Source organism: Spodoptera frugiperda, chromosome 6, assembly GCF_023101765.2.
Source record: "Spodoptera frugiperda isolate SF20-4 chromosome 6, AGI-APGP_CSIRO_Sfru_2.0, whole genome shotgun sequence".
Taxonomy (NCBI): domain Eukaryota; kingdom Metazoa; phylum Arthropoda; class Insecta; order Lepidoptera; family Noctuidae; genus Spodoptera; species Spodoptera frugiperda.
The window spans coordinates 6,209,230-6,353,408 of record NC_064217.1 but is presented as its reverse complement, the minus strand read 5'-3'; the positions used below and the strand labels follow the sequence as shown (position 1 = coordinate 6,353,408).

Below are 144,179 nucleotides of genomic sequence, written 5' to 3'. Positions count from 1 at the left end.
CACATGCAGCAAGAATAATCTGAAACCTTAACAAATACGAGAAGACAACGTCAGTTTCATAATCTTATAAATCCTAAGACAGAAAAGCGTTCACTTTTACTTTCGGTGCAACCGCACCGTCCTCACTTCCCTCTTAAAAAAGAGGAGGGATGAGGTATGCGTCTGTCTCTTTTGTTCGCGGCTTCTTTGGAAGGTTTTCTCTTTCTACCTTCCCTTCGGCATCATCCTCAGTCATACCAGTTTTGTTCGCGCTTAGTCATCGCGGGTCAGAGATAGTGGTTTCAAATGTCATTCACGTTACTATCGCACTCAATACAGCTCAATACGACATTTGATTTTATTCATACGTAACTTATACATGTAACAAGACTACGAAATAAACTGATAGAATATTCTGATGCAATATGAGTTTTGCCTTGACTGAAATGGTTACATAATTCCATCTACGGTACGTGTTTCCGAAGACCCTACAAAATTGAGGCAATATATTTTTTTTTATTACGATAGCCCCTTTTTTATTTCAAAATGTATGAATAAAGATCACGTTTAGTGAACAAAAAATGACCTACAATATAACGCCCATAGCTAGGTTGGTGGGGAGCAAAAAATCTACTGGTGGTGTTGCTAATTACAATCTTTCAAATTGATGTGGGCCAGTTTGGTGAGGGATTATTAGAACGTTTTATTTTTTCAAATGACTATAAAAATTGATATTTACGACTTTATTTAAATGTTAATTGTATCAGCGGACATTATACGTAGTTGGTTAATAGATGAGATGAGGGCTATCGTTTTCTTACTCACTAGATGGCGCCAATGTAGCGTAATCCTGTCTGTCAAATCACTGCAGCTGTTAAAAAAAATTAAAACTAGCTTTGAGTTTTCTTAGGATACAAACATATTTATTTTTATTGAAATCATATTAGTTTTGAAGAATAAAATCGATGACTATAATTATGCTCCTTTATAAATAGAGTAGACATAAAAATAAAACTCGGGAATATTATAATTTAATAGAATCGTGATACGTTCAATTATTTCTATTTATATGCAGATGAATGGCATTTGTTTGTAAACAATATTAATGTGCAGTCATGTCAAGTTGTGCAGTACAATTATTAATATCTGGCACGATATGACGATAATCACTTGTGTACCGTCGAACACTTATTTCTTGCAAGAACTGTTATTAAAGTTTAATTAATGTGTTAAAGAACTTATTCTTTATTTATGGAGTGTGAATGACTTTAATAAAGGTGATTTACAATGGAATCTTGTTCTAGCAGTTGATGGTAGATGTTGACATGAGGGAACTTGATTTAAGTGAACAAAGTACAGATAAAATTTCCTTTCATCCAGTTCTTATTCTTATTATCTGAAGGACATCTTTTCCTTTGTCAAAAACCAATATTTAAAGAAATGAAAGCTTTATACACTCATATGTTACCTACTACTAGTTGAAACCAAAATCTTCTTATCCTGTGACAAGAAACGTAAGCGTTTTGATACGTTAAAACATTTTCAATTTACTCATACATATTCTACTAACACGTGGAAAATCTCGCTTCCTTGTTTATCACATTTTCATTTGTTTACAGAAAAATATGTCGTCAGTGACAGAGTTATAATAAATCTTTGTAAGAATCCTTCGTCGAAGGCGAAACTCCAGAAATAGCCATATTACGTCTTTAGTGTCCATGGTAGAAAAAAAGAAACATCCTGAAATGTGAACAAAACACGATCTGAATATGAAAATTAAATTGGACGTGAATAAATGACAGTTGAAAAATATTCAACGAATACGACGCAATAGTATTTCTGTTCTAAATTTTAAATTACTAACGGCCGTGTTACATTAATTTCATTGTAATGGCTACGTTGCAAAACTTGGATTTTTGTTATTACGTACCTACCTACTGTGTTTTTAAGATTTTATCTGATCACTATTGTTGTCTTGATATGCGTACTGGCTTAATTATGTTTTGTCATTATCATTAATGACGGTGCCGATATGTCTACGCAGTAACTTTTCCGTATCTTGGAAACAAGACTTAGACTGTAGACTTGTAGAGTCACACACTAACACGTTATTCACTTGTACTTTTATTTGTAAGTCGTCTATCGATATTTACTGTCAAAGAAACCATCCCACTAAAGTTCCATGTTCACAAATTTTCGTAATATGAATATGTTATACAAATACTAAATAGTATTTAAAACCTAACTTGTTTAATATCATAGATAGAGGTAATAACAAAAACATAATAAAGACCAGAGTTAATAAAATCGATAAACAAGTTTTCGAAATCATGTGATTCAAGAAATTAGCTATTTTTGTCTAAATATCTCGTGAGAAATGAAGACAAAACAAGACTTGTAAATGTTTCTAGATACTATTATTATTACGAAACTTCTAAATACTTATTATTCATCAAGTAATAACTTACAAAAATGTATCTAAGTTCAGTAAAATCAGATTCACGATTGGTCGATATTTATTTTTAGTTCGCAAGCCCGATAAGTTATTTGACGGTTTTTAGCTAGAATTGTCGAGCTGGCAACGTCGCTTCGAACGTTCCGTGAATGTAAGCTCGTCCAGAAATTATGGAGACGTGACATTTATCAGACCCTTAATATTTTAAAGAAAAAAAACTTCTTTTTATCATTTTTGAACTAACCAAATCTTTCACCTGATACGATCCTTTGAATATCTTTTACGATGCCCCAGAGAAAAGGTTCGATGACTAATTGTCACTTGGGAACCGAGCATTATAATTTTTTAGTTTATTTTTAATGGTCTCGAGGTGACTAGCGTATCTGAATTCGATTGGACGGTCTTGCACACTCACTTGAACATAGAATAAAGGACCAGTAACTTCTTCTTCTAAATTTTTATCTTCAGACAGACGTAGTGGCATTTAACTTTGATCGCTATTTTTGCACATCACTGGGTTTTTATACATAAGTTACCTATTTCCATTTCAACGAATCCTCTTTGAAGTTAAAAGAGTTTTTTGCAATTACTGGTAAATCCTTATCGATCCCATCTATATTCAGTACGTAATACGATCCACAGCATTAGTCAGGACCCAAGTTATATTCAAGCGACATCGAACTGGTAGCCAAACATTAGTAAGCAAGCAGCGATCACACGACCAAGGTCAATTGCTCCACGCAACGCACCATCACTTCCTCGTTGGCAAGCAACTCGGCGCTTGGGCAACCGCCTCTCACTAGAATTAGGCTCCCGGTTACAACACGACACATTCACACACATCAAGTAACTGCTTAGACTTGAATCACTATGCGCACCTACCAGCCATTTTTTCCATACCACGCAGATTGAGCATCGTCTCGTGCCCAGAATTGCGAACTTCTTGTCAATTCGACAAGCTCTTATTCTCTCTCAATTTGTCGACAATGTTTTCGATTATTTGTTAACTCCTCGGTATTGTTCTTTACAAAATAATTTGATTGCTCGAATGACTTTGTATTATTTTCACCGAGTGAACGGCTCTACTTAGTTTCCTAATCTTTGAATGAGCCAGATTTTTTGCTTGCAACTTACTTCTAATTGTAATCGCTTTTTACTGTGTAACTTACGTATTTGTAAAGCTGTTTGGTCACGGCAGGTGTTAACTTTAACACAAGTTAGCTGTGATAAATATGTATAAAACGATTTAATTTTATGCCAATGGTTTTGTTGTTGATCATCTGTCAAACACAGCCTCGAACATATTAGAAAACCTACTGTCATATATTATTAATGGTATCTTAATCTAATACATATTCGAATAGCATTAATATTTCCCATTCATATAATATAATGTAATCAAAACGCAAAATCAAATCAATAAATCATTAGTTCACAGTACATTGCTCGTTAATAAACTGCATTCATAATGGCATGTTACATAGATATTTAAGATAATGGCAGGCATGTGTGGTTACGTTCTGTGAGTGCAATACACATGGACCTTGTCGAACTATGATTGCGCTGCGCCTCATTAACAACTCCACGTACCTACCTTATGATGAAAAACCATGCCTTTTTTGTCGTAGGAGTCCATTTATTTGCTAAAAGGTATGGCTTCGCAAACTCATACCTACCTTAAGTGTGTGTTAATTAATTAACTTTTAATCAGTTTTTTGTTCAAAAAAACTGGCGTACGACCGGCTTATATGTTGGTAATTTCCGCTTCGTAACCCTAATCAAACTAATTTTGAATAAGTTTGGCATCCAATTTACAGCGACTATTTCTAAGCCAAATGTCGGTTCCAGGGATTGTCGATAAAGTAGGTCAAGGGCTCAGAGGTTCTGACATTTTTCTTAGGACTGAGGTTAGCCTCGTGCTTTGTTTGTTATTCGTGGAACAGGAGTTCTAAACTTTCAAGGGTTCCAATATTAATTACAAATTAGAGAAACCCTAGAAGAAAATTTTGTTGAATACAATCAAGACGAAATTACAGTGAAAACGAAACGACTATGAAGTGTATGAACTATAATACGAGTAATTAAGGTAGGGATTCATACGGAACAATGCATCATGCAGATTGACACAACAGAGAACATAATACTCGTACATATTTACGATAGTTTTAGCACCTCGACTAAAACGAACAAATATTGTGTACAGTACGTTATTCAGTTCTTACATTGACTAAACAAAATAAACTAGCGAATATGTTAATCTTGTAATAAAATAAATTAACATAAACATTGCTGTGTGTACTGTGTAGTGGCCGTTTATCAGCTCCGCAATGAAATTCAAGGCTGACACCGGGTGTCATGTTGTCCAATACTTGATAAACTAGGAACAAAGCACGCTGTGCGAGCGCATGGCGCAGGTTCCTATTTAACATTCGTAAGCAGTTGTCGACGGTTTAAAAACAATATTATGAACATTACGTTAAATTGTAACACGACAAAACAAATTAAATTTTCGTACAATGCTGCTAATGTAAAACAATTTATTGTTCTACGAAACACTAAATGATAAATTGATTTTATCTGCACAAGTCGTAACAAAATACGATGAATGCAATTATAGACAAATCGCTGGAGCTAATAACTGGTCGGTCCATTAGTCTAATAATAACAAAACTAAGGACTGTTTGACAGGACTTGCGTTTAATTCTGTCGAGTTTGAACTAAAGTTTAATTGGTTAGCTCTCAGAATAGATAACTGCGAGAGACTGAGTCGCAGTGGCCGCGCCCGACTGAATACTAATACCGTACATCTTGGCCGACCCATTTGTGGATCTCCTGCGCGAATTACAGGTTTGATGAGTACACCAGCTTGCTACTATGATGCACTATTGCAAAACACGAAAGCAGTACGTTAGTTTTATTTGGGGAGTGCTAATATTTCACGTTCCACTTGGAATTCTATTTGTATGCTGCTGCAACGGTTGAACCCATTAGGTTATTGCAATACGAGGGTTCGTATCATGCTAATATATGGGTCTCATGTTGGCTATACTAGATGTTCTCTGCTTGCAACTTAAACATCTCTGTATTCGTCAATGAAAATATTTGATACGAAAATGCAAATTTATTTTTTTTGTATTTATTCAACTGCTTTGCAATTGCAGAAACTGTTTATTACTCATCAGATATTGCACAATTTGTATCCGGAGTTTGAGATATTACTAAATTCTTAGCAATTACGCATTGATGAAGAATTGAATGTTTCTGTGGTTACCTTTCAGTTCTGCGTCGTTGTTCAACTTTACAACCACAACACAATATTTAATGAGGCCAATCTTCTTAATGTGGAATCAGCGAAATTTGGAATTCTTTGGTCTTATTAACTGCTTATTCATGCCGCAACAGTATATTAGCGAGGAGACAGTAAAGCATTTTAAACATGCTGGCATGCTCGTAACCCCTAATTAAGAACCGCGCTCTCGTGCGAGTGTTTTAAACAAAAGGTTTCAACACATTAATACATTGTGCACTTAATAAAACAAGGTGTAGGGTGCCGGATGTTTGCCCAAAACAAACGCTCGCCAAAATAGCTTTGGATATGGTCCCAATATGTGGTCTTTGTTCAGAAAGCGAGCGTTATACTGCAATTAAATTATAAATAAACACTTTTTTATTTCACGTAGTCGCATGCACAATGTTATTGCAAATACTTTTATTTGTATGTGTAATGTGCAAATATTTTGAACGAGTTGATAAGTTGGAATACATCGCATGTTTTTAACCGCGGCGTGGCCTGCGAGCTGCGAGAGGTACTTACATAAATGCGGTACAAACAGAGGTCTGAGATACTTGCTTCATTATTGTCTCTTGGACCGCATATAATTGCATTCCAAGCATGAATGTGTAGGGCCGCGCTCCGTGAAATTGCCGGCTACAGGCAAACTCAAACATTGCTGTACTGGTTCTCACACATTATAAATTGATGAATTTCGACTGCGCATGTTTGTAGAAAGTAAAATTAAATTGAAATTGCTATTGAAACAGCCCTTTGTTGGCTACTACATCTAGTTGCGTGTTGCTCGACGCAGAAGCATTCCATTCAACTCGTTATCTTTATAATATGTGACAGGTGACATACAACCGGTAAGCGGTTTATGCCTTCAATGGTAAACGATTGATATATAGGAAAAAAATGTTATTTCGCATTCAGAATGTGTTAGTAAACAAAGTAGCTACGCAATACGCGTGTTGGGTAGATGATCAAATTTTAACATTTAAATTGGTGATTGAGAACAAAGGGGCTTGTTTATAACCCAGCTCAAGGTTAGATTTTGATTGTTACAGGCGCCTCAGGTACCTTCAGATTCCTCCACGTGGCAAATTGGCGGTACAATGAGATTTATATCTGCAATCATTTTTTCTTTGGTCATTATGTGCTGATGATAATGCGTGAGATACAATAAGTTCAACACTTTTGTTTAATCTTTGCTTAACCTTCAATGTTCTACGCTAATCTGGAGATTAAAGAAGACCCAAGTTTAAAGTGTGTGAGCATTGTAATCGATTTTAACGCTTCAGAGTACTCATGAGTGCTCGTAAAAGCTTTAAACAGATTTAAATTCTTATGACTAATCCGAAATTACGATATTACGACGATCAACTGTGCTTGAACTTGGTCTTTGTGACATTTAAACAATGGCGATTGTTTCATATAACCTTATCCTAATGATGGTATAAGTATATAAAGTAATTCATTTTGCTTTTAAATCATCTCATTTGTGAGTTCTGAGTATTTTGAACGCTGTTTACGTCTTGTAAGCCCACGCAAACCGCAAGACGAAACTACAATAAACATAGATATGTAATTGTTCAACTTCATTGCCTATTTATCTACTTACGTTCACGTACACACTTCTATAAAAGAACAAGGCAATTATCAATTAAAAAAGACAATGGTACAATTATAATTTCTTGACAACATGATCACCTCCTAATGATATATGGCCTGATATTACTTAACGTGTAACAAAGAGCTCTTATCTCTTAATCTGATACTAACACTGCTGAGTATTTGTCGATAACTCAATTATAAACTCGTAAAATCGACTTCCTTGAAGAATCTTAACTTAAGTCGTTAAGTAGTTCTCATGGATTGATAGCCATTAGATAATAATAAATTCCTGCTACTTGTATGTTATGCAATTTTCATCCCTTCCTATTACAATAAGGCTTTTAAGAAAATGGGTATTTTTGGACTAAGCCATACTCGGTAATCTGCTCATGCCGTAACGTGCATCTCTGCTTATCCCTTCGGAGATAAAAAACGTGACGATTGTCATACTCGGTTTCCTCATATATAACAGGCTAAATGTGTGACTATATTTCGCCAATTATATCTTAAGTAAATACATCATACTACTTATTAGTAGATATATCCTATCACCTCTGTTATCTGAAGTTAAGCAAAATCTTCCCTCTCTTCTACTATATCTGTACAATTGGACCATACTTCTTCTTTTTCTCCAGTTTCCGTAACGGCCTCATGTAATTGACTGCTGTTTGAGACAGGCCATTAACAAATATTAGTCAGAATTTTGTTCCATTTTTGATTATTTAAAACTAAATTAATTCACCAATTCATTGTCTAGAAGAAACCATTATTATATTATTTTTTATTGTTTAAGATTTAAAAGGTCTTAGTAAGGATAAAAAAAAATATTCTTTGTTACTTATACGTGCTAATGTTATATTTTTTATGGCTTGTTACATCCTTGTAGGTTTCAAGCACGCTAGTACAAGTACTACAAGGTTGGCAGTAGGTAAAAAAACTCCTAGAACCGGAAAGCAAATGTCAAATGGCATTTTTTTTTTTCAGAATAATTTCGGCTATGTGACAGCTTAACACGATTTATTATAAACCTGTTTCTATGTTCATATCAAAAGTGAAAAGGTAGAAGTCCTTGAGTAAAAGCTTGTTTTTATTTTTCCTTAATAGGTACATACTACTTTTAAATTATAACATTTTTATTGTTAGACTCCTAAATACTTAATAGGATATTACGTATATAGGTACTCAGTCAGAGTCTAAAACTTAGAGCTATCTGTTAAAAATATCTGTCTTTTATATAAGTACACTCTTTGTTACTAAATAATTAAGGTTGTTATGTATTGCCTTAGTTGATCTGTTATGTAAAGAAAGTATGTCACCTTCTTATTTTGGGTGGGGAAAATCATCCAATGACTTCTACCGCCCAAGGCGAGGTGTCAGACTCTTACGCACTATAAACCACCCCGTTCCTACTCCTGCTTTTTGTACCGGTGCCCCGGTTAACCCACTAGGTGGTCCGCAGATGCTAGGTCGTCCACAGTCCTTACAATCAACAAAATAAAAATCGTCATCGTCCGTTTGATAAAATCTGATATTGTCACCTCTACGATACTTTTCATCATTATTTCGTATCATACGATAATACGATAGCGAAACGATGACGAAAAATTTAATCACGCGTCGCACATAAATGACTATTACGAATAAATATTTCACCACAGATAATAAATCTGTTGTAATCGGCAAACAGATTATATTATGTATTCGTTTGACAGTTAAATAACAATGTCTGCTAAAAAATAATACGTAATCATTGCAGACAGTTGATACGATTATTACAGTTTTAATTTATAAGCTAACTGGCTTGTAACAAAAAGATTGTAATCATTACAATCAGCAATCATTAGTTTAAACATATACTTGGGATTAGCCACACAGTCACGTGTGTTTTCATGCCAAAAGTTAATTAAATGTGGCCATTGTTACGACAGGTAATAAGGAAATAGTAAGGAAATCCGAATATCTTAGATTTTCCGTGGCCACTGGAAGTGATTTAACGGAGAATTCCGAGAATAAAACATAAACTAACTGTCAGAACCAGTTAACGTTGTATAAATCGGACTAATTTGGCAAGTTTAATTAATAGACCAGTAGACAAGCCTCTATAATAACTTGTATTATAATATTACGAGTTTATAACAAAAAAAACTAGAAGTGACGTGCTGTGAATCCTTGAATCTCTATAAAAAACTTTTTGCTGCTTCCTTGTTGTTTTTTTAGCATAACTAGATGCTTTTATGAAGTGAGTAGTCTGATCGAATATCCGGGTCATGTTGAATAATGTATCGTAATTATCATAGCAATCTATTACCTCCTAAAAGGGTACGAAGAAGTATCTACTTCTTTAATATTTATTGTATTACTAGTTGATGTCCGCGGCTTCGCTCATGTGGATTAAAGATTTCGTGACAGTAAAAGTAGCTTAAGTTACTCCTATATATCACTTGCCTATAAAACACCCGTTAAAATCAGTCTTAGCTGTTTTAGAGATTAATCAGAATCAACAAAACAGACAAACACACAAAAATTGTAAAATATTCTATTATGGTGTATGTATCGCATGTATAATAAAAAGCAGTCATTTCGAATATTACAAAAAAGAAACTCCACTTTTATTTATTAGTCTAGAAGTCTAAATTGTATGGACAGAATAATAAGAAGAAGAACCATTGGTAGATTTAGCGAAAGTGCTACTCGGAACAAGGTTTTATTTCCGTGATGGGCAAATAGTTATTGACGTTTTTGAGTCCGTGGCATGACAATAGACTCACTACAATACATCAAAATCGATACCAATTTTACATAACTGCTGAAAAAGTGAATGCTACATTATAAATGGAAGGCTTTAATCTATGTATCCTTTTGAGATTAAAAAGATGTGACATTATGTGTGTAATTACGTTCTAGGAAGAAGGCTACACCTTAAAATTCCAGGTTCAGATCAAGACACTATATAAAATAAATAATTAAAAACCGACTCAGAGTACTCAGAGTCGTCTAATGGTTACTTAACCCAGTCCTTAGAAATCGTTTTCGGAACAAAATCGTTACTAAGGAATAGTTTAGGTAATCATTAAATGTCTCTGAGTACGGCAGTAAGTCTCATAAGCCGATAAAGGAATTAATACCTAAACAGTTAGTGATTGGAAAAGTTTATTCACTCAAGTATTTATGTTTTCCTGTCAGAACAATGTAAGGCAAATACAAAGTATTCTGTACTTAAGCCACAAGGTTAAAAAAGGTTAAGTAAATTGTACCTATAACCGGATTTTAAAATAACACCTTATTTAATGAACATTTAGAATATAAAGTTGTCTAATTGTCTGTGCTAAACGAAACGTAATATGACGTCACATCTTAAAATCCCCGAAAGGAGGTAAATGATAAATGATTAATGTTAAATGAATTTAAAATCACAGAACGGAGGTAGAGGTGCACTATTGCACAATAACAATGCAACACTGAATTTTTACCAGCATGTTATGAATCTCATGTAGGTAATAAAATAATTCGACGCGTCGTGTGCCGCGGAATGCTGCTCATGAGTATGAACCTCAAGCATGACTTGAAACTAGTCGAGTTCTTCGTCAATCAGTTAACTACGTGAGCAAGCTGATAACATAATAATTAATTAGTATGTCTCACATACTAATTAATTATTATAGGTAATAGGTAATAAGGGGTGAAGCACAATACCAAACTCCGTGCTACGAAAAAAAAATCGAATTACCAATGCTACTATGCTCAACCCGAGAATCGAACCAAAGATCTCTTGCTCTGCAGTTGCGCTTGCAACTACAATCAACAATGCAGTGGTAAACTCCTTAATTACTTTCGTAATCGATTGTAAGACGTTAGTTCACACGACGCCGACAGACGTACGGATTAATTTTCTTTGTATCATGTATTGTTTTCTCGGAATTAAATAGTGTGTGAACGCTTAGCGTTGTGTTGTGTCATACAATTCTAAATATCTTCGCAAAAACCATTATTTAACGATGTCATTCGATTTGATGGTGTTATTTGAGCAGCATAAGTAGTCTGACTCATCATTATTTGGATAATTTGTGAAGAGAATGAAGCGTTTTTGAATAAGTGCTAATTGTTTAAATAAATGAGGTACGTGTTCACAGTTCACTTACCTCTGAAAAGTAAAGATTTTCCTCCTTTGTTAGCGACGCTTTTCTCGTGACTGTTTGCGTTTTGATTTATTGCTTAACACTATATTTGTACATTCAAGTTCCGCGTATTACCAAAATCTAAATCAGTACTTACTAAATATGAGCAAATATTATAAATTTCATTTATACTTAATATAATATCCTGGAAAAAAACCATTCCCACAGTCGATGCGAACGATAATTAAATGAAACTATGTTTTATGTGCGAATCGTGAGTCTGACAATTTACTAAAAGGGAACTGGTTTTTCTACTACTCAGTTAATATATATAACTTTATATATAACTTCATTAAATAGATCTACAACAATGAAGTTAATTACGATAAACAGTGATGTGACGTCATCAAAATAACGGAGACAGTTGTTTTCACAAATATTTTATAAACAAACGACGGACCGATATAAGGACAACACTATCTCCTTATTTAATCGATAGGAGTAGGATAGAGTGTGAAATTACCTAACATTGTATGGCGGATCAATCACCTATGAACCGAGCTATCGCTATAAAACGGTCATGGCATGCGATCGCAACAGTTCATAAAGCGTAGGATTTAACGACTATCCGCACAGACGAATTGCATAATGCACTCTGCATATACAATACATGCATAGCTCATTCCTGTTCCGTGCCAGCAGATCTGCAGACTCCACGATAAATCATGAACAAATATCCCTATCATTGAATTGGAAATGATAATTCAGTTTCACTTTTCAATGGGCGCAGCGTACCAATCCTCCCGGTCATGTAATTATCAAGATATACATACGTACGGCGCAATAAATCCACTCGATAGTCGAACCAGAATTTAGGATTGCATTTCACGGGTCGTTGAACTTTATCAACAAAATGGAAAGCGATTAGGAAAAGGTTGGAAAATGTAAAAGTGAATTCGGAGTTCGGTATCCGAAACTTTTTACCCTTGTAATGGAAATTGTTTTCAGACTTATTTGGCGGTGAAATGGAAATGAAGTAGCGACATGTACTAGGGGGTGGAAAAGGGACATTTTGTGTCGAGCGATTTTGTTTTATACACCATTTTCCTTAAAATTGATCGCTATTGGATCCTGGAGACGTTGTATTTTATGCTTGTGTTTTACCCTCTGTATCGTTTACTACAAGTAATTATTGACCATATCGTATCAGGCTATCTCTTTGAAGTAGATATAGATGCTAGGGAACGTGTTACTTAATGGCGCGAGTATGCAATGAGCTGCAAGCCGTCACTTGTGCACTATTGCGTGACGTGATTGCTATTCATGTCTCAAGCGGTATTAACCCACCTTGCGAGACCCCAGACAGTAGTACACACCTCTGCTTTCTCCATTTACTAAAAACCATGATTGCGATTGGGACTAACAATACAGCCCACGCATTGCGTTAATGAAATTTAAAATTAACACTTCTTGTCCGAAACATAATTCATCATTAAGTAAATGTTTCGACACAGTCCCGTTGTGTTCCTAAACGTATTTTATGTTCATGTTATCCAGCAATTTATATTAAAACATTTACACAGTACACAAGTGTATTTATGTGACAAGTACACCGTGTTAACAAGTCGTAGCTAATGTCAAGTTAAATATTGTTTATATGTATTTATGTCCATGTGACCCAGGGACACACACTTCAATAACTTCACTGTCGTATATAATACTACATGTAACTGTAGTTGTATTGAAAATATCGTGCGTTAAAAAGCAGCAAACTTAGAGATCTTTCAAGAGGTTTGATGCGAACTATAGGTACAGGTTTTGCCGTCGGATTCCCAACGAAACTGGTTCCTCGTCCGTAACGCCCGCCAGTCTGCCTCGCCCAAACAATGATGTCGTGCAAAAAATACAAAACTCACGTATAATAAACATATCAATGGTTGAACTTAACGAGAACCAAATGTTAAAAGTGAAGTAAAGAAATAACATTTTGGAACTAGAAACACATGTTGTAAAATAAAGGCTAACGATAAAAAAAAAACACGCGCAATTACTGACAAGATTTCAAGGTTTCGAAGTAGCACATGTATTATTAATTAGTTGAATTTAACGAAGCATGATCTAATTAAAATGCTCGTCTAATGTCAGTTTATAACTTGTACTAAATACAAAACTGTCTGTGTCGTAGCAAAAGTAGTAAAAGCAAGAGCACTTTACTCTTTCAAGTAGTTTCAGCGTACAGTGTACAGCTATATACTGTAGTACTAGGGTAGCAGATGCCGAAGTGATATTAATATTTGAAGCTCTAAGTCTGCTTAGTGCCTGTACCGAGTGCAACTAAGTATTAAGGAGAGCACTCCATTTTCCCTGCCAAGGTAATATTCGTTGCTCCATTGATTTACTTTGAAGTCTCCTCTTTAGTTTTGAATATAACTTGGCTGTCCTTTGCAAGATGTTCGCAGTATTACAAGTAAATCTTGTAGTTCAACGTAGTCTGTAGTGAAGGAATTATTTATGCCTTTAGATACATATTGTTGAAAAGCTTTTAGATATTTTTGTAGCTGAAGTAGATACTTCGTTAGGTTTCCCTTTATGTCTTAAAAATGTCTTGAATTTTCAATTTGATCAATATACCTGAGTTAAATTAAACAGTTCATAGTTTTTGCTTGTAGTACGAGTAGATAACCAAAGTTTCAGGAATTCATTGAAATGAGTCAGTGGGTTTTACTTTTCTAGGTACACTGGTTCGTGTAATTGGTCCTATTATGTTGGTTCAATATGATCAAAATGATTTATTAAACGATAATAATACATGGAAGTAAATAACAGTTATTAATATTGATTATATCGTTGTTCCTAGTAAGTAATCAGTTATTACAGAAAATGTAATTACATTCTTGCCAAGACATACAATGCATTCAATGTAGGTCACTTTATAACATTTTTATTCTTCCTTACTTGAAAAGTTACCAGTATCTCTGTTGTGTACCTACCTACACTTACACAGGTTCTCATTATCACCAATTTGCTTATTTTTTTAAGTATCGTAACCCTTTTTCTATCACTTACGAAATCGTTTTTCGGGATTTTTTTAGACTACCAATATTTTCTAACCCACAATCTTCAAGTGCGTAGCCAGCAAAGGTCTTCAAAAATCCTGTGGTGTTGCGGATCGCTAACTTTATAATAGTTCCTATCCTATATTATTGTGAGCTGCGGACTACCTAGCGGGTTTACCGGGGCTCCGGCTCGAAAAGCAGGAGAAGGAACGGGGTGGTTTTTAGTCAGTAAGAGTCTGACACTCCCTCTCGCTTTGCCCTGGCGAGAGAAGTCATTGGATGATTTTCCCCCCTGAAAAAAAAAAAAAAAAATCCTATATTATTGTATGCCTATTAGGCAGAACATATTAACACTTGAATATATTGTTAAGATCTGTAACTTACATATAAATTTACTTAAACCACAATAAAGATACTTCGACTTTGACTATAAAACATTACTCATTTAATTTTTCTATTTATCATTACTTCCAAAATAACCAATTCCCATTTGAATAACTATCAGTTTGTTTGTATAACAATGATTTCATTGCCCAATGTGGTCTAGAGTCCATTACGTGTAGACTTATTGGATAGCTCTTAACGCTTGATTGAAGAACGTAATCGAATTATTTCTATAGCTATATTGAGCCTTATATACTAGGGAGTAAGTTATATAGTATTGTTATTGTTTGTTATTTAGAAGTATTAATAAGACTGTTATTATTTTTTCGAACATTTGTCAGTAGTAGCACGGAGTCTAGAATTGTGCCCAGTATATTGCAATAGGCTCACCCCCTATTACATGGGACTTATAACATAAATGGTGAAAAGTGGATGTACATTGTATAGCGGCAACACGTGTCGTAATGTGCACCTCTGCTTATCCCTTCGGGGATAAAAGTTGGGGCGGTTGGACAGTGTTGTTATTAGTTTAAAATTATATTCACTTTTATTAGATTGTAGATCTGTCGTTGTCATATGCAATTTCACTAACGAATTGCTATAGTGATAAGTCGTGATGACTAGAAAGGACGATTAAAATGAATTTACTTTTCTTTGTACATAACCTTGAATTTTTCCATTCAAGTAAAACTGCTCGGTAATTTCATACACGTTTAAAAATAGCAGACCTATAAATTAGTAGGTAAATGTGACTCGATGTTTTAACGCATACTAATTTTCGTTTTTTCGGCCGAACTTTGATACTAGGTACTCTTCAGTTAGGTAACTATTTGCATGGTATTATTATCAGTTTCGTTGACAAGTGAAATTTATGGGACCTTGACATTGTCCCTATTGCCGGTAGGAGATTACATCACCGTACAACATGTCGTATCGCCTTACAAAACTATGGCTATAGTTCTTGCTGATATATCGTTGCTCCGAACGTGCTCAGAAACCTTAAACTACCGAACATGGCTGGCTGACATTCTCGCCATAACCAGGTACATTGATGAGTTATTTCAAATGCACTCCGGTAAACGTATAACAAACTACGCAATGTATACCTTGCATATTGAAAGCGACTGTGAGAATGATAAGCATTTGGGTTGACGCCGTGCATACTAAAAACATTCGTTTTCTAGAACAAGATGTATTAACATCTAATCACACGTAATAAACTACCTGTATCATAAAACGAATACTTGATTAATCGTATTCACAATTCGGGTGCCTTATAATATGTAATAGGTTACATTTTTATTTTATCTTATAACCTGTTAGCACGCCCACGCGATGAATATTCAGACCACAAGCATTCAATATATAAAAAATCTTTAGTAATAGCTTGTAACGTGTTAAACATATACCTACAGACCAAACTGTTTAATTATGAGACTGCCACACCAGTCGCTTAGCGTCGTCAAAGGAATTTGCCACTTTTATTCCGATTCACAAATCGGAAAAAAGTGGCAAATTCCTTTAAGAATTGTGGCCAATCTAATGTTTTATTTTACCACCAATGGAACATGTATTATATTTAGGTAGTTTCATATTATGTACAATCTGATAGCCTTTTTTTAAGGGTGGAATCTGATAGCCTTTGTTTTCTCCCGCCTTGGTCGAGGCGAGAGGGTGTATCCGACTTTTACTGACCACCCTGTCCCTACACCTGCTTTTCGAGCCGGAGCCCCGGTAAACCCGCTAAGCAGTCCGCAGCTCCGGGATCTGAATGCCCTAAAAATATAATAAAAATGTGTGCTGCTAAACACGATGCCACGTCATAAACATGACTTTTAATTTTTAAGAAGTTACGTTAAAGTTACGGAACAACTTAACATACAAATAAAGTAGGATAATGTGAAATGTAGATTACCTAATATTTTATCAGAAACGGAACAGATTAGACCTCTACTGTGCGGTGGCTGAGATAACACATACCAGTTAGATAACATATTAGGGACAGCACAACACACCCAGAAACAGCCGATCACTTGTATGATAAAATGTTGAGGAATTAATGTATAGAGAAATTAAGAATGACTGCCTCGTTGGCCGAGTCGGGCGAAGTATTACTGGGCTATTTTCGGTTTTTCGAAAATTTCTCAGTGGTAGCACGGAGTCTGGAAATGTGCCCGGTATATTATGGCAATAGGCTCAGGTGGTGTACACAGTGGCATTACGTGCCATAATGTGCACCTCTGCCTGCCCCTTCGGGGATTAAAGGCGTGGCGATATGTAATATATGTACGATATGTATGTAGAAATTAAGAATCTAAAACAAGAAACTAAAAGTCTGAAACAGAGTATTTGAAATAAGTATACAAAAGGGAAGAAAGGGGTTGGTAGCAGAAAGCTTTACGTCGAGACGTGTGAATGGGGGAGGGTACGGTGGTATTTACCCCAAAGTGACATAGTCATGGCTGAAAATAAAATACATACAAAGGGATTTTAATACTGGACTTTAATTTTGTTGTAGGTGGCATAAAACATTCACCATTCCTGCAGTAATTCTTATGAGGAAAAAGGTGCGACTTCGTGGAAAGACAATTAATGTGCAACATAAGATAAATATTTGAATAATGTCTGTTGTTTCCTCGAAATGGCATTCATACTAAATTAGTTTCATGCTCTTGAATTGCAGACATCTTCTAGACGAGTTATCTATTAGGTATACATATTTGTCGGTACAAATACATACGTCGTTTATTGCTTACGTACCAAAATACTGTCATGCCGATCTCCTAGGATGTATAAGCCTGCCTTCTGCCTAATCTCTATCAAGAGTGGGGACTACACTGAAGACGTATTCTACGGTTGTGACATATGTTCTCTGCTGTCACCACACGGTTAATGGAGATTATGTAGATACTTACATAGAGACAATGAAACGCCAAAACCCAGACCTTTACTTCATCTACCTACCCTCTCCACATTCTAGTGTTCATTTTACGATGTAAGTTAGAATTACAATAAAAATAAACATAGACCGCAACAAAACCAAATTGTGAACAATTTATATTAATTACATTTTCCACAACACCACAACAAACAATTAAGGTGAACATTGTAGCCTTCAGCCCACGTTTGTGGCAAATTAAACATCAAAATACTCCGTCTCTAGTTGACAATGTAATTGTACACCAACTTATACAGTCTGCCCACTATCTGTTGACTCACGATGAATAATTAGAAGGTATCTGCCAATGCCTCGAGTTTACTAAGCGAATATATACTTTTATGTACTCACGAAGACAATATGAAATACTTGAAGGTTAGTTTGGCATTTTGTGACTGTTTTGTTTTGAATTAATTTGTTTATTTAAAGCTTCAATCACATCTTTACTAGCATTATTAGGATACAAATGTATCCCTTTATTATTCAAGAGATCATGGTCTATTCGCATACCGAATTTAATTTTTAGCAGTCGATTTTGTATTTCCAAAAATGGATGTTGAAGAAATCTGGTCGTAAATACGACTATAAATAAGTATATATTTTATTATCGGTTAGTGAGAAAGTTGAAAACTGGACTCAAGATTAATCCTGGCGACAGTTCAGATCCAGTAATGAACTTACATGTAATGAGCAGCTAACATTTTAGTACCAATAAGAGAGACTAACTTGTCCTGTGTAATAAAATTATCGACGACAGATTGTGAAATCTTTCCTTCACTTCTTAATAGAACTGGGTCCAGGGTCGCTATTACCGTCAATGGACAGAATTCATAAAACTAAATTTGTCAAATACAAATTACATAGTCATTTGTGCAAATCTTGAGTTTGTGGTCATAGAATGCAAAGCCACATACTGACACACGATGACGACAGCGTACATAAAGCAAACACGTTGCAGTCAGGGTCGTGGGTTCAATTCCCTCGCTAGGACGAAAATGTTTATCGTGTACAGATGTTTATTTGTGTACAATAATTATTCACGTCAAGGCACCTACGTCAAGAGCCAGTACACTAATATGTTTAACAGCTTTTTCGTAAGTAGTACACGTGGATCCTATTTTCTGATCGAAGAGGAAAATCTTTGAAAATGTACTGACGTAATTGGTTCGAAGAAAAAACATACGGGATAAAATTAAGAGGAAAAATTCTTAATGAGTTTTAGAGACAATCTAGAAGTGACAATGACGTATACGCTGTAAATCAGTAAGAAAACACAATGTTGGTCAATCTTGCATCATCCAAAAATCCAAAGCCCGTTTGATTGCCGAAGATGACTGCATTGACTACTTAGAAGTAAAAAGGACGCTTTCATATCCTCAGGGTTGCGGTTTGGATTCCTAGTACCATATGTAACGGAGATCACGCTTTTTGCATGTGGGCGTAGACGGAGATGAACTGCACAATGTAGACATACACGTAGGTTCCTCCAGGTTGCTTCGTTGGTCACATGTGCGAGTATACAAAGTTGCATATTTTGTGCAGTATTCGATACATAAAAATATATAAAGATTCTTGATTTAAAAATTGTTACTTGTCTCATGGAGTCCACAATAGTGACAGAATTCTTATTTTCTAGCATTCACACGTAGAGTTTCTTTTGTTTTGCAATGAATTGTGTATAAAGGCAGAAGACTCAATTAACTTGTATAATTTATACTAATTTATTTAGTTATCTTTCTCTTTTTCAATTAGATTCGGATCAACATTGATTCTTATCTTAATGCGGTTTAATGTTCCTTCGAGTATTCTGCAAACATTTTTGGATGCTACAAAATTCTTAAATTCTTAATTAGCGTGTTTTACCTTTATTACTTTGGTTTCTCTCCAATACCAAATGTCACTTTTAATTTTGTTTATACGTACTTCATGTGACTAATGATTATAACAATACCGATAACCTCGTATCGATGGTATTTTTCACACTGCTATTACCTCATCCACAACCCATTACGGTTTCTACCAAAGTTCTATAAAGCTCAAGTACAGAAAAAGAAATAGAGAACGAGGAGACAAGAAATACACCCACAAAGAAACGAAGGCGTGAACCACATTTGTTTTTTTTATACTTAGGTAGGTACTGAAGACATATTTGCTACAATGTATGTAAATTGCAGCGACAAACATCTCTATTACTTGTCATACAATGTCAGGGTTGTATGAAGATGTAAATGTAGCAGTCCAGGTACCAAGGCACTACTAAGTACCAAGTTACCCAGCTGATGCAGTGAATGTTTACACAAACAACCGTATTGACTTCTCAACTTAGCGAGTCCCTTAGATTGTTAGCTGGACAGGGGAGGACTTGGAGTCGTGGCTATCTAACTACGTTATTACTTTTATTATGTTTAACGGCTTACGTTGCTTCGTTGGCCGAGTGGTTGCAAGTGCGACTGCAAGGGTACTTCGGTTTTTCGAAAATTTCTCAGTAATAGCACGGAGTCTGGAAATGTGCCCGGTATATGGCAATAGGCTCACTACCTATTACATGGGACTTACAATATAAATTGTGAAAAGTGGGTGTACATTGTACAGTGGCATTACGTGCCATAATGTGCACCTCTATAATACCTTACCCTTCGGGGATAAAGGGCAAGACGATATAAAAATAAAGTTACTCATGTTTGATGAGATAGCCCAGTCAGTTTTAGGACACACTAGCAACCAACCTAATACTTTTTGTTGTAAAATAATGAAAGCTATTAAATTCCGTTATGTTTTATACTACTTCGATATAAGTAAGTATGGAAGAACTGATATTGCTCCAACTCCAAGTAACTTGGGATAAGGGTAAGAAGATGGTGATGTTGTATATTTCTACACAAATAGGTGTTATGGTAATTTCGTGTCTAGGATTACGGAAGCTAATTTTGTGGTCGAGGTGTTTGCGGTTTTCATTTCAATTTGTTTTCTTCCTGTTCCATTTTACACTGTTTTTTTTTTGCAACTGAAATGAAGTGCGTTTTTGATGCACTTTTTATTTTGAATGAATTATTTTTGTTTTTGTCTGATTATTCTGAGTCGAATATATTGATTTTTAATCATTTTAGTGCTTTAGACTTAATGTCATTCATACTCTGATCAAGCTGTTAGTATATACCACCTTTATCACTGACTAAGTTTTTTTATCTAAAACTCGACAAGCATTTGACTGCGATCTCTCAGGTTATAAAAATATTATACGAAATATAGTTTACATTGTATAGAGTTATTCTTTCCATTGACACTTAGCAAACCTTACAATCATGCTACGATTTCCGTTCTACAACCATACTAGTGATACTAGCAACTACTACAAAACACGTGGAATTGTAAAAACTTTGTTAACATACACGTATTTAATGAAATGGTCGTCTGACTTAAATATGGCGAAGGGTATGGCAAGTACTTGTTTAAATCAGCCATTATAACCAAGTACGGCCCTGTGGCGCAGAGCTGACACCTGGGGACCGGTCGCACTCGTTCTGCAAGCCCACGCAACGCCCGCCACCTTCACCACGTCACTTAACAACAACGACAAACAAACAGACAAGAAACATTAACTAAACATACATTGAATACTTACAACCGGACTAAAAACTCAGTCTCAAACAAAACAAGCAATGGATTGTGAATTATAGAAGCGTTCGTTATGATAACGAATCAATGCAGATTATAAAAGCGCAGGTTCTCGAGTGGACCTAATAACAGCGAGTTAGTTACCAAACTATTTGCATCGGACGGTATTTTTCCTTGAAACGCCTAGCTTGCCTTATATTTCACTTGGTCCGATCGAGAAAAGTTAACGGTTTGACTCGGCTATAAAGTGTTGCAATCGCGAAATTATTTCCCGATGTTAAATTGTAAATTTTCGAATATTGAGAAGGATATAACTTCGAGTAATTAAAATAGTAATGTCTTGATTATGTGTATCAGTACGTACGGACATAGGTGATTGAGTTCTAGATACATATTTTAGTCCGAAATAAGGCGCAAGTAAATGCCCTAATCTTGACTTGCTAAAGAAATGTATTATAGACACAGACAATAAACCAGAACTCCAGAACTTCCATCATTACTGACAATACAGTTCATATAAAATGGTTTTCAATACAGAATTTTCTGCTTTGCTCTAGGATTACCACTAAAGTCTATTGTACAAAGACACGCCTTTTATCCCCGAAAAGGTAGGCAGAGGTGCATTTGCACATTACGGCACGTAATGCCACTGTAAAATATACACCCACTTTTTACCATTTGTGTTATAAGTCCCATATAATAGTGAGCCTATTGCTAAAATTCCAAACTCCTATTGCTAAAAATTCGTCACTAGCAACTACATTTTAAAAACCGAAAAATGACTGTTTTGCCTATGATATAAATGCATACGGAAAATTCTAAGAGCACCAGCTACTCACATTCAGAGATCCCAATGGTCCTACACATAAGGCGGCATGCTGAGGTCGATCGGAAGTGACGCGAGTCTTCCGTCTGCACCGACTTCCGGTCGGAAGTGTAAGCTTCCTGAGACACTCCCAACGAGGCCGGGCGATGTTCCGCCTTATATATTATATCTGTAAACGTTTACTAGCTCATTATCTTACAATGCTTCAGAAAAAAATGGCTATCAGAGATTCATTTTTGGTTTTGGAATTGGTATTTGATGAAAATGATGAATGGCATAGAGTTATTGATAATTATCTTTTTAAATTTAACGAGAGGCTTTAGAACAGGAAACTGCTTTCGATTATTGAAACCAGATTCAGACTCTAAGGCATCTATGATTCTATCACATTGGAATTCCAAAAGGAAAATTTAGGTAGGTAATGTAGGTACCTTCCTTCAAATGAAGATTAAAGCAAGAAACATAAATGTATCGAGAAAAAAATCTAGAGGAAGACATTGTAGATATCTTAAGGACAAAATCGGTATCAGTTTTCAATAGATGATGTCATCATCGACGTATTTACAATCTTAATTTAAGTACCTCCAAGAAACACGGTACAAAACTAATAAACTTTAAAAAACTTCCTGAACACTATCGTCATAGAATACAAATTATCATAAACAATCAATAATATAATTTATTAATAGCGTCATAGAAATAGATTTAGAACAACAGGTTAAACAACGTCATTAAATAGTACTACAACATTAATTCATGTCTGATGACGCGATTTTCATCGGATTCAGTGAACGTGACGTAGGTACGTACGCGCGGGTCTTAAAATCTCAACACATCGTCGAAAACAAGTTAAAACTTTATCCCTTCAACAAGCCAAACAGGTTCGTTGCATATTTATTTACAAACGTTGTGTGGAAATACGAAAATATTAAAATTAGTATCAATTTACAACGCCATAAAGCGTAAAATACATCGAATTTCCATACCTTTTATGGATGAATTGAGAAAGATGTTGTGTTTGATACGTTTTGAAATTCAGTTGTTGTGAAATAGGGCCCTGATCGGGATTGGCAAGGTCTGTTCAGACTTGATTATATAAGTCGTATGATCAGACTTAGATCATATACAATGTGATTACATTGACAGTGGCACCTATGTTGTAAGTCCCATATTTGATGAGCTAGGTATCTATTTTAGGTAATTTATAACACTAGTGAATCTCAAATGTTACATTATTCCGAATCATTTGCTAATTAATCAAACTCATCTTTAATCAATTATAATCGTTATAGATACATAGGTAGGTACATCTGGTTTGAGGTAAATACGTGTTCTGATCGTCCTCGTCAGCATCCTAGAGCCAAGATTAATTACTCGTAAACCTTTAAACACAGGATAAATTGAAAATTGTTTGATTTACAATCAACTTGTGAATCTACTTATACTTGTTCCTCCATTAAGTGCTTTTAGCATCGGCCTCTTGTTTTCTGTGATGATGGAAATCGGCATAGTACCTGTTCTTCAAGGAAGGTAAAGCACACTGAGGTTTTATTACAATCCTTCTATTGTAGATGTCAATTAACTGTGTTGTTGCCAATAACAAAAGAAATACTCAAAATGTTTCCAGCTTTCTTTCTAATAAACGAAATATTAAGGTATAAGATATTTAGGTTCCGTATATACTTACAATACTTCATTACATATATATATTTCATTATTACATATATTATTTATTTTTTGTTAAGGCCTAGAGGTCCAAACGTAATAAAAGTTTCATAAAACAACAGTTCAACTTTTTATTCCAATTTGTATTTATTAAGTACAGTTTAATTCGTTAAACATTAACAAAACGCAAACTAAACGTTATGGACAGGATGGCGCTGGCGGGAGGCGCAGGCGCAGTCTTGTTAATTTATTTGTACAAATGTCAACAGTAGAATGCATTAGCGCCCAGGCTACGTAAAAACTAGCAACACTCGCGCGCACCTTATTAGTAATGTTGCCAGAACACGTCATACTTTTGTTCTCAGAAGACGTTATCGATGGCCACAAATATTTTTCTGTTATTTCTGGTAAATTGCCCGCCAATACGTATTATCGCGCGAAACTTGATCAGGCCAATGAACTTTCAACGTCATTCTTTTCGTTTTGCAATATCGATTCGTGCATATTTTTATTAATCCTCCAAATGAGAGGAGTGGACATTTTATGTCGTTTTCAATTGAACTTTTAGCTCTTCTTAAGTTAGGTAAGTACTTGATATTTCTCGTTTTAGTGTTGTAACACTCGTCTTATGTTTTATAAGAGTACGATCATAAACTGCAATCAACGCTTAGTTTCTTACACGACTGAAATAAACTCGGTTAATTAACCGCGGGGAATGTTTGCGATGAAATAATAGTCTCCACTCTACACTCTACACAATGTGTCGCGAACTTGTGAATTGTTTCGCTCAGCCAGCAAACAAAAGCTCAATTAAACTTGTAAACATTACAGCCTTAGTTATAAAGTCGCAATGACTGGTTATTTATAAAATAACTAAATTGTCTTAACTTTGATCAATTTTATCCTGACATTATACTATAGGTGCTAATCGAATCGAACTAATTGAATCGAACTAGATTACCAGTTATATTCTTTAGCTGGAACAACGTAAATAAATACGCAATAATGTCCTGAAATCCTTAAAATAGATAAATTACACCACGACTAATAGTTATAACAGTATGAGGCTTTCATATACATACATTCAATTTTGCAAACCTCGCGTCTCCACTACACGAGGTAAACATCTAAAATACAAAGGTACACAGTCTTATTTATCAACACAGGATGCATTCCACAATCCCACTTGGGGTAACCTAAGTCGTTGTTTAATAAGTAGCTAATATTACCCACCGTCAGCCATCACAACCGAGTTTAACTGCCAACACTTCATAGTAAATTGCCGATCGTATTGCGGGAGTATTTAGCAGGAAACCGTAATAATAATGATTTGCATTCAAACGTGTTTATCTACTGCGAATTCCTAATCAATGGTACACGCTTCACGCGTGCTGCAAACTTACAAATTTGCGTGCTCTACTAGCCAAATGGGCTATAAATTCATACAGCTGTGTAGGATATCCATGATTTAAGGTTTCAAAAGTTCTCGGTAACCAGTAAGGGACGCATAGAAATGAGCGTATAAACAGCTCTAAGGCTCAATCATCTCACGTCCTCCATCTAATCAATAATCACGAACTGAATAATCTAACATGTGCTTTTATAACAATGAACAGGAACAGCGCCGGAGACGCTGACTACATGCAAAATAAGATGCTATTACAGCAGTAACTGAAGCCGCCGCAAATTGTATTTATATTTAAAGCCTACTGACGGTCCAAACGGTCAAATAAGACACCCATTTGCCACATCCTTATTCCAAGGACAGTCGACTCGCCGCGCGTCGTCCACGCCGGCGAATCGCGAACGAAATGCTAATTCGTTCGCTACGGTGAATACCTTATGCGATCTTAAAAAAACAGCCATACCTACATGCTAAGAGACTGCCATAGGAAAATGCCGAAGATAAACACAGCATAGGATACTTTATATGTACACACAACGACGAGCAATTACTCACGTTAATTATTTGGACACGAATGGGTCTTCAATGAAAACTGGTTTCGATGCTAGACGACTCTGTCAAATACGGGCGAATGAGAAGACATCATTATTGATCTATGCTACAGTCGCTATGACCTAAATAATCCAGATTCTGGCGTAGAACAGCTCAGACAGAGTAGAGATATTTACAGAGTGTCATTGATGGCGATGCCGCACTTTTAGATCCGATGTTTACTATGTAGCGCGCATAATATAAATCCATGAATACCACACCGACATCGCTCGGAGAAAGATAAACAACTGAAAGCTTACCGCAGGTCGTTGGCAACAGCAGCATGCCGCATCCGCCAAAAATAAAGTCCTTGACCTTCGTGCTCCGAGTTTATCTCATTTAAAAATAAAAGTAGCCATGAACTTCTCAAAATGTAAGTGCGAGTACATTGCTAGTGCATGTAGGAAACTCGTTGTCGCAGAGCTGGGCGGCCTTCGGTGGTTCACGAACAAGGCCCCTTTGTGTCGCATGCATGAGTTCAAGCCGCCTCGCCTCGCCCGCGTCTTGCCCGCCGCGCCGCCTCGGCTGCCGTGCCAGCTTATAAGGCACTCACTATGTTGTAGAACGAGGAAGGAAGAATGTAATGCTAATACATTCGTATTACAATCACTAAAATACTATATCAGTTACTTGTCTCGTTGTCTCTGTCGCGGAAAGAAACTATTGATATGGATTGATTTCTTAGAAATATATTGTATTGTATAAGTACTCGTGACTATTTCCATTTCCTCGTCAGGTCCCTACGGACAATTATTCTTCGTTAAACAACTTGGTTTAAATTGTTCTAGCACCGCTTCATACAACACTCATTAACAAATCATAATAAAGTCCCTCTGCTCAAACTTTAGACGAGTTCGCGCTTAATGTAGACGCGGTGTATAGGAGCTTTGTTTGTGTAAATGTACGAAGTTCTTGGTATTTCTCGGCCGCGGCACCAATTAACTTCAGCGCAGGGAACAGAAACAGCCAACTCTTTGTTTCTTACGAAAATTTGGCACGTCTTAGCTATTTCGGTCGATCTGATAATGTCAGACGCGGACGAAATACTTGTGTAGAATATAATGTTGAAATACTAGCACCTTGTATAGAGCTATGAAATGCGATTTATTTTCTTTGAGATATCAATAAAGACTAGTCGAGACGGTTGATCTAGATAGTTGTCACGTTAGTCATTTATCGCTATTTAAGGCTCGTTACTTTATACGTACGAACATATGTAAAGTGTTAACTCGTTAAAAACTGCAAAACTGATTAAGTAAATGGAGCTGGTGGTTTTCGTGCGAGCGCACATTCTCTGGAGGTATCAAAGAGAGCCGCAAGCTGCACGACCAGTTTTTAGGCCCTCCTTGGTTTGAATACCGCCCAAGGCTTCTGTGTGTAAAAAATAGATATGCTTATATGCTTAACTAGAATCTCTTAAACGAGTTTTGTGCATTTGAACATTAGCTAGAAATAATTATACTAATCTATGGAGAGGAGAGCTTAAGCGGTCGTTTATTTACATGATATAATGGGCTAGTGCTATTCGTATTCTTGTTTAGTAGTGTAAACAAAGGTCATGTGATTTAGGAATAGAAACTGTTATACCTCACACATCAACCTAATTAGTAAAGCATATTCTGTGGACTTGATATATTTATACTAAATGTGGACAACAAGAGTGACCGGATTGTGGATGTCCAATCAATGACTTGACACGACTAAAATAGAATTTCCCATTTATATTGAAATAAATACAGAAGCTCTGTCATTAAAAAATGGACTTTAAATGTTCCTAATAAAGAATCGGTTATTAAAACATATTTTTTTATGTTTGTCGTCATCCTAATTAGTTTTTAAGTCAGCACATGACAAAGAACAATAAAATATAGGAACTAGACGGTTAGCTTCCTATACGGATACACACGAGGTCGTCTAGCCTTCCTGGCGAGTATCATCGCGCTACTATTTCCTATAATAAATGTCGTCTAAACCTGCATATAATTTTGCAAACCATATTTAAGGACAAATGGAATAAAATTGCTTAAACTACCCTTCCAGAGCGAGTTTACCGACTTACAGTTGTGTCATTTAACCAAGGCTCGGATACCGGTTAAATTTTCAAACCGTTATTATGTACTTGTACGCAAAACCTTTACATTGGGTTTCTTAACTTCAAAGTCAAAGCATTTATTTCGATTAATCCTAAATTAGGCACTTTTGAAACGGCCAAAATTTAATTGTCCGACAGTAGCTATGTCTGTCAGTGAAGCTAGGTACTCGTCCCAAATTATGGCTTCGAATGGAGAAGAATGAGAAAGAAACTCCATCGTTACTCTTTAAAAAATTGTTTGTATTTTTCTCTTAGGTATGTCTTTTGTTTCATTGACAGTTTTATAGTAACAAGGAGCGAAATATTGGATATGTTTACAAACTCCAAGAAATTAAGAAGTCAAGATTTGTAGGATATACTTTCCTGGATCCAGTTATCAAGTCCTTCAATCAGCAATTGCCTTTACAACCACTCAAGTAATACCAAACGAAAATAACAAATCTAATTCAGTTCAGAACTTTGGATTAATTGACTAACAAACATCCATTCAACCTGAACTATAGCATCATATTATTTGATAATATAATAACAATAATAGAATATGAATTCGTGCGTTTAGCTTTGACAAAAAATGTGCTTATTTATGAAATAATTAAACTTAAATAAGGCCTTGAGATGTCAATTTGTTATGAATTGAAAAATAAACCATTAGATACTATCGGTTTTTTAGAACTTTACTATTTGATGAGCTGCCACTGAACAGACATTCATTAGTCACGTCAGTACTCTGTAATCATCATAATGATTAATATTTCGTTTTGTTGTTCTTTTATACCACAAACCAAATAAGTAAGTACAAACAAAAAATACAGTTAAGCATGTATTCTAACGGAATGACTGACTGAATGTTAATTTTTCGTTGCGTTTTCCCGGATCATGCAAATATTTTAAATTGGTAGGTATTTCGACATTCTTAGTAATAGCACGTCCTGTCCGTAATTGAGTAGATTCAGTGTAGAGTTATTTTCCTTTAGCATAATAGGTAAATACTAATAATATGAACATGTCTCTTTCCTTCAGGCGTATGAAGGCATTATCATGATGGTATGGTGTTTCTATTTTTTTTTCAAATAGACACACAATTGAAAACTAAAACTCCTTTACACGTTACATCCTTAAAATTAATGTTTCTAATTAAAACTCATGTTTGAACACGTTTTAGTATCTACTGCATTTAATATAAGTGCCCAGTTACAACAAAAAGGGGTGGGTTTTTTTATGTATCCAAGGTTTAAAACATGTCTTGTTCTAAATTAAATGTTAATGAACAGTTTTTTGCTGTGTTTAATATGTTCATTCAGTATAACACGATTTTAATAAGCTATGATATCATATTCTACAAAAACTGCACGATGAAGCTTTGTAGTTTGTAGTAGACACAAAACGAGAAGTATTTTAGTCATACATTCCTGTTAAGAAACACGAGGAAAGGAGTGTATACTGTTGAATTTATTTCATTCTTTTTATTATTATTTTTTTTTAAATCGTTGCCCCACACTCGGATTTTCTCCTGTGTCGTGGGTGCGTTTACAAACATACAAGTTCACATACACAAGACACCCAAAAATTGTTGTTTAGGTCTGGGTTGCTCCGTGCGGGAATCAAACCCGCTACACGTTGCGCGGCAGCCGGTTACCCAGCCACCATGCCAACCGTGCAGTCAATTCTTTATACGACTATGGAAGATAAATTATCAATGTAATGATGATCACATTTATTTATTTATTACTGACAAACGAATAGAAATAAAACAAGGACAGGTACTAGGTACCGTTGAACCTAAGTAGTAAATAAGACATAGTGAAATAGGAGAAATAAAACAACCTAATGCCTTTTTAGATATAAATAAATAAAGTTATATTGCACATTTATTTATCCCACCCAAGTAGCAGACGTCCCGGATATAAGTACTTAAAGCTTTTAGCGAACTAGCAAAGCAACCTGCTACCCAGTGCTCATGTTCGTATTTGTACAATCTTTATGCACAATATCTTAATGAACATGAATCAGCATGCATAAAGTAATACATACTCTACTTAGGTATATACAAGATATATGTTACCATGTTAAGACACATTTGACTGAGATATCTCTTAAGGTTACTATAAAACAGTAAGAACAGGCAAAGTAACAAGAGGCAAATAGGTAGTTGTGCCTATTGCCAAAATATTTGGGAACCCAGGTAATTGCAATGCCAATCTTTCGCACGTCTTCCAAGGATGTGCCGTAACAGGCATCGCATAGCATCGCAGGCATCGCACCATGGGGATGCCTGAACCGGAGCAGCGAACTATTAGAGGGTTTACCCGGTGGCTCTGGCTCGACAGGAGTAGCCACCGGGATGGTTTTAGTCAGGTAAAAGTCTGACACTACCTCATCTTTTATCCCCAAAATACTAAGCGCCTTTTAAAGATTTCCCCGGTCATAAGAAAAAGGTATGTAATTGCAATCCCCAAATTGCTAGCTAAGTGTGGGGATTATGGCAACGCATCCTTTAGAGGAGCAATGTAACTATGGAGTAAATCACCAGTGGACTGAATAAAGATACTAACATATGCATAACAATTTAAACTAACCTCAGACAGGGAACAAAACGTCAACCAAAATGCATTTCAACTTTCGACATTAAAATGCACAAATAACAAAAAACAGCCGTTCCCTATTCAAAAACATAAGTGTAGGTAACAGGTACGCCCTTGGTTATGTGTTTTTGAATAGCTTTTTTAAAAACACGAGTTATGTAGCTATAGTATATGTAGATATGTTGAAACGTCTGCAGGACAATACGCCGGGACGCGTTTAGGGAAGTGCGTGACCAGCCTTATAACTTGCGGTTAAGAATAGGGATGTGAGTAAGTCTGTAACAGGGATGGTTATCGATGTTTTTTGTTTGGAGTAAAAATGTGACAATAGTGATAAAAGAAATGTGTGGTCCACTATTCGAATTAAACTTAATTAAGTAAAACTAAAGCGTATGAAATGAAGAACAAAAATGAGAAGCTTTATTACAATTAAGTTTCATTGTCCAATAAAGGCATATTATGTCATTTCTAAAAAAAAACATTCTCTTTTTTCCTTGTAATGCTTTTCTTGTTCTATCAAATAGCACTCAATCACTACTTAGTTATTTACCAACTAAGATTATGCTACATACGTATTATTCGTTTAAATATCACACGGACCATAAGTATCGACACTTTGCAGACAGTATGTCATGTATGTTATGTTACATGAACATGCAAATATGATCGTATCGATATTATTATGTATCGAGCAGAGGTCATCACTATTGTGGTGGCTTCACGCGGCTGGCATACTATAAAAGTGCATTGTACACCTCTTGGAAATCATAGTACGTCATCTGAACATACATATTTACATACAGGCGGTAACTGCAGCGTTATTTATAAAGAACTTACTATCATTTTATGTGTTGTTATACATTATCAGATTATGTAATTTAGTCCATAGCAAATTGTTAATAGTAACTGTGTTGGTATTTGAGAACGCAACCTTTATTTCGTTTTTGTTCAGTTGATTCAATTGTAAATGTTAAGTTGGCAACACCTTTTTCTCTCTGTTCCTTTTGGGGGTAATACTGTTGTATGTGTAAAAGTCTTGCTCAATATTATATTCAATTTTTCCGTATTCTACGGACTACTAGAATACGGAATCCGCCATCATCACCTCTTAAAATCATCAAACTGTTTATTAAAAAAACAAGCAAAGCTGAAATTATGTGCAGACAATAGAGCCATTGACTGCACAGTTGGCGCGGTGGCTAGGCAACTGACTGCCGCGCAACGCGGGTTTGATTTCCGCACGGAGCAACTCTTTGTGTGATCCACAAATTGTTGTTTTAGATCTGGGTGTCATGTGAACTTGTATGTTTGTAAACGCACCCACGACACAGGAGAAAATTCTAGTGTGGGGCAACGTTTTTTAAAAAAAGATAAGATTGACGTCAAAAGCTTTCGTAAAACCTGATAGTAATTACAAACCGTGGTCAATGTAAACTATATTTACCAGAAATAATAAAATAAAATTGTAATTCCAATATACTTACTGTTCCAAAAACACTAGCGGTTCTCAAGTAGTTAAGTAAAAAAAACTACGAATTTATTACATAAGGATGTTCGCAAAAATGCTATACAAACTCTTCATCTTCATAGAAAAACGATATTGTAAGCCATCTTGAAACATGAAAAAAAGCTTTACTAAAACTTGACACTACCTCCTTGAAATCGTGCTCATCTAGCAAAAAATTAGGAAGCGAGAAAATCGAGACGGCCACTTAAAATGATGACTGTACTAAAGGACCAAAAAAATTCGACACACAACTTAATAAATTTAGTATTTTTTCCAAAAGAAAAAAGGACTTCTAAGTGTATTTATGTTCTATACATGTATGCATAGAACTCATATGTAACGTTTTTGTGGAGCCTCGTTTCGGATGCAAGGCTCAACCGTTCAACTTTACTTCTCCGAAAAATTACAAAGGTGAGACATAAAGTGGACAAGAAACAACAGAATACTACAGAATTACTTGACGATGACCCATAGTCCTTGTTTGGTAGAACATTACAACTATTACAACATAAATTAGATAAAATCAAACTGCGAAGTGGACAATGCGCTGTAATGGCGACACAAGCTCACAACTTGGAACTTTTAACTCTTTTAAGTAACCTTCGCGTTACTTCAACATTGCAGCATAGTTATATTTACATACACTTTTATACATTTAGTAAAACATTTAAATGTTACACTAAACATAACTATGTTGAGCAAATAAAACGAAATTGTAACTTGCGTCACTAACAAAAAGATTTCGAAAGCGCTAAAGTACGAATAATGGAAAAGTATAACACATTCATTTAACTGAACATAAACTAGTGGACAGATGTAATAAACAGACACCTGTTAAGAAAAAATATAAATAAGTATATCTATTATACAGGTTTAATACAGAAAATGATTGAAAACAGAGAGTTTTCAACGTTAACAAAGTTACTAAACTAGCTACGTTGAAAACTAGGAATCAATATCCGCAAATAGCTCGCTTAATTTAGATTACCGTGGTATGTAATTAGAAGCACTTTAGATTGCTAATCGAAACTCATAAGTTTAATAAACACGTATTTGCCGCAAAGCCAACTGGTAATTTGCTGACTTTGACATTTGCACCGTTTGAAGCTATCATAATCTGGGGATCACCATCGGAATTCATAATTATTTGGCCTATCTCACTAAATTGTGGCTGCGGAGCTGTATCAGCTGTATGTTGCTTACTAATCCAAATGAAAACTTTGACTTTGAACATGACTTTGTAAAGGTATTTACCCTAAGTATCAGTTTGCTCAACGTTTATAGTAATCGAAATGAGAGCGCGTTCAGCGCTCTGATTGGCTGGTTTACTCGAGCCGGCCAATAAGAGCGCCGAACACGCTCTCGTTTCGATTACTTCAAACGTAAGCAAACTCATACTAAGGGTACTGGCATGTTCTTTTTAAATCGACTAAAACACGGAGCTGGAACGTCTGGTCAGAATATAATGTATGATGATGATCAGATATATGTATGATGCTATCATTTCTCATTTACAGTCAAAAACGGAGTTAATTACTCCCATCTCGTTTAACGACATGACTTTATCTTTATCTAAAGTCTCAATGGAGAAACCCAGTAGCAGTTTTTGCCATTTTTTGTGCACCCAACTTATTCCCTAATCCCCATTGTGCCTTCGCAAAGGATCACTAAAAAAAAATTAATAGATAGACCCAAATAGTAATCGTTACCCATAAGATTTGTGGAAATTATCAACAAATTACACGATTAATTGTCTACTAAATTCGTGGGATTAATATTTTGTCAGCTCGTCATACTAATATTGATATATGATATTAATATTGATGAATATACGTAATCCTTTGTCAATATGAAACATAATTGTATTGTAATATAGCTAAGGTACATAATCACTTAATCTCTATGTAAAGATAAGTCGCTAAATAAGGTGTGGTACAGATTATTATGTTAGCTTTAATATCTTAATTATTTATGTATTACTTATGGATGTAATAGAAGACAGCAGTACCTGCTTATTGTTTAACAGGCGTTTATAATCACTATTTCAATTAGTATCAGTTTATTCATATCTATATGTCTAAGGAAATGTGTAAGGAGAATCGTCTTTAGTATGTACATTAAAATCATAAAAGAGTCATCGTGTGTAATGGAACAGGATATGTATGCAATGTATATATAATTATTGTAATTAACGATTAAAAACATTTTATAGAAAAAAACCTTTAGATTTACTTAGGAAACAAGCAAACGGATCGTCTGATGGTAAGTGTAAGAGAGTAAAGAATAGAAGCATGGACACAGAGAACAAAAGATTCCGAATCTCCAGTGTTTCAAACGGACACATTGTCTGTTAATTTTCGATGAATATAGCTAAATATACAAGGGATTAAATACGGGTCAAAAGTTTGTAGATATAAAACTTGCATTATTTTTGGGGTAAAATATCTAGAAACACAAAGTGGTGAAAATGGGGTTTGATATTTCATTAGTTTGTCACAAAGTTCGTAATCCAGACGAACGAAGCCGCAGGCATCAACTAGTAACTCAATATATTTTGTAAAACATTTAAATCTAACCTTTTCCATTAATAATTGATGATGCGTCTAGCGAAAATCTGGCAAGCGCCACGACGCGCGACGCGACAAGTAACGTTTTTCCCGACATCCTTCTCAACATTTTCTTATCTGTGCAATAAGTTAACTTAGTTGACAGTTACATCGCTATGATATTGCGAAAACCAGGCTTTTACACACGTATGTAGTATATATGTAGTATGTAGGTATAAGGCAGTTAATCCTCGTTTAAGCTCAAACCAGTCCTTGTTACGTGTATGTGAAATTGTCGAGCGTCCACCACAATTTCCTCGTGTTGAAATATTCTTGCCAAATACTTTTCCGTTGGTTTACACGGCTCATTTCGTTTCGACAGAGAACCAAGCCACGTACAAATGTAATCAATGAGATCCGCTTGTGTTTACGTGAGCAAATTCCATAAGGGAACTGCAGTGTGCACTCGATCGTCATCGAAATTATTTGATCGGTTGCATTATCTGTTTTTAAAAGATGAACTTTATATTTTCTTTGATATTGCATCTTAGATTCTTAGAAGTTACTTATTTAAGGAAAGGTATTACTATATAAAACATTAGTTTCTAACAAGACAGCTTTATGTATTCAAAGCTTTAGCGCATAATTTGTCTTCGACATCCAGGAAAATCAAGAATTTATGTGTACATATCTAATGAAAATATTCGACATTTAATTCTGGGCATGCAACACAAAAGCCTGGCAATCAAGACGGGACAACGCGACCAATAACAAAACACTGCCAATAGAATAAAAAGCCAAGTAAGTTATTACGTAGTCTCCGCACGCATAACTTTTATATAATACTACTTACTTTCTTATTCAATATTTTTACATCGTTACCGACGAAAACGTTACTCGAAGATAAAAAGTATCTGTTAACAGGCAGACAGTTTTGACGTGTACCCAGCATGTCGGGTGTTCAAATATGTACAAGACACCTGACGCCTCACTCGCTGCTCTCAAGAAACAATTACTACGCGGATTATCTAATTGCTCATCTAATTCTTTTCCGGTCAACTAAAAAAAAAGTTTAAGATACACTTTATAATAATAAAAATGTGCATGATATTATTACCGAATCAGAACTACCTGAATTGACGGGACAGGATGTTGAAACGTTATCCAGAACATCACAAAAACATGATGGCGAAAGCAATTTACGTTGTCAAGTAAATTTATTATAAAGCACGCAGCTATATTTACGACCTATTAGTAAACTCCTCCAACCGGGGTGCTTAAGGGTGAGAAATTCAATAACAAAATTCTTCAAAACTCGTCCTTATGAAGGGTCGTAGAAATTTTCCGTTGTCACCATAGCGAAGCTTGTGTTTTTTGTAGCACCCGTCAACCCCACTCACACTGAACACAAAACATATTAGTGATGGGCTCGACCTCGGCCTCGCATCATAATATCGACAGTTCTGTAATAACTGTTCGCATGTGTCATGCAAGTATTACATTACCTTACAAACAAATAAATTATCGTTATAACTTACAACACATGCGAGTGTGTTGAATTACGAAATCTGATCGAATCAAAAATTTACAATCCCAATATTTTTGTATGATGCTTAAAGATTATGTCATGAATGTTCACTTAATATTTTCTTCCTTTAGTGTTACTAATAGAACATTTTCTCTGAAAGAATAAATACGTGTTTGTATCTTAAAAGGAATCTACGAATGGTAACTAAAATTATGCATAAATAAAACGAAGAGATAGGAAACATCGATTCGATAAATGTGTCATAAGTAACGGATGGCTTCCCTAGCATGTCGGCGGGAGTCAAACTTACAAGTGCAGGGTTGGGTTAGGTCAGGTGACACACTCCACCATACAGACAGACGACGGAGACGCACACCACACACTAATACAAATCATGCTTTGTTTGCTTTTGATTTTTTGCTCGTTACGAAACGCTTTCAAGTGGAGTGGCCCTGTACTCATACCACGATGGTTTAATCAAACACCCACTTCAATATTACACGTGGTTACAGTATGTGTCCAATTAAACGAAAGTAATCACTTTTAATCAACTTTTAATGGAACTTGAATTGAAAATAATCTAAAGTTAATTAATTTAATAGAACAGCGTTATTAGTGGCCGTTTAGACAACATGGCAGAACAGTCGCCGACCTTCTTGGAAAAGTTGTTCCGGCAAAATTTATTGCACAGCTTGGAGGTTATTTGAGCTAAAGTTAAAGTTACTTTACTATCGTACTATAAAGCTGTCAAAGTTTCCAAGTTTTATGAACTACTTGTATGTTATAAAGGATAAAACATCGAAGAGCATCTCGGAAATCAACATGCTAGAATCGTAGTGTACAGGATTTGGTATCAAGTATATTTACTGCAAGCCACGACTTAATCACATTTCTATTCGACCCGTGTGGTCTCGCGTCTTGGCAACAAAAATACACGAAACGCTAGCCACAGCTAAGGAACATTTTAAAAAGAAATTGTTTATGTACGCGGTGTTTGTAAACTCACAACAGAATTTCTGAGGGACTATAAGCCAATGTTCATGAAAGCTGCGATTGTTTTGTATTCCAAATACGAAAGCATATTGCATACTTTCTGCTTATAGTATTTTATTGTAATAAAGTGCTTAACTGACTAGATGGGGTCTTCAGATTCGCCTTATGGAGAGTCCCGCTAGGTACTCGTACCAAGATATATTTTTACTCAACATGACAGGTACACAGAATTAACTGATCCGTTGACAATTTTCTAGTAAGTGCGCGAGTTGTGATAATATCTGCCATGTATCATATTGCAGCAGGTGTGGCGATACGAATCTGTATGAAGCCGTATAAATAAGTTGAGATTTTCAAGACCCCTGCCTGTACCATCTGCGAAATTGTAAGTCTAGATTCTATGTTAAAGGATGCATGCTTCATTTGTTTTGAAAAACATATATTTTTATGTTAAGCAAAATAGTGATACCATCTGATGTTCTGTGGTGTAGTAATCACTAGGTTGTGTTCTGAGTCCTTATTTAGCAGCTTTTATACACCCTTCTGAGGAATCATTAACAAACCTCTTTCAACTAAATGTTTATAACCATCCCATTTGTCCTCAAAGACAATTAATTACATCGAAATAACTAACAGACAGCGAATGTAACGCCAACATGTCTCCACATACACAATAACATGACAACGATTCGCCAAACACATAGCAAACAAAATAAATTATGTTAATTACTACATTCTATGTGGCTTCACGAGTCGGGAACGTTATTTCTGCGAAGCTCTCGACACACAAAGGCTGATAATCTTTGCTAGTGAGAATGTTTAGAACTGAGACCCATCTGGCAGTACTAACTTCACTCCTTTATGATACAAGTCTCGTTAAACGCTCGTATGTTAACATGCTCGAGTCCTCAGCGTAATCCATTACCGTCTTATTATTCGACTCTACGTATAACTAATCTGTCAGTCGCCCGTCATTTGTTTCGTTTTTTATTTTCTTCTTTTTTCAAAACACGAATTCTGGGTTATATTATTATACGTAGCTGCCAGTTACGGAGTTTATGGGTGCACATTTGGTTGTAATTTTTTTGTGGCGACGATTGTTATTGCCTGTAAAATATTATTTTTATTTAGCAGAATACTGGGCCATGATCGTTACACAAGTACCTGCATATACATAGGCACTACATTTACATCATTCAAGTGCATTTAGGTGTAAATATATTAAGCCTTCCGCTCTTTTTGCAATCGCAGCCTTAAATCAGCGGCATTTGCCTTACTAAACAGGATGCATTACGCAGTCACTTTCATATTTCATTAATCAATTGCCCGTCGATCAATTAGCAAGTACTGCCAGTACTGAAACCCTAGGCGTGAACATACAACGCGAACCCGGGAGGTAAGCAATCACCAGTGTAAGTCGACCTCTATCATCCCAAACAATAGCACGTTACTCAAATTTGAGTTATAAGGGGATGGTTCACATTACAATGGTCGACAACACATGGTGTGGAGGGCAGGGGGCGCGGGTGTAGCGAGCCGTGGGAACGTCGCAAGCGCACATATGGACCGCAGCTTTATCTTCACCATGCATATTACGTGACGTTTATAATAATAAAAACGTTTAGTTAACACGATCTATGCCGACCTCGTAATCATCGGACACTTGCACATTTAGATAATACATATTAGAATGAAGTACTCTCATATTTATCTTTAAACATAACGCTACGCTTGTCATGCCTTAACCGTCCTAACGTATAAGAATTTGTAATTAAAATGTAGTTTGATTGCATAAACAAGATTGTTATGATTTATAGTATTTTAGCAAGTTAGCATACATTAGGAACATTCCAGAATAACATTAGTTGGCGGGCATTAATCAAACATGAACCTTCAACGTGAGTAACAATTTATTTTAGTTTTGTCAAAATGTGGAACGTTTGCGCAATATTTATCAAAAGGGACAAGATGGCGGAGTTTATACTTCTTGCCATTTCTTACTGTCAATTATCTCACGTCTGTTGATCAAACAGACAGAATGAGCATTCCCGGTTGGCACCTGACAGGTCGCTAGTGACGTCATAATACCGTCCCAAGTTCAAGGCAGAGTATTTCGGATGAACACTACCTACTGGCTAATATCCAAAAAATATGTGGAAATTTTCAGCTGCACTGGGAACGGACTTTTTCTTACGGCATACGGCAAAGCTTTTTAGTAAACCAATCTCTTTCTGACGTTTGATTAGGTATAGACAAGTGTATAAACAAGGGATTTGTTTTGGTTCAGATCAAACTTTACTTTTTATTTATGTTCTTACTTGTTGATTTGATCGAAACAAATGAAGGTTGTAAACAAATGTGTTTTAAAATGCAAAGCAGGAATGTTCGTAATGATAAACATTAATTGTATCCATTAAATCTTTATTTTTACCAATTGGTCATACTTTGTACTACTGCCAGTTTTTCTAAAAAAAAAAAAAAAACATTTAAAAGAAAGCCTAACTGACAAAAGAACCAAATCAAAACCATCATTCTTCTTCCGTATGGGGCCTATTGAAGGACAATAATCGCGGATCCACTGCACCTGTCGCCCGCAGCCATAATTTAACCAAAGCATTGAAAATTTCGGATCCACAACAATTAACTTTGCACAATAAAGAATAGGTGCGCAGAAGAGAAAAAAATATATAAATAAAATACAGGTTACAACGATTCCCAGGCTTACCTAAATGTAGGTGCCGAATTTACAAATGACAGGTACAAATTACTTAGATTCTAATGATATGTATCTACCTACTACTATCTATTAGAGGCTAGACATAGCCAAGATCGGACAATGCACTTGCACTTTCAGTCTCACGTGCCGCTACGCCCATACATCACGTGTACCGGGTTCAACGTCCTGAACCTATGCCAATGCCAACACTCCTGCCTGCCAATACCACTTGATCGACAGTTAGAATATCTATGAACCCAGCTTCCCCACTTGATAACAGATTTATAGCGAACTTTCAAGAAATTATTCAGACCAAATTCGAGAATATTTAACGATCGCGATGTCTAGAATTAGTACAGCCAGATCCCCACACCACGCCGACCTAAATTTTGAATATTATTTATTGTTAGCACGTTGCAATCGTCTTTAAAAATAGATTTCATATTATTGACGTTTTGATTTCGAAATAGTATAAAAAGTAGATTTGTCTAAATAACATTTAAAAGTAGACGTCACCATCATGAGTAAGCCTGCAAGCTCACCCCAGTCGAAATAAAGGTGGACAAAGGTGTATGAATAAGCATTTTCTGGAATCACTAAACTGTTCCTGAAAATAGCCGTCTCAACAGTTTGCGCAGAATGATGATTTGCTAACGATGCGGAAGGGTCTGGTAGTTGGCGAGCTGCCACCAGGCCGGTGTTCAGCGAATATATCGTGGCATTGGGCCAGCCAGGGTCAGGAGCGGCCGATGCACCCAACGTCGTCATGCTGACAAACATCACTGACGCGTATTGACTTGAACCTATACAAAACATCAACACGCTCCCCAAACATTGCTAAAAGCTCTGAACACAAACACACTTAATCACAGAAACCCTTTCGTAATTAAAACTTGAAGGTACTGTCGAGATAATTATCAATTCAACCGCTTTATCTGAAATGAAAAGCGTTTTTATGCAAGATTGAGCCTAAAATATTATCTCAGGCAGCCTCTCGGGGATAAGATAAGAGAAGGAGAACTCATCTCAAGGCTCGGGACGAGGGCCCAAGTAATGTTTAGAAAGCCCAGGCGAAAAAAAAGGCTGTAATAAAAACGTTTGGTGCCATTTACAACGCAGCAGGTAGTAAAGTAACGTTAACGTGAAGTTTCTCCCTTCGAAATTGCTTTGTAAGTGGATGAAAGAACAATATTGGTGTGGCAATAAATAGAGTTTTTACAACAAAGGAGGTCGGTTCTCCAGCGGTCGGCGCAGTCCGGTCGCCCGCGCCCGCCAGCATTAGCGACCAAACACGTGTTCGTGAAAATGTTTATTTAGGCAAACCTCGTAAAACTCGCTGACAGGATGTGCTTTGAACCCTCAAGGTTGTGGAGGTTATTTTAAATGTCTACATAATTACTTCTAAATGTAGTATTATGTTTAAAGTTATATTATAATTAATGGAAAGATTTATGTACACTTAGACATTTGCAAATGGAACCAATTACTACTGTTGAATAACATTTTTATTACACTTAAGCGAATATTTTTTAAATTCTTTAAATTTAAAAAATATTCGAATTAATGTTGTGCGTAGTAGATACGTATCCAGTAATGCAAATTATTAATAAACGCGGTAGTTTACAATTTACTCTCCCTACCCTGACTGCGAGTGTTCGCTGGGTTATCGTGAGTGTGTGTGTTGCTCGGTGTCGGGCCATATTTTGTGTCGATAGCTTCCTACAGGGCATTACTAAATTTGTCGAAATCGTCCCGAAGAGAGCGCAGCATGCGTTTGTCATGTACGTTTATTTACGCGATGCCCCGCAGCGCTGGCCGGCTTCCAGCGGCTTACGAAAATAGCTGCTTTGTCGATGTCATTGTACTAGAGCAAACGACGCCCTAATGCAGGCCGCGGTAGAGTCCAGCGTTCTGCTGCACTCCTAGTACATTTCATTGATACATCTACAGTATCACGCGAAACAACAGTTTAGTATCGATATAAATGAACTCCAAATATCATTGGACAGTTGTGCACACCGTTTTCTGTGTAGAGAATAAAAATGTCGATGTATTTGTTAGCAGATATCGATTTGAATCGAGTACTCATATTGAGAGGCTTACTCATATTAATAAATAGAGTATGTCAGTAGCTGGTAACCATAATTGAAATGGGGCTACACACGTGTTAAATGGGACAACATCATCACACATGGTTGGACTGCCAAAAAAATTGTTACACAACTTTCAGCAGCAGTTACAAAGATTATGAACCTCCATTGAATGTAATAGTATTCATAGAATCACTGGAATATTGAATTTATTATTATCATACTTATATAAACAGATACGGCCTACCACTTCTGTGTCCTCAAGGCTAGGAATACCAGAGCCTTACAGAAAATAGGTTTGCAACTGATAACAAAATATTGGGCAATTTCTATGGTAACGAAATATTAAATGTAATGTCGAATACCAATCTTCAGTAAACACACGCTAGCGAGAACAGATAGGATATGTAAATGACCAGAGTCAATATTGGTACTGATATGAAAAGCTTCACGATAGATAAGGCTGATGTAAGTCTGTCGATATCAATATCAAAGAGTCTGCACGTTCAAAAGTTGTCACTGGGGAACAAATATTATGACAATCTACATTTTCGTTTGAAACTGTTGTAGAGAAACTAATTTAACAGTACAAAATGTTTATGCATCCAGAAATAAACAGATTTTTTTATCTCGTGTTGTGCTTCGATGCCCGTTCATAAAGCACTGCACGGGGTTAAATCGACAGACAATACCAGTACTTACGACAATACAAGAGAATAGAGGAGATCTGATAATGAATTTTGATAATGAAAATTTTGCCTATATTAAAATTTTCTGATTTTGGAGAAACAGCTTTTATAATCCTGTAGTTAGAAAAGGATAAAGTTGTATGTTATAATTAGGTAATCAGAATCTAACCGAGCCGATGGCTAATTTACACGACCGAATGCTTTATTTTGATGACCAAAATTAGAAGTTCAGATATATCCACCATGGTTATAAACACTCGGAACGGGCGGCTACCTTTATTTAACTCGACGCTTACGAAATTCTAAGTAGGAAAGATGGTGGGCCAACAAAAAAGTCGAAGCGTTCCGTCCAACCAACCCTTTTATTCTGTTTGGCCGTTCTCTTTTTACTTTTATTCTAAAAATATAGCATTCACGAACCAATTTCGAAAGGAAACGTGATTCTGTTGAAGGTCAAGTGAATTAGTATTCGTATGGTGTGTTCGTTGTTTGACCGGCCGCAAAAACATGTTAATACACTCGTTGTACACTTTTTTCTAAGCTTTAATTAGAGGCGAGTGGTAGCCGGTTTGCTAAAGACGTGATAGTTTGCTCGGCTCTTTCTTGTGTAACCGCAAAATGAATCTTCTAGTCTAGACTTAACTTCAAATAGTTGCTTGGTTTCACAGATTGTTTTAGTATGTGTTAATAAAAACAAATTCAAATAAACACCACACCCAGACGAGGAACGACAATTTAAAGATCACACAAAGCGAAACAGCGAGAATTTGCATGGCAACCGATTGTCCTACCGCTGCGCTAACCAATCAAACCAAGTCAACAATTGATGGCTGCACGGTGTGATGAATGTGCTAGACGATGGTATGAGAAACAATTGCATACTTCTTCAAAGTAAAAGTCACGGATATGAAACAAAACAATTTCCATAGTAAAGTGTTCTATAACGTTCCACCTCCTTATCGCGTCCTGTTCCTCTTTACTGAGAATTGTGGTTCCCTTGGATGCGATATGGATATTTTAGTTCAGTATGTTCTCATTCTAGTAAGTTTAAATTGCACTGGTGACATTAAATACGTCGTCGTCATCATCAACAGCCCGTGAAAGTTCACTTCCACTACTGGACTGTAAACTATGGGTCTCCTCCTCATTAAGTGAGTTTTTGCCATAATATATATGCTTGTTTCAAAGGACACACCATTTATTGTCTCCATGTCAGCTCTTACGACAGAAGAGTAGGTGACAATACATGAGTGCCCTATACAATTCATCAAAATCTGACAATATTTATTCAGTTTAGTAACGTCAAACCAGAATCCAACGCTCAAACCCGCTGTATATTACATGATAAATGATCTGCCATTGGGAAGGTTCAATGCAGGCAAAAAACTAAATCGATGGAAGTTGCCCGAAACCTGAATCAGATACACACACTTATTATTACTGGGAAAACGACTCGTCTGTGAGTCATAATTTTTCACTGGAAGCCTGCACTGAGGAGTCGTCATTACTGTTACGCTCAAAATCAACCCTCGCAGTAAAATGGGAATAGCAACATAAATGTTCGGTACCTACAATCAAGTTTAACTTAGCTACGCTAAATTTACTCGGCAGGCGTAGGTATTGGCTTTCGATTACATTAGCGAAGTGGACCCGAAATAAATTTTCCGTTCCATTCAACATCAACCAATCTCTGCACACCATAATAGATGCTGCCTCATTCAGCCGCAAGTATTATAAAGTGTCTGGAGCTCATCCTCGCTAATGAGGTGGTGTAGATACCTAGTTAAAGAGTTTGTAATGTTATTGTTATTGTCGTGCGGCGTGATGTAAAATAGAAGCCGGCTTCTAAGTCATATAACCTCAAAAGCTCGGGGCCGACGAGCCGCCGCGGATAGGGGAGCGCGCAGCCGCTCAATGTTGTGGCGCGTGCGCGGTGCGGCCTGAGCCTGCCGGCCGCACCGACTCCGCTGCACAAAGCGCGAGTGGCCGCGATGTCTCGCACCGACTCCTCACGTTGATGACTCGCGAAACTGAGACACGCGAGCACCGCGGATCCTCTCGGCTCTCTGAAAACCCGAGCATGTGATAAGATTTAGTGTGAATACAAAACGTTACAGTAGTGTTTCCTTTTGTGATAACTAAGTAGGAGCAACAGCAAAATGTACAAGACAGTGCGGCACGGCGAGAATAGTCTCCAGTACACTATCCTTCCGCAGGCGGAGGAAGTCCTGAACAACAGCGGCTTCAAGGGCAAAGGACGAGACTACAGCCCCTCAATTCATGTGCGACGAGCTCGAAGGAAATCAGATTTGAAATATGCCTTATGGATACTGTCTAGTATGGCTGCAACGCTCGTTCTAACTCTTGTTCCACTTTATATTATTGACGCAAGGAATCAACAGGGCCAGCATGAAATCAACACTCCTGCACCAATGGCATCTGCTGCTCGCGAGATGGTAAAGTCTAGAAAAAAAGAACTCAAGATGACGCCAGAGATCGTATTAACGTTAGGTCAGAAATTCGAGACGAGCACTATTTCAACGTCGCCTCCCACAACCACTTCCACTGTACCATCAACAGTGACTGTCGAGAGAGCGACTACACCTCCCTGGACAATGCCAGCTTTGCGATCATGGAAGAGCTCTACGTCATCCACAGTCATTCCGCCTATTCCCACAGAGGATAACGTTATTCCACTCATCGGAACAGTCTCCAGTGATAATCGTGAACCTAATCATGACACATCAGTAAAATGGGAAAAAGACATTATAATCCGAGCGACAGTCACTCCAGAACCGATCACATTGCGTAGTGTAATAAAATATTATTCTAAAACACAAATACCGTCAGAGAAATCAGTTTTTGCTACAAAAGGATTCGACGACGTTCTGATTACAACAAAAGCGACTACAGCGAGGACACCTGTAACGACTGAGTTTGCAACTACTAGTGAAAATTCTAAATTAAGAGATTTGAAAGACACCATGCTGTCGGTAGATGATGACGATGAATTTAAAGAATCGCTGGAAGTAGATGAAGTATTTTCTCTGCCTCCACTGAAGCCTGATTACGCGGCTGCTGGCATTGATTCTGATGAAGTGACGGTGGCAAAGGCCGGCGACGCTGGTTGGTATGGAGCACGTTGGCCGTTCGTGGACACGTCATCTTACTTCCAATGGACGGTACGTACTGCATAGTACTAGCCTTATTCTAGACTTATGTAATGTTTACCTACCTATTTACTTAATCATAACGCCAGTGCGTGCTCAACATGTCTAATCGTAACAGTTCTTTGATAACATCGAGTGATTTAATGAAAGCGGACGTGGAAAACCTACAAAGTTGATTTATGAAATCCATTGCTGATCGTATTTCTTATGTAATGAACAGTTCTTATTGAACCACAATGAAGGAAAGAGTTTGCACTTTTGCAAAGAGGAAATTATTAATTCAAGAGAATTTAACATATTATCGTATCACAGACTTCCTATTATTGTTAGTGTTTATTTCCGTATGAGATGGTCGAAATGTCGGATGGTATTCAACAACCTTCGGCAAACGAGTTTTGTTTCATCAATTTTAATCTTGTAAACAATAATAGGAGAGTGATTGGAAATGCATTAACAGAAGAAACATTTCTGGCTTGAAAACTTTTTAAATTTGTATATAAATGACGGTACAATTTTACTTTTCGATCATTTAACTTTAATACTATTCAGTATGGCGCAATTTATAAGCAACAGTCACAACTTATTGATCCTGGTTCAGTGCACTCTAAATGGGAGGTAAAACCCATTTGAAACATCAAAATTCTACTCCACGTTTGCAAAGACCTTCACTACTGGTGCGATTTAATTAGCACAATACATAGTATCCTCATCATAGTTAGGTACGCGTAGCTTCAAAATTATTTTAAAATAATCATTGTAATACTGTAGTGAGATAAATATTTAAATAGAATTTCTAAAATTATACCTGCGTAAGATTTGAAATCCCCTAAATAAGAAACTAAAACTTGAAGTGAAAATAGTAAAAAACAATAATTAAAAACTTAAATGGAAGAACATACATATTACCTAAATAAGTTAGCAAAAAGAAAGCATCGTAAAAATGGCAAAATGTACAAGTGCGTTAATGTGCAGCTTTTTGAAACAGAATGGTGCTTGGATAATTGCCCAAAAATGGTTGGAGCCTCGCCTCTGAAAGCCATGAATATGGAACAGGGAAGCTCTCCACTGTTAGTGGTTAACTGCGAGCGAGGTGTTCGGGAAAAATATTAATGTTTTCTCGGAGCAGGGAAATATTGCTTTACATTTTCTATTTTAACTTTTAACACATAGGTAGCTAAGTAGGTACTTCGACACGACACTCAGAAAAAGTATCTTCACTTTTGAATTCTCCGTTTATCCGAAGTGAACTGTTAAGTGTAGAGTTGTATGACAAAGGGAATTAATTAACTAAAAAACAAGTAGGCTCTCGAATCGAGGGCTCCAACACATGTGGTGTAGGTACTTACTGTATATAATAATCCGCATGACCCAATAAGTGAGACGTTAATGACAAATAAATTATTGTGAACATTGTAAGAAACATATGGATGTCATTACATTTATAGGGGAATGGGAAAATTGGCAAAAAGCATAACGGCTCGGCCATGGCGACCTCCGGGGCTCCCAGGCGGCTGGCTGTCGAGCCAAAGCTTAATCCAAGATTTATTGATATTTTATTATTTATTCACGATTAATGAACGGAGATTATTCGTAGCTAATTTATACTTTATTTAGTAATTTTAATTTTAATAAGAAATCTTAACGAACAATATCTACTATGCAAAATAAACTTGTTTTAGTTACAACAACGATTAAGAATTCACCTATGTTGCTGAGAATTAACTTGGCTAGACGCTGTTGATTCGTGAAATTTGAATGGAAAATCGTTATTAATTTTCTAAAATCAAGACTACAGGGGTTTCATATGCACGTATGCACCTGAAGTATAAGACATATCTATCTGCAAAATGAAAACTGGCACTTTAGGTTTCCATATCTGAATCGCTTGATCGATTTTACAAGAACGTTTCACAGAAGAATTTGAAGTATCTTTCAGCGTTTCAATTTGAACCTAACATTCAGTAGAGTAGGTATAATTCAGCTAAGTACATATAATCATGCATTGTTTATTTTTATATTATGTACTTTTCATGGTCACTTATATCTACTTTACTAGGTAGGAAGTTCCCTATGTTACAAACTGAGTTATAGGTACCTACTCGTAATACGTATCGTATGTTTTCGTAAAGTAAACACACACCTCGTATCATAGGTAGGTAGGTACTTACCAATTTATTAGGTAATTTACTTGGTCGTTCTTCACGGTAATTTACTTTGGGAATTACCTTAAATTTACTAGGTACGAAAAAATAGTTTGTTTATCTTGAATTAGAACGTGTGGTCTTCACTATAGGTACATAGGTATGATGAGTAGGTACATGTAGTAGCTACATCTATTTTATGTAGAGTGAAAGATAATAAAGTAGAGTATGATAGACTTTCATCAAAGGACTCGATTTCAGACTCCTTGTGTGTATTGAGAACCGAAACCGAGACCTATCAGTCGCACTTTCGATCTTCGTTCGAGGTAGATAGCTAGTGAAGTGACTGTCCACTGGTGGACTATGATGGGTCTCTTCTAAACGACAGAAATTGCAATCTTCAACCTTGACAGTCGGGTTGGAGTTCACCGTTCAAAGGTGTATGGCCAAAAATAACTATGTACCGTTGTTCCAGGGTTACTCTCCCGGAGACAACTTGCTGCTCCCGTTATTAGTGGCAGCACTCTCGTCTATCGCACTGGTGCTGTTACTGGCCCTCGCTGTACGCCGACGTAAGCGCTCACAAATCGCCTCCTCGAAACTCGGTGTAAGTAACTTAACCTATTGCCATATCATGTTTTATTGAGACACTGCAATCACAACAACGTACGATTGGTTATTACGACCAGTACATAATAGTAGCACTTGCTCCAACAGTTGACTGCGGATCTTCAAGCTGACGACAACACCAACCTGTTGACGGCTGAAAACGCTGAGGACGGTGACGGTGAGGGCGAGGAGTGAGCGCCTCCCTCACTCACGCTTCACGCTTGTTCAGCAGCCGGCAGCCGCAGGATGCCTCGTGTACAACTCTGGTACATATCGTACATAGTATTACAACACACATACTTCTATGCCAATAAATATTTACTTTCTGTTTATAGTAAACTATATTTCTATGTATAATTATTAGTAAACGCTATTTACGCTTCATACGTACGACGAGAGCATCTCTGCTAACTCCACTACAAACACAAGGCAGTCAGGTCAAGTTGTGGCACCTGTCTATTCTCGAATCTGTTATAAGCAGCGAAACTGCCCGACAGCCATGACTAATGACCTATTGTGTTTATATTTAACTATTTTTAACTAAATTATAATGAATATAAATTGTATAACTTAAATGTTTCACCTAAGAATACTCAATTTGCTTGTGTGTATGACTAATAAACACTGAATGAATACGAAGTGATTATATCGGCAACGCTGTACTAACGAGCACGCGTCCTTGTCACCTCAATTGTACATCAGGCATTCCACGCACTTTGTAATAATTTAGCTGCAGTACTGTAGTTTCTCGAAGTCGCATTGGAAGACCTGTCAGTGTCCGTCTTCTTACACACCGATCATATTTCAAACTTTCAGTGCCTATTGTTTGTATATAATGTACGATTCGGTTGGTCTCGTGCCAGCGAAGGCCGGATGGTGGTTCCATGTTCAGAGATACGATATAATATGTAAGTATTTTTTGTAATCGCACTAGATAATCGATTGTAAATTAGGGTCGTAGGTACGTGTCAAATGCCAAAATTGCTATAAATATTTTTGTTACAAATAAATTACTATGTAGAACTTCGGTCGTAGGGGAATGGCATGGCCCAGTTATTTTTATAATAATGGATTTGGCCAAACATTATTGATAGTAATGATAGTAAATATAACGTAACACGTTTTCATTCCATGTCAGTACGTATCGAAGTGGCGAAGGTCTGCGCAAATGGTCATGAAATTAATAGCTAGTGGAGAGAACGTGATCCAATAACTGATTTAGCCATTTCCCTGCCACCCATAATAATGTCACTCGGCATCGTAATAAAAATGACAATTAGATATTGATAGTATACTTATGAGCTTGCTAGAACCTAACTATGAAGTGGTGGCATTCGGAGCTTCTGTTCATTCATATTAATAAATGTAGATAGGGTGTAACGGTCGAGTAAGGCCGGCACTCCATGTAATTCACGCTATCAGAATGTTTATCAAGCGGTGCCGTGTCTGTGCAGCGCGCAGTACTCGCACCACATGCAGTTCTATATAGTTGGGCTCGCTCAACACGCGATACAGCGGCCTCGCCCGCGCCATGTATATCATATCTCTGAAAGTTTCGATTGTACGACTCGTCAGTATTAACTAAACCTGTGGTATTATAAATCTACATAATAAGCATACTCGTTTATTTTTTGTGTAGCCCGTTAGGATAAGATGAAATAATATCAATCTCGGTGTAATGTTATTATATGTGTTTTAACGTCGCTCTTTTATTACTATACATTTCAATTATCTAACTTTCATCTCAATTAAGTATTTATATAATTTTAAATACATAGTTATAAGACTGATATATGATTGAGTTTTTAGATACTAGTAAGTTTTATTTAAATGGCGTGTAACCTGTTAAAACGTTGTTTTGTAACGGCACTATATGTTTTCAATTTATGTGTAACTGTGTGTGCTAAGGATATAATGCATTTACACGTATTATGTAATTCAATGTTAGGTATGTAATATGACTGTACAATCGTATGTGGGAGGGAGGGGAGAAGTGTAGTTAGAAATTAAAATGTGATACCTCTGTAGTATCTTTGAATATTGTCGTTTCCCCTGTAGAAGGAATTGTTAGTCTCTTGCACACGAGGCGATTTGTATTTATGAAATCGTATCGGGCGCAAGAAGCCGTGTTTAGGAAAGTTTTGGATATAATAAAGCCCTCTATATTGACACGTGGAACATTATAGCTCATGCTAACATTTTGTATCATGCAATATAACATCGCACACTGGTGTACCAATAGTATTTATGTTACAATTAGCTTTTGTGTTAGACTTAGTTCTGTGAATGCCTCGTGCAGTGTGATTATTTTGTATTTGCTGTGAACACACCATGTACATACGTAATGAAATAAATTATGTTTTCCCACCCGAATACTGTGTTTATGTTCATTGCAGGAACCTATTCGAGTTAGCGCTTTGGTTTGCCTTATAGTATTACGTCAATTTGGTACAAATTTTGCCATTATGGTATACTTGGAATAGTTTATGTACAAACATTTTTCAAATCATGGTGACTATACTGTCGATATATCTCAATGGCATTCTCTTCAACAGAGAACATACACTCAATTGAAATCTATAATTGAAAAGCCAAAAACTATATACAATAAGTTTATTTCGTTCTACCAGTGAAAAACTGTGCAATACGAACCTATATTAAATATTTAAAACTACAACATACATTAAATTGCTTTTTAAAGTATTATAAACAAGTTTTACTCATTGGAGCAATTGACTTATGTCACGTTAGTAAAGGATCAAAGTCTCAGACCCAATATTTACAAGAGAAAAGGAACATAAATAAACAATTTAGTTATTACATTATATCAAAATATATTGCAATCAAGATTTATCGACAATAAGGTAAATATTGTCAATAGTCTTGTAAAAAAACCTACTAGAATCATAAGGGAGACGGATAGCAGAAGTATAGGTGTCGCAGCCAACTAGCTTAATCAGCCATTCAATTAACAGCCTAAACCGTTTAATTAATTAAATTCTGGTAGCTGTTTATTCCTGATGGTAATTTTATTTCGGTGCGGGTCTCAGTTCTAACCTAACCTACCAGTCTGGTAGTAACTCGGTGTTAACAGCAATACCTTTACCCGTTGACTGACGGCCTGAATGAGAAAATCAGTCAATCAATCAAACAGCTAGACATTCAGGCCGTTAGTTGAATGGCTAATTAAGCGAGTTGGCTGCGACATAAATTAGTTAAATAGACAATAAGATTTTGTCGTATCATCAATATCCTGACGCATACTTTGTCCTCTATATACAAACAATAAATTAACATAATCAAATAATAAATGTTCCCCATTAAAACCTTATCATTAGCTATTTACAACATTTTAAAACTTACATCCCTTACTTCAGTTTAAAAACTGATTGATAGGACTCTGAATACTTTCGTTAGTTGAAAATAAATAACGAATTGTATATAATCAATTAATTTCTTTATAAAAATATTCTCAACTTAGAACTTTACAATCAAACACACTAAGATAGTATATTTTGTACAATAATACCCTTTATAAGGAAATTAAAATAAACTAAATTTCGTTTCCATATTTATAAAATCAAATTGTATTATAATAGGCGTAATCAAGCGTTATATTATGTACAAATATAAAGTTAAGAATCAAGGAAAACGGAATCTGTCTCATAGTTCATTCATTACAATTTTTTTTCCAAATTAAACTCAATTTTGAGTCTGTAATATAGAAACTAGAACTATTTACAACACATACATCACTCATCAATCAGCTATCAGATCAAACGAATGTGTCAAATTGATTTTGTTACCAAGACCAACATTTAACCATGGAATTTTGACGTAATTTTGATCACCTTTACTTTGCTTCAGCCTTTCAATACTTATGGTCCGTTTCACATACTCTGGTAGCGACTATCTTGAATATACAATGTAATTAGAATGAACATTTTGCTAGTTAAAATAAGAGTGGTGAAACGGGTCTTTAGGTAAGTAATTCTTCAAAAATGTTACCATATAGTAATTAATTAGTGTAAAGTTATTGAGGCGGATGAGCAGGTCTCAGTATCCTTGCGAGAACGTGACGGCCTCCCACCAGTTTCAGTTGCTGCCCGTCCATTAGTACGCTGCGAACTCCGCTAGATGTCGTCGCCGCTGCACTTGTCACAGCCTGGAATTTATTAAGAAATCTTTTGTTATTGTCATTTTAATGGTAGATAGTTTTTTTTATTATTATTATTTAGATGTTTTATATTTAGTTATAAAAAGATATAAACAAAGTTGAATAAAGTAAAGATATATAATAATCATAATTAAAGTTACTTTAAAAATTTAAGAGAATATTCGTTATTTCTATTTTCTAGTGGCAAATGTACGCGAGAACATGACACAATTAAAAATCTATATTTTTAGACTTGATAAAATAAAAAATACTAATAAGTATATGTATATCATTTTGCAACCGGCATGCTATCATTTTTGTACAAATTCCGAATCCAAAGTTATTTTATTTAAGAAGCACTCAAATTCTAGTTGCGCCATTTTAATCTACATTAAATTAATTTGGGAAGTGCTTGTTAAGATAAGCATTAATTTGACGTGAGTTTTACTAATAAATAAAATGTTAATATATTAAATGTAATGTGTTATGTGACCTTCTCCATTGCATCCAATCACTCATGCAACCAGCCTTCCTGGCAAAATATATTCAGATAAGTTTTTGTCAACCAACTGTAGAATGGATTTATAGATACAGACAGATATAAGTAACAAGAAATACTTGCGTTAAATTTAAAGTTATTAACATACTATACCTTATGCGCCATAACAAGGTGCGGCTGACAGATGCCAGTATGACGTTGACGTCTCTCTTTAGGGATGGACATTAGAAAAATCTTTTTTTATCGCTATCGATACTCGCAGCATACATTTAATTCTCTTTAATTTTTTTATTAAATGTGTGTGTTATTTAGTTGTGCAGTCTAACTACGTGTATATACTTGTCAAAATAAATATTTTATGACCGAGCCCTGAGGTGTTTCAGGGTTTCAGTTTTACAGAACCGTGAAGAATATAAGTATATATTAGTTTGTATATGTTACTAAAGCAACCACGATCTTTCAGATTAAGTACCACCACGCATTATCAAAAATGCGCCGGAAATGTCTACTACATATTTGTGCTCAGATAAAGTCACTGTGGTTCGGGCAGAGGAGCCGCGTCTACAGTAGATTTACCCACATAATTAAAGGTTTTTTAAGAGTGATAATTGAACGACGTTTTTTATTCTAAAAAAACATCGACTGCCTATCCATCGTAGCAGTACATCCCATCACTAAACACGACTATGGCTTTACGTTATACGCATAACTCTTTACTTTATTTTTCATTTCATTAGATTTTATTTAAAGACTAGAACATTCCGGTTGGTTTTAATTTAATTAACTACACTTCTGAATGATTTAACATAATAGGAATGTGATACAGTTAAAATAGTAAGGCATAATTTTTAAATCGCAGCAACTTTCAAGAGTATAATACCTGTCAGCCGCACCTTCTGCACAAGTTTGTGTGCATTGATGGTTAATATTTTAGTAGTATTGAGTAGATTCCACATGGTTAGGTTATTTGTGTTTGTCGCTTTTATTGTTAAGTTAGTCAATAAATCGTAGTCAGAGACAATAATCTACACATAAATGTGATTTGAAGTGTTTCAAATATAATACCGCTCCACAATTTTGTGTGCATTTATTAACTTTACCTACTGTATCCATTCTACATTTTGTCGTTGGCAAACAATATCATTCTTATCCACCGTGAGATTCATGCAAAACTTCTCGAACTACATCATTCAGTCTGTAATCTGAAGCATCAAACATGCATATTGTCAAAATTCACCTGTTGTATTTTTATCCCTTGCGCGAGTTTAACCTGTTGTATTGGATTCACCTAAAATAATGATAAATATTTTATGACACTAACTTATTTTTAATGAAATGCATAAAACATAAATATGTGAGATGATGATTTGTATTAGATTTACAAGGAAATAATATTCACCTGTTGTAGTTTTAAAACGGGTGCAGAGGTCGACGACGTTGTCACTGTTTGTGCACCTAAAAAGAAAGATCAATTAAATAATTTATAAGTACTAACTAAGCTTTAGGGAAATATTTATAACTTAGTAAACTGTTTACTTACCAATATTACTTAATACTAAAGTTTGTGACGATGAGACAGCACCACTTGATGTTACTCTAATAGTGTTGCCATCACTTTGCTGAAAAAAGTCAGAAGTTGGTGATTAATTTTACAAAGTTACTTACTTTGAGTTCTAGATTAAATTCAAGTAGAGAATAGCAAATGTAAGAACATACCTGCAATATAATATTATGCAGCGGTTTGGCGGAGGTGAGCAGCAATGGCCGGGCGAGTCTAGTGGCGGGGGACAGTACTCGCACGGCGCCCCGCGCACGTACTCCGCCCGACACCTGTACCGTACGCGCTCCGCCACCCACGCCTACACCCTCCAGGGATAACATCTGACCCTGTATACCATACACACCAGAAATTGAATGAAAAATCCACAACTATGTTTCCAAAATAGAAACTTTTCTCTATTTGACATAGATTTTCTATTTAAAAGCCAACTTACCTGTGCATTAGTCAATAGTTTAGCCACTATTGGCTGCCCACCCGATGTCTTGTCGCCAGTAGATTGACTTCGCACAACCTGAGCTATTGACTTAGGTGTTTGATTAGCCAGTTGCACGGTTTGGCCACTCGCCAACTGTAATGTTTGCCCACTGGACAACTGAACAGTCTGTCCACTAGATAGTTGTAATGTCTGTCCACTCGGTAATTGAACTGATTGACCCGCTAGCTGCACTGTTTGCCCACTTAATTGCACTGTTTGTGATCCTAATTGGACAGTTTGTCCACTCGGCATTTGAACACTTTGACCAGATAATTGAACATTAGATCCGCTTAATTGAACAGTTTGCACGTTCCCACTAGCTATTTGGACGGTCTGGCCACTAGGAAGTTGAACACTCTGTGATGGCAACACACTCTGACTAGCTACTTGAACACTTTGTCCGCTGGGTAATTTGACAGTGTGGCCGGTTAACTGTACACTTTGGCCAGCTAACTGAACAGTCTGGCCGGCGATTTGAACAGTCTGTCCCGCTAACTGCACCGTGGACACGGGGATCTGGACGGGCTGCGTGGTGGGGATGGTCTTGAGCGCTGCGGCGGCCTGGTGCGGGCGCGGCGTGGGGCTCTTGGTGCTGGCGCCCGACACCCGCAGCGGCGCCGCCAGCTGCACCGTCTGGCCGCTGGGCAGCTGCACCGTGGGCCCGCCCGCCACGCCCGCCCCGCCCGGCAGGCGCACGGCCTGGCCGCCCGCCACCACGCCCCCGCCGCCCGGCAGCCGCACGGCGTGCTGCAGCTGCAGCGCCGACAGCTGCAGCGTGTGTCCCGCGGCCAGCTGCACGGCCTGCACGCCGTGCCCGGCCGCCAGCTGCACGGCCTGTCCGCCGGCGAGCTGCACGGACTGTCCGCCCGCGAGCTGCACGGACTGTCCCCCGGCGAGCTGCACGGTCCGGCCGCCGGCCAGCTGTACCGTGCGAGTGACGGACGACGTCACCGCCGTGGGCACACTGCTCACTACTGCCGTCACCCCTCCTGTGCTCTGTAATACATCATTTTCAATATAATTATGATTATGATAAAAAACCTAGATTTATTAACAATTAATTTTATCTATAATTTACCTGTGCAATAGTAGTAACAGAGACAGTATTAGGTACTGTAGGTCTTTTCTTAGCGGCAGTAGCACCTTGCTGCATTAATGCCCTCGGCGATATGAGCGACTTTCCTGACGCCGGAGTAGCTGGACTCAACACTCTGACTACGCCGCGTCTAGTAGTAGGTGTTACCTAAAATTTAACCACATTATTACTAACAGCACCTTTTTTACATTACAATGTGACCATATATTTGTCGTAGCATACCTGAGTAGCAGGTGTAGTTGCTACTGCGGTAACAGTAGTTTGAACTGCCGTCGGTCTTATTAATAGTGAACGCGTGCCTGGATTGACCTGCAAACATATTTCCATATTAATTAATGTATCATCTTTAACAATAATAAACAAGAAAAATAATGTAGACAATGTGAATGTGACATACCTTATTCTGAAGAACCTGTACAGTAGCTGTACTCGATGGTTGCACCACAGTCGTAGTTTGTAAATTCGATTGACTTGCCGTAGTGTTTATAACCTGCGAAATAAATAAACGTTACATAAACATGACCAGAAAAAAATTGGTTAAATAAAAACAGTGTTTGTGTAAAAGTGACATACCTGAGATTGCGACCCTTCCACTTTCTGTAGCGGCCTTTGTTTGATAAGAGGCGACTTACTAGGCGGTGCCACTACCGAAGGCAACGATTTCGACAGCTGTCCAGAGAGAGTTGATGTTTGACTGACAATAATCTGCTTAGTCTGTTGTGGTTGAACCTGTTTGGGAGATTGAGTCGCCGGGGCAGTCTGGGTAAGTGGCTTGGCCTGAGGAGTGGCTTGCTTCACAATGGTTGGTTTGATTACTTGAGATATAACCGCTTGTTTAGCAGCCTGAGTAACGTTGGATTGTTTCGACGTTTGCGGCGGCACATTAGTTTGTTTCGGCGACTGCGGAACAGGTGGTTTGGGTGGTTGAATGATGGTAGTTTGTTTTGCTTGATTGACATTGCTCTGCCGTACAGCTTGCGCGAGTAAGTTCGCTTGTTTCGCTGATTGAGCCATAAGAGCAGATTGTTGCTTGGCAGGTTGTTTCACTGAAGCAGCTTTCGGTATAACATTTGCCTTCGCTTTTGGTGGAGGAGTGGCGACAAGTTTGCCTTTCGGTTTGGGTGGCAATGTAACTTGTTTGCCTTGCGAAGCTTGGGTAGCTTGCATCAGTAGCTGAGCGGAGGACATGTGCGGGACTGAAGACGACTGCCCACTATCATCCACGTCCACATCACTGTCGGATGCGTTCTCAACTACTTCTTCCATACTACCCACTTCTAATTCCATCTGCTGAAATAAAAGAAAAACAATATTTTACCAATGTTTTATAGATAATTATCATATGTGTTGTGGTAATATTGTAATTAATGTGACTTACTGCATGTGGCGGTGTATGTTGAAGTTCCTTAGAAGATGCGATAGGAGTGGTCCTCACCGGCGTCGGAGGGTTCGACGTGGAAGGTAGCGGCGACAGTAACATGGAGTTCAATTTACTGTTGCGCGACCTACCACTTGAAATCTTCAGCCAATCTTCCTCACTCCTGCAAGACAATGAAAAGATTTGTACATTTCAAAATATTTCATAGCCAGTTGGGCTAGATTGCTTGTTGGTTGAATGGTTGCAAATGCGTTTTTCGTATAGTATAGGAAAACATACCTATGCCTATGCAGGTAAGTCCACACAGCAGTTCGTTGGTCGTATTTGACGACAGGATCACGTTTGGCTGAGACAAGTCTATCTAATACTGACGACACTGCGCTTAGCAGTGTTTGATCACTGCAAGGCGCTACCCATTGTGACATTCTGTGGAATGAAAGAGAATGTTAGTCATTAGTGATTTAGGTGTTTTATTGATGAGATGTGCCGTCAAACCGTCTAGTCGGCTTAACCGATCGTAGTTAAAAGTGGTGTACAAGTGTAGCTTAAAGATCGATTAACTACAAGTAATTGAAATCAAATCGTACATAAAGTTATGGGATTCCGACAAAGTTTAGTTGAACAATAATGAACATTAATGACGGCGATATTGTGATGTTGGGTTACGCTAACTGACCTTAACAAAGTGAGTACATGATGGCGGGTGCCCTCCCCGTTGGGCAGGCGCGCCAGTGCGTCCCGGACGAGCGCGGGCAGCGCGGCGTGGCGCGGCCGGGAGCTCACCAGCACGGCGCCGCCCCCGCCAGACCCGCGCACCACCGGACCCACCACCGACCGGTACCTACACAACACATCCACACTCCTTTACACACTGATCAAATTTATACAACACATATGACAATAAAAAAAAAGAGCATGGACTGATAACTAATATATGACAGTGTCTTCAAAAAAAACACACTGTGTTCACATTAGACTTTTTTGGTTTATTTGAAATTATTAGACTTTGAATATATTAAACTCAGTATCATCCTAAATAAACATGAATAAACTATCTCCACACAAATAAAAAGAACATAAATGAAAGTTGAAAGAATATTATTACAATTTTCTTTTAATTTAAATACAATCAAACAGTTTCAATATCAATGAATTAGACTAGTACTTACCCATACTGTATGTAAGTGAAAGGTTTGGCAGCCATCGAAAACCTTTTTCGTTCTTGTGCGCGGAAATCAATCAATTCGGACTCAGTTGCTGGACGGACTGACCAAGTTGTAGGATGCCTGGTAAATCATATATTTAGTTACTTTCATTTAACACAATTAAAGAAACAAAAAACTGTGTTTGCCACAAGTCCTCCACAAACGCGGTTATGAAATTCTTCAAGGCCAATAGCGTCCAAGATGGGATAGAAACACCGCCAATATCCAATTAGTAATATTTTGTCTTAATTGGAAAACTGTGTAGGAGAAATTACACTCTTATAGACTCCTAGAGTCACGATTTGATAGAAGGGGAGGAGTTGGGGGAAGGGGTTTTATATTACCTAGGCGGTGGCGGTTCTCTGGCAGGCGGAGGTGGCGAGGCAGCTCGAAGCCATCGCTCACACAGACGCCCGAGTATCGCGTCGCAGTCACGACCCGCACCGATCCATTGATACATCTTCATAAATCACATTACAATAAGTAAACATTATTTTACTCTACTACACTAAATAATAAAATCATTTTTGCCTGACATTGAGTTATTAGTGTACAAAAAGCTGTTTAAATGTAATTAATGAGGCATATAGAACAATTAGTAGTACAAACCTGTGATTCAGGTAAAAACTGTAGATAAGGTACATAGTCATCTGGATGCTGTCCTCTTTCTCCTGCTAGGAAATCTAGGGCGGAATCTAACTCTCCACACCAATCATCAGATACTGAAAGAATTTTCAAGTATTTTAGTATCAACAACATTGTCAACTGGGACTGGTCAGCTCCGGACTGCATTAATTTTTATTGTCCTCTAGGTTATTTTCTTTTTCTGTTGCTTGGACTGTATATTAGTTTTACATTGTTCTCACATAGATGAAGTAATCGAAACATTGTAACCAAGAATTAAATTGTAAAGCTGATTGAAAAGAGTAGCATATGGAGTTTCTTGCTCATTCTTCTCCATAGGAATCTACACTTTGGAACGAGCAAATAGCTTCACTAGAGGACTGACCGACAGACAGACGTTATTAATATTATTATATTTGCTTTGACGTTCAAAAGTGCCTTCCTGGTCTATTTGAAATAAATGATTTTGACTTTGACTTTGAAACACAAAATATAAATAAACTACTACAGAAAGGTATTAAGTATAAAAGTTCTAAAATGCTCTATATTGGCTGTATGACTGATGGATGTACTTACAATTATACCAAGTATTGAGTGGCGCTATAGGCGACCTCATGACAGCAGCGCACCTAGCATGCAACTGTTGCTTAGAAGCTCTATGTGCCGCTCTAGCAGGGAACAATGCTCGCACTAGAGACAAGAAGTTTGCATGCGTAGTTTCTGTCAAAGACTCATCAGGGTCCACTAGGGTCTCCTCTACTGTCTCTGTTGATGTCTCCACTTGGATCACTTCTCCAGAGTCATCTGCTAGTTCTACTGGAAGAGCCATCATATCTGGAATGATACAATCACATTGTTAGGTTTAGGTTCTATCTTGAAGCCTTTGACTAGCAACTAATAACTGTTGAAGGCAAATGCTCTGCTAACATAGGTCACACATGTTACTGAGAGTTTCATAATTCGACGGTTGAGAGGCTAATTAATCTAAGAATTTTTTTGCGAAATTGAGTTTTGTACATCATTAGATGGAGAAAAATTCGGTGATTCCGAATATGTATATAAATTAATATCGCAAAAAAAATGTTGCTTAGATGAATTAACCTCCCAATCGCCGAATTTAGTTTTTTATTTAAAGTGATGAAGCAAATATCTATGTTTTAATTATACACAAAAGTATGAATATATTAATTAGATTTTTTATAGTGTACAACTCACCAATTCCATCCAGATCCTCTAATTTGATGGGCACAGCTTGATGATGTATGGGTCCTCTAGCAGAGTTCTGCATTGACATTATTGTATCGGGAGGCTCTTGTTTCACTATGCTTTCTAACTTCGTATCACTATAGTTTATACTGTAAATTAACACAAATCATTACTTATTAGCACAGGAATTATAACAAGAAATAATCGGTAATTTTAATAGTTGTCTAATCAGACATTTTATTAGCACAGGATCTTAACCAAATTCAATTATGTATTTATTTCACATAAAGCTACTTCCATGTCCCTACTCTACTTTTGGTGGATTTTTGTAAACCAGATAACAATGATTTAACAAATATGTAGTACCAGAGAAAAGAATACTCACTTAGACATACTGCTAGGATATTTATCAATAACTTCCTGTTTAATTTCTACATGGTCAACCTTTTTGGAAGATTTAGGACTAGTAATGGGATCCACAAATGATGAACTCTCTGAGTCAGACTCTTCCCTTTCACTCTTAATCTTTATATTTGGCAACAGAGGTTTGTTTTCAACAGTTTCATAGGGTTCCTCCTTAACTTTCTTAGCTGCAGCTTTTTCTTGTGCCTTAGTTTTACCACCACTTTCTTTCTTTGGAGCTCTCCGTAATTTCTGTAATGGTGATCCGCTTTTCGGTCCACCAAACATTAGTTTCTTAGCACCATTCACAAGGGCCACTCTCTGCTTTATGTCATCAATTGTGATTCCTGCTGTATTTAGTTCAGGGTGGTTCTAAAACACAGATCCACATATTAATAATTAAATTAAGACATTTTTAATACTAGCAATGCACAATTGGCAAGTATATCGGATTATATTTAATAGGTATAACAAGTGTCATGCATGCAGTTTAACATACTTCAATTCAAGCACACATAGACAAGATGTACTTAAGATGTATGTTGAAATAACAGTAATGTACTACGTAAACATTCTAAAGTAATCAGTTACCTCTCTATATTGTCTTCTTGTTCTATGAGCTGCTAAAACATTCTTTAAACATTCCAGAGATGTCAAGTTTGACTGATCGGAACCACCTAGCGTGCCAGATACATTACCATCAGTAGGCTGAAAGTATAAATGGTATTTTAAAACTTGATCTTTTAACACAGGGATGCACTTATTAAGACTAGGGGCCACTACAAATTATGAACGGATTGCGGGCCGCCAGAATAGGTAATTAAAGACAATAAAGAATAGATATCTTCTTCGTTGAAATTGTTGCGTAAGTCTTGGTCGTTTTGAATGTTTTTTTTTCTGGAATAGAAATGGTTTTATTCTGGAATAGATCGATTCAATTTTTTTCGAATGTACTAATATTTTTACTGTCAGCAGGAGCGACCGGCGGGCCGCAAGCGGGCCGCGGTCTGTGCATCCGTGCTTTAACATAAGACCCAAATTAATATGAACTTAGTATTTACTTGTCCAGGAGCTTGTTTTCTCTTTCTTGTTGATTGTTCTGGAGGACCTTCAGGGTAATTTTCATCTTCAGATTCATCCCCTCCAACCTCACTTCTAATAGCATTTAGTTCCTCAAAATACCTCTGTTTGGCTCTCAAATACAATGGTTTGAAGTTGTTCTTTGATGATGGCTTTGGTGGTAATAATGGAAGACGTGGAATGGGACCTGGTGGCGCTGCTCTGGCAGCCGCTAGTATGCGTTCACGACTTATCAACACTTCTGGTAATAACTTAGCATAGTAAGACTTTATCTGAAAAACAAAGTTTGTTTGTCAACATACTGTTTGTCACTTGACAATGCTCAAATATTTTGAATGAACAGAGCCTTATTAGGATAACAACAATAATAATCACCTTGTGTTTCTGCTGTTTAGCCCTTGCTTTCATCAAAAACTTTCTCATTTTAGCTATATCTGGCCTATAGTTACCCTGCCTTAAATTGTTATAAAAATCACCAAGAGGTGATGTGAAGTGAAAGGGTTCATGGTTAAAAAGCATTTTTATGGTTTTCTCCTTCTCCTCTTCCTCATTTTCTGTAAACTGGGGCAAGTATTTACTTAGTTCTTCTTTATGTTTATCTTCCAAAGCCTCCCATGTTTTCATAGAAAAGAACTCCTTGAAAACAGAGTAGTCTTCACACAACTCTTGGGGAAGCTCTAGAGACTGTCCCATGATGCGGACCGGCTCCAAAACCTCATCATCCCCGTCTGAACTTCCGCTAGATGAATCGGAAGAGCTGCTGCTGTCCCCACTGTAACTGTGTTCACTCTCCATCTTTTCCTCCATTGGTTACAAAGATATAGTTCAACGTTCAGGCAGTCTTGATGAAATGCCTAGGTTTTTCACTGGATACAATAACGATTTTCCGCCCACTTCATTGAATTTTCACGTTGTTTTGTTAGAGTTGTTTACGAAAAACCTAAGCAATGGTATAACAAAATCGAACAATGAGCCATGAAGTTTTTTTAAACAGCCGTCAAGTCTTGTCTAAAATAAAATAGAACGCACACGCCAAACCACGGCGTTTCATACATACTATGCGCCAGAACGGAACATTACGATGAGAAAATAGCTTGACAATCAAGAACAGCGACATTTTGCCCGCAAAATAGAATTTAAAAATAAAAATGGATTGTCTATTACTCTAAGCTGATATTGTCTATAGACGTAGTATGTGACTTTTGTGGGAAAGAGTACCTTCGTTCATAGAGTAGCAGTTTCTGTACAAATCAAAAGAATATTATAAGATTATTTATTATAAAGTAATTTCATAACTTTAACAATTCTTCTTGAACTAAGCTTAAGTTATCAAAATAAGAGCAACACCTTAACTGTTAAATGTTCTGTCTCAGCTAGCTCATCTTGCTATGGAGCTAACGGACATTCTAAGTTTTCTTGGGCAATATTACTCAGTTACCTATTAAAGTAAATTAAATATTAAAAGCACGAATAAAGCACTTTCAGTATACATACTCAATTACTCACTTAAAAATATATAAATAAATAATTTTCCCATACATCATCCAGCAAGAAACACAATGTTCATTTATCGTTGAATATTTTAAAAAGTAAATATGTAGTTGGCTGTTATCGTCAAACTACAAAATAATAAGGGCACGTATCAATATTTTGTATCTAACCGAGAAGAAGGTAATAAATATGGCAAATGGTGTTATAGTTAATATTCTCGACAAATTCTGCTATTAATTTCCAAAATACTCTTATAATATAATTTGTGTCACCCTGAACAAAATGATTAAACATTTACTTATTTTCTATTAACATGAAAATAATTTTAATAAACTACACATTTTCACAAATAGTCTGCAATTATTTTATTTTGCTCATCAATTGCGTAAATCGAAACGCAGCGCTTAAAAACCAAAAACAAGCAGTTGGCGGTGGTGGTGTCCAAAGATTTGACTTTTTGACGTAAATTATTCGTGTAGTAAATATGGCTGACGAACTCAATGTTGACAGTCTAATTCACAGACTTTTAGAAGGTAAAGATACTTTTATTTTATTTTCTTTTGTGTTCTTCGATTCTCTGACTCTAAAACTTATGTTCTAACATAATGGATCCTCACTCAGTGTGCTCTTGTTGCGTAATTATCATCGAGTATGTAGGTATAGAAACGTCAAACTCATAAATAAATCGATTATCCCCAATTCTTATCTGATTCTGCATTTGATGTTAGATCTTTAGATGACTCGCAGACGACTATTTCCGTCTTAGAAATAGAGCAGACACTGTAAATAGTTAAATTATAGAGCTACGTTATAGTTAATCACACTACTAACAATGATGTCAGATTCATAGCATGGAACACTTCCATGGGCCTATTGTTGAGCTTTATTCGCTTTCTGTATCACTTTATATGATTTAAACATGTTTATTTCACTTTATTATGCTGCTTTTTGGTGGGTTACCGCAGTGTACAGACTGCAGCAGGAAACAGCAAGGCGAAAAGGGAAATTGAAAGACATCTTTTCAGGAGAATGTATGGTTATATCCAGAATTCTTGCCAAAGTATTAAGCTAGATTCTTTATTTTGTTCCTTTAGTGACCGATCCCATTACAGTTTCCCATTCTAATTTATTTTTATATTCTTTCTTCTTTTATTTATTTTAATACTCCTCTTATGTCCTAAAAATAGCCCACTTTTGACAAAGGGAAGCTATTGGTATTGGAAGGCCTACTGCATACTTTACCCAAAACTTACACAGTAATTTGACCACCTACAAAACCACATGAACATTTACTGTATACATGACACAATAATTTGATAATTTGTGGCATCATTGAAGATTTTTTTCTGTTCTATGTATAGATGTTAAGTTTATTAATAAATTCTCTATAATTTCTTCTAATGAGTTTTTAAGCTAATGAAAGAAACAGGCATGATGTAAGTTTTTAATGATTATTATTCTGTTTAATTATTGTATTCTGTTTAAAATTTTTACTTCTAAATGTGTTTATTTTTATTAATTTATTAGCTGATCCAATCCCCAAAAATGTTGTCCAAATGTTAATGTTATTTTTGCGGCTATTCGGTTTATGTTATACTGCATGTTTTAGACTTCATTTGGTTGACTTTTTGTATAATTAATGTAAATATGTATAGTCCGTGTATTGTACAGTGATCATTGCAACAATGTTCAGAAAATTGACTGAACTTAACATTACACCATCCATGCATTTGTGAGTGCTTGAAGATGTAATTGTGATTTGTAATGTCTATATTTAACATCATGTAATTTTCTTAGATTCATCATTGTAGGGTTGCCATCTGTTGGAACTTCTCTGGGATTTATTTTTGTTGTTACTGGGCATCGAAACTAAAATAATTCTTTGGCAACATTAACTAGGTGTTTAGGTCTGATATACCGAAATATGTTTTTGAATCAATTGTTTTACAGATGGTAGCCTCTTCAATTATTGTCATGCTCGAGCTTCGTATTGTTTGTGTCACCAATACACTGTTTTGTTTATCATTAAATATTATTATTGGCAAATTAAAATGATTGAATGTTGTCCCAGTTCGAGGATGCAGGCCTGGCAAGACTGTGCAGATGTCGGAGTCAGAGGTGCGGGGCCTATGCACCAAGTCCAGAGAGATATTCCTGCAACAGCCCATACTACTGGAATTGGAAGCACCACTCAAAATTTGTGGTAAGTTCATTACCATTTAACAAATAGACATTCTTTAAAAATCATTTTTCTGAGATAATAATCTATTTTGTTATATATTTCACAATATTTCCTACATAGTGCATGTTTTAGATGTGAGTGTAAAATACATTGTTTGGATATAAAATGCAAAAATATTTTTCTTTTGTTATGCTATCAGAGAGATAAGTTTTGACGCTGGTGAATGATGGACAGCGTTATGCCAAAACTTTATAAATAAACTGTCAATTTAAATCTTAATATGATAAAACATATCAGTCATTGAGCCAAATGCAATTGCATAAACCAAGCCTAAGTAATAAATACTTATGAAACTAAAAAACATTTTTAACCCTTTAACCAATCATTCATACATACATAACCTCATGCCTGTTTCCCATGGAGGTAGGCAGAGACAATGGAACGCCAATTGCTATGATTCTTACATACCTTTTTTGCTTCATCAACAGTCATCACAGTCTTTTCTTGCATGCTCGTTGGTTAAACCAACCAATCTTTTTTTAAAGGTTTGACAGACAATCTATCTGAAACATAATGATTGAAAACCCAAGTTGGGCAATTAAAAAGACATTTTGGCTAATAAACAAAAGGTTTCCTTGATATCTACAATTTAATACTTATTTACAGGTGATATACATGGTCAGTACACGGATTTACTACGTCTGTTCGAATATGGCGGCTTCCCTCCCGAAGCTAACTATCTATTCCTGGGTGATTACGTGGATCGCGGCAAGCAATCCCTGGAGACCATTTGCCTTCTGCTCGCTTACAAAATCAAGTATCCTGAGAACTTCTTCCTTCTCAGAGGCAATCATGAGTGTGCTAGCATAAATCGCATTTATGGTGAGTCTTATTAATTAGCATCTGTATCTTAACTACACAATACATTATTTGCTTATTTGTGTACACATTTTATATGAGTAAGATATACAAATATGTTTTTTACTGCTACCTGTTGTGAAATCACGAGCATTTCCGATTTACTATTCATCTTCATTGTAAATATTCTAGGTAATATTAATTTCCTCTTTTAATTCAACGTATGCTCGGCGTCTGTCGTCAAGGCTAGTTTATATAGATTAAAATCTTACTAGATGTTTTAATATGAGTATTTGACACGCGATGTTCATCCACCAGGTTTCTACGACGAATGCAAACGCCGATACAATATCAAGCTGTGGAAGACATTCACAGATTGCTTCAATTGCTTGCCAATAGCAGCTATCATTGATGAAAAGATTTTCTGCTGCCATGGTGGCCTCTCTCCGGATCTACAAGGCATGGAGCAAATCAGGCGAATAATGCGACCCACTGATGTCCCCGACACAGGTGAGTAGTATAAATAGATATTAGACAACATAGTTATTATTACACCTGTTTTTACACAACTTGGTCTAAGCCCTTGTGTGTATGCATAATTAATTTTCAACTTACATAAAAATTACATAATTGAGAAACTGGATACACATCAGAGTCCTGAACTTGAACCGAACTGACGTCGATTAGGTGCACGAGAACGAGATAGTCAGATCGAAATCATTTCGACGAATAAAATAAAATGGATATAAGACATGAGTAATTTGATGAATCATATTCGTTCAATTGTGACTAAGCCGACATTGCTTCCGTCATTGACATGTTCCATATCATTGTGACCAACAGGATCAGTTACTAAATGTGTGAAGGCCATATCTACAGTTCTGTGAAGCCATATATTGACAGTTGTTTTAATTACACTCATTTCTATTTTCTACACAAAAATACTTGTATAGGCATAATTCAATTATGATCGTAACTAATTCGTGTGATCGGAAATGCGATTGCCGAGTAGCAACGGTTTCTTATTCAATTTTCTAGATTATCTGAACAGAATACGAATTGTTTCCTATAACAATCAACCTAATAAAATAACTGTTCCAAATCAAATAAACTGTATGAGAAAAGTCAATACGGTTTATGAGTTTATTATGTTATTGTTATGCGTTGGCTCACTATTGTATGTATTATGTAAGAAAATCACACCTTTGTTCCATAAGGGTAGGCGGAATGAGTAAAAGAATGTTCAAATATTAGGTATAGTTATATCAACACATTATGTACCATTCCAGGGCTGCTTTGCGACCTATTATGGTCAGATCCAGACAAAGACGTACAGGGTTGGGGTGAGAATGACCGCGGCGTGTCCTTCACGTTTGGGCCTGATGTCGTCAGTAAATTCCTCAACAGACATGATCTGGATCTGATTTGTCGGGCTCACCAGGTTTGATATTTTTTTATACATTATTTATAGGTTTTTGTATACATTGTAAATCTTTAAATAATCGCTATGACCTGATCATGACATAATATCTGTGATCTTTCAAGGGTCTTTGGTTGTTTTGTGTATTAAGTTTTAATTCAACTAGGTAACTGAAAAATGTAATGAATGTTAGTACTGTTCAATTACTCAGTCTCAAGGTTCCGATACAAGTGTACACGTGTTACAGAGTAATAAAACGACGAAGAATACGTGAACTAATTTTAATAATGAGTTTAAACAGTTTACGAGAGAAGTTTGGAAATATTTTTAGCCCATACTTATTCAAGTAGCAACTTGGCGATTACACGCTAATCTCTAGTCATCTATTACGTTCTATGTAGTACACAATAAGATGAACAATTGTACCAATACCAATTTATTTATAAGCCTTTTCATATGATTTCTAGGTAGTGGAAGATGGATACGAGTTCTTTGCAAAGCGACAACTGGTGACACTGTTTTCTGCGCCCAACTACTGTGGAGAGTTTGACAATGCTGGTGGCATGATGTCTGTTGACGAAACACTCATGTGTTCTTTCCAGGTATTTACTATTTTACTTTCTTTATTTCCCACCCCCAGTCCTGTAATCCTAACAAATCTGTTCTCAAATGCCATTGTTATCACGTTGATTTGATTAGCTAGCTATCAATCAAGCTTATTTGATTATGAGAACAGATTGAATCAATTAGATATGAATCGATTTTCAGAAATTGGTCTAACTCCCTTTACAGTATGCTTACCAGCAGCATTAGTTTATTTATATAGTCTGTCTACAATCTCTACCATATTGTAAAGAGTGGTTAACCACAAAATCGATGTTTTGTTAGAATAGTTATGAAAGTATAGATTTTAATAAACCGACGTCACAGCGCGCTCGTGCAGTAAAGTATCGGTAATGTATGACGTAAGAACTTACAGGGAGATTTATGGGCAAGCTTAGTATTACAAGCTTACACGAGACGGCACAAGGCCAAAAGCGTCGTTTATAAATGGGTTATAATAAAACCGTCGGCATTTTCGTAACAGTATACACATTGCCAAAATGTCTGCCCCCAAGTTATAAAGCTTACAAGCAACAGCTCTAAACAATCTGTATGTTCTTACTGTTGTAAACACGGGTTTTCATGCTCATTTCATAGCTTTATATCATTTCCATAGTACTTACAACAACATACAAGTCAAGTCTTGGGTCACAACGCAACAACAAAAGGTTCCATAGACTAATACACCATTTATTCCTTCAGATACTAAAGCCATCTGAGAAGAAGGCAAAATACCAGTACAATGCTGCCCTGTCATGACAATACAATGTATGTCGGAAACAACTTTTTTTGGGAAAACGCAAATATAACTTTTTGAGGTTTTTCGTCAGTATGTCCATTATTTTGAACTTTATGTATTAACTAATTTTGTAGGAATATCGGTAATTACATATTCAAAATGACCGTATTATATTTTTTTTACTTTACTTTGTAAAAGAGGTTTTAAAGCGGGTATGCTATATTTTGTGACAGAGTACAAAGTAATTAATTAGTACTAGAATGTTTTACTTAATTAATATTGTAATAATTTATGTGATTTGTTGAAGTAATCACGTGTTTGAATAGAACGAAACAAACACTAATTTTATTTTTATTGTTTTGTAGAATATTGACTGGAATTTTAGTAAAACGACTAGGTATACCGTAAGCGTTAGGATGGCGGCTGCACCTTATCAATGGAAGTTATAATTATGTTCGATTGATATACTTCAAATGTATTTTTCAGTACTTATCTCTTATTATTTAACGTACTTAGTTACAAATCGAGAGATCACGAAACTAAAGCGAGTCGCCATCCTGACGTTAGGATGGCGGGTGCATCCTTAAGACATAAGTATATTTTATTACATTATCCAACAATGTCCCTCAACTGTACCTCAATGTGTCACAAAATGAACCAAGTTCGTTAAATGGTTAATAAAATTGACGTGATTTGCTATTTTCATTTTTCATATTAATATAACACTAACATTCTCACTCTGCATGGAATTAGATTGTTCTCATACACTTTTTAACTGGTTTTCTCATGAATTATTGGAGGACCTTTCAGAGTTCATAAACTATATTAACTTTAACATGATTCGTTTTCATTATTTGGTGTAACAAGTAACAAATATTATTTGCAATGATTATGTTTTCGACTTTTGACACCAGCAATCAGTCGAATGGCGCTAGTCGAGTTAAATCTCAACATGGGTGGCTGAGAGTAACAGTTAACAAACATTAGCTTAATCAAACTACAATTTTATCATGTTATAGGGTAGGGTAGGCATATAGGTATCGAAATACTATACACTACTTGGTTAAGCTTATGGCTATCTCATCTGATGCTTGTGTATTAGGATCAGTAAGCTCTTCAGAAGATAAGATAGGTCGTTGGTGGTATATTAGATTCATAATGTTTGAAATTACTAACGAAGAGATTAATATGTATTTGATATTGAACACCCATGCTATTCTGGCGGCATGAATGAAAGAACCAATCAGGGTGTCGAACGCGCTCTCGTTTCGGTTTCGTTCAACCTAAAACAAACTCATACTAAGGTTACTGGACAATTATGCAACGGCTGGTTACTATTTGGAAATCTGCATCTTCAAACCTATCCATTGAACAGGCCTGAATATCTAAATAGAAAGCTAACCCTGATGGATAGAGTTGGCTCTAAATTTGCACATTTCAAGAGTAAATTATAACATAGTAGTCCCTATTTAGGTCCCACGGCATTATGAATGAGAAGATGGATAACATTATGCTAAATTGAAATGTTTGGTGTTATTTTGAATTGGTATTATAACGTCCAGAAGTATATATTTTAACTAGCTGACCCGCGCAACTTCGTTTGCGTGTATCCCGCTACTTCGACAAATACAGTCAACGCACCAACACATATTGGATACTCATTTTCAATTCACAATAACTTCTCTTTCCCTTAACCGCGTTTAAAATATTAAAATGTTTTTTGGTTTCTGTGACTCTTCTTTGATCGCCCCCCCTATCAGTTTTTGGAAAAAATATTTAAGTAATGTACAGATTTTTTTTTGTCTTATATGTATAGATCAAAGTCGTAGTACCTACTTTTTAATATTATTTATAGGGACGCTGCCCCCGCCGCCGCGGCCGGCCCGTACCGTGCCGCAATACTAATATCGTGATATCTCCTAAACTATATGTCTAAATAACACACTGTAAACTGCAAAAATAATCTAAATTAAATGCTCGTGATGATGAACTTACTTATTATGATAAGGATATATGTATTATTGGTTATATCACCAGTTAAACATCACCCAACGAATTAAATGTTTTTTTAATACAGAAAAGTAGTTTTTGTGATTTAAATAAAAAAGCTGGATATATGTCATCGCGGACTTTTTTGTAGAACTAATAAAGACCAATGTTTTTGCTATACATTGTTCTTACTTGTATCCAACGGTATAAGCGGCGCACGCACAAATGCAATCTTCAATTAGATTTTTTTCTGACTTCTTGGACATAAATCGCTATAACTCAGCTAATATAGTTTCAATGTATTTCAATTATATATAAAAACCTGTCGGAGAAAATACTCTTTCTATTAGTGAAAACCGCATCAAAATCCGTTGCGTAGTTTTAAAGTTTTATGCATACGAAGGGACTACAGACAAAATGGGCGACTTTGTTTTATACTATGTATAGATGCCAATGTACCATTCAGCCCATAATAAGAAGTGGGTAGACAGGGCTCTAGACAAGAAATCTTAGTTTAATAGCAAATAATAAGAGGAGAGCCATAAAACAACATTCAATTGAGTTAGTTCAACAATATTCATCTTTTCCAAAGAGGTTTCAACTACTATTGTCTGTAGGTAAAGATAATCTAACGAGGCCGTTTTACCGTACGGTACCTTCGCCTTTCGCTAGGATCTGTGCAATAGACAATTTGCTATTGTCCAGTCATTGGTCTATACATTTTTGACAGTAATAGTGATTGGTCAAATTTTACCTTATGCTTCATTAGCGCCGTCTAGTTAGCACAATGGTAGTCGTCATGCCAAATGCTCGTGAATGACCTACATATAATAATTCTTATCAATGCACTAAGATAGTAGGTACCTAAATAGTTATCAATTCCTAGGCCTGTATTGCGTTACATGTTACACCATAAATAACGCTATCAGCATAACCTCGAATGCATATGGTGTGTTATGTATAGATTCTCTGTCGTGCTATAACCTCCTTTGTATTCATTTCTTCATTGTTGTCATAGGTACCAAAGACAAAGTAATGCGACCTATTTCTTCGACTTTATGATTGTATAAAAAGTTCGAAATGTAGTGTTATTCTACCTCCTTGGTTTTTAAAAACTACCAAAACATTGGGTTCGATTCCCAGAATTTTAAAATTAAGTAATATAAACTAAAAACTAACAAGTATCTATGTATTGGATGCCTGTGTTTGAATAAGCAGCAAACTACTTCTTTAACTTCAGAGAAACTTGACTTGATATCACGTAGACTTACTATCCATAGATATATCTACTAACCCCCTAACTGGTGCTGTATGAGCGATTGGAGGTGTTGGGATTGTCACTGTATCAAGAAATGTGTTGGTAGATGTAGTTTTAGTCGTATTTATCTAAACCACAACTTACTCCTAGTCTTGAACACACATCAATATTTTTTTAACATAAACTGTAATCTTCCCGCAGATACTGAAACCATCTGAGAAGAAAGCAAAATACCAGTACAATGGCATAAACAGTGGGAGGCCGGCCACACCTCAACGATCACCACCTAAGAAGAAATAACTGACGTTTGGTATCCAGTGTGCTGCACAGTGAGAGGAATGCTACAAATAATTAATTATATCATGTATTATAATTATTATGTTTAGTATGGTCATTAGACATAGCCGAATAATAATATGTCGCGTATTGTTAAAATTTATTTATCGATTTGCTTGTGCCTTCTTATTTTTAATTTATATTATTAATGTGAGTGATATTAATTTATGAGTTTAGTTCTACAGATTGTATTGAGCTGACATTATATATTCGGCGATGCCTCGGTGACTATTGCTTTTTCGATCCCTGATTATAAGGCAGCCTTTGAAGTGGTACTGTACCCTGTTGTGTTATTGTAACATGTTGATGTTGTAGTAAATTGTTTCGTTAATTTTAAAATGTTTGAGGTGGCAAGCGATCTTAAAGATGCGGGCATTGGAGACGAAAGCGTCGTTACATTTCATATTAACTATTTATTAAGTTGTAGTGGATCGAAAGCACATTCGCTTGGTTAATTCTGTAACTAATGTGCCTATAAATGTAAATTATATATAGGTCTTGAGTAAGTGACGATAATTGGTTAATTTGAAATTTCTAGTTTTATCGGATTAGGCAAAAAAATTAAAATGAATGATCGTCCATGGAACTGTCCTCTGATTATTATTTTAGTGAATGATATTTTGTTTTCTATAATCCTATTGTGGAGCTGGCCTAAGACATGATATTAACCTTCACCTCGTCATAGCAATAAGTGTTTTTCTGTTCTAGGACTCCATTGCAATCACTTATGTGTTAAGAGGGAGTGAAGTACCCAGTGAAATTATCTTTATTTTGCACTCAGTATTATTCTTACCGATTAAGTAGATGTTTCAAAATTCGATGATGTTCAACATGATCTCCCTTATCTGAGGCTTTCACTTCAAACTTTACTGTTAAGTCTCAAAATGAATTGATATAATTTATAAAATGTGGTAGAAGCAGTGTAGTCCTCGCAACAATAGTGCAATTGCTGTATTATTACTGTTATATTATAAAAAATTATATGCAGGTTTTGCATTGTACAATTTTATTTTTTAGCTATGTATGATTTTTCATTAATAAATATCACTATTTAAACTAAGAGGTTTATTTTTATTTTATTTTCAGTTTGGTTTGCATTTACAAATGTATTTTTGTTTAAAACTAACATTTTATGTATTTACTAAGAGAGTAAATGTGACTTAATCTATATCATACTTTTACATCACTTGATGCTTTTTATTAAATTTGTTGTTCATAGATTGCTATAAAATATATTATCTGTTCTTATTTTAACTCTATACTGTAAAATAATTATTAGCTGGTACAGATAGCAGCAACATTAGAACTTATGTAATTTACTGTCAGTGTCACTTAATATTTAAAATTTTACTCTATTTTCATCTACACTTAGAGAAAGATAAGTTTCGAGAGCAATTGAGTTTCAAATTATATAACTTATTATAAAATTTTGTTGTACTTTTTCTCAGGTGTGTACAATTTTCTGAAATATAAATTTTATTCAAATAATATCAAGATGAATTTATTTCATTAATTTCCATGTCTTTTTCTTTCCAGTTAATATCCTCAATGTCAATTTTATCAGCGAGATTGGTTTTAATTAAGTTGTGATGATTGTCTAATTTATCATTGATTTTTGTGATGAGGTCCTCGTTTCTTCTCTGGTATTTTTGTATATCCAGCTGCAGGGCTTTTAAGTAGCCTCGCTTGGCTATCAGAATTTTCTTAATCCTATTAACTCTAGCTTCATACTCCTTGGCCAATGATTCTAATAGAACTTTTTGCTTTTTCAAGTTAGCAACATCATTAGCTTTTAGCTGAGCTTTAACATCTCCAAGTTGTGGTCTCCTTTAAAAAAATAAAAAATAATAAGATTCTAATAAATTAATACAATTAATTTTCCCAGTAAAGTGTATAAATATCTCAAGGCAAATCTTAAAACAATTTAAAATAATGTTTTGAGACACATTTTATTTTTATAGAATATACAATAAAACAATAAAAGAGTGGCATGTCTGTTATGTGTAAACGGAGTTATTCCATAACAATAAACTTAGGACAACTGGTATAAAGGATTAGTCACCTTTATTAATTGATGTAACTATACATAAAGCATTAAACTAAATGGCAATTATAGTAAATTGCCAGTTTCATTACAGAATAAGGTCACAAGACCATATTCTTGTCTGATTCAAATGGTTGTAACCGACAGATGATTTTCATATGTATAAGTTTAGGGGCAGCTCCGGGTCATATCAGTTTATCTAATAGAACCTAATGGAATAGAATCTTAGATAAAGTAAACAAGACTTACCATAAAACCTTGTCGTTGTCCATAAACTTTTCCTTCTGTTTTTCAAGTACATCAAGTTTCTGCGGCATATTCTCATACTCCCACATAGAACTCAGTTCTTGTATCATCTCATCAAGAATACCTTGTTTCAAACAGTTGAACATTGGCATCCATTTCACACGCTTTAGTTTGGCTTTAGGTACAGTCTCTAGGAAGTCTTCGTTTCTATAATTCATTTAATATTTTAGTTTGGCAAGTTTGTCGAGTCGATTGAAATTAAATAAACACATTACAAATCTATTGTAGGTGTAATTTCAGTACAGTTTCAGTCGTAATATAATATAAAGTTACAAGCATCAGAGTTATAGTTGAAGATTTCGTTACTCACCTTACAAGATTCACAATGTTACCAAACTCTTTCAGTATAGTTAGATTGTCAAATGTTATTTCAGAATTATTCATTTCCACATCACTCGCATGATCTTCAACCTTTTCACCCATTTTAAAACGATTTATTGCGTTAAAATAAATAACAACAAGATGAATGTCTGAAATTTTGAAAGCTAACGAATATTTTTGTTTCTCTCTGACGTCATTTTAAATTAGTAACTGTCAATGTCAAATGAACATCTATTTTTAGATATGGCAAGACTATATTAAGGATTACTATGCATGATCCGATTTCGAGGTTTGTTTAACCGACAACCGAGTTTTTTTTAGTTTTTACATATTAATACTTATAAATGTTTTAACTTATGTTAACTGTTACAAAATGAAGTGAAAGATCCCTTTTAACAATCTGATAAATTATTGTGAAAAAAATGATCACTCGTAGGAGATATTATAGTCTAGTTTGTGGTTGTCTGACATAGACTTTTTTAATCTATAGCCATTTAAGATTGGCGATTGGCGGGAAATGCAAACATTTTTGTCGCTGAATTTTTTTATTTGATGGTTAAAGTTACTTGTTGAAAGTTAAGTGGTTTTCGGTGGATTTGTTACAGAGTCTTCATATTTATATTATTTATCTATCACTAGTTATTCGAAAACTATAAAATAAGGTATGTAACGCCATTTATAAAAAGACAGGTTTTAAGTACCACACACTGAACATTTACAAGGCATTTTGATACATTTTAAGTACCTAATGTTTATTCATACTAAAAACCAGGATTAGATACGTTTGTAAACACGTGACTGTAAGTAAATTATAAACACTAGGACATACAAACGTGATTACCGAGACTTTTATGCTCAAAATCCGTCAGTTACTGAATATATAAATGAACTTTTCTGTTTATTTAACCTTTTAGGCCTTATAAGGCTTGACAAGGTTTCAAATATTATTCGTAGATGCCTAAATAATCTCTATATAACATAATATACATGCTTTATAACCCTCAAAGGCGTAGACAGAGGCGTGTGTAAATATCAGTAAATATGCAGTGTAGGTAACTAGATACCTACGTAGGTAGTACACACTTTTTACGTAGGCTGTGATTTCTATGCAACAGGGTGTGAGATAATTGTAATACACCGAGCAGTACACTACCTATGTGTTATAATTAAGAATTTTCGAGAAATACTCAATATTTCTGACTTAATAACTGAACTCGAGACCCCTGGATCGATGTAGGTACCTACCCGATCTACCTATGTATTGTATATAGCCTAAGTATAACTATAAATTATAAAAGTAACCTTGGTATTTAGGTAGATAGGCATTTACTTTCTGTCATAGTCATAATGGCTGTAGATGTAGGTAAAAATAAAATCCATTGCGCATATATCCTAACATTTAAATATTTAGGTTTAATGATTACCTAGTTAAAACTTACGAATACTATACTTAACGTATGATTTAAATACTTAGTAGTAAAATGGTCATCTTTCAGGTTGTACTATCTTTAACCTCCAGTCAATACTCACTTGTAGATAAATACAATTTACGTTAAGAGGAGCAAAAAAAACATCATTCGTTTTGTAGATTTTATTGATTTTTTTAATTTATGGAATAAATAAAAATATTTAGGTAATAAAAACAAAACTTTTGTAACAAGTTCATATTCGTGGCAGTGACTATGTTATTGCAGTCTTTGAGATCTTGCGTGATCACTGATCAAACTTTAATTATTTTGTAATTTATTTTGTAGCTTACACTTTAAAATTTATTGTTAAATAATTGTTTTTAACATAGTCAATGTATAACAGAAAAAGTTTATAAAATATAAATTAAGTTCTTATAATATGTGGGTTCGATGTCCGCCCCTTAGAAAGCAGCAGCTGAAAAAGAAAATTCAAATAAGGAATTTGCTTGTAGCTTTGTTTTTGTAACCTAGCTAAGTTGCTGTAACTTATCTAGGTTACATTAACTTATGGTGATAATACGTTTACGGGACATAGGTAGGTACACAAAATATTGTAAAAAACATGTATTCTTTTTATTAACATGTAAGTAAGTAAAGGTCTCATTTTTTCTTGCTTAGGTTTTAGACTCTTACCAACTCATACTACTCTCTTTTCAGATAACTCTAATCAGAGCGCAGATGAGAAAAAATGAGACAAAAGACTTTGAAAGTCTCACGCCGTGACCGTGAGTAGGTATACATATATTTATTTATTTATTTAAATTAAACATTACTTTCGATCGAAAACCAAAAAATATGTACAAATACCTAAGTGAAAAATGATTTGTTAAAATTGATAAATGCAGGTTATATAGTTTATTTCACGGATTCAGATCGAAAGCCTTAAACTCTACTCTAATAGGTACCACTTTCTCTTTTAAACTCTTTTAATTCACTTCATGGATATGGTATAATAATTGAAGTGGTTTCGTGGTATGTATAATCCTTAAATTAACTTATATTATTAGGTAGGTACTTAATTAATTAATGGTTTTATGTACAGTTTGATTAGGATTTATGTGTGTAGTAAGAGATTAAGAGATGATATTTTGTGCATCCTCGCATCCTTTTGTGATGATGTTATTCGGTCTTATGCAATTTTATTTGATGATTTGATGAATGACTCCAACAATGATCCAATACCTAAAATATGAAAACAAACGATGTGAACAGGAAAATATAACATAATATGTTCTTCACAACTAAGTAAGGTGCTTAAAATAAATGCTGCTAAAATTAGACATGAAATAATTCTCGTGAACTTCAACTTGCAATGTGATAAATAAAAATGTCGGTGGTCTACTTCCATCAACCGTGTGGCTACCACGAGTGAATAGGAACAACACGTGAACAAGACAATAGGATTCAAACTACATTCACTTGCACGACGTACAGACAGATACCTTATTCAGTTTGCATGTTTTATAGACTACGCATGAACGGTAAAGTCTTGCTTAGATCATCCACGGTGAACTGGTCTGCCACCATTAAATCTGCCGTGATTAGAGATAAAAGTTAAAACATTTGTAATCATTTCAGACGTTTGCTATCCATCAGCTACTTAGGTATATAATTCAATGAAAACACGCACAGTTTACAACAACCATAGCGCGTCCTAAAACTTCTAATTAGTAGAATCCATAATGAATAGTAACCAACCGCAGTATCTCGTTGTCACACACAATTACACTGTTATATTGTCATATCGTAGTTAATAAATGGCGGTGGTAATCCATGTCGATGATTAAATAGTTCAAGGCCAATTTGTACAGCTCAGATTGAAGACATCAATAAAGCCTCAGAGTGACGTTTTGCGTATTTACAGCAACCCACTAACCTAACGGCCTGATCGGGTGTTTGTCCCAAAGGAAGGTGCGTTTGACTGGCGACAGGTACGAGTCACGGATGTAGGAGGGGCTGCGGTCCCATCTAGCCAGGGGCTTCAGCTCCGGCCAGTCGTACCAGAAGGGGTCCCGAGTGATCGCCGAGATTGGTAGAGAGGGGCTGGGGTTGAAAATGTCAGCCCATGGCCTTCTTCGGAGTCCACCAGCGTTGTACAGCGGTGCACCTAGACGCCACAACTATAACGTTTAATGCCGGGACAACAGACATACAACAGCTGCACTTCGTCATCGCCCGCCCAAACAGTGTTAACAAGCAAGCGTTCAACACAGCTGCGTGACACAGTCAACACTTATGTCTTAGTTATTTAAAAGTCCCACGTAAATTTAATCAATAGGTAGTATATATTTTGATTCTGTATTTTGCTTATCCTTAGTCCTATAGTTTATTGGATTTAGGTGCGTATTGAATGCAGTAATAATTACTCTTTTAATATTCAAACCATTTTAAAAACTTTACAAACTTTCAAGTCCTTCTTGTACTAATACTTAAACTAACTTTTTGGACTTTAATATATTGCAAATGAATACCAAGTTTCAATAAAATTGGTTCAGTAGTTTCCACGAACTCGGACTTGAAAGTTTGTATGAAATCCGCGTAGACGCTCTCAACAACCATAGTGTACGTTTGCATTATCCACCTATAACAATTGGTAACACTTAATTACTTGAAAAACATTAGCGAACCGAGGGACTCTTAAATAACTGAACTTATTAATAATGTTATTGTAACTACAACTAAACTAGTGAATATTAATGATTAAAATACAATGTGATTTTTTTTCTGCTTATGCCATGCGATTGTTCAGCAGTAGTGTCATGTTATGAGAAAGAACACATACACTCGTCGAATAGGACTTCATAGGGTTGGTACATTGTTAAACAATATTTTAATATCTACCGACAACATCAAAGATTTTGTGAATAAATATGTCGTGTTTTATTATTCACTAGGAAAATTAAATCGACAGAAATTAGAGGTAAAACGTAAAGACAGGTTATTATTAACTATAGATGCTAAGTCTCACACAGCTCTGAAAAATTAGGTGCCTTTACACTGCACTGGGGCTTTGGACGTAGAAAGTTTGGTTTTCTGAACACAGAAGAATTCAATAACCCAGGTAGTAGAGTGGATTATGACGAAGATACAGGGTGGGGTCTGTTGCCCTTACCGTCGGCATCGTATGCGACTTCGCAGTCGCGCGGTGGGCTTATCCTCGGCTTCACCGGCGTCGGGGACTTCCCTCGGAGCGAGCGGTCAAAACCTGCCCATTTTTCGGCTTCAGAGAAAAATGGGTCGTTTTTGAACGGGTCCGATATCCTCGCCGGCCACGCTCCTTCATGGCAAGTCTCATAATCAATACCACTCTAAATATTACACGTCGGGGATTGGTTACAAAATCCGTTTACCTCGTTGATATATAGACACATAAGACCGGACACAAATATCATGTCTCCTAATATACATTGTAGAGTGTAGTGTTCTTGTATGCCGAGCATGAATACCGAATACGTAAGTAACATTCCGGAGCGAATATTGCTTTGCTCATATTTACAATGCAGCTCATGCAAACATGTTCGTTTCAAAATATTGATGCATGAAAATTTCATCTCTGTTTCAGACTGGCACACATTTCTATGAAATAGGCAAGTACCTACCTACTATGTTTTAGTATGAGCAAGTTCTCAGAAGTATAATGTAATAGCTACAGATATAGACGGCAGAAATGTGTGGCAATCTCAAGTACCTACGTCGGTTTATTAAAAAATAATTTAGTGCCAAATTATAGATCATAAATATGTCTAAACATTAAAAATTACAGTGGAGAGGTACTAAACTACTAAATCAAAACACGGGTTGGTCTTTTATGTTTTAATATAAAATATATCGTAGTGTTAGTGAAATGTTCTTAAAACTTTGTACTATTCAACAAGTTATGGGAAGTATAAAATTATTTCTACATATCGTAACAAAATAATACAATTTTAAATTCACTCAATAAGAAAATGTCGTTTTGATGTAGGTAATTTTTACAAAAGGATGTCAGATTTTTATAACGTAGATGTAATGCATCAATTCAAGCTACTGAAGCTCTATTTATTTACAATTTTGAATTTTGAATGTTTTATTTAATACAATGTACTTAGGTGGTTAATTTATGTACGAAGAAAAGATGGTCTGGTACCACTAGCTTTTATTCGGTACCAATCTTAATAAGAATTAACTTACTTAGGTAGGTATTTCAGTTAATGTATAGCTTCTTGTTTCTTTCTGGACATCTTCATGTCACACGTATACGATTCAACAATGATTGAATCTTACAGGTGAATGGAGTCCTCTTAAGTTCTTACAATTATCTGAATCCACGTGGAGAGCTATGTCCGGGATATTCCAATTAGAATGGTTACCTTTACTAGATAATTTACATTTAACATAATTGGTATTCCGTCCTTAGCCTACGACATGGATCAGCAAACGGCCGGGATTCGCCTGTACTTTATTTACAATAACAATCAGTCTATCTCAGACACGAAAGACGACTACAAATAAGTTGTAGAAGTAAAACTTGTACAGATAAACCGCGGCAGCGCTTATCCTAGCTTATCTTAATTTGTTCGTGCATAGAGTTGTTAGTATTTACCTGTTCCCCAGTGGGGCTTGCTGTCGGGCTCATATTCGATGCCCTTTAGGCTCTTGGGCTCCAGGGGTGCGGAAATGGGAGCGCTAAGGTCGGTGATGGGGTATGCCCGGTCCTTCAGGTAGAGACCGTAGCGAGAGGGGTACAGCCTGTCGATAGCTGCCAGTCTGTCGAGGTGGTCCTGCCACGCCTTGTGGGCATCGAAGGGGTCGACGCCTCGTCGGACGCGCCTTGGTACGTGGTAAACTGTCAGGGGAAATATTCAACGTTAATGTAGGTAATATACATAATATCTATGTATTACACGATTCAATGACAATGTATTGGCTTAGGAACAGGTTTATTGACGTCCCGAACCAAATTCTATGCTCATGTTACTTTTATTTTAAGTATTAGTTCACATAAACATAGGAACGAAAACCAGCGTTCACTGCCATTTCTGTATTTAATACCAAGACTGTTTAAACACTGGATTCGTCGATAGAACCATTGAAGAGAAAACTGACAACATCATATTTTGTAAACACTCTTAAAGAAACACTGAAAATAAATGTAGAAAAATCAAGTGTAACAAATAGGTAAAGAAAAGTAAATAGATAGACCATTTATGTATGGCAATTTCAAAAGAGACAACATAATATTAACATAATGAAAGGAAATTACAAGTAAATTATTTAAAGGTAAGTACTTACAATTAAGTTAGTAATTTGTTAGTGGAGCTAAGCTTTATATATTTTAACTTGTGATAATGACGAGGGACTCACAGTAAATCATGAAAGTTATTCATAGAACTCACCTCTACATCAACTTTCCGGGAGGGCCGATAAAGAAATCATTGTGGGCTTATTAATTCTCAATTAGTATTATAAAGGGGTAAATAATAAATATGTATCACCTGACAAATGCTAGAAGATCAAGTTACAGCTAGTGACGTCGATATAACATTCATGGATTTTGAGTGTAATGTTATGTAAAGAGAGGTGATTTCTATCAAATGATACATGCGTTGTATTAGTAAGTTGTAACTTGCACAAGCAACAACATCGATACCAGCCAGTACATATATTGTAATGATAATGGAAGCTAATATTAATTATACACATTTACAATGTAAATGACTGTACATTTTATAAACAATTGATAACGTGAGATATCACATCACATATTCTAGTACAAACTATCGCGTATTACGACACTATAAACCATAGATGCGATCTTCACTATGACTATGGAATAAATACGAAACGACTAATATCTCTAGAATCGAATATATGATTGTATGTAGCTCCATGTAATGTTAAATCGATTCAACTAATTTAATCTTCGAGCTGATGTCAGGCAGGACATCGTCTTTCGTTCATGATAAATTCTTTATTTATAATATAAAACTTTATTACATAGTAAAATATAGACGGTAGAATAGCCCGTAACGATTTGTTATAAAATCATTATAAAATGGTTTCTTTTGTTTTTGTAAAAATGGCCATCATTATTTGATAATGACATGAGCTCGCAATGTGACTATACATTCTTTATGTAGTATATTAGAAGTCCCGAATTTTAATCTATACTCTCCCGGAGACGTTTTTTGCTGAAACAAAATGTTGATACAGATTCTAGGACTGAAGTCAAAACTGCAGAACTAGAATAATAATTTTCTATTCATTATAAAACAACTGTGAGGAGTGTGGGTCACTTTTGTATTAAAGGCTCTATTGTAAAAGTTATTATAATTCTCACTATGTACAATATTATTCAAAGCCGAAAATAAATGTAATATTTACAGTGAACATTTTAGCATTGCTTTCTGAAAACTAGTTGTTATTGACTATTGTAACACTTTTTACTTTTATTTCTAGGCAGACTAACTCAGTCGGTCAAAGGAATCGCCTTTGATTGCCAAATTGAAGTGTCAATGTGAGTGATGCACTTGCCAATTGATTACCTTTTGAACTGTTACCAACAGGTGATCTATCAACATTCATCTATTTTTGTTTATGAAGCTTTACAACTCAATTAAATTTTCAATTCGGTGGTCAATTAGCAAGTCGGTTAGTGTAGCTTGTGTGTTGAGTGTGTTGTGGTGTGGTATGTATAGGTACAATATTATACTAACTTGGCCTGTACGAGTCAAGGGAGCGCGCGTAGTTGTGGGCATAGATGGGGCGTGGGGAGTATCCGTAAACCTCACGGTGGACGGGCAGGTAACGGTATCCGGGGACGGTGATCCTCTCAGCGGCGGCAACGGGGTCGTCGTAGATAGACTTGGTGTAGGGGTAGCTAGTGCTCAAGAGCTCGGGGAACACGCTACGGCGGCTGGGCCTGTATCTCTCCTCGGCTCTGATGTCTTCCGATCCTGGGATAAAGGATGATAGTGTTCTGTACTGTCCATAATCCACCAACCCGATCTTGGAGTCAATTAACAATGCTCACAATTATGTGAAAATTAAACAAAACTATTTCTCATGCTTACCTTTAAGAGATCGCACGAAGGATTGCCAAAATCTGGCTTTCTTCGATGGCGTCTCATTTCTGCCAATCATTTCTAAATGACTTTTAAACATTTTGGCAGTTTATGTCGTGCTCGTGTCTGTAAAAAAGTTTATCTCTGTAAGTAATTGCATCATTATGAACAGGTTTACAAGTCCAGCAAGAGTTGTGTGATCTAAGTGTGGGTAAGGTGAGCCATCAATAAATCTAAGGGTAACCTTGAGATTGGCAATATACGTGTTTGAGAGATGTGTCCAGGTGACATAATTGAGTACAATAGCGTGCTCGTGCCTCGTAAATAGAGCAGTGACGTACGCAAGAGTTAGCAGCAGGGCCGCAAATAGCCGTCTCGGTGGCTGGCTCGTGTCGAATGGCCCGTGGACTTGGACACACGCCAATCTAACTGGTGTCGAGGAGAAACTTGAAAACAGCCGTTTTTACTAATGTCTACTCATTGCTCAGCTATTTTCGAGTTTGTGACGACCTTGTTGCGAGTTACGATGTGGATAAGTCAGCGGCCTGCCGCAATTTCTAATTATGTAAGCTTCGAGCTAAGGTATGTGAAGACGGATTGATGCGGCAACGACGCGACCCTATTGTATTTCACGGCTGTATGTCGAATGTTTTTTACTTTTGCAATACTGAAATTTACTTAAACATTCTGACTTTTTGTAACTGTAAATTACCTACATTTAAAATACATAGTAGGTATTCATGCTTGGAATCATCATGTTTATGTGTTAATCACCGTAATTACACAAACATATACAGGAGCTAACAAAACATGAAATCGGTTACGTAGGTAGGTAGTTTATAAACGATAGTAAATCTATTTTTCACGAAGATCTCTGGATTTTGTTGAGTTTATTCATTGATGTGCGTCATTGGTTTAAATTTAGTTGAAGAGAAACAACATTTATCAGCTTTTCAGTTAAGATCGACGTTTGTGTAGATAACAGCAAATACTTTACGAACTATGGAATGCACATCATATTTTATGTTCAATACTGCAAACAAATATTCGCCACTATTTCGTAGATAGGCAAATTGAAGGTTAGACGAATTTTTATTCGATACGTTAGGAAGAACCGATAGAATTCAATTTAACCAGAACCGATATAATTTCAAAGTTAGTAGAATTTCGATTGCCGTCATAAAAATAACTCTATATTTCTCGATTAGGTACCCTATATTATATAATTATGTCAAAATAGTAAGCCTTCATTACTATCCTAGTGTTATCCCGGTTGCTTTCTTTCGGGGCATAGGTTCGCTGTTCTGCTTAAAAAAAAATAAGGGTTTCAATATATTCATTGTGTCAGAAAAATATTTTTTCAGAGATTTCTACTCATTTTTCAATGGTTCAAATATTTTCTAATTAGCAAAATAAATGTTGCTAAAAATATTCAGTAACATTCAACGTTAAATCATTTGAGAAAAGTGAAAGGTGATCTGGCACGATTTTAATTAATGGTTGTTTATATTTAATGCAGTTAATTTACAAAGGATATTGGGTTAGGTCAAGTATTGTCCCAATTTTGAAAAAAAAAAATATGTATTGACTAGTTTTAAAAGTCCTCAGAAACCACATATCAAATAGGTACCTTTATGCGAAAACAAAAATAAATTAAGAGGTAGATAGGACAAATCGTCATTGGGTAGTCTTTTATTCATTTTATTCAATTAAATATTCCGTATCTAGTAATAATCAAAAAATAAATTCAGTATGTAACATAATACCTAAATGGATGGCATAATTAAATAGGTAACTATTGTCAATAGTAACTATTAACCAGTTATCTTTTTTTTTGTCTACTTGATTCGTTTTTACACGATTCCTATTATCAGGATGGATCTTAGCTACCCACCTGATTTACGAATTAGGTCAAGACTTAAGGCCAATGTCAAATATGTTTTGCTACACACATTTCCATAGTCCATTCCATAGTACTACTACTACAGCAGTAGGTGTCCTTGGTATCTCTATAAAAATCTATGGTATTTAGTCCAGACTGAAATTGAAGGTTAAGTATGTAGGTATCAGAACGAGGTGGACTGGCCGTTAAAAAAAAAGCTAGTCGATTGTGAAACGGTTACAAAAATACATGGAGGCGCGTCGATTTGGCGGGATTGCAAATTTGGCGCGGGATGAGTGTGGCTGAAAATAGGCGCGCGCGCGGCCGGATCGGATTCACAGCATTCCCGGATCCGGCGCATTGTCGCAGGCACAGGTGCGCCGGCACACGTACTACGGTGACTTATGTAGCCACACACACTACGTACAGCTGCATTTAATTAATGACTTTAACATGTCTATGACAAAATATTCATTAAAACTGCGACTGTTTTGAGAAATTCTAGGATAGTTTTCAGTATGAGGACTCTACGAATTCACTGAAATCAGGAACTAAAAGTTTTAAGTAAAACATAATATGTCAGAGTCAATTAACTACGTTATAAGAAGAACTGCCATCATAAATCTTTACGCTTAACTTAGTTAAACGTCTATTTTTTTCGACCATAGTTATTTAGCTACAGTCTTTGGTGTCGATAGGTTAATTTCAGTATTGTTAAACTATAACTGCAACGTATATGTTTGAATTAACGTTGCTGTTATTGTTTGTAATATAAAAAGCAAGCTGTATATTAAATAAATGCACTAAGAAACTCTTTCCAATTCAATATCTAAGAATCTTAATCATTTCAAACGGTTTATGATTCATGTAGGTATTATATTGAACACTGTTTACCAATGTTTAGAAAATCCTTGTTGAAATGATGTTCTATTAAACAAATATTTATAAATATTTTCACCAGTATATTATTTTATGGTTCACTTTCGAATAACGTGGTATTGACTTACGTGCTGCTGAACAAATGTTACCCGGTTATCTCCGCTTATCACCCGCGAGAATACAAACTAGACTTAAGTCAAAGTCGCGAACCGAGTGAGACGAAATCGCAATTGCGCAACTTTAGAGCGAGATAGCGCTACGAACTTTGGGGAGTCATGATGCGCACGGCGAACACCCCACGTGGGGTACACTTGGCACAACCCTTGCGGACTTAGCGATGAGACACTGGCCAGTTTCTTACCGATTAAATAATGGTCGTTAAATAAATAGAGTTGTGTGGTTTCGTTGACGAGCCGACGTCGAGTGTCGGACCTGGGCGGGCGCGCACTGGCCGCGGCGGGCGCGAGCCACACTTGCCGGCCGCCCGCCCCGCTCCCGCCGCCCGCCCGCCCATACCATTCAATAAACATTTTATTTTGCCCGTGTTTTACTACTTATGTGCCTACATTGGTTCCCGGATGCTAACTTTTTGCTAGTAACTCATGTAATAGAATCATAAAACATACGAATTCATTAAATAACAACCTGCTACTACAAAAACGGAGCGGAAAACATTAAGAAACAAACCGCTTAAAATATGAAACATTAAACTAGTTTCAACTAGTTATAATAATTTTCTCTCATACACTGAAGTTCAACAGAAAACTATTTTTTCATATGTGGTCGTCGTGGAATTTTCATCTATCGAGACTTTATTACGAAGTTTTGATCTGATATTTGCATAACAAAGAATGTTTCGTTTATTTATTGTTGTATTACTTCATCTGAAGTAGATTATTTTGGGAAAGCGATTAAAACCTCCCACATGGGATACTCAGCGTAGATGGGTGTGCTGGTATGTATAGTTCGCATCGCCCGTGAAAGTACTGAAATAGCGGCGGTTACAGCGTCCACCTGAGATTATCCAACTTTGTGGGTGATTCAACTTTACGTACATTCCACGCTAATGAATCTCCTTTGTTTATAGACTCAGGTATGTGATAACTTTCCATTTGAACTTTTTAAAAAATTAATTACCAAAGATTTAGCATTTATTTCAGGTTTTAGTTTATCGAGTGCTAACATTTAGGTATGACTGTGATGGTTTTAGGTTTGATCTTCAATCAAATGATATAAAACGTTCTTACTGCTGTAAGAAAGCTTGAGTTGAGTCATTTAATGGTTACTTAACCCAGTCCTTGGCAAATCTTTTTACGGACCAAAATCGTTACTAAGTAGCAGTTTAAGTTATTCTTAATCTGAGTGCAGCAGTTAACTTTTAAGGTTGAAAACTTTCAGTATAATATTATACTGTTACAGTATTTTAGTTACCAGATTTTACTTAAGACTTAGGTAATCAACCCACACCCTTATGGGAACAGTAGTTATATGTATATTATAAATTTCACTTTATTTTGATTTCATTAGTAGAAAATTAATAGACAAAGTTAATGAAACATTATTAAAATGTGTGTAGCTTTGAAGTTTCTTTTTAGCTGTTTTAATTTTTGTATCAATATATTTTAAAATTGTTTGTACCTACCCTCTGAGTGTAAGCTTTTATATGCTCACGTAATATTACTTGAAAAAGTTACAATAAGATATAGGGGTAAAAAGCTTTATTAATTTCTAGATGTAGAAAATTAGGTATTATTTAACAGTCTGTTTTTAAAACGTCAGTGAAATACAAATATTTTCTTGCCTACGGTTTTATAGACTCCCAAATAATATGTATTAATAGTAGATATATGGAATAATCCCAATAACTGGTAGCTATAATAAGAATTTATAGCTACCAGTATATTTTAAAAATGAAATTGAGAACTAGATCCATACGAAAATCTAGACTAAAGAATATAGATTTCAGACGGAGCAATCGACGGGCAGGTAGGCAATAAAATTCCGAAAGAGTTATTTATATATTACTCCAGTTACTGCATTCCTAAATATAGATCTCAATGATATTTAAATATCATCTGTTCTAGACTTTCGACTTTTTAATCTGTGTAAAACGACGTCATTACTATATCATAACAGGATGTTTATAAAGTAGACGATTTAATTTATTACTAGAACAAAAAATGTTTGATTCCATTTTGTTTATTAGTAAGTTTTTATTTTGTGATATATTTCCACACACAAGGTCGGCGCCATTGGCGACAAGTGACCTCGTATCAATAACTATTTTTATTTTTTTAAGTAGATGCTATTTTTTTCCAGCGCAATTTCTTTTACATGCCTATCTAATTAGTCCTCCATATTTGTGCAAAGTTTTAAACACTTTTTATAAACTGTTTTGAATTAGAGGCATACTATCAGAATTTTCGATTTTGAATTGTAATTACTACTAGACTACAACACGTTCAATATAAAATTGATAGAAAATTCTGTTGATCTGTTGGAAGAGCCATAAAGCTCGTAACTAGTAACTCATAACTAAGGAATTAAAGATCATAGTTCATCTATTAAACACACAATTATTCGAGTAAGTGTACTTTGATTCTCGTTAAAATTATTCAGTTCAAACTGTTTAAGCTTAAGTTCCCAGAATAATGTAGTTTACTGGAATATTTCAATCAATATTTGTGCAGTCACGTTAATGCTATTAATTCGCCAAAATGTACGCATTACGTACGACTGTTTTTCTACAAAGGCTGCTTTTGTAAAAAGGTTTAAGGACTTTAAAACGTGGAAGTTCTTATCTATCTAAAAATAAAAAGTGAAAAAATCCCATTAAAATAAACAATTAACCTTCGGACCTATCTCGTTAGCGTAAACAGATACTTTGATCAGATATTTTTCTTCTCGTTTTCCTAATATTTATATCACGTTTTACACGTGCCTAGTTTCCAGGGTTGTCACTTCGAATGCTGGAAGAGTTTCTTATACGTTAATGAATCATTTTCTAACTACTACTAAGCCTCTGACGTCGCCATAACTACGTAGCATGATGGAAATATTTCATTGAATGAAACGTTTTCAATTTCATTTTTACTATTGTTGCTAGTGTCTCATGTGTTTACATTAGATAACCCTACTTATTTAGGTATGTGTGTTGTCTGGCTGTATCGCGTCATACAACCCACGTGCATCACCCTCAAACATCACGTTTTATCGAATTTTGGCCCGCATTCAACTGCTTTATAAATAGATCTGCTATAAACAACTAAAGATCAGACTTTAAAACAACTTCCGATGGAAGGCATATTCTATTTCCTCAGCTGTCACGAGATGTCCGTCCTCATACTAACATTGCGAAGCCTATACACTTACCTCCCGAGTAATGGATTTTTTATATAAAGTTTAATATTATTATCAAGTTAAATGGCTGTAAGGTCTTTGCCCTTCAACAAAGAAGTCCAAGCTATTAATAGGCGGGAGATAGAAACCATCCAGGTTGACCTTGCCACTTATTATAGGACAATCCTGTGACATTGTGACCGTCAGAGAAGGTGACGGTGGGTATATATTGGGAGCTTGAATTATAGCCACGTCTGGTTGTTTACTAACATTATAATGTGGCGTTGTGAGTCGTGACAACTATACTTTAGGTGGAAATAGGGTAAAGGTACATTTAATTAATTTACTTTCAAAATGCATTGCAGAATTATTTTTTCAATTGCATCTAATAATGAATCTGTAAGAGAGACTTTTAAAGCGATTATCCCTTACATCGGTATTAATAAATAAAGAAGGAATAAACATTGTAGTGTTCATTTTTATGTGACAATAGAAGTTACAAAAGAAGAACAAAGAAATGAAAAAGAAGGAAGCTACCTAAAAGAATCCATATAAGTTACCTGCTATCTTAGAAAAAGAAGATCTCAGTTCAAACTGTTCAAAGCAGCATGTTTCCAATATTCACATTCACCTCAAATACCATATTATTAGCATACCTACAAAATGGAGCATACTTATCGTAAATTTCTTCCTTTGTTAATGCCAAGCGAGATTATAAGTCTGGCCTAAAATTACTACGAGCTGTTCAAACAAACAAAGCGTATGGATATTATTAGATAGTTTGTAGTTGGGAACTTCGGCGAAATCTTGAGAATTAAACGTCTGGGAGTTTTTAAATTGAGGAATACTTGTAATACTATTGTTTACGATGCTGCAGATAACAGATATGAAAAATAATTAAGTACTCGGGTAAAAAAACTACAAACATATGGACTGGTAGTAGGAAAACCCGCTTACGTTTCATTAAGAATTTTCACCATAGTTTCAGTGTGTAAATCGTGCAAAATAAAGTGAAACAGCTGTTAATACTGCATACAGTTGTATTGATTATGCACTAAATTAAAGAGTTTCAATATAGAAAATTGAATGTGTATGTAAAAGAAGAGTTTCAGTTATTGCTTAATCGTCTTATTAGAACAGTCTAGATTTATATAGAAGACAAATAGGTCCTAACAACAAATAGCGTACCAATCATAACTGTTCATATTAATTACCCACGCTGCTAATCCTACTAACAAAATATGTGATCTGGCAGTAGTCTCTACTACGTCCCCAAATAATTTCGCTTTTAATCATTTGCATCCGATCCCATAAATCAACGTATATTCCTGAAGGTAATTCATTTTTAGTAATTAACGAAAAATAAAATAAATCTCACTGTCACTTCAAATAAATTGTTTTGCTAAACATAAATGTCCTAGTTTCGTCCTAAAATGTCGCGTTACTCATTAACATTGAAGTTTTTTTGGTGTTTTCAAGTTCATATGGGGGTGTGAAGGGTGAAATGTTTTTGGAACTTCTTCAGATTACACAGAAGTGTTATGTGATACACGATTTTATATTTAACTTAAACATTTCTGAATATTAATTTAGATATCCGTGACCATTAAGGCTCAAAGTTGCTCATTAAACTCATGCAGTGGCTCGCAATTTTTTGATACATTTTCATGAAGCGTATAGTCAGCGACCTTCCTAATCTATCGTAGTATCGAAACGTATAACAGTGTGAACACACCTTACGATCAGTTAGCGACACCTTGCCTACAACTATCTTCGTGAACGTTTGTGATGCGATGACGACATTCATTTGTTTTATTTATACTCCCGCTCTCGTACTAGAACATATTTCTATCACCTTAGATTCCTAGATCCAACTGATGTAGCCAAAACGTTTTAAATATTAATGATGTTACCTACATGTTGTTTGTCGAAAATAAAATAGTAATTATAGACAATTACACGGGACAATTTATTATTCTCTGTGGCTATCGCTATTGTACACACAATTAATGCCAATTATATTATTGAAACACTAATGATTCATTATTTAGTCTGCAAAGCTTTGATTAATGGTGAGATTTGTTTTTTAAATGGGAACAAGGAGATCAATGGTAGAAATTGGGTCACTTATCTAATTAGATAATAGATTTAAAAATACTAAGAGGATCAACCTTATGATCCTGAAAAGTTTAAACACGAGGTTGTTAAGTACACCAATTGAGGCATATAAAATTCTCACAAAATACTCTGTCCCATAGTTTGTATGTCCTTGTCGAATCGTGTCCACTTGTCCAGCATTAATTTTGGCATATATTAGTCCGAAACAATTATAACAAACCAAACCAAAAAAAACAGGAAATTATAATAAATTAAAACGAGCGATCCATGAATCCAAAAGTACCATTTGATTAGCAAATGTGTTAACTAAATAAATTACGTGTGAAATACAATTATTCAGTTAATAAATAAAAATAAAAATACATAGAATTCGTAACACTATCTCAGAAAGTTTTATTCAGATGTTTATCCGTTATGACATAATATTTTGGCAACACCCCCGTACTGAAGACAGATGATTTCTGCTAACGTAATACAAGTAAAACATTAAAATTATCCATAAGTATTTTTACGTAAAATCAATGGTTAACACATTGAAAATGGATATGAGAAATGGAATTCTAAATTAACTAAAAATCACGATTTACTCAAGTAAATTAATGGAGAAAAGCTCCACTAGTTTCGGGACTCTACATCATGAGCACTAGGCTGCGCTACGTCACCGCGTCTGCGCGCGTTGCTTATGATGAAGAGTCCCTCTGTGACTCGAAACTAGTAGAGCTTTTCTCCATTAATTTACGTGAGTCTAATTTTCTATACATAGGTTACGATTTACCATGCAAAACTTAATTATTTTTGCAATTATTCAGTCATGAGTGAGTATTTGCCGACACGACCAAATTCAATGCTACATAGAGTAAACTTTGCAATAGAAATAATGACATGAAACAGAAATGTAAACAGCACACGGTTTGAAGATATAGTATCTGTTGACACGTGAATAGACAGGTTTATAGCAAACTTGATCGCTACCTTGTCTTGTTTACATAGAAATAGAAAGAACTGGTGAATTAGAGTAAGAAAATTTCCAATATAGTAATCTTAAACGGTTTATTTTAGTGATGATTCAATCATCAGATAAATGGAGTGGACAAATCACATGCCCTCTTTTATGGCTTTTACGAGCTACGAAAATTTTCATATTTTCTTTAGACGTTGGTCTTAAACGTTATTTTACATCAATGCTGGCTATTAAACTATATTGATCATTGAAAGAATGGTATGAGTTAAGATCAAAAGATTATTTAAATCTTTTATTATAAGATCAAACGATTATATAAATCAGACTGCCTCGTTGGTCGAGTAGCCGCAAATGCGACTGCCGGGCGAGGGGTTTCGGGTTCGATTCCCGGATCAGGCGAAGTATTACTGGACTGGTGGTAGCACGGAGTCTAGAAATATGCCCGGCTCACCACCTTTTACATGGGACTCACAACATATATTGTGAAAAGTCGGTGTACAGTGGCATTACGTGCCATAATGTGCACTGCCTACCCCTTCAGGTTTTAAAGGCGTGTAAAATATACTACCTATTATACGGTTGTTCAAATCGTTTGTTAACCGAAGAGACACTTGATGCAACTAACTATTTTCAACTAAAACTATAATCCCAAATAGCGCAACTGTTCATTTCACTATCAATAAACGTCTAGCAATATTTGTTTACAGCAATAAATCATCGTTTTCATTGCGGAACGTGTACTTCGAGACATGTTTCAGGAACCCTACAGATGGTAATTATGCAGACGTATAATAGACAATAACATGCTTCGAACATTTATCTAGAAGTTTCTAAGAATAGTCATTTCAATCGCACTTACTCTTGGCGGAGGCCAATCTGAATTCGTATTGATCTGAGAAGTTATGGCAGACAATATAACATGCCAATATTGATGAAATCGTTCGGAATGTCTTGAAATAACTGTTGTTATATATTTTTTATAACTTGATATTTGATACTTGGTGTAAAGATCTTAGTTTCAATTGTATGAGCAATACATTACGGAATAAAATTAATAGAAATGTAAAATAATTTAATATCGACAGTATTTAAAAACAGTTAGTATATCCGATAAAATAAATTGATAAAGAAGTTTTAAGAAGAAAATTTGTGACGAGTTTTGGGCAAGTAGAAGGTACAAACAAAATCGATAACGCATCTCTATATTGTTTTCTAACTACCTAATACTTTTATGACGTGCTAGAACAGAACTTGTTGTTAGTAATCTTCATACTTAGTAAACAATATATTTTTTCAAGGAAACTTATGTCCATTAATCGCAATCGTTTGGCAATATGTAACAATAATTCTTCTTCCATATGTGGCACCCTTAACTAATACGACATGATGATGAAACTCATTAAACGTCCAATCCAATTACTACTTCTATATTCTTAGTAAACTCATGTGCTTGTACACAAGTTAATTTATAACACAAGTGTGTTTACATATATGTATGTAAATAAGAACATAAACTACACAATCAAATAAATTCACTATTTAATATCTGCAATATATTTTCGTAGCACGTAGCTGCTACGAATAATTACGTTGCAATTGCAATGTAAACCTCTTCTTACACTAAGTATTGTAACTAAGAATAGAAATTCTTGATAAATTAAGAAAGTGTGCCGAAAAGTTATTGTTAAATTAAAAAAAAAAATTCTTGTTAACACTTACTATGGGAAAAATCCTCTGGTAACTGCACTCGTAGACGTATTAAGTAGATATCTACTCTTGCACTTTAAAAACAAATAATAAAATACTTTGCAATATGAATATATTAATGCTTAATCCCCAACTGATAAGTCTACCGTCCGCTGAATATGATGATAATTGAATGAAGATGAATCTTCGTGGATCCAGGAAGAAAATGTAGGCAATAATATGTTTTTAGTTTATAACCTTAGCCTTGTGTAAAGCCGCTGAACAGTTTCGTAAAGAAAACAAGGCCAAATGATTGGCGTAATGATTTTTAGAAACTGCTTTCGTTTTGTGTATTATGTATCTTTATCTATATGTCTCCCACAGTAGACTGAGTGGGCGCAAGCGCGTCTGCTCAACACAAGCTTACAGATTTGATGCCTAATTTAGGTAAGCGTCTGCGACAGAGCAAATAAATGTGAACAATATGTGTAAAACCATTTGTAATGGGAACGGCTGCAGAGATTTTTACAGAACCTTTTGATTTTCAGTTATTTTCGGACTGATATCCTCTCACAATAAGTATTAAAATATAGGATAATGTTTGAAACTATCTTTCTTTGGCAAAAACATTGATAAGGCAGGTGGATCAGTGCATCATAACCATTAACCATTTTGTATGGTACATATATTATACACATTTAAAATCTGTATGTGTACGCACAGTGCACATACAAAAACAAACATCATAATTTTCACTCTACACCTGTCAATGTATCGGAAGCTGTCACTGTCATTTAATATTAATGAAAGTCGACATTTGTATTAATGTTTATTTGTTTTTGGCAACACTGAAGTCACGTGTGGTTTAGAATAGCGATGACGGGACCCGTGTTTAGCAGATACGGATTATCATCATGATATACGTCCACAGTACACAAGGAGCCAACATCTTGCATGAAAGCTTACATTATATGTTTAACGATGTCGTAGCTGGAGTTATTATCGTTTTATGTATGTACTTTATTGTTTACATAATTCATGACTGAATAACAAAATTAAACTCTACAATGCAACACAAAGTAGTCATAATTGCTAGTCTAACATGAAAACTAGAAGTAGCTTCTAACCTTCAAAATTTAACCTTTGAAGATCATCTTCAAATGCGCGCTCTTAATGAAATCAGACATCAAGTTTATTTTAGTCGAGTTTCCAGCGCTTAAACACAAACTGGCTATAAATGACGACATATTACATTAAGTGACGTCATAACTTTCAGTTTTGATCTTGATTGAACCGCATTACTTAGCACTCGGACACAGCCAGTACAGGCGTCTGTTTATCCGGCGCGAGTGACGTGTGTGTCGATATGCGTGGGCGGCATACACAGCAATGGCGATCACTATATACAACCACTCACAATAGACCTTCCTCGCTCCCCCAACCTCCTTGTTAAGAAGATAATCCAGGAGAAACAAGGAAAATTCGAGGTGTCTACGTAAATCGGTTGTGCTACGCTGAAATATAATATCGCCTGACCTTGCTACGAATAGTGCCCGCCTACAGATAGACTGATGATGCGTTTGCATGGTTCTACGCTCCGCTGATCAGTTTTTCAAATACATAGTTAATACGTATTATTTTTTTTATAACTACCAAAGAGTCTATTAATTAACAGTTTCCTATTTTTCAGATATCTCTTTCAGAAACTATAATGTCATAATTTTAATTAGCGTAATTAATTGGCATGTTACATTTCGTGCCGATATCGAAAAGGTTTCTCATTATAGTTTAACATTTATAAACACTTAAAATTAAGTGATTTAAGAAAAAGTGTGTAGGTATACGTCACAATGTAAATATAATTTCTCAGACTTTAGATACTACGCGCGTCAAAGGAGTATCTATGCGAGTATATACTGTATATATCTAGGGGTATATACAATGAACGTTGTCACACGTGTCTTAATGATGCTGCTGATTCACCTGATTTAGTAATCTAGTGAATCAGCAGCGAGGGCAGGGCTCCATAATTCACAGCTGGTCACAACTTGTCCGACCGTCCCTTTTCCCCCGTCCACCGCGCATATGCTATGATTAATTCAAATATATTTACTCTAAATACACGTAAGCTGTGTTTTGAATCATACAAGTGGGTAAATTAGGTCATATCGTGTTTACGCCTCGACGACCATGGCCTGAACATTTTCAAGTGGTCAGCGGCTCAGCGCTACCACATATATAATTATTATTATCTCTATATGTTACTCATGTAATGATATCCAACGCATTACATTCCTATATAATCATCTTTCTAGAACATTTCATTGTAAGAAAAGTTCCTTTAATAGAATAAAAACCAACATACAGTTTCACGATCAACAAAACTGCGCCATTACTATTTTCCTCAATCGACAATCAAATAAAAAGGCTGTGTAATACAAAGACTTGATTTCCAAATAGAATAATAAATCTTTCATTGAAAACGGAATTAATAAAAGACTCTCAAACAAACTAAGATATCCCCTCGTGAGTTGACAGCTCAAGACTTTTTGAAGAGAAGCCGGAAACACGTCAGTGCTACGGACAGTAGTAGATGGCGCCACAATAGCGAAGTTGTCCGAGCTCTGCGAGAGACGTAGCGCTCCGCCACTTCCGGTCGGGAGATTTGCGCATAGAAATGGCAACATTACACATTGTTACACAAAACTTTTCTAGCGTAATGCCCTCTACGCGGCCGTACTTCACCCCGTAATTCTTAGGAGGCTTCCTCTTGCACAAGTTGTTCGATAAACAGAAAACTTGCCGTACTATTTTCTACACATGTTTTATTATAAGTATCGGGATATTCAAAAGTACTGTCTGGCACCCAAATGCAAGTAGTCGCATCGTTGAATTGAATTTATTTTATAATCTTTTTGGCGACAGAATTTCCTAAGGAGTCATATCGTAAACAATCTTACCTGATGACATTTTTAAGTAGTTTGCATTCAATTTCTATTTCCAAAGCCTACAGGAATGACAAGGTTGTAGATTGTTAGGTATATTAAAATGTAAGTTATAAGAATCTAGCAACGAGTACATGAAATCGTAAAACAGTCAAAAAACGTAATGATGTACAATTTATCTATTGCATTAAAATGCTGGAACAAAAATAGTACTTTTTGTAAAATAAAATACCGACAATCTAGTTCAAGATCGCGTTGACTATTCTATTCCGGTTGGCAAAATGACAGAAACTATAAAATTAGTCAAATAGCGTGCATAGGAATAATGCAATTTCACTCGACCGAGCTGTTTGAACGTTCCGAATTTAGTGCAACCACACGAACGCATAAAACACAAGTGTCTGTCAGTCGAAGCTTCGAAAATTTGCATATAATTTATAATAAACTAGCTGTCCTTTATGTCTCGATCGTAAATCAAACTTTTTGTGAACGAAAATCATATTTTCGACTGAAAATTGTTAATAATGCTGTAGGTGAATTACGACGTCTCCACCTATCTATACATATAATAAAATCGTAGAAAAGTGCTGTCTGTACATTGAAAATAAAAATAAAAAAAATAGCAGGGGTTATTGTTATGTCGATGTCGAACCCAAAAATGTAATTAACTTTTTTTTTGTCTGTTTGTCTGTTTGTCTGTTTGTCTGTTTGTCTGTTTGTCTGTTTGTCTGTTCGTCTGTGCGCGCTAATCTCAGAAACGGCTGATCCGAGTTGGATGCTAAATTTATTTGTATTTTGAAATTCTTCGAACTTATTTTTTTGTTAAATAAACTTAGAAGTGCAGACTAAATAAGTACAAGGTTTACGTACTATTTAAATAAAATATCCAGCAAACATCACGACTTTTTATCCCTAGCTAAAGGAGCAGACAGAGGTGGGCTAAAGACTTAAGAAACGAACCTTACTTGGACATTTATTGTGTTTATGACCACTCAACCAACGAGTTAGAGAACCAAAGTACAAACTAGTATTAACATCAAAGTTTTCTTTAACTTTCGTTTCCCATAAGCAATTCTACAAACGATAGGTAGTTAACACGTATAAACAGACATGTATAATTGCATATAGTTAGTTTGTTAACTCTATACACAGTGATCAAGAGCACACACGGGGAGTGGCAGCAAATGTTTGCACTGCCGCGATGCCGCCGTGACGCGCCGTCCGCCTCGCTCCGTTCTCACATCGTGTTTGCTCTATTTGTTACCGTAATGGACAATTTAATTGCTTTCCATAAGGTCAAATGTTGTTTGACTTTTGTATGTGTTGAAAGTAGCGTTTTTACTGCGATTTCTTGCTGAATATTGGTGGAATAGGTTTTAAAGAATAGTTAATCTGAAAATGATCTGCTTGAATGTTCTTGATTTGAAATAGATTTATTAATAATCTATACTAATATTATAAAGAGTAATGATTCGATTATTTGTTTGTTTACATTGAATAGAATAAGAATCTAGTCGACCCCTTGGAAAAAATATTTAACTCCCCTCCTACTACCACAGGTTAAGAGTTCAGGAAAACTTCTAATTCATGAGGAAACAGCAGGTGGACATATAGTAATTAAAGAAAAATAAGCGTCAGCTTCTCCAGTCTTAAAATTTTCATAACACAACCACAATTTTTAAAGTTTATCTTACAAAGTTTTCCATGCCGTTTTCTCATTTACCAAATCGCATAAAGCAATTGAACTTATTTCTACATTTTCCGTTATATGCGATGATTGCCTAAACACAGTAATAAAAAGTGTAAATAACTAACTTCGCGTAATAACACCCATCCACCTGACCCCTCACTCTGACTGCTCGTAAGCTGTCGACGTGACTTTTAATTCAAATTATAGTCATCCTGAAAGCGACGGCCGCTCAATATTACACTCGCCGCACGAAACATGTTCCAGATAATTATTAAACAGCATTAGTGGAACAGACAAAACAATCAAAGATTTCATTTCTATTCCATAACAACTGAAGAGACTTCGAAAATGACGTTGAAAAATGACACTAATATTAAAAGTGTTAAGGTCGTAACTAGCTCAAATCACCCCATAAAAGTGATGTGTTTTTCTTCCTGGTAACAATTGTTGATTGTTGTAGGGTGCAATTCAAAGATGGCGCGGCACGCGTCGTGCTCGTGGCGGAAGCAAGGCCCGGAAGCGCGGGAACGCCGCCCTCACCCGCCAAAACAATACAATCGTGTAAATTGAAATAAATGGATGCACTCGCATTATTTTGCTCTACAATCATTTTCGCAGATCATTACTTTGCTGGCTAAAAATCAGATGTTAACAAGGTAATTGTAATATTAAAGAGTGATCATTAAATTAAAAGTAGTTTAAGTTAAATTGGGGATAATCCCATCTATAATGATGATGTTGTCACTACAAAATTTACTAGTTTGTGAAACGTCGACTTTAAAATAATATCAATAAGAATGACAATCAGAAATAAGACAAAAATACCTGAAGCCCAGATAAACCAACTGGCTTAAATAAAATCTATCCTAATAAAAATCATTAAACACCAATTACTTTTCTACCACAAACAGCGGTAATACGATCATGAACAGTCAATGTATACAAATATAAACAATTAAAAAGTCTCACGGGTGTAAAACAGTCAGGGGTGGCACTCTCCCGCGCCCTCTGTGACTCGTCGCGCTAATTACACAATCAGTTCTCACAATTACCTGTGACATTGTGACACCAACCCACACCCCTAGCAATCTTATCTATGTGTATAAAAGGTAATGTTTCCGGATAATTAAAAAAGTAAGTAGTTAGGAAAATGTATATTATTTATTTTTATTGTCTACAGACCGAGTAGTGTTATAATATTCTTTTAATAATAATATGTATATTGCGTATTAGTACAACTAGCTACTGAGTACTTGTACAATGTACACTATTTGCTTTCCTCCCGAAATTAAATGTGCAATTTTCAAGAGAGGGAGTAGGTTGAGATGCACATTATGAAGTTTAAAAGAGAAAAAGTTATATAATAATAATAATAATAAGTCCGCAAGGCAGCTTGTGGCGAGCTGTTGGGCAGTGGCGACCCCACGGACCTGACTCCCGGGAGAGGCCCTACTTTTTAACTCCGGTTGGTACTCGTGACTATCCGGAGTGGCCTCTCCTACCTCACTCTTGCCTTAATCGGCTGGTTTGAGTGGAGATTCGCAAGAGTGGAGTTGCCTTCAGCTCCACTTGGGGGAAGGACGTATCCCAGTAAGATGCTGGTAGGGGTCTTGACCGTACTTCCGGGATTGCTCTGATAGCCGTGGGATGCCCTCCCTTCCTCAAGCAGCTCAACGGATGTTGCTTCCCTTGTCGCTACATGCTAGCGGCCGTTTCAGGGGGCCCACTATTGAGTTTGCGAGTCACCCCCTGCCTGTTTATCCGTATTTTTCAATATTGGTCAGGGGCAGGGGCCATAGTCCCCATAGTTAACCGGTTAACTATTCCACAGCCACCCACACCCATATCCCTATCATTTCCTTTTACCATATCTCGCAATAGTCCTGCAACAACCGGGGATTGTCCTTTGGTGTACTTCCATAGTGCATACAGGGATAATCGCCGGCTGATGTCCCATTACATTTAGATCAAAATTGTTCAACGGGCCTCTGCGAGTTGGCTTCGGCCCCTCGTACGCCTTCCAAAGGTCCGGAACCCTGTGGTCCCGAGATTATGTACAGAACAGACATAATAATAATTAGGTCCGCAAGGCAGCTTGTGGCGAGCTGTTGGGCAGTGGCGACCCCACGGACCTGACTCCCGGGAGAGGCCCTACTTTTTAACTCCGGTTGGTACTCGTGACTATCCGGAGTGGCCTCTCCTACCTCACTCTTGCCTTAATCGGCTGGTTTGAGTGGAGATTCGCAAGAGTGGAGTTGCCTTCAGCTCCACTTGGGGGAAGGACGTATCCCAGTAAGATGCTGGTAGGGGTCTTGACCGTACTTCCGGGATTGCTCTGATAGCCGTGGGATGCCCTCCCTTCCTCAAGCAGCTCAACGGATGTTGCTTCCCTTGTCGCTACATGCTAGCGGCCGTTTCAGGGGCCCACTATTGAGTTTGCGAGTCACCCCCTGCCTGTTTATCCGTATTTTTCAATATTGGTCAGGGGCAGGGGCCATAGTCCCCATAGTTAACCGGTTAACTATTCCACAGCCACCCACACCCATATCCCTATCATTTCCTTTTACCATATCTCACAATAGTCCTGCATCAACCGGGGATTGTCCTTTGGTGTATTTCCATAGTGCATACAGGGATAATCGCCGGCTGATGTCCCATTACATTTAGATTAAAATTGTTCAACGGGCCTCTGCGAGTTGGCTTCGGCCCCTCGTACGCCTTACAAAGGTCCGGGACCCTGTGGTCCCGTGATTATGTAAAGAACATACATAATAATAATAAATCTTTATTCGCCGAAATATGGTACAAAAAAGGTGGTAACAGGTAATTATGTAGCTAAACACATTTCGCCTTCAGTAGGCATGCGAAAACTTAGGAACTTAAATAACCCTATTATTACATATAAAATTATATTCTATACTTAAAAAATTCTTCTAGGGTATAGAAGCACTTTTCAATAAGCCAGTCTTTTAATTTTCCTTTAAATTTCGTGGTAGGTAGCTCTCTTATTTCTCTAGGAATATTATTATATATATTAATTATCATCATTGAACTATTTTTCTTATGTAAAGTACTTCTACATCTTTCCATTCTTAATTTTGTAGGATCCCTCTGTTTAAATTTACAATTCTCACTAACCTTAGGATATAATTGAGGATAGTTTCGTACAAACATACCTATCTCAGCAATGTATAAGGATACCACAGTCATAACACGTAACTTTTTGAAAAGTGGTCTGCACGATTCTATTGGACTAACACCGCATATAGCCCTAATACATTTTTTTTGTACAATGAAAACTTTATTTATATCTGTAGAATTACCCCAGAGAACCAGACCATACCTCAAAACAGATTGCACATAGCCATAATATGCCGTAAGGGCTGTGTGTGTGTCAGCACTTTGTCTAAGTTTCTTTAATGCATATACAAATCTATTTAGTTTTTTACATGTAGTGTCTATTTGCATCTTCCAATTACAATTTTCGTCCAACATTAAACCTAAAAATTTTACACTCTTTTGTTTTGATATTTCCTCACCATTGTATACGATGCTAATCTTTTGTGGCACTTGCTTATGATTACTAAATTGTATAAAATTAGTTTTTGACAGGTTTATTTGTAAATCGTTAACGTTTAGCCAATCAATTATTGTGTGTAAAGTACTGTGAACTATTTCGGTTTGCCCTTCCTTACTATCTTCCGGTATTATAATTGAAATGTCGTCTGCAAACAGAACGCATTTATAGTGAGTAACATTAGGAACATCATTTATATACAAAAGAAACAGGAGAGGCCCTAGAATACTGCCTTAGGGAACTCCTGCTTTATTTACTTTAAATTGAGATCTATAAGTGGTTGACACAAATTTATTGTTAATATTTGTCACTTCTACGCACTGCTTCCTGTTATCTAAGTAGCTTCGGAGCCAATTTATAGCTGGACCTCTAATTTCATAATATTCACATTTTGCAAGCAATTTCTCATGGTTAACTAAATCGAAAGCTTTGCTCATATCTAAAAAGACTACTGTGACCGGACGTTTATTATCTATACTCTCTGTAACAGATTTAACTAATGAGTATGCTGCTAACGTAGTTGATTTTCCTTTCTGGAAACCGTTTTGCTCCTCATTTATTACTCTGTACTTATTAAGAAAAAAATTTAGTCTATGGTGCATGACTTTTTCATAAATTTTTGACAGTATCGGGATTAAGGTGACAGGTCTGTAGTTGTTTACGTCTAACTGACAGCCCTTCTTGAAAAGGGGTTTAACTATTGATACGCGAAGCTTTTCAGGGAAGACACCATTTGAAAAAGAAATGTTTATCATTAAAATATTTTTAAAACACGTGATCAGTGAAAGTACCTTGCATTTTCATAATTATTTTCTTCGTACCTATTACACTATGCAGTAGGCAGCATATATCAGTACTCGAGTACACGTGTATCGGGAACGTGTAAGGTGCAATGATAAGAATGTACTGACGTACCTATTTTGTACTAGACTGCCACACATAGCATAAAAAGTACTTGCAGACCAAAAGTGAACTTGCTTTTTTTACTTTTTAGTTGTTATCTCTACTAAAAAGCGTAGAACTGCAGGTAAAAGTTAGTAATATTACATATTAATATTTAGGAAGTAAGTCTTTTATCAAAATCGAATAAAGGATTTGATATAAACAGAAAGAACCTTAAAATAACAGGCTCCAAAACGGTTACGAATTTCGTAGCAGGCTGCTACGAAATTCGTAGACTTCATTTAATTTCAGTTTCTTGAACGTCTTTGTAGATTTAAATGTTTATTTGTATGGTATTGTATTAGAGACATAATATGCATACAATTACATCACACTTTAAGTCCGCTAAGGGATAGGCAGAGGCATTGTATAATATAACACTCCGTTTTCACTAGGCATGTTATGAGATCTATGAAACATTAATTAACGCTTATTGTGTTCTTATTGCTATTATTAAGACATTAGTTTATATCGAAAAGTAATTTTCTTAGTTAGTTAGAAATTTTCTCAATTACTTTTTTATAATTATTCTAGTATAAAACTTTAACTGTCCGACTTTACTTACAAATGTATAGTATTCCAGATAGTCTACATTCAGCATGGGTACAAGTTCAATACAAACATAAGAACGATGGCTACAAATTGATCATGTATCTGGCTCATTAAGTCTTGACCTGAAAGCACTCTCGGCGTGCGCAAGCTGCGACAAGGGTGCGGAAATCAAATGAATAATAACTCGAGGGGAAAATTCAACCATTAACTATATTTGTTACAAACAAACGGATTACATGATTGCCCTAAACAGAGATGGAATCTGTAGATGTGCTACAATAAGGTTTTTTTAGGAAACACACATTTTAATTACTTGTATGGGATACATGATGAACAATCAGCGCTACCAATGGATTTCTCGTGATGACGTTCTCTCTTCTCAATTCTCAATTCATGAACATCTTCCGTCACTCAGTTTTTTTCAATTAGTTTTTAGGACGACACTGCATTAGATGGTTGACGGTTGAATGACAGTATTAAAAAGTTACAATTAAATAATGTATGTGTACTACTTATTAGGTTTATTTCGTTTAACAGAAAGAAAAGAGATACATTGTCTCAATAACGATTCTTTTTACTCTGTGATTTGGAGATGACAAATACCCGCCGGAAGCGATCCATTTTGGCGGGAAACGGTTCGCAGGAAGTCGATTCGCCGACCGCGAATGTTGTCGGCGCCAGTGTCACACTCGCAACACAGGGTTATTGTGTTTTTAATTTTTCTTCGCCATTTTCATTCTTACCGCATTGAGATATAAAAATGAAAAATTACATTTCATATTATACCATCAAAATGAACAACCACACATAGTATAGTAGGTACATTTACCTTGAAGATAAAACATGACATGGAATGCATGCAAACATTAAAGTGGGTAAATCACCTTGATGCATTATATTATCAGTAACTATGACTAACCGGTGGAAATCACAACGGCGATAATGCAATCAGTAAATAGCGGTGTCATAGAAGGTAGGATCCTATTATTCGCAAGGTACATAAACCGCCGGGGTATCGACCAGCTGCCGCGACCGCGACCCGCCTACCGGAACATCTGCATGTTTGAAGAACTACTTAAATAACATTAGAAGATCACATAATATATATTAAACAATCATTGACAAAAGTAGGTGCGTTGCGAATCGTCCTAAAGGCGTTCCTCGGGCCTACACCGCAACGGTTAGGGTCGCGTGGTAGCCAGGTGCTCGCTCACTCTCGGATGACAAATTATCATTGTGTTATATAAAAAGCCCGAAGTTTATGACAATAGCAATAAAAACGATGACACTTTTTTGTTATACGTATTTGACTTTTGTGTTGAACAATCGTAAAAACTCTTAATTGCCTAGCCATTGTAGGTTGAAAAGCTCCTGAAAGCGTTTTGATAATAACCCACGTGAGGACTAACTTTCAAAATTCAATGGCGCCTTATTCATAGTTTTATGAGGGGCATTTTGTGTTTGTTATATCCACATAATCATATCTGGTCCTTTTTTAAATAACATATTAAAACCACGAATGTGTAACGTATAAACGATTGCAAAACGAGAAAAAAGAGGTTAGTTACTCTATACACTCTCTTATATTTACTCTATGAGGTGAAAAACAAAATGCCGGATGATTATAATTGATAACGAAACAAATTATACCAGGTATCAAAAGATTGTACTATTTAGTACTAGCTTTAAAAAAATTGTACTTCCTTCGGAACAAAATTAATACGAAATTACAGGCACATCCGCCATTTTGACTCTCACTCTATGAGAACGTTAGCGTAGTTCAAAAATAGAGCATCATAAATCCTCTAACACTTGCGGCAGTGTTCTATTTCAATTAAGTTCCAATTAGCTTCACTCGTCCATTAGTTGGCGAGGCCTCAAGCCGACTTGAGGCGGCTTGACGGCAGTAGTTAGCGTGTTACTTACGAACAATTAGCGCCTTAAAGCGGTCGATCCGAGTGTAAACCGAGCCTTTGATACGTTAATTGATCTATTGTGTATGTAAAATATTTACTACTTCACTGTAATCGTGAGATCAACTGTTTTTTCTTGTACGCATAATTATTTTAAGTTTGAAAAGGGTATGAACAAATGTCTTGCTTCAAAAAATGTATTCATACAATGTTGTAATGTAATTTTAGTTAGTAGAATTTGGTTTATACTAAGGTGGTTTACACGGTTGGGTTGTCCTACTAAATTGTATTACTTAGTTTCTGTATTTGCTTGTCTAGTTTAAACGAAGAAATCAATATGTAACAAAATATAAATAAACAATTTTCGTTCTTCAAACTAAATTGGGAAATCTGAAAATAGCTTTGACGAATGGTATATTGTGTTGTTGTGATTCAAATTTATTTTAAAATAACCTTAGACCTTACTCTCAAGGGCATAAAATGGAATGAATGTTTCTCTTGATTATTCACACTGTAAAATTATAATATTCGTAGAAATAGTTCCGACGTAAAATGCAAATCACTTGAATTTAAACAGGTAGTTTTCAAATGCATTTGGCAACTAACAAGGTCTAATGGTGAGTTTACAAGGTAAAAGTTAATATAAATAATATTTAAGGTGCGTTTATTCTTTAGGAAGGAGAGTTTTACTGATTTGATTCGAGAATCCTGACCGCCGTCGGTAAACTATATCGTGATCAGACTTTGTTGAATTTAAGAGTATAAGGACAGTACCTTTTTTGTGGGGGAAAATCATTCAACGAGTTCTCCCGCCTTGGGCGAAGCGAGAGGGAGTGTGAGTCTCTTACTGACTAAAAATCACCCTGTTCCTGCTCATGCTTTTCGAGGCGGAGCCCCGGTAACCCGCAAGGCAGTCCGTAGCTCCGGACGACGCATACCTTAAGTTTATGTTAATGAGTTTTTATATTCATAAAAGTCATAAATACTAGTAATAACAAAAAAATATTCCGCTAAAATTTTAATATTAAAAGTAACAAACGAAATCGTCATAATTAAACAAAACTATTGAACTTATAACACCTGAATCTCAATTCCATTAAATACAATCATTGATTGATTATAAGTCATCGCTCTTAAGCTTTAACTTATACGCAACGGTAGCATTACTATTGTGTCAGATCTCTTTGTGGGAGCCGAGTTCGAATGCTAATCGAATAAAAATGATTCACTTCCTTCCTTTAGACGAGAGAATAGCATAGAATGTATATTGTCTGTCGGTGAGCAAGTCAGAAAGGGCGTAGCTCTTGTACAACACCGACAATGTTATTGTACCCTGGTCAATGACTTGTCTAATGGATATTTTTTGCTATTACTTGTACAAATTGAGTGTAAAATGTATTCTGTAAGAGGTGTAAAAAAACTGTGATGAGATAAAACTTAAGTATTTTTAATTGATGAAAAACTTAACTTACCGGATGTTACTTGTAGAAATAAAAAGATAGCGATTATGATGAAACAGATAACTAGTACTGCCATCACCACCATCCCATTCGTTCCTCATTAGGCATTTGCTGTTGCAAACGAGTCAATTATAAAAGTTTAATGTAAAGTTTATAAAATCTAATTGCTGTATACTCACCGATACTCAGGTGATAGAAGACTGTAAGCAAAATATCCGCCGCCATGTCGCGTCACACGTTGGTTTCCAAATTAAAGTTTATAGTACTTTCTAGTAAAAGTTTTTTTTTGGGAACTGTCAAAGTGTAACAGGACAAAACGGAAACGAGTTCCCCTCACTCATAACATTGACTTAAATAGCGAGCAGAAAATCAATTGTATCTCGACATGCCCATCGTATTGTTGCGATGACCAAACTGATGCTTTTGTCCGCTGCCCTAACACGCAAACTGGGGTTTGGAAACATTGTAATTGACACTATCGACCCAAACCTCATACATTGCCACTTTTATATGTGACACATTAAAAATCAAAGTAAGAAATTCAGCAATGATTACTGTAAACGTTAGTAGGGTTGTAACAATAACAGCCACAGTAATGAGGCAGTCTGGAATTGTCGACTAATTACATGGTTCGCGGCGGGCGTTACGATTTGCGATAACAGTAAAAGTCCTATAATGGCCAGTTACACGGCTCGAGTCAACTATGTGGCACTTTCTTAATGGTCGACACTACGAGATTAATTGTACCGCTATAAATTTTGTCCCCATTTTATAGTTTACAGTTTTAGGAACGTGTAGAAAGGGTTACTTTATTGGATATTGGGAACAAAGGGACGATTTCTTAGATGAATCCGCATTTTTGCAGCGTCATTTAATTTTGTCCTATTTTTACAATATACGACCATTATCACTAATCGACAATAGGTCAAACTGTTAAAACGAGTCACACACCTGTGTGTACACGCCACACATTATTGACAAAAGGGCCAATGAGCAGTTTTTACAATCGACACTACAAGTGCCTCAAAAGTTCCGAACTACGTGAAGTCATTTCCGATTGTTTGTAATGAGCGATGAGCGTGTACCGCTGACTTGTGGGTGGAAACATCCCCTTCGACAAACGACCGTTCTTTGTGCCGATTGCGTAAAAAATCAGCGCGACGCGTTTGTCGGACAAGACCGACAAGACGACGCGAATCGCATCCGCTCTTCCGACTTTTGTCGGCCATTCCATTGTCATGTCCGATATTTTTGATAAAATTACGTCACACAATGAGACGGCCGCTCAATGGCTTGTTGTTCAATTGTTGTAAGCTCATTGAACGAATGATATATGTTGGGGTGCTATTCGGTGCGAGCCGTTCCTTCCGATCTCATTTGGCTTGGTAATGTTATTGCACAATACGTTGATATTTACTGAACATTACTATTAATCAGACAGATACGCATACACTATTAATTGTGATGCGTGTTAACTACGTTGTTGGAGTTTAGGATTAGACAGCTTAATGTGCACCTCCTTTAATAACAGCTGTTGTCCATAACATCTACTAGTTATGAATACCATTACATTATTTTCATACATTACAACAAAATGTCACAATATTTTTGTGGACCGTTATCAGAGCAACCCTTTCGACGTCTCTACAGTACTTTGTCAGAATTAATAACCCGTGAACGCGGCCCGGGGTTTACAGCACACTGCCACAACTTTTCTGATTTTCGGATTGTTTTACGCATTATTAACTTGGCAATCCAATTACGTAAATAATATTGAAGAGGATTTTGTTTGCTTTGCATTTTCATGGAGAAATAAATATGTAAATCGTGAATTAACCGTGACAGCGTAATTGGGGTAAGAATGCATTATTCAGTAAGAAAGTTTAGAAATGCAGCCGAGGAAGATAGGGCTAACCGATATTAAAAAGTGAGGGGATAATTTAAGTCTCCTTTTAGCAGAACAATTGTGCTGTAACAATGGGGAATCAATCTCCATGTGGCAGGGTGATGTAGAGCGATGAATGCTAAAACAACTGGCAGTTAGTAGGGTGTGAAGGCGGGAATGATTAGGCAATATCCTGCGGAACCCTCGCGCGCCCTCCGACCCCTGCCGTTACATCTTACTTAATGCGCCTCAGCTATTTTGATCGGACATCTGATTTCGGTACAATATTGGCTTTTGATATTCAAGCTAATTTTATGGTTTAAGTTGATTACGCTTGTAGCGGCTGTGAGTAGATTATAGGGTTATACATGTTTCATTAAAGTTTTAGAATATTGTTTACTTATTTATTGATAGGTACATTTGGTAAGGAAAAACAAATAAAATTCAGTTCCTATACAGAATGTAAACAGCACACTCCCAAACGCCACAAACAGGTGATGGTAAAAAACGAGATTTATTTTCAAAAAAGTAAGGAATTCAATGTTTATTTTATGGAATAATAGTTGTAATCTACTGGTTAAGGCTAATGTTGCATAAATAACACGAAAACAAATAGTTATTCATTTTCGTTTTAGTGTAATTATAAAAACAAAAAATGTTTGTCCGCGTTTTCGGGAGCGTTCCGTTTACACCCATGTATAATCATGAAAAGCTCTAACTCTTGAAGCATTCTTACTTGTACCTATTTTTCAATTGACAATATTTTCAGAAACCAATTCAATAGCGAATCAGCTCCAGCCTGTAAAAACAGTAGTAAGTATCGTAAAGTTGAACAATTTCCTTTAATAATATTTAAATGAAGTGACAACGAGGCGCGGTAAGCTGGGAGGATCGCAGCGTTATATTAAATGGATCCATCACACCAGCTTTGTGGTGTCACCCTTTATTCGCTTAATTAGACAGTCATTGTTGACGGCCCTGCCCACAGCCTAGTGTTTGATTTTATAATCAGATTGTTTCTAACACATCTGTGGGTGAATAACAGTTGTTTTCTGTATCTGTTTCACGTTTGATTGCTGTCATTTACATAATCGTCTCTGGTCAGTAATCACTATGGTGGTTTCCTAAAAAACTATCTATTTTTAAATTCTATATTACTTTTCCACGGACGCTTAGTCCGTGTCGTAGTCATACATTAAAAAAAACGGTTTCAAAGGTCTGTGTTACCTATTCTGATTTGTACTTAGTATCTACAATGTATATATTTACCTATTGTTCCTTTTTACAGGCAATACGTTTTTTTGTCAGTTCCATTAGTCACGGGATTCTTGATGCGTTGGTGGATCAAATTTAAATTTGTTGAGGTCGGGATCTAGAAAATACTAAACTTCAAACCATAGAACTCTTTGTCCAAACTTCATACGTAACCACAAACGACCAACAAGACGGAAAAACGAAATAAAATGCAAGAACAACAACAATAAATATATTTTTACTTCATATTGCGTCACAACATCAAAGAAATGGCGTAAGTAATGAAATCTCTCAGCATTAACATAGTGCATGCGATAATTCAACACTTCAAAACAGTTGTAGAAATATTTTTACATTCACTCACTAGTTTACATAATTGTCAGCCACTGTAGATACTAATTGCTCTCTCACTATTTCGTGTGGAAATTTATTTATATGTAGAATTTCTTTCTAGAAATTAGGATATCTTAAAACCTGACTTTGGTTAGTGCTTATAAGCGCTACTGTTTTTAAATTGTATTTACGTATCTTCTATATAATTCTTAGCGTGTCGATGATTTTCTTTATGCGTTAATCGTGAAAAAAAAATTGTGTTAACATAAATAAATAAGTAAATGATAATTGTAGAGCTATTCGGTTTCTTAACTAGAAACGTTCCCAAAAATGATTTTTCATTGTATTTTTTATACTCATATATTGATCTTATTATTCGAAATACAGGAAATATATCTTCAACATTAGTATCTACTAGCGAAATATCGCGCTCTTCTAATAACCGTCTCCTTCAGAAAGTACAAAAACTTCATTCTTCTTTTTTTATCCAATCTATCTTGTAGGTATGTGTGGTGGATTGTAAAGACTTTCATTACATAACCAATGAATCTATTTTCTGGTTTATATATCTAAAATTTATAATAGCTCAATGACAATACAAAAAGAAAGACCAACAATCCTACCAACCTTTCACCTCAATAGACAAAGTATACAGAAATAAAATCGTAGTCTACCAACATATATGTCCTGTATTATATACCTTACTACATGAAACGATTAACGATTGTGTTCAGACCATGTCATTAACATCGGGGGCGACATCACAACACCTCATAATGTCACTTTGATTACCGACCGACTTGATTAAAATCTTCGCCTTGTCTTCATCACACAACCTTCGCCTTAATCGAAACTAAGCTCTGTTTAGTAGTTGATAAGGTTTGTTGTTAAATGAGAGTTGAAACTCTGTGATAATTGTTAACAACCTGTCGGTACCTGTCTTTGCTTCGTGTATTGTTAATTTATGTCTAGATTTATGTTACGAATAGTTTAGACATGAGTCTGTTAAATATTTAGTTTTAGGTACTAACATACTGAAGAAAGTGCTGCATCTTATCACTCGTTTATCTGTTTTTACCTAAAATATACCAGAGTTCCACCAATAATGTACATGGGAGAGATCACTCTATGTAGTGTACAAGAAAAATCATAGCAACCATGGTTAGCTTAAACTAAAACGAGTGTTGCAGGTAAAGTTGTAGAAAATTGTGACGTGATGTGAATAAAATAAATCACATTTTCAAATAAACCATTCTATTACCAGATTATAACAAGAACATTGTATTCAAAATACTGAAAGGCTTGAAATATTCAAACAAAACTTGTCAATAAAACGCTATGGTCCGTAAATAAAGGGCTAGGTTTTAATAAAGTTAACACATAGTTGAGTAAAGCATCGGAGAGCGATAGACATGGCGCGGATTAGTTGTAAATCCGCGCATGGGCTCGCATACAACGAGGGTGCTAAAGCTCACTCACGATACTGCGCAAGTTATAAGTTTAAGCGATTTAACTAAAAATCACGTCTTATTAACGTAAAAGCGTCTACACGCACGCTGCGCACACGATGAAGAGTCTCTCTGTGACTCGAAACTAGTAGAGCTTTTCTCAATTAATTTACGTGAGCAAACTCACGGGCTCACGAAAGTTATTTTAAAAATTCAAGCGATTTTTACGTAACTGTAGTTTTTGTGTAGCGCTGTTGGCTACAATTGGCTACGTAAGGGTGTTGCGCTTTTAATAGAAGACTAAACGTAGTGAAAACATTTTTTTTTTAATATTTGTACATTTTTTAATTTCATTGCAATTCATTTATGTTTCAATGAAATCATAATTATATCGTCTTTAATGTTAACCGAGAAGAAATAAGTAAACTTGAACTTTTAGATTTAGTTTCTTTTTTTAATCGTAAATAGTGAAATAAACATTATGAAGTTAGTTAAATTATTGGTAAAAATAATATAATTGAATTTGTATTCATCTCTACACATCTTCGGAAAAAATATGTGTGTTAACTGAATTAGTTCTGATTTCTATAACTTGTACCAAACACAAAAAGTAAGGGGTGGCAACAACACGACAATCAAATGTACTAGCGGTTTTAATATTGTTGCCGATTTATAAGGATAAGTCACACGAGTAAATATTAAATTTGTTAGTGATACTCTGAGATTAAGTGGGAGGGCCCTCTGAGGGAAGGGAGTCACGGTCATTTATTATAGCTTAATATTTATATTCTATTGACTGGCAGCATATTTATAATTTAATTGAAATAAATAGACATTTTTTCCTTGATGTTTCAATTGGAAAATGTTTTAAATTAATAATTTTAAGTTCCAAATATTGTTTATTTCTGCAGCTACAAACTGTTTACTGGAGTTTTTGAAGTACTTGTTTACATTCAATCTTCAAAATATTTGTAAGTATTAGGGTACACCAATGGTGTTCAATCAATTGTACTAAAAGTATCGTATTCGAAAATGATTTATTTTTATTAAAATGCACACAGAACGGATTTGTATCAAGATTACATTTCTAAATACAGCTCAGTGTCCGAAAATAGCCAGGTACGCTAATATTTTGGGAGATTCGTTCCAAACGTCGGAATCACCTGTTATTTATATTTAAAACATTTCGAAACTCTGTCACGGTCTTACGTTTATACTGTGTCCAAGGCGCTAGTCGTGTTCTAGCCGTGAAAAGTGATACAATTCCAATATTCTTTTTTACTTTATCCTATTTAAAGTAGATAGATAATAGTTAAATTCTGTCACATTAGTTGTTCTAAGAGTGGTTATGATAACAATTAATATTATACGTTTAATTTAATTTCGTATATTATACGTTAAATTCTGTCTCATTACTTTATAGTTCTAGGAAAGGTTATAAGGTATTCATCAGAAAATTCTGTATCAGTAGATCTTTATTTTATACTTTTTTGTAATGAAGACATAATGTAAAAACTACTTCTACTATAAAATAGATTCAACGTCAAATTGCGATAACTAACAAAAACTTTAATGAAATTTAACAACCAAAATCCTCTAAATTAATTCAACTGCACTACTCATACAAGTGTTAATACAACAAAAGTGTTCCAATCTGATCAAACAAGAGCGAAATCGGGCCAAATCGTGTTGCAATCGACAATGAGCAATGGCAGAAACATTCGATAATTTATAGCGGTGCAATATCGGACACCATCTATAATCATTAGAGTTACGGGCGCCCTTCTGTCTCGCATTGACGATTCTAAATTCAAATAACATTAGTCCCATCACTATGTCACTGGTACGTTTTATTTTATTGTTATTAGTACAGTCACTAGTGTGACTTTCACATCTCTATCTGTCAGTGTCAATGTCAATATTGGAAGTTGTTTGGTATTGGTCAGTGCGCAGGTCGCTTTAATTGGATTTTGCACAGCTAGAGGCGCTGGTGTAGCTTTTGGTCTGTTCAGTCATTGTCTGTACAGACATTTTTATAAACTAATTTATTAATGTTGTGTGAAATAATTTAATTTGAGATTCAATTTTATATAACCTAACCATTTCATTATTCTCCTGAAAAGTAAATTACAGAACTATATCAGAAGAAAAAGAAAATCATATCAGTCAGAGGTATCACGATACTTTTTTAATATAACGACAACAATAACTAGGTGGGAACATAATGTTAGCAACAATGGAAATAAGTTGCGTCATGAGACTTCCTCGTAAGCAGGCTCAGTACATGGGGAGGTACATAAATCTTCACATATTGCTTGGCTCCGAGTATCAGACTGTAAGAGAAACAGCCAACCCTTGGCTCGCTCGTTATTGAGCTCTCACTCCCATAGCTCCTGTCCCTTTCCCACTAAGGCTAAATTCCTATCCAGCTGCTATCTGCCGTCTCTCTCCAATTTCAATTTACTCGAGACGGATTTTCAGAGCTTCATAAGATCGCCTGATGTTGTATATGCAAGAAATGTAGAATTTTCTGATATCTACATAGCCGTTTCTGTGCGAGAAGGTGAAGATACCGAATTATTACATGAAATCTGGACAACTGTACAATGTTTTCCGGTTCCATATCATGATTCAGTATTTGAAAACTACAGAATGGTAGTTTCTGTGTAAAACGTTATTTATACACGACTTTCAGGAGTTTATAGACACACGAAATATTAATTTCTGCTTACATACTTTGTTTTGTTTCGTCGTTTTATAGCTAATTAACTTCTGTCAGCGGCTTTGCCTGCATTCCCGTGGGATAAAAAGTATCCTATGAGTTATTCCAGACCATAATCTACCCCTTTTCCAAACTTTTTCACGAATCCTTTTAGCCGTTTTGTTGTGATTGAGTAAGAAACATACAGACAAACACATAAACTCACAAACTTTCACATTTAAAATATTATTAATATAGTAAGATAAGATCAAATAAAAATAGAATATATTTTATTGAACTATGTTATAGCATTTAATTTCATGATATTACATTCCTCTTTACAGGTTTTTGTCTAAAATTGACAAAAATACCGCCATTATGATTTTCCACGACTTTGCATATACTGGACGTCGCTATGCGATCCGTTAGGTAGCTAATAGAGACGACAATCTTTTGTTCTTGTTAGAGAGTAAGTGCCTATATAGATGTTGGTGTCTCGCTCTAGCACAATGGCGGCACATAAATCTAGTGAATTCGGAAGCATCGTAACGAAGGAAAATCCTCGAATGCTTTTAGTATAGTACTTTTGTTATAGCGCATAAAATTAGGATGTTAGTAAAAGCAATCTCGATATTAAGTGAGTTTTTTTTTATAGTTCTATTATAGTGATCTTCTATTCAATACGAAGTTTCGAGCTCATGTGATTTACATTCATTGGTTAATCTTTTGTAAGTGAACCTAAGTTCTCGATGAGAGTTTACAGGCAGACAACTTCTTTGTTATTTTATGAGCTAAGTTGACTCATTAATACCATACTTTTTTTGAGGGGGGAAAATCATTAAACGACTTCTCTCGCCTTGGGCGAGGCGAGAGGGAGTGTCAGACTCTTACTGACTAAAAACCACCCCGTTTCTACTCCTGATTTTCGAGCCGGCGCCCCGGTAACCCGCTAGGCAGTCTGCAGCTCCGGAACAGCATCAGCCCTACTGGGCCCTATCTAGTGACTAATGTCATACTTAAACTTTGTATATAATGACTGTAAAACGTTACATAATGGTAATTATTGTCAAAATTAAACACACCTACAGTCAACTTTGATTTTATACTCTACACAACGCACGTGTGCCATTTTTTTCCTCAATTTCTTCCTTCAATATAAAACCGCAAGTTATCAAAAGGACGACATAAATTGCGTGCTATTGACAAAGGGAACAAAAGTGTGGACTTCTATCGAAACTAGCCTTCGGAAGGCGGAGAAGTCATCGTGCAGGAGTGGGTGTGATCGCCTGTGGTGTGCCGCGAGGGTCAGGGAATCAATGGGAGAACGTATGACGGCACGATAGGTAGGTATTATCAATATGATTCTAAAGTATTTTTTTTTTTGGAAACCATTGAAAATTCAAGCTGTGTTTTGTATGAACATCTTTACTGATAATGCACCTAAATAGATGATTACATACTCTTACGTAAAATATGCACGTGTTAAGATAACAGTGATTTCAAAAAGACAAGATATATAACTAGTTTGAAGCAGTATTTTTGGATCAGTAGCGTTTGAATTCAAATATTTGATAATACGATGTTACTGTACTGAAAAATTACATGTAGGTAAGTATGTAGCGACACATAAATTAAACATGTAAAGAAGAAAATAATGTTCTATAATGAAACGACTAATTTATCAATAACAACGAAACTATTTAGGTCACGAGAGGCTACCGATACATTTACTATTTAGTTCAGTCATACTACTCGCAAAGTTTGTTTAGTGACACGATTTTTTCTACCAACAACATGGAAAATTAATGTAGTCACACATTCTATTTGAACTAAGTCCCAAGAGCTTTTTGAAGATTCCATAAAACCGAGTCATTGCTATAATTTATAAAGTAAGTAGTCGAAGGATGCGCGTACGCAGAGTGTGCGGTCGCCATTCAAGATCATCCCTCATTGTCCCTTTGTCCGTCTGTCAGTGGCGGCCCAAACATGTATTCTCTCAGGTGATAGAAAAAATCAATGTTTACCTTTATAGTGGAGCACATATTTTTATACAAAGTATGTTCCATAATGAGGAGTTTACAGAATAACGCCTGTCCACAATACACAACTGTGGGCAGGAATTAAAGGTGCCGTGATCAATGGACACGACTTTGCGCTGGTACGGTTGCGAGTAAGTTTCTACGTTACTACGCTTTTTTTCCCCCAAGTACAACTACTAATATAATATGGGGAGGGGATAATCATCCAATGACTTTCTATGTTACGCTACGTCTATGTTTTCTCGTAGAGTCTTCTTTTGTGTACATATTAAATAAATATAATTGACATTATAGATATACTAATATAGCATAGTTAAGAATTAGTCTGAACGTTACGTGTAATATTCACGATTTATTTCATCACTCTCACAGTTTTTGATAAAGGTTAAATCTATTTAAAATCACACTATAAAATTAAATGAACTTGTATTGACATACCTACAATAAATAAGATACTCATAATAAATAATGAATATTTTCTACGAAACCAAATATTTATACGTGGCCTATCGGTAACTTTGCACACTGTGTAATCGGTACGTTTATCAGTGAGCCCACACATCAGATGGACGTATTAAATATAATTTGACCGTCAAAAATCTGGAACAATGTTGTAAAATAAGGTCGAAGAAATGTTTGGCACTTGGCACAGATCGCCTGTCATTGAGTGTGAATACGTAACTTACAGAAACAGTTCCTGCCATTGAACGGTCAATTATAAGCAAATGATGTTTTACAAACTAAATATTTTGTGCCAAAATATTTCATAAATATATAACAAGCTTGTCTGGGAAATTTTTCTTTATACCAACATTCCACATGCTGACAAATTGACTTGTTTAATTTGGTATCCGTACATAACAATTATCATAAAAACATATTGTTAGTAGCTTCAACCCATCAAATTGTTTAAAATACTTACATAGATAGTTCTACATTGCCAGTAGGGTAGATGACCGTCCGTTTTCATGTCCGTCTTGTAAATTATTTTAAAATATTAGACACATATTTTTTATTTTCTTACGGAAACAAATACTTTCGAATATATACCTATATTGATTTTAATTATCGTCTGACGTCACTTCTAAGTACGTTTTGTACGTAGAAGTGACGTAATTGTGTCCACAACTAAACTTCGATTCGTTTTATCAAAGTATTGTTACCGTGTTCAATATTTTTTCATTACCTAACTGACGGACTAAATAGATTTTGAATTATACCCCGTCATCATCCCTATTCTATTCTTATTATTATAATGTTTATCAATATATCATATTTTCATATAATGTTCATAATTCTCTTCTTAAAAACAAATTTTCAAAATCTGCGCACGATCATCTTCAATGAAAACGCAATCAGTACTTTCGTGCAGCCGCACCGTACTGTAACTGGCTACTCGACCGCAGCTCTATGGGTGGTCGAGCAGCTCATTCAGTGATCAGCTTTGTAACGAGGATCTGTGTAAACAGACCACCGCTGGCCCACCGGACACTTCCGGACGGATGTTCTACGAAACTAATTTCTATAAACGTATGGACAAATTTCTATAATTGCCATTTACGCAAATAAAAGAGATTATGATAAAAAATATAAAGTTTCAGTGTCCAATGTTTGTTATAAGTAGTTATAGCTGTAGAGTCGTAGCTGTACATTCTAATATCTGTACTTGTTACATAAACCTTAGGTATTCGTTTCATACCTTGGTGAAGATGATATAAGACCTAAAGTGAATATTGAAAAGTTGAAGTAAAAGTCTAGCTGTTTTCATTTTAATTACTGAATCACACTCATTGCATTAGACTATCTCATTAGATACCTATTAGTTGTTATGGGTTATCGAAGAGATGGAACAGATTATAATATAAAGGAATTTATTGTAGTTATTTATTGTAGTTGCAGGAATATAACTATACCCGTCTTAGCTTCGTATGGTTGCAATGATGATATATTATGCATGTATTATACATATAAACATTTCTCTTAAATCAGTCTATCTACATATTAAAAAAAACGCATCAAAATCCGTTGCGTAGTTTTAAAGATTTAAGCATACAAAGGGACAGAAAAAGCTACTTTGTTTTATACTATGTAGTGATTATTATGAATCAAACCTTGTATATCGTTATATAAGGTTTATATTTTGATAGTCCCGGCCCTTATAACTCCCGGATAATTTAGTGATTAAAACTAGTAATTAAATTTAAAAAATTTCCATCGAAATAGCGTTCAGAATAGAATAGTAGGTGGTTAAGATGAATGACAATCGTATGACTCACATTACAATAAGGGTAATAAGATATTTAAATTAACCTAGAAAGTACAAGCACAGCTCTATGTATTTTAGCTAAGTAATCAAGTAAATACGCTGTAATACTGGTAGGCAGAACAGTAGATTTTCAAGACGCTTATCAAAGCGTCACTTGGATATCTACGTATGAATATGTGTTATTATTATACCTACTATATTATATGTAGATATTATTTTACTATACCTAATACAATAGGAACTTTTTATACAAGTAATAGATAGCAATCCAAAACAGATGTGGCATTCTATATTCTAAACACACAAAAGACAAATAAAAATATTTCATTCATTATGGACATTCCAAAGAAATGTCAAAATCAATATTCCCTGAAGGCGTTGTGTCATTGACAAACAATTACAAAGTACTTAGCGAGCAATCCTGTAGTTTAAACAAAAACACGTAAACCCACATCTGTTGCCCAAACTACAATTGGTTTCTCCTCAATCCCAAACACATGGCGCTTTGTTCTTAACAGGACCTTCGAAACAATCACAATAGGAAAACAAACAAGTGTTGGTCTTGTCACTTCATAAACTATTGTGCTAAGTAACTGTCCACGCGTGGGAACTCCAGACTAGCTTCGTTCGCATCCGGATCTGTACCTGACTTACAGTTTTTGCAGCTTCGTCATAAAACACTCAAATGGATGCCCACTGTCCATTGATCCATTCAATACTGCTATTACTTGAGTGTCGGTCTCTCTGACTGAATGAACCGAGCTTGAGGTATTACTCACTTCTCCACGAGTGTCCGTTGTTGAGAATACTTGTGTGTTCTTAAAACAAATGGTCCAAGTTTTATTATAGTCATTAGGGAAGCTTCAATGGCGCTCTGTATGGATTCCACATCACATGTTCGTTCTATTCTGAAATTAACTTTACTATTGTACAGATACTAGCAGGTCTATCTATGTTATATGTCTTCCCAGATTTGTGTTATATCGTTTTGTAATAAAGTCTAAAGTTGAAAGAAGATATTCGATAGATTAGTGTAGGTTCGTGGTCAGAAAATAAAACGAGTTATACGTAATCATTTTAGTTGTAAAAAGTAAAAAAAAAAAAAACTTTTCGAGATTAGCAAAAAAACAAGCGAAAGGATTTTAAAGTTCATTCATAAATATTTTCTACCTGCGAATCCGCTGCTCGTCTCGTAGTAACACGGAGTTGTAAATTTTTATGAATGAACACCATCGATGAATGAAGGTGATCAGATAGGTGGAGGCTTCCGCCTTCTCAATGCGAACTGAAATCAATTTCATGGTCCCGCGCCGTTGCATAAAACTAAATACTAACACAAACAGACACCGTGACAACACCGCATTTTTGCGTGCGATTTGCTCAAAATAAATTGTATGAATGAACGCCTCCAGAGAATAAACTCTATGGAAACATGGCTGCGATCACGGACTCTATTTAACCGAATAAAATGTCATTTGAGATTATGTACGAATATTTATTTCATTGTTGTTGTACACCCTACGTGTAATATGGCCATTTAATTTCAATTGTGCATTGACACTTTGGGTAGTACGCATGAATACTTGAAGCTTGTCCTAAACTGTTGCGAATGATACAAGTATGTAAGTAGGTAAGGTAAGGTACCTAAATCATACAATAGGTAGCACTATATACTATTAATCAAAGTACCTATAATAATCAATTACCAATAATTGCGATAAATGTTATCAAACAATACAAACAGATTGATATTAAATTATTGTTATCATTATTGTTTATTTTATCTTTATATATTGTAAAAATGAGTGGTTCATATTAAAGATAAAATCAGTATTTCTTATCGACAACTCCTTGAACAACAGAATAAACTATTATATCTATAACATCCTGATATAGAACAATAGGTATAATTTAAATTGTAGACCACAGAACACAAAGGTGCACTTTATTAACGTAGTATGTTAAAACTTGAGACCTCCAGCGATCTCAAATGAGTATGAATGCAGTCTCTTCTTTTTTTTGCGTCTCCGACGGCGACACTCTGTCTGTAGTACAGAATACTCGGCCATTATAGTAGCACATAAATATTCTCACTTCATTTTCGGCATTACAAATCCTTTTAGAGGCGCGATGCATTGACGTGGGTCTCCTTTCCGGTTGCCACGAATAAAGGAACCAATTATTAGAATTACGAACGCGATGCCGTCCTCTCAAAAGGCCCTCCAAAACGGCTTCCGAATTTCAAAGAAACACGCGTAAAAGGATAAGGGATTAGCGTAATTTAGATTATTCAATGGAATGAAAGACGAATTCGTTGTGTTAATCAAATATGTCCAAGTGTGACGTATCGCTTATACTGCGACAGTTAAAAAACTGCGACGAAATCTTAAAAAGTATTCGGAAATATAAATTAGCTCGCGAATAGATAAAGAAAGTTTTTTATCGTTACTGAGTCCAACGCTGCCTTTGTCAGAGAACAGAATACGACCCCCCGCGGTAATCTAATTCTCCCCTAAAGATGGTCAATTTGAAAGTTCGAACGTTTTATTTGTTTCTTAACATGGGTCCTGGCAGACGTAACACATTACGTTAGGCATTAATAACGCTACAAATGAGCTGCTACTTATTTTATTTGATAAATGGTCATTAGAGTGTAATAGGCGTCAAAAGTTTGTATGTATTCAAATTTATTTTGTAGATGAGTTGTAAACAAAAAAAAACTTATAAACATTTTAAATGTAACTACATTTATTTTAATTCCCATTTGACACATTTAACTTGGCCTTAACTAACTGACGCAGTGCAATTACAGGCTGCAAATCAGATAAGATTAGCTGACAGAGATATGACTGGACTATAGGAAAAATGCAACGTGCCATTTACAGGTAGGTATTCTAGATAGCCTTAATTTATACCTAGGTATATTTCTATTATATAGAACTTAGATAAGGTCTACATTTCCACTGGCGTCGTGATTGGCGCAGTGATACGCAATTACTATTTTTATCAGGTTTCATGGAAGTACCTAGGAATAGCTATGATGATAGTATGTATGTCGTTTAAAATATGTTGTAGATTCTTCTAGAAATTAATGTACCTTCGATGATTCATTTAGCTTAGTCATAGGTGCATCTACAAGAACTGGTAGAAGTAAATGACAACATTATCGCATTGGGGTAACCTGTTAGAATGATTTAAATAAATAAAACTACTTAAATAGAAACATTGTCAAGAAAGTCAGTCAGTCAAAAGTAAGGGGTGAATTAGAAAGATAATTTTAACAGTTTTCGAGTAAGCTATCTTGACTGAATTTTAACATTGATCCCTCCACATGTACAGTTGCCACCTCCTCTATGAACAAAATAAAGCTCCTTACATTTCCTAACCAGCTCTCATCATTGAGCCATCAAACCAAGCTCGGGTGGCTCTGATAAGGATAATTAATCATCAGCCAACCGACCGAGTGACCATTAGCAAGCTGCTGACTCATCGTACGCGGTGGTCAAAGGAAGGATGAACCAAATATACCCGGGTATTATACCAAACTTGTTAAATACTCCTTAGAGGATAATTCAAACGTTCCCAGCGTTCTAATATTGATACAAATGCATTTGAACTTATTGTTTTTTCAACAGGAACTTTCGTAATATTATTCTTAGATCAGATTTGTGAATGATTAATTTCATTGTCTGGTCGAGAACATTTAAATGCCTTGTGTAAACTTTTGCTTTATTTATAAGTTACAAAATGGTTTGTGAGAGCAACGTTTGGGTATCTGTTGATGTGGTTTAGCTAAATTGAGTTGTGTCAGCTGCTAGTTTTTGCATCGACGCGTGTGTCCTACACTTCGGGTGTCATTGTAGGAGTAATATATTGCTGAAAGCTGCTGTGGTTGGTGCTGTTAATAGTAACAAATCTCTTAGTAATTAATTGGTGATGTCTGACAGTACATTCACAACAAACAGCGGGGTGTACATTGTGGTCGCCCGGACACGTCCATATTGACGACTCTATTCCGCACTTCCTGACGCGTGCGACCTCCTAAGTGTTATTGTGCTAACTAAGAAATATTAGCCATTTTATGTAACAGTGGTTTGACTGGCACATAGTGTGTCCAATTTATTACAAGCCACAGAAAGTTAGAACCAAACGAATTGGATGCATCCAATCCAATTTCATACAAAATATCCTTTAGCAAACAAACAATTTTGTAAAATTTTATTCTTCTTTAGTACAATGCAGTAAATTGATTTAAAGAAAACCAATAGAAAGGTTTAGTCCGCTGTCGGTGAAGACAAAAGTGGAAACTTTTAAATTGGACGGACGCGGCGCGGCGCGGCGACGGTGACGTGTAATAAACGCTGTGTTCGCTACGTTTATCGATTTTCTGATTTAGCCTCCCCCAGCAGATAACGACGACAGGTAACAGGCCACCACTATTTACACGATACACTCACTTTAACTTTGCATCGTTTAAAAATACATATTTAAAACAATATAGTTTCATAACTTGTTTGTCACTATTCTCTTTTAACAGCTGCATAGATAACTTTTTGGCAGTTAAGTTTTCGATCCAGAAATAAAATAAAGCCATTCGTCAAATCATCTTGAGCCTGGCCAAAAGTAAAAAACATACACAGTAACACAGTTGGATAGTTATCAATTAAGCTAAATGTATAACAACAATACAGCCGATAAAAAGCCCAATAAAATAAAGTGTAGCATTAACAAAGATATACGGCGGACGCGAAGCAGACTTTCCTTTGATTGGACGCCGATTTATTGTGCGGAAATGCCGTTACTACGTAATATTTCCGCCCCGCACTATTCATTTTCCCTTTTTTACAGAAAAAAGGGCGCGATACGTCTTAATCGAAGCATCTAGTTTGTCGAGGGCGAGCGCCGTATCGGGCTGTCACAGCCAACTCTATACTATCGCGAATCGCTACAAATATCCGCAGCTATCAAAACTGTTACTTCGGAACTTTTTTACTCTGTGGTGCCTTTGTGAACGAATGAGGATAACCGTCTTCACAGCGGGATATTGTCAGGGATGTATCGCTAACTTTACCATTAGTGTTTTGTCAGTTATAGAATACAATGGGAGGTATAAATAAAAATAAATATGGCGTTCTATATGAATGAGTGTGAAAATTTTATCTTAGAACTTACCTACTAGTTTTTTAAATATAAAGGTGAGAGCAAAAATGAGACATAATAAAGCTATTTAAAGAGAACCGGGAACAGAGTCAGTGGCTCTACAAATAAATTACGAAATAATAAAATTGGCCGATATAGCAATCTATAAGACAAATGATTAGGAGCTCGCCCCGCGGATCGAGACGTAACCCCAAAACGCTCGCATCCGCCGGGGATGATATATGCGAGGGTATTTCCTGACACCGGCCAGTAGCTACTTGATTTAGCGGAAAGTCAGATAAAACCTAATGCGCACAACAAAAAATATATCACAATACCAGCGCCATAAATATGACGGCCTGTCGTAAACCTTTATGTCTGTGCGTTGTTGCTGGCACGTGAAAAATGGCTGTTGCGATACATATACGAAAACTAAAACATTTTTGCGAATCGTGGATACTAGGAGAATTATTACGCTACAGAACATAACTTGGTTCGTAAAACAGACATAAGAAAATTACTGTAAAAACTCATAATAGTTTTTCCAGTGGGAAACGCAGTTGTAATGAGTTATAGGGTAGTCATTTATATTAATAGCTTTTCTCGGTATTTCTTTGAGGTTTAAACGTTGATATTGCTAATCCGTATAAAAGCGCTAACGACGTGACGACAGGCAATAACAAAAATGGAAATCATCGGGCGCTCCAGGAAGTCAGTTATTAATATTCGTTAGGTATACAGCATAACGTGTTTATTAGAGAATGGCAGTAAATCGAGTCGGGCGAGGGTGCGCGGCTCCGGGTTAGCCGCAAAATGGCTCGAGCGCGTGTCGACTGAGCTCTAACGATGTTCTTCAGATCCTACTAACATATTTGATGACTGTGATTTACTATCAGATCAGATTAGGAAGTATATTTTGTTGGAATAACTTGCGAACACGTGACAAGGGTGCGTTTGGATTTGGTGGTGACTATTCGTTTTGATTTAATTAACATGATTAAAGGGTGGACGTATTTTTAAAGTATATATTAATTTGGTCTTCTGTTTACTTAATTAAATACTGTTCTTATCGCTTCGTGTTTGATATATATATAAGTTTAACTTTTACATAATCATGTACTAGTTTATAAGTAACTAGCTTATAAACTGACTAGTACATAAACCCAATAAAGCTTTTCCAAACTATATTTTCCTGTGGAGGTATAATTTCCCTCAGCATGCAAATAATAAATACCCTATAATTATGTACGTCTTTATGTTTTGTTATTTAGATACCCTTTACAGTAGCTTACAATATGTTTTTCCAAAGCCATGCTCCTCTCCTCCAAGCCAGGTGCATAGTTGATGTGACCACGTTATCTATTTCAAGTCGACTGCGCGCTGACCGACCCGCCGCTCGTCCATCATAACGATATTACGCTTACACCGACAATATTGTATTTCATATTACTGTTTCAAATACACCCCTAACAATCCAAAATGTACCTTAACAAACACACGCAAGGACAAAAGTCCCGCAAGCTTTTAAACAAAATCAATACATCCCGCCGTCATTGGGAACAAACCTTGCACTATCACCGTGGTTTATTGTTAAGGGATATTGAATTCTATCTTAATGGGGTACGTTTCAAAATTATGGTGTTGCAAAGTTGCAAGTTTAGATGTTTTGTCCAAGCGGCTATAAAACGCTAAATCATAAATATGGAGCACTTATTAGGTCATATCGTGCTTACCAAAGTGTCAATGAATGGGATAAAGATAAGTAACTGTTGATGTGCGGGAGCCACCCTTGCCAAGTATTAATGTAAGCTCACTTGTTTTGTTGTAAAAATCAAGATATAACACAAACTACATTCGACCTTTGCTTGTTTAACATTCTACAAAATTTTGAAAGAACCAATCAAAAACATGTGTAGCGCATGACTTCTTAAACGTCTATTACATCCCTAATTATCGAAAACCCAAACAATTTCCTTTGACATTGTTGGTTTAAGGATTCTGCTATTTCAATCACGCGTTAACAATCCAAAGATTGCAATTGGCCCACACGACCCGTTTATAATAACAAACTGACAATCTGTCAGTTCGGTTGTGGCACCCGAAAGCCTGTATTTCTTCATGTTTGTATTAAACTAATCGGCTTATCCTTCGCTTCAACAATCAAACGCGTCTATTGGGCCCTTTTACTGCGACAGAATCGAAGGCGTTTCGAGAATTTATTGAAAATAATTCTCAGTTTGTTTGCCATTGTCGAGCTACCGACGACTTCAGTCCTTTGTGTTCTGTTATTATTTATTTAATAAACGGTTACACCTCTTTGTTGAAATGTTTTCTATCAATGCCATAGAGGCATAGAGGTTCGATTCATTCTCAGTTCTGTAAGTCGGAGATATTCACACATCCATAATCAAGTCTTTATAACACCGCAGTGCCCGATTGGCTGCTTAAAATTTCATCTTCATTGTGTTAGACATGTTTAGAAATACTTATGTTTAATCTGGTCGTTATGTTGAGATCTCACGACTCCTGGAAATGTGACCATATACTCAAAAAAGATAGGCAATAATCAATACCCATAAAAAAGAGGAAAGCTGTTTAAAATTACCAAAATACCTCTGAGCGACTTCAGAACTACAATATGTATATCCATCAAAGCAAATAAGAAAGTTAACTTTGAAAACGCAATATTGTCCTAGATAAGAGTTTGATACTTTTTAAATATTTGTGACCGTATAATTAAAAGCCTCGAACAAGTAAAAATATTTATCAGGCTCAATATTAATAGCCCTTCTAGTTCAAAGATCATTAGATGAATAAGATTATTATAGAACTCTTTTATTTGTTTACTTACTACTATTCTTTTATATGTTTAGGGGACCCGGGTACATACTAAAACTCTCATCAACTATTGCGAAATGGGCAAAACCATTCTCATTCAGTGACCTAACTGCGATCTCCAAATCACCTATAATTCTCAGGATTAGATAGACTGCGGATAATGATAATATTACAATTTTGGTATACTTACAAAGAACAATATTAGAATTTGAACACTAGATTCAACTAGAAATAGAGAAATAAATAGAACAGGTGAATAGAAAGACTACAGGCACAGGTATTTCAGTAATCGGGTCGCAAGCTATCGCGGTTGGCAGCCGGCGATTAGATAAACGGACGGGATCGGTAAATATTGTGAATGTAAACAGAGATCGGTCACACTACGACTAGCCGTCCGCACTATTTGCTCGTTACGTTACTTCAACTATTTGATTGGAACATCCTCTGTTTGCCAATATAGTACATACATAACAAGACTAAACTAATGTCAATGAATGGAGTACTAAGAAATGGCGTTTTTCCACGTTAATCTATATAGAAATGGTCGACGATCAGCAATGCACTCATTCTCTTGTATTGCAGGTTTCAGGTGACATACATAATAGGCTACTGCATCCTCTTCTTGCTATTTTCTTATTATTGTATTTATTGAAATACAATACAAGTTTTACCTTATTTTAAGGGGGAAAATCGATGTCTTCTGTTACTGACTAAAAAAACCACCCCGTTCCTACTTTTCGAGCCGGAGCCCCGGTAAACTCGCTAGGTAGTCCGCAGCTCCGGAACAAGTTTTACCTAATATCATTTTGCAATATTCTTAAAGAAAATTATGCAGTGTTATCGAATACATTTTGGGAATAGTTCACCTGAAAATATTAAAGCTTAATTCAGCTGTTTTTGATTCAATAGGCATTACGACAGCCGAGCAGCGTAGGTTTTCACTTTTAGAGGGCATGAAAGGAAAATCGATAAAGTTCTTTCAATCATTTTAATATGTATTTTGATAATAATTTATATATAACACATTTTTACAATATCGGGCTAACTATGATGGGAGGGACAATCTTAAACACTTGTGACAATTCATTATGGATGTTAGAATATGTATGAACTACTAGGTAAGTAGTGAATATGTATTTATTATAACTATCTTCTACTAACATCATAGATAACATAGTTTCTATAGCGCGCGGGAATACTTCATATTCTCGGTAACTAACCACACAAGTATATACACAATATACATTTACCAATAACTAATTCTATAGCCATACGTGTACACGTACGATAATATAAAACTTTCATTTGAATATACATAAATAGCTATCAACTAGACATATTCGACTATGATAATACTGAAACTTACAACTAGATATTGCATTCTGATAAAATCTGGTCATTTCTCATATAATAAAATTACTTAGCTAAACGTGACACAGGTTTTTACACAAATATACAAACTCCAATCAAAATGGAATGCATGATGATCACAATGAGCGCTTAAGAGCGCCGAAGTCAAGTCAAGAGCTCCTACACTAAGAGCGCTCACACATCGCAGCAGATAATTCCCCTTGACTCATTAACATTAGACATAATTATATTACAAATAAGTAGGAACTCCAGATACCTTAAAATTTCCAATCTAAGTACGAATATATGTACTTCGTCGTATTCGAGTTACTATTTGAATTGAACAATACTTTTAACAATCAATTTCATAATGACAACTACGAAACATCTGCTCATAATTTTAAAGCCGCATTTGGAAAATTCGGTGTGTTACTCGTATTCAATGGAATGTAATATAAATAAAGAAACAAAACTAATTCATTATAATGCAAGAAACTTGCACATAGCATTAAATTGTGGAAAAATCTTGTCTACTAAATGTAAATAATGGAACTGTAGGTAAGTAAACGTTTTGTACTTTTTAGGTAAAACCTGCATAATGGTGCTGTACACCGTGTTAAGAACACACTGTGATGTAAACCGAATTTTGCAAAGTGCGACACATGGACTAGTATATCACTTAACACTCAGTTTGTATTGATGGTACATTTCACCACCAGCAGCCGCCGCCCTGGGGAGCGTGGCTACTGACTGGCGGCTGGTGATGCATGGACTGGTGGTACGGTGGTAGGGACATGCCCAGCGGCGGCAGACCGTCAGGTTTGCCAACACATGGCCTGCCATCCTTCACTAGCACCGGTACAGCTACTCGCCGCGGAGAGTTCAACCCTCCTACATTCAAATCGTGAGCCCCCTTCTCCTGAACAGCCCTCTTAGTCTTGTACCTGTGGTTCTGGAACCATATCTTCACCTGTGTTGGCGTCAGCCGTATCAAGCTGGCGAGGTGTTCCCTCTCTGGGGCTGATAGGTACCTCTGCTGACGGAAGCGTCGCTCTAGTTCGTAAGTTTGTGCCTTTGAGAAGAGTACTCGTCGCTTACGTTTCTTGTGTGCGAGGCTGTCGGAGCCGGGGTTCACGGTCGGTTCGTGGTCGTGTTCATCGTCGTGGTCGATGTCGTGGTCGTCGTCGTGCTCGTGCTCGTGCTCGTGGCGCACGTCCGTCACGGGCGGGGAGGAGGCTGGCGGCCCCACGTACGATAACTCCGAAGCACGAGATGTGCTGTCCGGACTAGCTTGTTGACCCACAACACCTATGACAAAAGAAAATGTTTATTAATAAATTGTCAATTGCTTTATATGCATAAACTAGGAAATTAATGATTATTCTACATGTTAATTATTCTGCATGCCTATTCTTAACTAAGCTTTAAAGGGTTTATTAAACGACTAGCAATAAAATAATTTAATAAAACTCGGTCGCCTGTTCCCAACACTCTCATCCGAGCCACTTAATCTCTTCGAGGGTGACGCTCTATTTAACTGTAACTGAATGCCATGTTCCAACAAATAATGGGATGTGAAAAAAATCGCAGCAAATACAACATTGTTCAGTATTCACCCCTCGAACGTTTAGTTGTTTCACACGGATATGATAATACGGGCGGGCGGGAGCTCGGCTGGGCGTGGTGGACACTGGGGATGTTCGCGCGGCAGGGAGGGGGGGGCAGGGGGTAGGGTGCCACACCCACCCCTGCCAGCTGCCAGCTTTTGTTCAACGATCGTCCTGCTTACCTTCATAAGCGCACCCAGGAAATTTAATAAAAGTATCGAGTCACGGATTCTCTTTATCTCCCAACTTAGTGGGTTACTCTGTGACACTGCAATAAGCTTACGAGACGCTTTATTCAATATTACTTTCAAAAGTACGTAAATAAAAATAAATCCCTAAATACTACAAAATCAAAAATAAACTAAAGAAAAAATCTATAAGTACTGCAAAATTTTATAAAACAAACAAATACAACAATAACGGAAATTAAAATCCATTGCATCAATCCTAAACATTCATCAATCACGCGAAACAGGGAAGTCGCGTCCATATTGCATGCTACCTTTGTAAATGGAAGTCGACACAATAAAATCTATAACTGTCATCGAATAAAGAACAAATAGCATCCCTAACAGCCGCAAACATGGTGTAATTGATAGCCCGACAGCTGGCTCCCAGCCCCATCACCATCTATTGGTGACAAATTCGTTCCACGTCTCACCCCTCACGCCAAACAATCACTGGTAGCTACCCCCAAATTACCCCACAGGGCGTGAACTGTATACAACCCCATTTAAGACTCATGAGATTTTATTTATTTTGGAATCCATTGCAATATCCGCTGACATCGATTTGGATTTACTCGAATGTATCGAGAATCGGAAAGTGTTTAACTTATCGAGATATATGTTGGTTCTTATCATTTGTAAATTATTTCAATAGCAAAAGTTCTTACTACTATTGTAATTAAATAGCGTTTACAAGATCAGAAAAAAGCAAACGTACTTAGTGAGGGTGCTACTTTTATGCTAATCATCATCATAATCATCTAAAACTTTCACACGGTCGAAGCGCCCACTTCAATAGATATTTGAATGGACAACATCGATGGTAATGAGCCACTAAAACTCTCAAAAAGCCAATCAATCAACGCCAGATAGAATAGGCGTTACAAGCAATCCAATGCACAAGTACATATAGAATGAGCCGAAAGTGTTCGATAAGCGATAAAAATAATTAATGACAACACCAGATTAGCGGTTGAAGGCACTTGAATGAAGGAGCATTTCAAAAAATAATCTCGGCCTCTCCAATAGCTACCGAATACACATTAGTTTCGAGTGGGTCAACTTATTTGTGTACGATAATTCGGAGATGACAATATTCCGAGATAAATGCCTGATAGATAGGATTTAGTTTGTCTTGCTGGGATTGGAATTGACCGATCGTCGCGTCGGTACAACAAATGTTTTATATTTCTGTTCTATTAATATTCTACCTAATCCATCAACATTAAAGTCTTCCTTCGATCTTAAGAACAACTAATGACAATGTGTCAGAAGAGTCTATCTTTCGGACTGAAAGAAAGCAATAAAAGAAAAACAATCTGCACCAAGCAAGTACATGGCCTCAAAATCCATGGAAAAATACTATCATATTTTGTTAATACTATTTGTTTGTAGATTATGGATAAAATACTGATACAAAGTATACACGTCATTCATCACGCTGCAATGTTATGGAGGTCCAACTGATACCCTTTTATCATAATATATCTCCGGACAGAAATATCTCAAAAGATGACGACTTCGTAAACTGGTAACTAAGGCTGTACGAATTCGATAATCTTATCCGCCTGATAATCTGTTACTACACATCTTTACACGTATGTTTGGAAGTATTACAAATATTATTTGAAAACAATTCGTAGCAAATACCTACTGTATGAATTCATAGATGAAATCGATCGACTGAATGAAACCACGATTTGTTTAGATTTTTTTTTTTCAATAGTCGAAAAACCCAATTCAGAATTTTTATCAGTAGGCTCGTCACAAACTCAAGTCAAGTCCGTCGGACAAATCCTCATCTGAGTAGGCCGTAATGTACAATAAGGTGTATTTCATCGCAATTAAATTATTATAATAACTTCATTTATCACGATGTATTATGGCATTTTAACATATACACTGACGATGACTTTCGAACTAATTATAGCTTGTATGTTACAACTCTAGTAAGGACTTCTTTCACAATGACTGGATAGCCGCTATGTCTCAGATAAATTTGAATTAAGAACGTAATTTGTATGAACTATCTGTCACATAAGTTTATCGGGTACTTATATGAAGGCGGTGAAACAGGCGCTAATGTCTGAATACTCAAACGCTACTCAATTTTAAAACGCTCTCAAAACTAGTTCTGTCCCTATCAATTCTTTATAAAATGACAGAGATAGAACGATATTTAAGTGCAACTTAAAATTTAGTAGCATTTCAGTATTCAGCTCCTTCAAAAACCTATATGAATGATAAAACGTGTACGCTCATAGTAAACAAACGTAAATGAACACTCAACAAACAAGAGTTAGTAGCAAATAATATGGTTTCAGTACTCCATAGCCAGTAGGAGCACTTAATAAAGAATACTAGAATAGTATTTATTGGGCCACTTTGCATCGAAAGCTAATAACTTGAATGAAGCATCGTTACGTATAAGCCCTTCAATTATAAAAGTTAGATCAACACTAGATACTGTTTGCACTAAACTTTACGCGACAATTTCGATACTTGTGAATGTGATTCAGTTTCAGTGAAGTATTATTTAAAGTAAGTCCTTGTTGTTAGTTTACTTTTAACTCTAGTGAAGATAAGAGAAGATGAAACGAGAATTAATATTATTTAAGCATCAAATGTTACAATAAAGAATTTCCGATTGAAGAAATGCCGACGGATACTCTACCTACAGCCGCGTTAAGCTTAAGCAATTATTTTTTATTAAAATAAAATAGTATTGCTTATATTTAATTATTATATTGTATCCAAAAATAAGTTCATTATAAAAAAAATGCTTAACAACGTTTAAAAAAGTCTATGACTGACTGGTCACATTGCTGTATGCACCTAAACACTTTTCTTTCCACAATGAAGAAAAGTCTCACAGAATAGAATTAAATAACTACAATTACCGACGGCATAAAATGACTATGATAAATATACTTACAGCTGTTATGTCCATCGTGGTGATCTAGAGACAGCCAGGGCTGGTGGTGCCTCAACAGTTCGTGTGAGTAGGGGTGGTGGGGCGGCGCGTATGGTGGCAGCTCCAGGGAGCACCCGCCGAGGGTCCCGGGCGCTGGGGCTGGCTCCAACCCTTTACCCTCGTTCAACCCTAATATATCCGAGATCTGGAAACCGGGCCGCTGTCCCGGCATTTTCATACTATCCAACAACCTGCGACAAAGAAAATTCACATTATTTTTCATGAATTATGGAAACAAAACTATAATTATAATACATACTTCTGTAACATAAATAAAGAATAGAAGATAGTACTGATTATAATTATAAATAAATGGGCCTAAAACACTTAATAATCGACGTAAATACGCTTGCCTAATTAATTGCACTTTTATGAAGAAAAGATTTAAACGCGCACTACTTGAACTTTGTCCACTTTTTCCTAAAGCTTCGAGCCAACGATGACAAAAACTTATGTATTGAAAATACTACTATAAATTTAATATAAAAAAGAAAAGATAAAATTTCAGAGAAACACTGAAAATTCTGAAAAAATCTTAAACATAGAAATGTTTAAGATTTTTTGAGCCTACGATACCGACATAGTATTCGCACGCCTACTAAAAGCTATACTACAACCATGTACTTAAAAAAAACTATCCATTCAACCAATTCACAAAGTTGTCGAGCACACAATGTTTAACTCGAAAACTCACGTCATCTTAAGAAGCGACAAGTCTTGATGGTGTATAATTGAAAGAAAACATTTGAAATTCCATCAATCCGTCTATTATTGTCGGAGAGCACCTCTCGAGAATACGTGACCTGAATAATGGAAGGTTTCTTTACATTGCACGAGAGTACCAAATGCTGTGTCAATCAGTGTTACATGTAGCCTGAGTTCCCGCGACCGAGGCCCGGACGTGACGCGATCAATGGCGGCTCTTATAACAGCCTGCAGGTTGTAAACAACACTATTAACAACCTCTCACTAAGAGAGGTGCAAAAACTATCACAAGGAATGTCACGATCACGATACTTCGAAACGAGGATTATAATAATATGGTGCGAGACAAGTGGAACGGACATGTAGTGTTCGAGCATAGAACCGACGGTAGGTGGACTTGGTTAATGTATAATTAGCCTAACTTTTACGGTATACTTACAACTACTTAACAAATATCTAAAAATAAATTGATTAAAACCTTCATTTTGCAAAATAGCGTGAAATATTTAAACCTAATATTTTTTTACATTAACTCTTTTATATTATACGTCAATAATCACTGATCACTTTGATTCACTAATTACAATCACGAATCCGTATCTCACCCGGGAAACGCGGATCGGAAAGCTGCTGGATATAGCGCTGGCAAGAAGGCTGGGCCCCAGGGTGGCAGCAGGATGGGGCTCCAGGCCAGCAGGGATGCCGGCGGCAGCAGCGGCGGCGGTGACCGCGCACTCTCGCCCTCCTCGCACTTCATCTCCCGACCGGGAGAACTCGCTTTCGGGATAATGTTGACGGCTGTAGCTACACTCGCGAGAACACGTGCTGCGCCTTGCGACGCCGCGTCCGCACTAAACAACCCTCGAGTGGTGCTCGGGGTGAAGAACACCCCGCGCCGCCCTCGTGCCTCGACAGCCTACTCAGCTCCGGACTAGCCTCGAGGGTGCTCCACTGACCTCCGCCAATAGCGACGCGCCGCCGACTGGGCGGGATTCCCGTCAGCCAATCGCACGGCGGCCGAAGCCTTCCCAACAAAAAAAACTGGAGTATACACTTTGAATAGAGGAGCTTTCGACGTAGCGCGTTATGTTATGTCGCTTTTTGTAATGAGTGCGAGCATTAAGCCCATTGTTGAGGCCGGGTTCGTTATGGACGCCGCTCCAAATGCCCGGATAACGATTTTCATTTAGAGTGTTTTAATAAGCCCATGTAAGCTGATGTTAGCAAAATATTTGAAATGATTTTTTGTACCAACACGTAGTTCACAGTGTATTTAGGGATTTCGTTTACTTATTTGAAATACCTCTTTATTCAATTGTAGCTTTTTACAATAGTAGTTCATATTTTTTATACTTTTGTAGACTTTTAACACTCTCCTTTTATGATCGTATTTCTTTGAAATAAAATTTTAATGTCACAATATTTCACAGTATGGATTAACTTTGAACTGTTGTAAAACTGAATTTTATATCATTTAAGTACAGATACTCAATTCTACAACAGAATTTTATTTAAAAGACTTCAAACTACCATTAACTTTTGAATAAGTACCTACGTGACTAACAAACGGTTGGCAAAGCTAATTTCTTTAGAACATCTTAAACATTAGATGGGTCGCCGACAAATCTCTTGCACATGTTGCAGTTTGCAGTACTTAGCGCATTGAAAGAATTGAAAGTAGACAATAGTGTTCCACAAACAGGTAGAGGACGCCACTGTTATCAGTTTATGACTTGCACGTGTGCGCACCAATTGTTCTTCCTTCATTTATTACAAAGAAGTTTTTGTTTCAATAGTCACTTAAAAGCCGATATTGGTATTACTGGCCACATGTTGGAACTTGAAATTTGAAAAAAGAAAGGTTTTAGAATGAAAGACAATAAAATTTACTTGAGCTAAAAAAAATTAATGGCAGGAATTCTCTATTTGAAAAAGTATAAAGGTGTTTTATTAAATGTAGAAATTAACATGCAATTTTTTTTTATAATCCTGTATATACCAAAGGTCACTTATGTTCACTTCTATTAAGCTTTCTGATGCTACCATAACAAACTGAACTAGATTAGTATCTCAGTAAAACCTTAATAAATTAGTCCAAAAATAACAAATAATAATTTAAGTTCATAAGAAAATTAGAAAAAAAAACTTATTAAGTAGAGGGGCTGGAGGTAAATCGAAATAGAAATACATAACATTAAATATAAATCTGATTTAGCCGACGGAAAAGATTTTTAGTTCATGAACTAAAAATCTAATTGTATGATGTATTCATACAATTAGATTTTTACACTATACTTCTATTCGAAAAGTATCAAACGATTCCGTCGCAAGAGTCGTTAGCATTTTTGTAAATTATTGCTTAATGAGTATTTAGTAATTAGAAGCCAAACATGGAGCAATATCAAAATCCTATGTTATTAACGTAATTCGACACACCCAATAAGTTCTTTATAGAACCCTGGAGACAAAACCGAAACCCTTTGCTTGATAGTCGGATAAGGATAAGGTACCTCAGTAATTTGTATTAATAGCAAAATCTATCTCCCTTAAATAGGTAAAGGTGTGCATCTACAATGTAATATCCACTTTTGATCAAGATTCTGAACGTGACTAAGAGTTTTCAAAAATCGAAAGATCCAATAAAGCATTCTACTTTAGTACTTCATAAGTTGCTACATATTAGGATTAAATAAAAAGATTTTTATGCTGGTTTCTATATAATGTTAAGGTTCTCAGAGAAAGAACTACAAGTATTGTTTAAACAATATCGGCAGTTTGTTTTACAAGTTACAGATGTGCAATTGGGGATTTTTTAAGCAAAACAATGGCGCCAACTAATGATAAAAACACGATTTTGTTATAAAATATCTTGACTTGGCTCACGAGGTTGTCGACATGTGGAATGTGGATTCGGCTATCGTTGTGCCGATAGTCGTGTCGGCCAACGGATTAATACCCAACAGCCTCGACAACCACCTTAGGAGGCTGGGGTTAGGCGGATGGATCAAGGGCCTGATGCAGAAGGCAGTACTCCTCGAAACGGCACGTATTGTGAGGAGGTTTCTGTCTTTGGAGCCCTAACCACCGGTAGCTTGGACCATGCTCCCGCTACTGGTCGGCTCCTATTTTTATATTTTTAAATGTTATTTTGTTTTTTATTTTTATAAGTAATATTTAAAAATATAATTTTAGAGTGTTATAAATAAATATATAGATAATAAAACGCGAATTTGTTAAAATTTTGGCTTTCATTTGTTAGATGCGCCTACAATATTATTAGATACAAGTAATACATAATATTATTTTTTATGTTAAACGGTTTTAATGTGTGGTCATAAAAATTAGGAGTGTGTACCAAATATCAGATCGATCTGTCGTCAGGAAGGGGTGAAATTTCAATTACTAAATTTGACCCAAACAAACAAGGTAAGCTAAATAAAACCGTTTAAAAAATGTAATTTTAATAAATAACTTATTTTTTTGGGTTTCATGGGGTTCGTATTGTAAATAACACAATAATATCTAGCTGATATATGTTTTTATCAAAAAAAAAATTGAATTTATAACTAAATACATTTTTTGATATAAGTTATACATATTATAACTATGCTATAATAAATTGAAAATTTTATTAAGTTACATTATTCGCCGGAATCCTAGGCTTGTGCATTAGTTGAAATATCAAAAAGTACCATACGACTAAAAGATAACACAGTCACATTTTTCAAATGGGTATTCGATTTTCTACTAAATTAAAATAAAATAAAATAAGGTAATTTAAAAAACTAAAAAACCCGACTGCGTTTCTTCATAATATGAAAATGAAAAAACCCTAAAACAAGAAAGTCATCGTAAAATTGAAGCAGTCGGGACCCATTCTAGAAAGCCAGCTAGCCTCACTAAGTCTTCATATTTAGAATGGGTCCCGACTGCTTCAATTTTACGATGACTTTCTTGTTTTAGGGTTTTTTCATTTTCATATTATGAAGAAACGCAGTCGGGATTTTTATTTTTTTAAATTACCTTATTTTATTTTACTTTTAGTTTTATTATTTTTATATTTTGATAATTATAAGTATCTAGTGTCATTCTCACAGTAAATATGAATCAAACGACCCCTATCAAGCTGAAATCCATCGAGTCGTTCTGGCTAGAGAGTGAGCAATATTCGAATTTGGCGCCAAAAATCCGCCATTTTGTTTTTTTACCTATTTTGACATATCCAGTGTCACTCTCACAGTAAATACGAATCTAACGACACCTCTCAAGCCAAAATCCATCAAGCCGTTTAGGCTGCAGAGCGTGCCAAACAATTATACATACATACATACATACTCTCGAAAAACATAAACCTCCTTCTGGCGCAGTCGGGTAAATAGCCTACTCCTTTGTACATCAGCTACATGCCAATTAAAGTCCCGTCAGAATCTGTCCAACCATTTCAGAGATTGGCCAAAACTAACAGACAGACAGACAAAAATTGTAAGGAAAAAATCATTTTAATGTTATTATTTACTAGCGACCCGCCTCAGCTTCGCATGGGTGCATTGGTGATATATTATGCCTGTATTATACACATAAACCTTCCTCTTGAATCACTCTACCTATTACAAAAAACCGCATCAAAATCCGTTGCGTAATTTTAAATATTTAAGCATACAGACAAACAGACAAAAATAGCGACTTTGTTTTATACTATGTAGTGATTTAATGTTAGATTAATATTAATTAAATAAAGGTGATTTGTAACTATATCATAGTTTAGATAAGAATTCATTATTTAAAGAAGCCGAAAGGTTGAATGAAACCTATAGGTTCATTTACAGGTACACAAAAAAAGCTTAAGGCAACACAATGAAGTTTCTTCTTTGTTGTTTAACGCCCATTGTTTAACTAAGTGAGGTACTTAATGCCAAACATCTGTTTCTAACCTTTAAAGTGTTAGCTTATTCTATACCTATTTGGTGTAAATTAGTTAGTAAGGTACGATAGGGTTGACGTATCCATATGGACAAAAATCCCCTAAAATAATAAATAGAAAAAAAAGTGTTAATTTGTTCTATGACGAACTAGAATTAACCTATTGTTATTGTGTGTGGTATTAGTTTATGTGGTTTATGCAAATGGGTCTCTATAGTTAATCTAAAGTTCAAAATAATATAATATCACATATTTTAATTCCTTTAAGGTTCGGGAAAGTTACACGTACCTATGTATACTGGGCATCATTCTCATATAAATTAGCTTATGTCAAAATTGTCTCTTGTAGCCAATTCAACCGATAGGTTATAAAACTGGCCGGAAGGTATGTCAAATTGTTACCGCGTAGCACGTAGCGCGTAGCTCGTAGTAAGTTAAGTCTTTGACTGCCAATAGAAAACTGTTGAAGGCAAATCACCGTCGGTCACCGGTGAAAGCCGTGGTGGCTTTCAATGTGTTAAACAGAACGGAAATGATGTCCTTGTTTTTTCAGCTTCATCACAGTGCTCATCTACGAATATATCAATACATAATAATATATAGTATGATGATAAATAGTTTCTAAAACAATAAATTATTGATATAGCATTCTTGTTTATTAAAAAAATGTTCACAATTTCCGACCAATAAGAACGTGGAGTCTATACTTATTGGTAGCTATTTTGTATATTTTGTCCAATAAGCCAATAGCAGAAACTCCGTTATAGTATTAGAACTAACGTCAATATTATATAAATTTTCTTATCAGACGAACCACTTTCAAGCATTTTATACCCAACCCATCTAAAACTAAACTAAACTTGGTAGGGTAAAGAGCATGATACCCCGTGAAAGCGCAGCAATAACAAAGAGCAATTATTTATATTGAAGCGGACCCCTAAGTGGCGTGCAGCTCACGAAATGTTTAATTGACTTATTGAGAATGAGTTTTTAAATCTATCGTTACAATCGGGTGCGCGCTCATCGCTACATGTGAGTGTAGTATACAGTAATCTTATAGATGGTTTGTATTTTTTAATAATTTAATAGGGATAATGGCAGGCTATAAAAGTTATAAATCTATTTAGTCTGTTAGTCAGGTAGTGAAAAATATTAAACAGGTATTTTTTTATTTTGTCATATAATGTAACAATACTTAGATAAAACGAATCAAAGTGGGAGACTAATACGTCATTTCTACGTAAAAAATGTACCTAGAAGTAACCTCACACGATATTTCAAATGGATATATCTTCGAAAGTATTTGCTTCCGTAAGAAAATAAAAATAACATGTGTAGTTTTAAAATAATCTAGAAACGGACATTAAAATAAAAATTAGTCATATCTACCCTAGTAGCAATATATAATATGTATGTATATTCAACGCCAAAGCTGTAGTTGTGTACCTTTTATTCTTTAACAGTAAGTAACATTGAGCATTATGTTGATAATAGGGACACATCAAGATAGTTCCAGACTCCGCCTAGTATCCAACGCAGACATTCTATTTTAGAACTACATATACTATATACTAGTTAGCTACAAAATGACATTATTAAGTAACAATACAGCTAAAATTATTTCTGAATAGTTGCCAGTCGGTGAGAGGAAAACTGTCGCCGACACCTACGCGAGCGACAGCAAAATAGTGACCGAGGCATTGATTTGCTCAAACACTAAAGATCGTAAAATTCTCGCAAATGCTATTAATATTCCTTCTTGAAGCAGAGTAATATTGTAATACCAATAAAATATACCAATCAGAAGTCAATTTACTACAACCAAAATCAAATATTACGTTAATTTGTGGTAATGGATTGGAATATAAAATCTTGTAAGAAAGACTTATAAGACTTATGCTGTTTCTATTGGATATCAGAAACATTATAGGTTAATTGGATTGTTCGTATGTTAGATAACGAAGAAACATCATCTGTAAGAAAAGAAATCAATACTTGTCTATTGTTTTAAATTAATCTATCAGGTGAACAATAAAACAAAATTGCGGAAACCACCTAGCTCTGAGTAAAATATCAACATTTAAATTAATCTCACAGAGAAAAGTAATTTTAAGCCCTAAATAGGTACTGGATGTATTTTCTCGATGATTTTGAATATACTACAATGAAGAGGTAAGCTGCGAGGCCAGATTTGTGAGGGGAGGGAGGCAGGTGCAATAGCCCTCTGTTACACGGGTCACTAGCCACTCCGCTGTACTAAAACACATTGTAATCTCCCACCCAACAAATGTTCGCCCACATATTAATCACAATTATAATTTTGAATATAAATAATTGAGTACACCTCATCATCGCATGAAAGGTTACCTCTAGTACAGGCTTAATGTATTATGTATTTGTTAAATGATTTCTTAAGTTAAAATGTAATTATTTACGAAAATATATTTGTTTTTAAGCTGACATGGTCACTAACACTAACACTAGAACTTAAGACGGGTTATTTACCATGTTTATTAATGTCTATGAGTTTCCGATATTTAGAACATTTTGCAACAGTGCCGAAATATCGGAAACTCATAGTCATTACGAAACATGGTAAATATCCCGTCTTAAGTTCTAATGTTAAAATTATATTTTTTTGGTATTTCACATAGGATTTCAGTTCAATATCTGTTTAAGAGGAATTGATCAAGTAAACAGAATTGGCCAGGTGTACTCACGTAGCTAGATGTGAGCTCGTAATCTATTACGCCCCGTATGGTTAATGAATCATTCATTATTAAAGCCCACTCATCAACTGCGTCTGCGTATGTTTCTTTATATTTCTATCTATTGCATCAATCATAGAAATCATTACCAATAAGTAAAACCGGATTTTCAACAAATGATACATGGTACAAAATAAATTACTTCGTGAATTAGTCACTGAAAATAAAAAGACGATCGTTTTATATTTGCATCGGTTAATGATAAAATAATGGGGGTTGATAGTAAGCACGATAGAAATGTAATTTGTATAAAAGTAGAATATCGTATTGAGGAGTCGCGCGCTTCGTACCAAGCGCCGACGAGCCCGCGAGAAAAAATTACCTTATGACCAAACTAACCAGCTACCATTACCGGAGTTAAACAGCACAATGTCAACAAATTACACGACAACTTTTGTATAATACCTGACTTTATGAACTGCGAAATGTGGCTACAGAAATGTAAGTTCAAGGGTATTAAGTTCGCATATTAGAGTAATAAACATAAATCACCGCATTCGTGGCTCGTGACCTACATTAGTCGGTGGAAAAAGAAACAAACGACAGCCGGCAACACGTCAGTCAGCACCTATGATACTTAAAGCGAATTTATGGCTGGAGCAACTCCTTTATCCAAGTTCTACGGCTTTGCGAGTGAATAGAGTAGGTCGATGGTTTCACGAATATTTCGTTATGGCAATCTGGTTAGGCGTACTGAGCCTAAATGGGTGAAAGCACGCTAACCTGCGAAGAGGGTTTCCAAACCAATTAAGGGCTCCACGAAGGCATGGGAGAGCGAGCAGCTGGTGGATTACGAGCTCGATGGTACTCAGTGCGCCGATTCATCGCCGACGGGACTATAAGTGTGCGGCACGCGAACCGTAACCGATCGACCGAAACGTTGTTCCGAGCCGTACACTAAACGCTACAATGTGCATGACATGCTCCGTATAGCTAAGCTTTGCTATTTGATTTGTTACACTACAGAAATAGTAGCAGGAGTCTGACAAAAACCTAGAAAGAAGTAAGTGTTATACCAGTACCAAAGCTTGCCCTGCTTCTTTAATATTTTTCCATGATGTACACACCCATGTTTTGTGTAATATATATGAAAATAAATGATTCACCTGTTATTACGAAACATGGATATCTATTTAAGTACGTAGGTACAGAAGTCCATACGGTAGCGATTACTGTCTTGTCTATTCCTGGAATTTATTCATACAGGTAGCATACAGGTAGTATGTAGAAAATATAAACCTATACTTATATTTATATGATTTATTGCATTTCTCTTCCTTACAGATAATAAGAGGAAATGGAGTAATGTTACACTGATAACAGATAAAAAGTTGACGCTTAACGTATTACATTTTGGCAAAACAATAACAAATAATACCTTCCCAATTTTACCTATACTCGGTTAAAGAAGCAAAATCACGAAAACAAACGTTCCACCGTAATATGGCTTCGTATAGAAA

At 35.8% G+C, this 144,179-nt stretch overlaps 6 protein-coding genes and 1 long non-coding RNA gene across 31 annotated transcripts in view; 3 read left to right on the top strand and 4 right to left on the bottom strand.

Moving 5' to 3' along the window:
- The first annotated feature begins 44,610 nt into the window (after positions 1-44,610).
- LOC118267652 (uncharacterized) lies at positions 44,611-50,953 on the top strand. Its single transcript, XM_035581758.2, has 3 exons — positions 44,611-45,842; positions 48,447-48,578; positions 48,689-50,953. The coding sequence occupies exons 1-3, from the start codon at positions 44,820-44,822 to the stop codon at positions 48,773-48,775; spliced, it is 1,242 nt and encodes a 413-aa protein (XP_035437651.2). The 5' UTR covers positions 44,611-44,819; the 3' UTR covers positions 48,776-50,953.
- A 226-nt stretch (positions 50,954-51,179) lies between these two features.
- On the bottom strand, positions 51,180-63,398 carry LOC118267852 (nuclear factor related to kappa-B-binding protein). 3 transcript variants are annotated; one of them, XM_050694394.1, is made up of 22 exons: positions 62,638-63,398; positions 62,244-62,534; positions 61,774-61,890; positions 61,166-61,554; positions 60,790-60,929; positions 60,151-60,408; positions 59,560-59,672; positions 59,295-59,410; positions 58,915-59,031; positions 58,422-58,586; positions 58,025-58,171; positions 57,746-57,908; positions 56,941-57,657; positions 56,765-56,857; positions 56,590-56,676; positions 56,350-56,514; positions 55,230-56,267; positions 54,952-55,122; positions 54,776-54,854; positions 54,635-54,690; positions 54,473-54,523; positions 51,180-52,745 (listed from the first exon to the last, which is right to left on the bottom strand). In XM_050694394.1, the coding sequence occupies exons 1-22, from the start codon at positions 63,067-63,069 to the stop codon at positions 52,614-52,616; spliced, it is 5,037 nt and encodes a 1,678-aa protein (XP_050550351.1). In that variant the 5' UTR covers positions 63,070-63,398; the 3' UTR covers positions 51,180-52,613. The 3 variants fall into 3 exon arrangements, with proteins under 3 accessions (XP_050550351.1, XP_050550352.1, XP_050550353.1); XM_050694395.1 differs by having other exon boundaries at positions 56,941-57,654; XM_050694396.1 differs by lacking the exon at positions 54,473-54,523.
- A 721-nt stretch (positions 63,399-64,119) lies between these two features.
- On the top strand, positions 64,120-74,632 carry LOC126910774 (serine/threonine-protein phosphatase PP1-beta catalytic subunit). 5 transcript variants are annotated; one of them, XR_007705375.1, is made up of 9 exons: positions 64,165-64,286; positions 64,719-64,784; positions 65,825-65,956; positions 66,602-66,817; positions 67,112-67,303; positions 68,083-68,234; positions 68,681-68,815; positions 69,519-69,645; positions 73,004-73,148. XR_007705375.1 is itself a non-coding variant. In XM_050694430.1 (9 exons), the coding sequence occupies exons 1-8, from the start codon at positions 64,238-64,240 to the stop codon at positions 69,573-69,575; spliced, it is 999 nt and encodes a 332-aa protein (XP_050550387.1). In that variant the 5' UTR covers positions 64,165-64,237; the 3' UTR covers positions 69,576-69,584; positions 73,004-73,151. The 5 variants fall into 5 exon arrangements, 4 of the variants coding, with proteins under 4 accessions (XP_050550390.1, XP_050550388.1, XP_050550387.1 ...); XM_050694430.1 differs by having other exon boundaries at positions 69,519-69,584; positions 73,004-73,151; XM_050694433.1 differs by lacking the exon at positions 64,719-64,784 and having other exon boundaries at positions 64,120-64,286; positions 69,519-69,584; positions 73,004-73,151.
- Positions 74,624-76,014, bottom strand: LOC126910781 (uncharacterized). The gene is made up of 3 exons (XM_050694461.1): positions 75,799-76,014; positions 75,432-75,635; positions 74,624-74,965 (listed from the first exon to the last, which is right to left on the bottom strand). Exons 1-3 carry the CDS (start codon positions 75,909-75,911, stop codon positions 74,629-74,631), a joined length of 654 nt encoding a protein of 217 aa, XP_050550418.1. The 5' UTR covers positions 75,912-76,014; the 3' UTR covers positions 74,624-74,628.
- A 1,371-nt stretch (positions 76,015-77,385) lies between these two features.
- LOC118281905 (uncharacterized) lies at positions 77,386-95,392 on the bottom strand. Of its 19 annotated transcripts, none has more exons than XM_050694410.1 (8): positions 95,220-95,243; positions 84,331-84,447; positions 83,974-84,213; positions 81,861-82,103; positions 80,391-80,555; positions 79,155-79,385; positions 78,721-78,810; positions 77,535-77,693 (listed from the first exon to the last, which is right to left on the bottom strand). In XM_050694410.1, the coding sequence occupies exons 2-7, from the start codon at positions 84,419-84,421 to the stop codon at positions 78,740-78,742; spliced, it is 1,041 nt and encodes a 346-aa protein (XP_050550367.1). In that variant the 5' UTR covers positions 84,422-84,447; positions 95,220-95,243; the 3' UTR covers positions 77,535-77,693; positions 78,721-78,739. The 19 variants fall into 19 exon arrangements, with proteins under 19 accessions (XP_050550371.1, XP_050550369.1, XP_050550370.1 ...); XM_050694408.1 differs by lacking the exon at positions 95,220-95,243 and adding an exon at positions 87,444-87,611; XM_050694409.1 differs by lacking the exon at positions 95,220-95,243 and adding an exon at positions 87,211-87,351.
- A 5,787-nt stretch (positions 95,393-101,179) lies between these two features.
- Positions 101,180-102,603, top strand: LOC126910786 (uncharacterized). Its single transcript, XR_007705379.1, has 2 exons — positions 101,180-101,847; positions 102,549-102,603. It is a non-coding gene; the product is annotated as an uncharacterized LOC126910786 (long non-coding RNA).
- Positions 102,604-129,142: 26,539 nt separating this feature from the next.
- The window catches only part of LOC118281914 (homeobox protein Nkx-2.2-like), a 15,829-nt gene continuing 792 nt past the window's right edge, over positions 129,143-144,179 (bottom strand). The window contains exons 2-3 of the mRNA XM_035602728.2: positions 134,288-134,517; positions 129,143-130,826 (exon numbers count right to left, since the gene is read on the bottom strand). Of these exons, the coding sequence (XP_035458621.2) occupies positions 130,228-130,826; positions 134,288-134,517 (829 nt within the window). The 3' untranslated portion in view covers positions 129,143-130,227. The remainder of the gene's footprint in view (positions 130,827-134,287; positions 134,518-144,179) is intronic.

Excerpts from the sequence above, each read along its gene's own strand:
- LOC126910774 (XM_050694429.1), top strand. The coding sequence starts at position 64,238 with ATGGCTGACGAACTCAATGTTGACAGTCTAATTCACAGACTTTTAGAA. Across the intron at positions 64,287-64,718 it reads AATTCACAGACTTTTAGAAG|TGTACAGACTGCAGCAGGAA; the intron begins GTAAAGATACTT and ends GGGTTACCGCAG. Across the intron at positions 64,785-65,824 it reads AGACATCTTTTCAGGAGAAT|TTCGAGGATGCAGGCCTGGC; the intron begins GTATGGTTATAT and ends ATGTTGTCCCAG.
- LOC118267852 (XM_050694394.1), bottom strand. The coding sequence starts at position 63,069 with ATGGAGGAAAAGATGGAGAGTGAACACAGTTACAGTGGGGACAGCAGC. Across the intron at positions 61,891-62,243 it reads GAAAACAAGCTCCTGGACAA|CCTACTGATGGTAATGTATC; the intron begins GTAAATACTAAG and ends TTATACTTTCAG. Across the intron at positions 57,658-57,745 it reads AACATACACCGCCACATGCA|CAGATGGAATTAGAAGTGGG; the intron begins GTAAGTCACATT and ends CTTTTATTTCAG.
- LOC118281905 (XM_050694410.1), bottom strand. The coding sequence starts at position 84,421 with ATGTTTAAAAGTCATTTAGAAATGATTGGCAGAAATGAGACGCCATCG. Across the intron at positions 84,214-84,330 it reads CTTCGTGCGATCTCTTAAAG|GATCGGAAGACATCAGAGCC; the intron begins GTAAGCATGAGA and ends CCTTTATCCCAG. Across the intron at positions 79,386-80,390 it reads AGTCGCATACGATGCCGACG|GTGCACCGCTGTACAACGCT; the intron begins GTAAGGGCAACA and ends TGTGGCGTCTAG.
- LOC126910781 (XM_050694461.1), bottom strand. The coding sequence starts at position 75,911 with ATGGGTGAAAAGGTTGAAGATCATGCGAGTGATGTGGAAATGAATAAT. Across the intron at positions 75,636-75,798 it reads AACATTGTGAATCTTGTAAG|AAACGAAGACTTCCTAGAGA; the intron begins GTGAGTAACGAA and ends AATGAATTATAG. Across the intron at positions 74,966-75,431 it reads GACAACGACAAGGTTTTATG|GAGACCACAACTTGGAGATG; the intron begins GTAAGTCTTGTT and ends ATTTTTTTAAAG.
- LOC118267652 (XM_035581758.2), top strand. The coding sequence starts at position 44,820 with ATGTACAAGACAGTGCGGCACGGCGAGAATAGTCTCCAGTACACTATC. Across the intron at positions 45,843-48,446 it reads CATCTTACTTCCAATGGACG|GGTTACTCTCCCGGAGACAA; the intron begins GTACGTACTGCA and ends CCGTTGTTCCAG. Across the intron at positions 48,579-48,688 it reads TCGCCTCCTCGAAACTCGGT|TTGACTGCGGATCTTCAAGC; the intron begins GTAAGTAACTTA and ends TTGCTCCAACAG.